This window comes from Adiantum capillus-veneris, chromosome 7, assembly GCF_014529385.1.
Source record: "Adiantum capillus-veneris isolate H3 chromosome 7, ASM1452938v2, whole genome shotgun sequence".
Classification (NCBI taxonomy): domain Eukaryota; kingdom Viridiplantae; phylum Streptophyta; class Polypodiopsida; order Polypodiales; family Pteridaceae; genus Adiantum; species Adiantum capillus-veneris.
The window spans coordinates 163,328,689-163,472,867 of NC_140937.1; the positions used below are offsets into that span (position 1 = coordinate 163,328,689).

The following is a 144,179-nucleotide window of genomic DNA, read 5'->3' on the forward strand; positions in this document are numbered from 1 at the left end:
ATGACATTTTTGTGCTTGTTTTGAATGAACATATGCTTAAGATCACCAATGATTGAGTTGTTTTTTAAGGGTTGTGGGCAAGCAAGAGCTTTCATTGATCCAAGGGGAGTCATCATTGCAATATATTGCAATATTTGGCTAATTAGAGCCATTTCATTTGTTTGATTCAAGTTGTATTATCCTAGCTCTTAGCTTGGCCTAAAGTGTAAATTCTGGCATTTGAGCTAGTGTTAGCCAACTTTCTTGAGAGCTTTAAATTGCAAAGTTTGGCTTTTAAGAGCCACTTCATATCATTGAAAGTTGAATGATTTCTTGCTTGACCTAAAGTTTCACATTTCATTTAAATTAGTATTGAGCAACTTTTAATAATGCATGAGCGATTATAAAAATTGCAAAATGAGTTTACACTGAAGCATTCTCTCTCTCATTTTTTATATGTATGCATGATCTTGCAGATGACAGAGGTGGCCTAAAGGCGCTCCACTTCTATTGCAAGGCTCTCTTGCTCTGATGATGACAAAGCAAGTCGGATGGTGGGCTCAGCGGGGTCGGGCAAGGGGGACTCATATGAGTCCCTCTGTGGCGAAGCAAGAGCATCTTTCTGTGTATGCTACTATCGTTGGCGGACGATGTGCTGACACTTAGTATTGCCATGCTGATGATTGATCAATGTAATGAGTATGGCAATGTTGCATTCATTTGTGTGTGTAATTGTGACCCAAAATTCACTCGTGTATACCCTTGCATGGGTAATAGAGATGTTTGCTATATTCTACACCAATTTTATCACATTTTACATGGTTCCTTGGGATGGCAAGGTTTCCATTGAAACAGGGTTAACCAATGATTAGATGGCAGCTTACAAGGTCCATTAAAAGGAGGACCAAAAAAAAAAGGCTAACTTGGTCAGCATCTTACGAAGTTTGGATTGTCACTTGAGCGATGCCTTTGCCCCCAATAGAGGTCGTCCATGTTATATTGTAGAGTATGATGCATCCCCTCTTATGTTGTGAACTGCAGTGGAGAAATATTAAGGAAGAAAAGAAAGTGTTCAGGGGCTTGAATCAAATGGCGAAAGAAAACACATACATCAACACTACATGCATTCAATCGCACCTCTCAATGGGTCCCTGCACATGGGTTGCAGTACCGAGATGTGACCAAGGCAACCAACAAAGAGACGATGAAGTGTACATGTTTGGTGTCTCAAACAAAGCTATCAAGAAGAGTAATCTAAAGCTCTCCCAATGCAATATGTCACAAAATATTGAGCATACAGAGTGCATTTACATGGATGTGATGGGCCAAAAAATTTCTCACAATGGAGTGCATATCCTTATAACTACTCCAATTGCCTTTGGAGCTAGAACAAAATCACAATGAGGAAGCATCTTCATAATCAATAATGCTATGTGGGTGCAAATCCTTTGTTTAATGTCCACCACTTCCATGTAAGCTAATCCTTTGAAGGTTCTTAAACAAGCAGAAATCCTGCCTCATTGATCTTGTATTTAGCCAATCCAGTCACTACCATAGCTTGCTCATCAAAGTCCTCATTGCTCCACCACCTCATAAGAATCATCTATCACCACCTCGTCCACCCGATTTACATCCATAGCTTAGTATTCGAGACCCAAGCAATATGCAACACTATGTTATGGACTATAAGTCCCAACCCACTCGGCACTTACATGCTTGACTAACGTGCTCCTCCTAGCTCTAGTCAAATAGGCCATCCAAACCTTTCTCATGTTCAACAATCGTGAATCCGGTTGTCACAAAGCGAGCATCATTGACATCAACTCATGGTAGCAATCGACCGCTTCTTCCCAAAATTGACAATATAATAGGAGAGATCGTATGTAAATCACCTTCCCTTTCACTTTCTTGGGTTGGGTAGCTTTCCACCCAAAGTATTGTTTACATACAAAAGTTGACAAAATCACATTAAAAAAAAAAAAAGATGGGACCATGTAGAAATTTGTACAGAATTAAGTATCACAAGGCAACCAATAGAGTTTCCATGCATTGACGAGACCTATCCAATACATGTTGCCATTTACAATTTCACTTGCATTGTTTATGATTACTTTGATCCATTCACAGTATCACCATTTTTATATCAATCTGTAACACTAAACTAGGACTATGAATGTTGCATCCAAAGGTATAAATGTTGGAATATCCATCCTCTAATGTTGGGTAAGCGCGATCGCAGTGTGCAAAGTCATGTTGGGTAAGCGTGAGCCGAGTGTGCAAAGTCCCTCTTAACCAAGCAATATCAGAGTCTTACCATACACCGAGCAATATTTTTCGAGCGAACCAAAATCCGAGCGAATATTTATATGGCATGGGCCCATGTTGTCCTATGTCGTGCAGTTTGAGTGCCATCCTCAACATCAAGGATGAAGCAGAGGAGGGCATGCCACCTAGGGACCATGTTTATAGTTTTCTTCTATATTCTCTCTCTCTCTCTCTCTCTCTCTCTCTCTCTCTCTCTCATATGCAGAACCACCTTCAAATCCTAATAGAGCAATGATCTATGTGTGTTGATTCTTGTCTTCACGTCATCATTCAAGAGACATGACTTCTGAGGTTTTGACTCCGAGAGCTGTAGGGCACAGACATTCCGCAGGCTCTTTGTCTCTCCTTTCGGATCTCCTCGCTCTTTCTCTCTTGTTGCAAATGCATTCTCTTCTCTCTTTGACCATAGCACACAAAGATAGGGCTCCTCTCACATGCTCTCTCTCTCTCTCTCTCTCTCTCTCTCTCTCCCCCCCCCCCCCCCCCCCCCCGAGAAAACCAAGAAGTTAGGATCAATTTTTTGTTAGGTTATTTCGAAGTAAACAAATGAAAATTTACTACACATATGCTCGTGAATGTAGGCTAAGGTCTAAGCCAAAGGTTTAACCACCTGGGCTACTCCCATTTGCTGAGAAAAATGCAAAGCTTTTGTTTTCAAGTCCAATGTGGCAGTATCCTTAACGACCATATGCAAAAGGAGGGTGGGGCAAGTGCTCTAGTGTGACAAGGGATGTGAAGCCATTCCAAAATACAAAAGTAAATGGACTTTTTTTTTGAAACTCTTACATGTGTATAGAAATTTTAAGGAAAGAAGTGAGAGACTCTCTCAAGGCTAGAAATAAACCGGGTCCAGTGTATTATAACTAGCTAAAATTGTAGAATCTCGGCTAGATTTTGAGCTAAAAGAAAGAAGTGAGAGACTCTCTCAAGGTTAGAAATAAACCGGGGTCGAGTGTATTATAACTAGCTAAAATTGTAGAATCTCGGCTAGATTTTGAGCTTGCCTTTAAAAAAGCTGGGAAATTTACACAAGTTTTAGTGTCATTATCGGCAAAATATTCAAATTTTGACCTAAAAATTGGGAGTAATCCAAGTTTGCCCTTATTTTCACTATTTAGGAAAAATGTAGTTTTCTACTCTCTCTCTCTCTCTCTCTCTCTCTCTCTCTCTCTCTCTCTCTCTCTCCCCCTTTTGTAGTTTTGAAAAAAAAAAATCTTTCTCAAAGGGTGTGCACCGACGTTTATCCTTTGTGGGACATGTTTAAAAAAACACACATTGAAGAGTGTCATTACCGCTAAAATCTTCAAATTTTGACCTATAATTCGGGAGTAATCCAAGTTTACCCTTATTTTCACCGATAAAAAAATTTATATTTTTATGTTCCGTGCTCTCTCTCTCTCTCTCTCTCTCTCTCTCTCTCTCTCTCTCTCTTTGTAGTTTAAAAAAAAAAATCGTCAAAGGGTGTGCACCGACGTTTACCCTTTGAGGGACATTTTTTTAAAAACACATTGAAAAGAGTTACTATTCATTTTTGCCTTTAGTATAAAGAGAGTATGTCTTAACGATTTTGGTTCAATTTATTTGGGCGGTATCTAGCAAGATTTAGTCGTAAGGCTAGGAAGTGAAATGAAAAGGGAAGGGGTGGGTTGAGGTGGCCCCGAGGGGCACATGTAGAAAACAAGAAAGGAGGCGGTTGTAGATTTCAAAGGCAGATGCCAAGTGCTAGCATCTGGGGCAGAAGCAAGGCACGATAGCATTGCGAGGTCAATGGCCAATAATTTCTTTTGTGCAAGCTTTAAAATTATGTCCAGCTTCTGACAAAGTGGCAATCTTTTCATGCCTGAAACGATTTCCCTTGCTCCTACCTTGGTGATGTTTGCAATAAACACGACCTCTCTCTCTCTCTCTCTCTCTCTCTCTCTCTCTCTCTCTCTCTCTCTCTCCATCCTGACTTTTGCAATTTGCATCGCTTGGGCGCTCATGACTTGTGAAATTTGCAGCTCCTATCATGCGCCATGAGAGCGAACCCTTTACATCAGTCGACTACTAGCAACAAGCTTTGCGAGATCAATGTGGTAGGTGGAAGAGAAGGGTCATCGCCAATAAATAGTGGAATAACATGAATCGAAACCTAAGAGTTTTTTTTAAAAAAAACTATTCACATTTGAACTCACTACAAAAATACAAAAAGACAAAGTCTAAACTTTTTAAAAAAGCCTCCTAAAGAATCTGCGCGGGCGCAGATCTTTAGGAGGCTTTTTGGCCTGCCCAAAGGGCAAAGGCTATAGAGATCACTTCTCTTTTTGCTGACTAAAATAGGAATAAAATTGAGTTATATTTTCAAACATTTTTTGATAGACTTAAAATGTTGATTGGTTGAAATAAGATAGTGGGCACTCATTGAAATGAAGAGCGTGTAAATCTAATGATGGGCATGTCTTGAGTTTTGAAAAATGAAATGAACGCTCATATATCAAAGAAAAGATTTTGTGTTGCCCAATGCCTTAGAAAGCATGAAACGTTGACAGCCTTATATGTTAAATGATAAAGCTAAGAGGCTCCACAAATCCCAAGAGTCACTTTTTCATTTTGAAATTTGAGAAGTTCTTTTACCCATCTTTTCATTTTGAGAATTTTCAGTCATGGTTGAAACTTGAGGTAATAACTAAAGTTGTCATTTTTGTTGGTTAAAACTTTATGGAAGGAATTTATCCTTTAGAGCTTTAATCTTTAAAGTTTTTTTTTTTGAGATTTTAAAGCTAATCCAATGAGGAACTATAGTTTTTTTTTATTAGAAGGTAAAAATTTGAATTAAAGAAAGTGAAAATGTTACCTGGATCCACAGGCAGGGGGAGGGTCACCCCGAGACGTTAGAGTTTTAGGGCTTACTAACTTAGAACTTTAAAGCTTTTAAAGTGGGATTTACAACTTAGGGATCTACAGTTTTAATTTGTAAAAGGCGCTCTAGAGCTTAAAAATGTAGAATTTTTAAAGTGGGGTGTAGAGCATAGGGATCTAAAGCTTAGGGTGTAGAGCTTAAGGGTGCTTTTTTAATTCAATTCACTATGCTTATGTTTTTTCTTTAATCTTAGAGTCGTAGAGATTTTAAAGTGGGATCTAGCCTCAGATCAAGGCCTAAAATTGATGCTTTTTTTTTATCAAGGGCTAGGTAATAACTAAAGTTGTCATTTTTGTTGGTTAAAACTTTATGGAAGGAATTTATCCTTTAGAGCTTTAATCTTTAAAGATATTTTTTTTTGAGATTTTAAAGCTAATCCAATGAGGAATTAGAGTTTTTTTTTATTAGAAGGTAAAAATTTGAATTAAAGAAAGTGAAAATGTTACCTGGATCCACAGGTAGGGGGAGGGTCACCCCGAGACGTTAGAGTTTTAGGGCTTACTAACTTAGAACTTTAAAGCTTTTAAAGTGGGATTTACAACTTAGGGATCTACAATTTTAATTTGAAAAAGGCGCTCTAGAGCTTAAAAATGTAGAATTTTAAAAGTGGATCTAAAGCTTAGGGTGTAGAGCTTAAGGGTGATTTTTTAATTCAATTCACTATGCTTATGTTTTTTTTTAAAATCTTAGAGTCGTAGAGATTTTAAAGTGGAATCTAGCCTCAGATCAAGGCCTAAAATTGACGCTTTTTTTGTCAAGGGCTATTTTGCCTATCAAAACAAGTGCTTTAAAAAAACCTCATGTCATTTAACATGCTAGAATCTCAAAATTGCCTATCATTTTTTGTGTTTATATCTTTAAGTTAACGTTATATATGGAAAATTATATAAATTGATTGCATTACACAAAAGCATATGAAAGGGTACTTGAAAAATTGCATCTCAAGAAGAAAATTTTATCAGGCCTGGCATGATTCCATACATTATGTTTGTGTTTATCCTATCAAAACACCACTTTGATACTCTTTAATCCTTCATCGCGGTCAACATTTATGATGTGATCTGTAAATCACTTTCTCTATGGATCAATATGATTACCATCCTAGTAGTTTTTTGTTTCACTTTCATGTTCTTTATTAGTTTTCTTAATTTGGCAGGCCTTGTGATTTTATCACTTGTTAATCAAGCACCGTTTTGTGGAATGATTAAAGTGGTGGGGAATGTGACGAGCGCACAAAGTGGGTATCCTAAGTGGTTGGTAGAGATAGGGATATGGGTTGCCCATGTGTAGCATTCTTATTGGCCTGCCCAAAATTTTTGGAAGGAGTGATAAGACACTCCGTTTAGGTTTTCAAGAAGCCCATCATTTGGATGAGTAGCGACGTTTCTTCCTCCTCTGCAACAGGATGGCGAGGTCGAGGCGGCTGCTTGGGTGTGTGCAAACGCCTTCAAGGCAGTGAGCCCCATAGGGCCTGCCCTAGGTAAAGTCATGCGCATTTTGCTCACGCAGAGTAACTCCCTCCCACTCTCTCTCTCTCTCTCTCTCTCTCTCTCTCTCTCTCTCTCTCTCTCTCTCTCTCTCTCTCTCTCTCTCTCTCTCTCTCTCTCTCTCTCTCGCTGTGCTTTGGCTTATGTGCTTCTTGTATCAGGTATCAGGTGGGGACTTCTACAATACGACGGGCTTGCAGATTCAGAGCCCCGCGGACACCTGACAGCTTTGGCGCGTGTAAATCCGCTGCAGAAGTTGCCTGTCGATGCTAAGACAGCACGCCCATTGTGCGCCCATTGTGCAGAATCAGTCCGCTGAGTATGACAGCTTTGGCGCGTGTGTAATCGGTTGCAGAAGCTGGCTGTCGATGCTAAGACAGCACGGCCAATGTGCAGAATGAGCCCATTGTGCCCATTTAATATGCTCGCCTATAGTTGCTCCCGCTGCTTCCACATCCCTTAGTTCGATGTAATCATAGCCTGTGAAGAAGTTGAAGAGCTTTTTTGAATTTTGTATACCATTTCTTTGCTTGAATGCATACTGCTGCAGAGTTATTTTTCTTTGCTTATGCTTCCTTATGTTGTGTTTGTAATTGTTTTAAATTTGCAGGGCAGTGGCGCGTTTACACTTGGCTGCTGGGACACAGCTACTCAGAAGGGCTGGGACGATGTGAGCAGATGTTAACTTCACCAATAATTGCCTTTAGATAATAGGTTAGGTAATGTCGAGGTTTTCTGAGAAGGACTGTATGTTATTTGATGTTATTTTTGCTAATATGCTTTTAGATAATAGGTTACATATTCTTGAGGTTTTGGGTATGGACTGGGGCCGTATATTTCCGGCTCTGCTTCATGTTGCTTTCTTCATTTATTTACCCGTCTGCTTTTGACTCTGCAGATACGTTGATGAAAGTTTCTGGGGTACCTACTCGCATGTTGTCGATCTCAGGCCATTGCCTTGGCTAATTGTACAGCTCTAACACCATGCTCAATTCTGGTGTGCGGCTGCTAAAGAATCTCAGACTTTTCTTGTATGCACGAGTTGCTAAATCCTGGATGATTTTCTGATTAAGCTGAGTGGCGAGAAGTATTTAAGTTATTAACAATATCTACTTTCCTCTCTCAGTTTTGCAAGGCAGATCCTGGATCAGTAAAAAATTATGCCTTAAGACTTTTGTGAGCATCTGCGATGCTTTAAATTGGTTATGTTTTTTATATAATTACTTTCATGGTAATGTGAGATAAGTAGCCATGTTTCGATCCACTGCTGTTCTTTTTAATAGTTAGCTTTGTACAGGCATAAGTCAAGTTGTGTTGAAAAGTAAAGTATTTTTGTTATGCCTCTTCAGGCAAAGGAATAGAGCCTTTTGGCTTACTATCAGTTGAACGGGGATTTTGGATAAGCTGTGAGGAATAGAGCCTTTTGGCTTACTGTCAGTTTAACGGGGATTTTGGATAAGCTGTGAAGATTACTATATACCCAACTATGGATATACATCCTTCATTTTGGGCATATTGTTCTGAGCTTATGGGATAGGGAAAGACAAATGTCAAGGTCAAATTTAATTGCTCTTGTGGATTATTTTGTTTAGTAATTTCTTATGAAGCCTATTTTGTTGCTGATTTGTTATAAAAATTAGTTTAGAATCTTGGAGTCAAAAGTCGTTTTGGTATTATAGCTTTCCATGAAATATTGATCAAAACTAAGACAATATTACTGTACACAATCTTAATTTTAATATAAGAAAATAGATAGGTTTATATTATTTTTGAAAAACATGTTGTATTTATTAAAAGATTAGGGTTTTGAATTGAAGTCGGTTCTTTTAATGTAGTCTAGCTTTTAATATTATAAATAATATTTTTACATTATTTTATTGATATTATTGGTAATTTAAAATCTTTTAAACTAAACACGTATGCCATGATAAATACACCGTACTAGTATATATTTGATGCCAATAATGTCTTATATTTCAGATTTATTGTTAGATATTAAATTACTCTTTTAAAAAGAATAAAATAATTACAACTTACTCTCAATGCCACCAAGTCGGGTAATAAAGTTGCTTTGAAAAATGTGCACTTACTTTGAAAATGTGAAATGATAGCTTCTCTTGTTTTGGCTTTTGTGCTGAACGTGAGGCAGTGGCTCTCATTATAGAAACAAATCCACTACTCCTCTCCTCTGCCTTTCATGCAGCTCCTGTATATATAACTATCCCTTGCACAATATACATATGCTCTCTTGAGGCTTTAGCTCTTCTTACTCATAGTTGCTTGCAGTTCTAGTTTATATACCTCATACAATGGATACTCCCATGAAGGGTGAGTATGTAACAACATTTTATTTGAGCTGTGATTACCTTGAGCATATGATCTTGAGCATTGACATGAGCATATGTTTGTAGATCTTAGTTTTGATGAGGCATTGTCTGAGCCTAAGCGTGTAGAAGCACCTTCATTGGAAGTAGAGCTTCTTGAGAGTACCAAGTGTAGCACTGCTGCTGAATATTCACCCGTGTCTCCAAACCCCAATCAAATCTCTGAAACTTCCCCGCACAACAAAAAACTTAGCCCAAGAGGAAAGTTGAATAAAGCCTCTTCTTCAGCTATAAAAAAGGCCTTGCTTGCAGTTAGAGGTAATGTTTACTGTTTTGTGTTTTGATCTTTAGAGTATTTTGCTCACACCAATGCTTTTTCTTAGGTAAGGCGACTAGGTGCTTGGCAAATACCTCATTCTCATCCCCTTTGATAAAAAATATATGGGAAGAGAAAGATGAGCTTAATGTTGAATCTTTCTCTTCACAACTAGCCATAACCCCTGCCCTAAGAAACCTAGCTATCTCCGAGCTGTCAGAAACTACAAATTTCAGATTTGCATTTGAAGGCAAAGTGCTCTGTAAGTATGGTACTTATAAAATACCCAAATCTAACTTTGGTAGATACCTACGTGCAGACCTTCTTGACAGAGAATCTCGTCATACTGTGACTTTTGTTGTGACCGAGATATACCTCTCAGACTTTATTGAGGCCTTTGCTGTCCATGATTATGTGCGCATCGAGGGGGCATGTGTAAAAAGAGCTGTTGCAAAAGACGGCGGTACCTGTCTGTGGGCTTTGTACGCTGATGCAACTACTTTGGTTGTGAAAGCTGAGCCTTTCGAGTGTTACCTCTACCTTTATCCAGAACAGAAGATCAAAGAGTTGTTGGCCCAAAGTTCTAGTGCTAACGAGTCAGTGGCAACTGTTGCGTTCATTGTCGTCAAAATAGAGAATGCAACTAGAAGTGATGGTACCCCTAGTTTTCGATTGACTGTTGCTGATGGGCCGTCAACAAGAGATCGAGCTAGTGTAAGTGTCTCCCATCCTTAAAATCTATAGTGTATCCTTTTTCTAAGACTTTTTTTATGGCAGCTTTTGTTTGTCCCAACCTGGCGCCTCGATTATCAACTTATGGTAAGTGAGGTCAAAAGAAAGGGATTCTACGCTTGTGTTGCTCGAAACATCAACGTTTTCAAGCACCAACATCAGACGACCAACATAGCAACGCAAATCGCTCTAGCCAGTCCACCACCCGGTTCAGTATGTCCCTTCACTGGGAGCGAAACCAATTTAATAAAGGCCGGTTTTCTATCGGCCCCTTGACCCTACTCCATTGACGATGGGTACTTGGATAGAGTGTGTGTACCCTGTGTGAATGCCATCGCTGGACTCCACTCCAGACCCCAGTGGAGTGTAAGTATGGCGGGCGGGGGCCCAATCAGCGAGTGCAGTGGCAGTGGCAGGAGGAGAGCAGAGCGTTACGAGGGGCGCGTGACTCCCTATGTAGTGCTTGCCTGCTTGGTGGCTGCTACGGGTGGCTCTATTTTCGGCTATGATCTGGGCATCTCTGGTAAGTTCGTTTTTGGTAATTTCAGGCTGTTTCTTTCTGCTTGGGAACTGTGAAGTCCTTCTTTAATTTGGGGTTCAGGAATTGCGTGCGTATGTGGGCTGCCACCGCCACTGCCACTGCCACTGCCACTGTGCGGCACCTCTGTAAAACACAATTACGGGTTTATCTTACCTGTAAGAAGTGACATTTTCTTCAATCATCCCCAACATCCAGCTTTTACCCAAGAGCTTGAGACCATAAATTACGCCACAGAGAACCCATCAGCCTGCTTCAACATCGTCAAAATCACAGGACAGGTCAAAGAGGTAAGAGAGAGAACAACACCAACTTGCTAAAGCATCCTCAACACAGTAGGACAAAGTGGTGGAGACAGCATCTTGCTTAAAGCATCTTCAACCTTGCAAGACAAGATGCATCATCCTCGACTCAACCAAACACCTCCCATTTTTTGAGGGTCTGCAAAACTGCAAAAATCAGCACATACACTCAGCATGCAAGCATACACACAAACACTACCCGCACACAAGCAAGCCTCTTAGGTAAACCAAGCAGTCAAGCAAGGCATGCACACGAACAATAGCAAGATGCATACAGCAAAACAAGCAAATGAAAGAACTAGGAAGTGATGACAAACCACCAAAGGCAAAAGAGGGGGGGGGGGGGGTATTCATAGGCAACAACCAACAACAGATTGGCAAAAGAATTGGACGGTGGCAGTCAGCATCCAGAGGAACCTGTAGCGACAGAAATGCAGCAATCGATGGCCAAGCCCACAACAAGGGAGATGAGGCACAAAGTAGAAGGCTTCGATGGTGACAGGTTTCCAACAAGGCCTCTCTCTCTCCCCCTGTGCAGAATCTTCTCTTTCTCGAATCTGCTGTTTTTCTTCCTTGTGATAAATCGGGCAAAATTTTTCTCTTTAAAATAAAGTAGTTTTCTAGAATTCAATCTCTTTATCTGTTGCTAAATGGACTATTTTCTTATTTTTTTGAGTAATCAGGGGAAAAATAAAAATCTTTTTAAAACATTATAAGTGCATAAGTGAAGGGAGAGTTTAGGAAATGAAAAGACACATGAAGGTGGAAATTCAAGAGGCTTTTTGTGTCCATATAAAAAGAGATGGTTGAGTGCATTTTGGTATATTTGTGTTTCTCTTCTCCTTTATTTTCTCTTCAACATTTTCTTCTCTTGAGAGTCTTTGACTATGTAGGTAGTGAATATATATTTTTTGAAGGCATTAGGAATTAGGAATACCATACATTTTCGAGTAATTTCTATTCGTTGAAATTAGGATATTAAAATTTGTACACTTGAACTGTAAAAGTTAGGAATTGTAGATCTACTAGAATTGATAAAAGCCATCAGGGACGGACAACTCTAACGTGTGATGTGATGGGTGACATTAAGCATCGCGAAGGAGTTGTATTGTTAGTTCGGTGAAAGAGACCGGGAAGTGGGTATTTCTGATGCGTCACATGATGGGTGATGGAGTTTAGGATAGGGAATATTCCGCTGGCTTGAACTGGAAAAAGGAAAATGCGTAAAGACGCAAGCACAAGAATAAAGATGGGTTCAGAGAGCTTTTCTTAAAAAGAGGAATATTTTTAAGTGCTTTCTAGGAAAGCAGATTAGCCTGTTCATTCTCAGCCCTTTCCACATCAAGTACATCATATACGTCTGTATCAGTAATAGGTCGATCTGTAATATTTTCAGAAACCCCATCGGTTGTACATTTGTGTCATTCGAATTTATATTCAAATTTCCACCACTAAAAAGAGGCAACAAATTGTCATAAATGTGGTGTGAGCTTACATTACTGTCTCTAGTACATGACAACAAGGGCTGAACAGAATCTTCTTCAAACACAACATCCCATGAAACCAAGATACGTTTTGTTTGCGGATGGTACAACGTGTAACCTTTGCTTTCAGTACTATAATCAACAAAAATGCATTTGACAGCCTTATCATCCAGTTTTCTACGCTGTGTTTGTGGCACCAAAGCAAGCCAAACAACCAAAGACGTGCATGTGATCAATAGATGGCTTTCTATCATGCCATGCTTCATATGAAGTCATAGACTGCAAAGCTTTCGTAGGACACTTGTTAAGTACATTAGTAGTACACATGATGGCCTCAAGCCAAAACGAATGTGGCAAAGCTTAACTTTTGACCATACATCGTGCCATCTTCGTAAGGGACTTGTTTTTTCTTTCAGCAACACCATTTTGCTGAGGTGTATACTGCACTGTACATTGGTGTTTTATCCCACGACTAGCTAGAAATGCATTATACTCATGAGACATATACTCCCCCCCTCGATCTGAATGAAGAGTACCCATAGTACATTTAGAGACATTTTCCAGACATAGCTAGAAATTGCTTGAAGCACATAAACACTCCGGACTTAGCTTTAACTGGATACATCCATGCATGCCTGGAGTAATCATCAATGAAAGTCACGAAGTAGAGGTAATTGCCCAAGGGCGGAGTTTGCCTGGGTCCACAAACATCACTATGCACAAGCTGCAACTTGCATGTAGCCTAACTGAATCATCCTTTGAAAACTTCGAACGCTACATTTTGCCAAAATATAGTCTTCACAGATATGCTTCACAGGTGCTTCAAGAGGCGACAAAGAAGCTAGCATATCAAAATTTTCCAAACGTAGCTAATTGAAAAAATTCAGATGTCCAAAATGTACATACCAAAGTTTTGCATCTGAAATAGCCTTTGCAAAATTCTGCCCACACTTGTCATACAAAGTGAGCTTATACAGCCCACGGCATAAAATGCCAGATGCAACAATTTCATTGTTGCCAAAACTGAGATCGATTATGTATTGTACATCTGTCATCCACAAATTTCACAACAAGACCAAGTCTAGCAAGTGCAGATACAGATAAAAGGTTCTTTTTGATCCCAGGTACATAAAGTGCATCAACAAGTGTGAAAGAACTTTCATTCGATCATTCAACACAATCTTTCCAACTCCCTTGATTGTATAAGAGGCATTGTTGGCACAAGTGACTGAATTCTCATGAGAGACATCCTTGAGAGAGGTAAACAAGTCACGATGAGAGATAATGTGCTTTGAGCACCACTGTCAAAGTACCACACATGAGCATCTGCAGCAACTGAATACATGCATCATGGACATAAGGATCATAAGTGCTCTCTGCATTAAATGCCCATTCTGCATCTACATCAGTATCACAATCTCCTTTCATAAAAGACTCTATAATAGCTGCACTTGTAGTGAAACCAGCCTCTTTCTTCATAGCCTCTTTGGCCTTCAACTTAGGACATTGCTTGATCAAGTGATCATTAGCTTTACAATAATGGCAACACATCTCCTTTTTGCCCTTTTCACCAGAATTCCCATACAAAGCAGAAGCATTAAGAACATGTGATTTACCACTCGTAGAAGAACCATGAGAAGTGGCTACATTACTGTTACCACGTTTCCTCTAAGCATCAAAAAGGCCTGTTCAACTGCATGCTGTTTAGCCTTGTTTTTTCTTGAAAGTGACTCTTGCAACAGCAATGTGCATAATGCATAAAACTTGACAACTTTTGGATTTCCTTGGGTCATAAGTCTCCAAGTACTAGCAAAAGTCTGGTAAGAATCTGGCAAAGCATTAAGAAGAGTCCATACAAGGGAACTGTCAGAAATGACTTCGCCTGTAGAAATAAGTTGCTCAATATCCTTGATACCAGCAAAGAAAGTGTCCATTTCATCTTCCTCATGCATAATCTTCAACTCAGCTCTTTATGCAATAATGCAATTTTAGTCTCATTGCGACTCAAGCCTGTTTTGCAGATTTAGCTGAACGAATGTGAGGAGTAATAGTGCGCTTCATAGACAACGCAATCAATGCATGAGCCTACACATCTCTAGCATCCCAACAAGCTTGCTAAGCCGTAGGCAAAACAGCTCTGGCAGCAACAACCCTGCCACCAAAACCTGCAACATCCTCAACATCGCCTGTATCCTCAGAACGAGGGCGTACATTAATGCCCTAATTTATCCTCAACAGCAAACATTTTGAACACATCCGTGTTGTTGTCAGACGCCTGGTTTGAAAACTCCCCGAAAAGAGGAGAAATGAAGCGGGACTAACGTGTGCTATATAGCACAACCCGAAGAAGACTGTAAGGGACTTGTTATGCAAAAATGACACTGACAAAAATTCTGCACAAAATGACGAAATTGCTTGCGTAGTATTGCCTGTAGTGGAAACGGAGACTGAAATGAGTCCGAATGGGTAATCTGAGTGACTGATCTCTACAAGCTTGCCTGAAGTATTTGTCGATCTAATGACGCTCACCAAAGCTCACTCAAATTTGAGAAAGTGACGATGCATGTGCTGGCGACTAAGCCCGAGAGGACGCAACTTGCTCTGATACCAATTGTTGGAAATAGGGTTGCAAGGAAACACACATAGCTTGGAGAAGAAGAAGGAAGCTTAAGGCACACAACAGAGAGTAGTATTACTTAGTGTGCAATAGAAAGATAAGTTAGCCCTAGAATGATGGGCGTAAATACAATGCACGGGGGAAAAAACCTCCTAGTGAGGGGCAAAATGCCTTGACGGTCCTAAGTGTGTACACACACATCACTACCACATGTATATGGTAACAACAAGGGGCCTTTAAATACGAGCCTTGGGGGTTAGTTCAGGTAGATCAGTGCATGGTGACACATCTGCAACGGCTCCCCGACAGTTGTACTGTGTGGATTACTTAATATAAATGTAGTACCGAAAGGGGCGCCACACTATGGGCTAGTGCGTCTGGAAGTGAATCTTTGTCACTTGTCACGAACAGAAATTGCAACAACTGAACTGGAATAGAGCTAGAGGAGGAGAGTTGACACAAAGCGGCGGTGCTCTGCTACTAGATGCATGCGACAAAGTCACAGGGGACCCGGGGAACGGGGAGCTTTATGGCGGGGACGAAACGGGGGACCGGGATGGGATAGGGAACGAGATGGCAGAGGCATCCCTTGTATGGTGTGCAGACGGGACGTGGGTCTGTGGTGATGCAAGCGGGTGGGACGGGGACAGGGGGCGGCAAATTTGAAATTGGACAGTGGACAGGGTCCCTTATATGCCAATCTTGCCCACTAGACTCTACTTTTCCTCTCTTCACTTATACATCATTACTTATTGCCTTTGAGTATGATGATTGATCACCTCGTCAACGTGCGTGGTGCATTCTTACCGCATGTCATATTTTGGTATTATGATTGCAAAACCCACTTTTTCTTTGCAGCCTTGTTCTCTTAGTGTTGTCTAGTATACACTTTTTTGACACGCGTCCCCTGGCCCATCCCCATTCCCTTGTTTTGCCACGTTCCCATCCTCGGGATCCCTCACGTCCCTGAGACCCGTCCTCGTCCCCATGTGACTATGGCATTGGCCCAAAGATTGGCGCCCCTTTCGGTATTTCTTTCTTGATTATGCTCCACAAAGTATAGTAGCTGAGCTCACAGTGCTCCCAAGCGGACGAGGAGCCCTTTCTATGTTTATTAAGGGTTACAATGGGGCCCAAAAAAAGTGCGCCCCCAAAAGCTGCCGAAAATGGCCTCAATGTTCCGTACAGACCTCTGCATTTTTCGGGTGTGCGTACGCTTGCCATGTCAGCTCTTTTTACTTTTTTGCTTGGTAGGGCTTTGGCCTTGCCTTCTTAATGGCCTTAGGGAGGCCAGTAGGCCCAATAGGCCCCACACGTCATCACACTGGTGACATACCCCCCTCTTGAAAGAAGAGTAATCGAGGGCCTCCCTCAATTATGCCTGGAAAACAGACAGGACGAAAACTAGCTCAATAGACATTGACCCTTATGTACCATGCACCAGACTAGACACATCCAACACTTGCACAAAGACGACAGTCACTGAGATAGTCACATCACATTCACATCATTATCCTCGTTGAGATCTCAGATGACAATCATGATCATTGTAACTTATTTAACAATCACATCCAGATTGCACTAATCTTTTCACGGATGTCTTGGTCTACTAAATCTCGTTACTATCACATTCACATCACCGTCAAGGTGAAACAGATAAATGCAGTAGTATTTTATCTTTTTGACACGCACTCAAATTATACACACATGAGAGAGCACATGTAACAAGTTCATTTTAGGAATTCTCATTTCAATGTATATCTTTTCACAATGTCATTTGGCAGAATATCGTCAGCCCATCAGTATCCCTAAAATCTCATGGAGAAATTAGTGACTTCATTCCATTCTAGGCAATCTATGACAAAAGAGTGGAGTGGCTTCCCTCTCATGTAGCACGCATTGCAACGGACTAAACCCGCTGATTCATCATGTACTTTTGGAACAGTCGGTGCTAAACCAAAAGCCTCAAGGTATAGTTCTACTATCTAGTATCCGAGGAGAATTTGCTAAGTCGTCCTCCTCCATCCACTTTGCATCAAGAACCAGATAGTTCTTGAACTTGACCAAATTCTGGCGAACTAACTTACCCTTTACTTTCCTTTCCTTATGTGCCCTATATGACGTGTTCTAGAACAAGAATCTCTTCTGTCTCTTCCAGTTCTGGTTGCTCCTCTGGCTCCTTGTCCTCCGACACCTCGCCTTCGAAAGGTCTTAGGAGACTCACATAAAAAGCAGTGTGAATCTTCCAAGTATTTGGCACCTTCAGTTGAAAGGATACATCGTTGATCTATTCTTGTATCTAGAAGGGTCCATAGTATGGCATACTAAGCTTGGAAAAACCCTCTCCTTACCCCTCCTCTTTCGTAGGCGTGCTTTTTTAAATTGAAGTAGCATTCGATCATTCTCTTGAAACTGTAAGTCCCGACGATGCTTGTTTGCTGCCTTTTTATGCCATGCTTGAGACTTCTACAAAGCCTCCTTTACCTTGACAAAAGCAGTCTCTAGATCGTGTGTGTACTGATTTGCTTTAAAAATCTTGTCCTTGGTGCACAGAATCACTGGAACCTTTCTGACACCCTTGACTATTTCAAATTGTGCCATCGTGAGCAGTGTTGTTGTACGCAAACTTCAACAGAGGAAAATATTTTTCCCATTGATTCTTGTTGCTAGAGATATAAGACTTCAACAAGTTCAAAACCATTGAATCAACTATCTTTGATTGCCGATCTATTTGTGGATGAAACGACGATGAGAATTTAAGCTGAGTGCCTATATTCTCCTACACTGCTCTCCAAAACAAACACGTGAATATGGGGTCTCTATCTTACACTATAGAAGTAGGCATGCCATGTAGTTTTAAAATCTGCGAGATAAACAACTTGGTGAGATGATCGGTTTTCACTGTCTTCTTTATGTGTGAAGTGAGCTTGCTTGCTGAATTTGTCATCTGTCCAAATACCATCATACCCACAATGAGTCTTTAGAAGATCAAATATGAAATCCTCCGCCATACTCTCCCAAGGTCGGTCAGGAATAGATAAAGGCTGTAGGAGTCGTGCCTATTTGTGTCCGTAAAACTTTACCTTTTTGCACACCAAGCAAGTGCGCACAAACTCGTCCACTTTCTTGAGTTGAGGCTCATAGAAATACTTTTCTACTTCTTCCAAGGTACTCTCGATGTCTCTGTAACGGGATGGGCACCACGTGCCAATGGGAAAGAACAGACTGGACAGGATTGCCTTAAAACAACTGAGCTGAAAGAGATGCACAAAACACGAGACGGGGAGTGGCGGTGTTCCACCCCAAAAGAGCAACGATGCTTGTTTGCTGCCTTTTTATCCCTTTCTGTATTTCTTTAGATTGCTTCAACATGGCACAGTTACCATGGCTCTGCTCTACATCTCCCGCGGGTAGACAGCCAGAGTGAGAGCCCATGGTCATATTTAAAGGCCATTGGCCTCTAACAGAGTTTAAAAGCATCTGGTTCCAAAAACTGACGCCCGATGCGCAAGCGCGTTTAACGAAACATCATCAACGTAAAATGCAGGCGTTCGTACAGCTACCAGGTCAGCATGTCAGCGCGAATTGTGGCAGTCCGTATAGTGCCTGCCACATCATCAGTTGTTTACACTAGGTCTTTTTGGGTCCTGCTTAGCTTTATTATAGGCCCAATCAAACGGGGTTCCATAAGTTGGTAAAGACTTCTTCTGCTGTTGCTTCTTAGGGTTTAGGCCTCTCGACCTGGGTCTGTAAGCTTCAATGGCTTGACACTTCAATAGTTAATGACATCTTCCCTTCTTCAAAGAGAAAGGTAATCGAGTGCGATTACCGTATATTTGCAAAACAACTCAAGTTAGCTAAAAAAATTTATTCGAGGGTCATTCTGAGGGACAATCAATTTTCTCATTCCAAATCGGAGCTCTTGATATCCTGGATCGTTGGCTTCGTAGGAAAATCTCATCCAATAAGGAGTATATTCTTATTCTAGATCGAAGCTCTTGATATTCCGGGGTAGCAAAATTAGCCATCATACCTAGACCGTGCTGATCTCTAACAGGTGTCTTGATGCACTAATATTACATGCCCATGCAATCTCACCCAATTAGGAATATTCAATGATTGGCACATCACAATGCGACACAAATGCTCACATATGCAGGTTACAAGATACAACGAACGCCGCTAAGCACTTCCCGAGACAGACGGTCTGCGGTATGAAGCTACTCAATGATTATGTAACAGACTTGGACACTCAAGTCAAGAATCTATCGCGGCAACACCAAAATAACCACTTCAAAACAATTCACAGTTCACAATTTTATTCGACATTGGCTCGACGGAGTTACATGCCTAGAGATATTGGCCCCAAAGACTGGCGCCCCTTTCGGTATTTCTTTTTGTATTAATCTGAGTTCAAAGTACAAGAGTGCGGGCAGGCGCTCACACTCAAACTCTGCGTCCAAATGCCCCGAGTTGAGAGGCAAGCCCGCTTATTTAAAGATTACAAGGAATGCCAAAAGCAGAGCCCCAAAAGCTTCTTAAAAAAGCTGCCCATAAAAACTGCCTCTAAAGGCTTTCAAAAATAAAGCAATCCCAACTTTTATAAAATAAAGCAATTCTAAAAACTACTAGCGTAGCCAAAGTCTGAATTTACGTAGCGTAAAAAGAAAACTGCCGCACGCTGTCAGCTTTCCGCAAGATGCGCCGCAAAACGCAGGCTGCCACGTCAGCACTGTTTCCGTGGATCTGTACAGCCTGGACAGTGCCATGTCAGTATTGCGTACTCAGGGTGTGTGTGTCTAGTGGGCAGCCAGGTGTGTGTACCAGCAGCAGCCACGTCATTACTTTGTGACATACCCCCTTCTTGAAAGCATTGTAATCGCCCTCGATTACGCCTGCAAAACAGACAGAAGCCATAAACTGCCTTAGCAGACACTGATTGTTAGTACCTACGCACTAGGAACACACATCTAGCGCATGTACCAATCGACAGTCACATCACACGACATCAGAGGACCACTCAACATCACAGGACATCACATGAAATTTAACATTCATTCAGATCTTAGACCATGATTTATCGGCAATGTAGCTAGCAATCGCATCTAGATCCAATCGGGACCTCATAGATGTCCGATTGACTAACCCCTATTGCAACCATGTCTATTCGAGATCAATTAGACCAAAATGCTGCAGTCATTTCGTCTATCAGTTCCTGCACTTAAAAACAGGTCAAGAACAAATCAGTTTCATATTCAAGAATTCCATTTCATAAAGTCATACAGCAGAATACTGTCAGCTCTCAGTATCCCTGAAGCTCAAAGAGACATCAGTGACTCTAGTATTCTAAAAATCGAGGCATCTGTTGACAAAGGAGCGGAGTAACTCCCCTCTTGTGCATCCCACTGCACCAGATCTGCGGCCAAGCTGAATTCTGGGTTCCGTTGGGAATAGACTATGCTAAACCGAAAGCTTCAAGGTAAAGGTTCACAATCTGAGGAGTATCTGCTAGGTCCTCCTCCTCCATCCACTTCGCATCCAATGTAGGATAGTTCTTGAATTTAACCAAGAACCGCCTTCTTACTTTACCCTTATTCTTTGTGTCCTTCTGTGCCAAAATCTGTTCAGGAAGAAGGATCTCCTCGTTTTCCTCCACTTCGGGTTGCTCATCAGGCTCCCCATCGTCAGACACATCACCTTTAAAAGGTTTCAAGAGACTCACATGAAATGCATTGTGAATCCTCCAAGTGTCAGGCAGCTTCCGTCGGAAGGAGACATCATTAATCTTTTCAAAGATCTGGAAAGGTCCGTAGTATCGCATACTAAGCTTTGGAAAAAGCCTCTCCTTTCCCTTTTTCTTTCTCTGGCGTGCCTTCTCAAAACATAAGAGCACCCAATCATCCTCCTTCAATTTTAAATCGCGACGATTGCGATCCGCTGCCTTTTTCTGTCGTTCTTGAGATTTTTGCAAAGCCTCGCGGACCTTAGCAAAAGCCATATCTAAGTCGCACGTGTATTCATCGATGACGCTTCAAAAATCTTATCTTTCGTGCTTAGGAAGGGTGGAACCTTCGCAGCACCTTTAACAATCTCAAATGGCGCCTTCTGAGTCGAAGAGTGTATCGTGTTATTGTAGGCAAATTCCACCAAAGGTAGATACTTTTCCCATTGAGTCTTCTAATCTGAGATATAAGACTTCAATAAATCGAAAACCACTGAATTGGCAATCTCAGATTGCCCGTCAGTCTGCGGGTGGAAAGATGATGAGAACTGCAACCGCGTGCCAATGTTCTCCCAAATTGCCTTTCAAAACAAACTCGTAATTCTGGGGTCCCTGTCGGAGGCAATCGTCTTAGGCATGCCATGTAATCTGAAAATCTGGGCCACAAACAGTCTCGCTAAGTGATCCGGCTTGACTGTTTTCTTCATTGGAATGAAAGGAGCCTGTTTGCTAAATCTGTCAAAAACAGTCCAGATACCATCGTGACCACACTGTGTTCTCGGGAGATCAAAAATGAAATCCATTGCAATACTTTCCCGGGGGGGTGGGTATGGGCAAAGGATTTAACAATCCCTGTGCTTTATGCCTGTCAAACTTGACCTTCTCGCATACCAAGCACCTGTGCACAAACTCTTCCACATCCTTCTTGAGTCTCGGCCAAAAGAAGTCTCTCTCTACCCCTTTCATGGTGGTAGCAATGCCGCGGTGACCCGCAAAAGGCGGATAGTGGCATTCAATCATAACCTTTTCCCTCAACGGCTGTGTAACGCACAACATGGTTTTCCTCATCAAATAGCCATCCCGAATGGAATAACCCGCTATTGTCTCCCCATCCCGTATCCGTGTGAAAACTTCTGCAAAATCCGGATCTGTGGCATACTGATCGACCATATTCTTGAAGCTCCTATGATGTATCGCAGAAATAGCCAGAACCAATGGCTTCCGAGACAAAGCATCTGCCACCAAATTCTTCTGTCCCTGAACATGGACAATCTGGAAGTAAAACTGTGACAAGATGTTCGCCCACCGCATCTGCTTTTCCGATAGCTGCTTCTGTGACAAGAAGTAGCGTGAACTCTGATGGTTTGTAAAGACAGTAAAATCTGCTTCGAGTAGGTAATGCCACCACTGAGTAAGAGCATGGATAACCGCCTAAAAGCTCTTTCTCATAAATCTGTGCTGTCAATTCCAACCTTGAGAACAATCGGCTCTCTTTAGCAATGAGATGGCCTTCTTGCATTAAGACCACACCCAGACTACGACCACAAGCATCACAATATACTTTAAATGACTTCTGCAAGTCCGGCAAAGTCAAAACTGGTCCCGTAGTCAATTTCTCTTTCAAACTTTGAAAGGCAGTCACCTCTGTGGGTCGCCACAAGAAAGGAACTCCTTTCTGTGTCAAGATATGCAAAGGGGAAGCAACCTCTGCAAACTTTCAAATGAACTGCCTGTAGTACAAACATAATCCCAAGATGCTTCTAACTTCATGGACATTCTTCAAATCGGGCCAATCACGGATAGTCTCTATCTTGGCCGGATCCATTTGCACTCCTGTTGCTGACGCTATGTGTCCCAAAAAGTGTATTTCTGGTAGGAAAAATTCACTTCTCTTTGCATTAATCACTAACTTGTGATCTCGTAATGCCTGAAGTAGATGATCTCTATGTTTTGCCTCATTCTTGGAGAAAACAATGATATCGTCAAAGAACGTGCCAACAAATAGCCTGTACTGTCGAAAAATCCTGTCCATCATCCGGTTAAATGTCGCAGGAGCATTGGTTAAGCCAAAAGGCATCACCAAAAACTCAAATAACCCAAAAGTTGTCCGAAAGGCTGGCTTGTCGACATTTCCCGGCACGATTTTGATATGATGATATCCACTCTTCAAATCAATTCTGCTAAAACACAAGGATCACTGTAATCTGTCGAGTATATCATTGATCCTAGGAATTGGAAATTTGTTCTTTATGGTGATTTTGTTGAGAGCTCTATAATCGATGCACATTCTCCAAGATCCGTCCTTCTTCAAAACCAACAACATGGAGAGCAATACGATGAAGTACTAGGCTGGACAAGACCCTTTTCCAAGAGGTCTTTCACTTGGTTCATAATCTCTTCATTCTGTGCTCGGCTCACACGGTAAGGTGGCCGGTTCGGTGGTGTGCTTCCAGGTATCAGATCAATGGTACGATCTTCAGTACGAGCAGGCGGTAACTGGCCTGAGAGGCCCTCTGAGAAGCAATCGGCATGAGAGTGGAGAAAATTTTGGCGTTCTTTATTAAGTTTAGACATATATGTCCTATCCTCATCACTCAACTCTTTCATTAAAGATCGAGTAAACAATCAGACTGGATTTCATTAATTTAGAAATGGCCGAAGCCGATACAATAGGGACAGACTCGCCCTTAAGTTTAATATCAAGTACAATTGTTCTGCCCTTCTCTGTAGTCAATGTCGCTTTCTTCGCCCGATAGTCGACCATGGCGTTGTCCTTGTGGTACCAAGGAATTCCCAAGAGAACATCACACCCTTCCAAAGGCATTATGTAAAAGTGCTCATGCCCCAAATACCCCTGACTGTCACCAGCGTGTGACTACTATCTATCCTTTTTGTTGATTTCTTTCTTATTATCTATTTACTTTCACTTTTTGGAAACACCCCTCGGGAAATCTAACTGCCCTGCATTGCATAGCTAGTGTGGAACTATCCAGAGGGAGTCCAGGCCTGAGGGCAAGAGAGCACTAAGGTTGGACAAGGACTATGGTTAGCCAAAGTGGGGTCATTGACTAGCCAAAGTGGAATCCTTTGCTACAGAGGCTACATTTCAGTTCTGGATGTGGCGGCAGTGTACAAAGAGGGTCGAATGACCTAGAAAGATACAATGGCAGCATCTCCTAAAATTTAGGGAACTGCTATTTTGGGACTTGAAAATGTGTTGGCGTCATTACCTCCGGAATGACAAGGGGAACATTTTCTTACTCTGCCGTGAAGTCAACTGGGCAGCCGGTTGGGAGATTTTTAGGCGGCAACCCCGAAACGGGAAAATGCTTGTAAATGTGCCAAGTGGCACATTCTGGTGCACTTGCCTCATGCAACAAGAAGTGGCGCTGAATTTAGGAGGGGGAGAGCCTCATTTTCAGATTTTGTCACTGGTTAAGAGCTATGGAGTGCTTGCTTTCCCTCTTATGCACAGTGCGGTGCCAGGAGTGATGCCCTGCACGCTACGCACTGCCCTCTCTCTCCCCTTTGGCAGTATGTTATGCCCCTCTAGTGGGCTCTTCATTTGACCAATGTACAGTTGTGTGGGTTCATGCGCGATTGCCGAGGCAAGAGCCTCTTGCACAAGTACTGGATTAGCTAGCGGCTAATCCCCCCGCAGGTACAGGTGAATTCGGAGAGGTTTCACGCCAGAAATCTCGTCCGATTCAAAGGGCAAGTAGCCCTACAGGTGCGGGAGCTCGAGGACTTGCTACGGATGCGACCGGCACGCGAAACGGAGCCCGAAACAGTGAATTACAGCCTGCTGTGTATTTTTGCAGGTTTAGGGTTTTGGCCCTAAACGGACCCTAATACCCCCAGGAGGTTTGGGGACGCAAGGGGACCACTGTACAAGTGATCTGGCGCATTTTCAGGGCTGAAAACAGAGAATTCAGCGTTCTGCAGATTCTCGCCAGGTTTTGCAAAGTGCCCGTATGCATCGGGAAAGTCATTCAATGCGTGGGAATACTGACTGTGAAGGGTTCTAGTACATTTATGCTGCCGAAATCGGGTTGGAACAGTGGAAATTCAGCCGAGATTGTGCGGGGCAGCTTGTAGGGAACCACAACGTTTATTCCCTCTTTTGAACAATAAAGAAATACCGAAAGGGGCGCCTAAGTTAGGGGCCAATCTGGTGTCCGTCTACTCATACAGGTGCAATCTAGCAGCCTGTATCCCTCTCCCCTTTGTTGTGTCTTGAAAGTACAGGTAAAATAGACGACTAATAATGGGTGAAAGCTAAATCAAGGTTTGAAGTAAAGTCTACTGCCCTTTTTGGATTGAACAGGCCAGTTTCACTGACAATGCAACCGAAGTTTGCCAATGACAGGTGTAATGGCTACGTCCCTGTCGGGTGCCGCTAGAACAGCCTCCGCAAGTGGTCCCGTCCGATCAAAAGTGATTTCGAGCCGCGCCTCCAATTTCGGTGAAATGAAGTTGGCCTGGCTCCTCCATCAAAGAAGATAAGGGCTTCTTGGTCTTTCACTTTGCCCCAAGCTCGGCAAAGTTCTGTACTCGCGTCCATCGTGCTGGGATCGGTACCCACCGAATCTGGAACCAAAGTTCTTAGCTGCTCTCGAACTCTCGGGCCTTTCGTCGCCCTTGTCATTCTGTTCTTTCTGTGCCTTTTTAGGGCACTTTGCGGAGATATGTCAAGTTTCCCCGCATCCAAAGCACTTCCTCTCCCCGATGAAGCGAGCTCTCTCCTGAGGAGTAAGCTTGGGTCGTGCATCTTTCTTCTCTGAGTTTCTCTTTCTCTTTCTACTTTCATTTGTCGAAGTCTGTTCAGCTCTTTGTGTCATGATCTCATTGGTGGGGTAAGTCAGATTGCCAGAGTGGAAGGCAAAACCCCGTTTCGCATGACTCATCAACTCCTGAATAGAAGCTGACTTCTGTTCCAAGCAGTGATCTCGGATCTCTGTAGGTAGACCCAAGGTAAACCGCTCAATCTGTTCTTTGAACGAGATTTTCTTAAATGAAGAGGCGGGTAGAAAAGAGCTCCAGAATCTCTCGCAATAAGCGTCCACTGTATCTTTCTTGGTCATCCGAAGATGGTTTCAAGCAGTTCGTATATCACGTTCATACTCTCGAGTCAACCAAGAAGAAATAAAAAGCCTGTTGAATTTCAGCCATTTAACTGGCGCAGTTTTGCTTAAAAGAAGCGTAGTTCACCAAGTTCGAGCATTCCCCTTCAAGTAAGAGGCAGCCCTCCGAATCTTAGAGTGCTCTGAGTAACGTCCTCTTGCGAAAGCAATGTCAAACTGCTGTACAAAAGACAAAGCCTTCGAAGCATCCGTATAACCAAAAAACGTGTCAAATTTTAATTGACTGTCGACCTTCCTTAAACTCTTGGACTTTCTTGCTTTTGTCTTCTAGAAAGTCATACTGGTTGGCTTTGTAAAAATTCTTCTTCTTTGCATAAAAGTTGTTGTCGTCAAAGTCTGAACTGTTTGTAGACGAGTCCTCTGTAGAACTGTCACTCACTGGGCGAGATTTAGACTTCTTTGTCTTTTTCTTGCCCTTTCCGAAGCGTTGCTTTTTGCTTCGCTTTTTGCCTTTTCGGTCTTCTTTGCTCGAATCAGATGAGCTAGAAGAACTGTCAGAAGAGGAAGAAGAAGAAGAACTGGGTACTCCTTCAAATCGAACCCGCTTCTTTTGCTTTCTTGCCTTTTTAAATGTCGACTGACGACCCAAATAGCCGAGGAAGTCAATGCCTTTCTTCTGCTTTTTGCCGTGCTTTTTAGCTTTGTTTTGCGCGTCAAAAAGCTGAGCAATTCATGCATCAACCACCTCTTCTAATTCCTTCTCTGAATACTTCTTGGGAGCAGGAGGTTTCTTGAGAACGAGTTTCGGGGGTGGTGTTGTGGTTTTCTGCCACTGCGTGTGCACTTCCTCCAGAGAAGTCTTGCTCATATATTTTACCATTTTCGGGTCCTTGGCAAAATTAAGCATCATCTTTGTTGCGTCGCCGATCAATCGTTGACACTCCATCTCTCGACGCTCTGCCTGAGTAGGCCGAGGCGGGCCATACTCCTTACCGGAATCTTTGTTGTGATCCTTTCCCGCATCTCCGGATGTAGAGGGAGTCGACTGATCTTTGCTTGAAGCCATAGGTGCCGCGGAAAAAATTTGGGATCGGATTTCCCGTAAAAGAGAAATCGGCCGTGCTCTGATACCACTGTAACAGACTTGGACACTCCAAGTCAAGAATCTATCGCGCCAGTACCAAAATAACCGCTTCAAAACAGTTTACAATTCACAATTTTATTCGACACTGGCCTGGCGGAGTTCCATGCCTAGAGATATTGGCCCCAAAGACTGGCAGCCCTATTGGTATTTCTTTTTGTATTAATCTGAGTTCAAAGTACAAGAGTGCGGGCAGGCGTTCACACTTAGACTTTGCGTCGAGATGCCCCGAGTTGTGAGAGGCAAGCCTGGGCCCCGCTTATTTAAAGATTACAAGGGATGCCAAAAACAGAGCCCCAAAAGCTTCTTCAAAAAGTTGCCCATAAAAATTGCCTCTAAAGGCTTTCAAAAATAAAGCAATCCCAACTTTAATAAAATAAAGCCAGCGTAGCCAAAGTCTGAAATTTACGTAGCGTAAAAAGCAAACTGCCGTACGCTGTCAGCTTTCCGCAAGATGCACCGCAAAACGTGGGCTGCCGCGTCAGCACTGTTTCTGTGGGATTCGTACAGCCTGGACATTTCCATGTCAGCATTGCGTACTCAGGGTGTGTGTGTGTGTCTAGTGGGCAGCCAGGTGTGTGTGCCGGCAATAGCCACGTCATCACTTTGTGATAGATTACCTCGTCACTCACCCCGCAAATAACCTAAAGAGGTCCGGGCCATGAGCTCAGAGGACTGATACAACCAACCACTCTCTAGACCTCCGCTTGCGTCGTTTGGAGGTTTCAAGCATAAACCAAACGCTCCCTAGATATCCCTTCCGCGTCGTTTGGAGGTGTAAGGTGCAGCGGAAGTGAATTGCTCAAGATGAGTGCTCCGAACTGTGCTCAAGGTTCCTTTTTACTTACAGAAGGGAGAGCCTTCCATTCCTTTAGTGAGAGAGTGCAATGGACACAAACAAAGTGAATAGACACTGTGAATGAAGGTGCTGCGATTGAGAGAGAGAGAGAAAAGAGAATACGACACCAGGGATGTTGTAAAACCCTCCTCCAAGGGCCCCTCTCTCGATGGCGAGAGAGGTCTACGCTATTGATTGCACAAATCTGGTACAAGTGTAGATGCAAGTCTAAGTGATGCTATGGCTGAAAACTGTATGCCGCGAGGACGACGGTGAAGATGACGACGGCGCTATCTGTTGCTATGACCTCGTATGCTGGAAACGCTGTCCCCAAAAACGCTGAATTGGCTGTAGCAAAAACACTGACTTGGCTGTGGCTGTGGCAAATCGCTGATATGCTGCTGCTGAAAAACGCTAACTGCTGCTGTAAAAAACGCTAGTCATGCTGATGTAAATCGTTGGTCATGCTGGTCATAAAGACGCTGATCTGTTGGTCACAAAATCGCTGATCTGCTCGGTTGAAAACGCCACCATGCAGGCTGAAAGTGCTGGCTTGATAGGCCTCCAAAACGCCAGGGTTCCTAGGGATCTTGCTTGAGAGAGAGAGAGAGAGGGAGAAACCTGCTGCAAGTGGTACCTGTGTCCTCCTTGCTCTTCTGCCAGATAGTGCTAGCCCAACAAAAGTCACTCAAAAATAATAAGTGAAAAATGTCAAAAATAGGGAAATAGGTCTATGTATTGTAAAAATGCTACTAATGGGTTCTGATTGTAATTTGATGATCATGCTGTGTGCAACCAGAGGATATGTACCTAATCTAAGTGTCTGGACATGCACGGTCTGCAAACAGACTCACAAAAGTGCCAGAACACTTCCTATTCTAGAGTGACTTGAGTGAACTGAACCCTGGTCATGCTGTAGCTTGTCCACAGACACATAGGGTTGGATGTGTCACGTGACAAGAGGTTTTCAAGCGTACAACAAAACGCTCCCAAGACATCCCGTCTGTGTCGTTCCGAGGTTTAGACAATATCAAAACAACATTTCTCACTACTCCACCCGATAGTAAATCACCAAGCATTGAGACCGGTTTTAAAACTTGAGTCACACAGTTCAAATTGGCACCAAGACATGTTTAAAACAGATACCATCCATTTCAAACAGATTCCAAACAGGATCACCGAACAAGTTCTCAAACAAAAGTTAAAAAACTGCTAAATTAAACAGAAAAAACATTCTCGACGTCAGTCGAACTCGAAGACAAGCGGTCTTCCATTCTAAAACCTGCATTAAAAAATTAGGGTTAGGTTTCTTCCATAAATTTGTAGCCAACTGCAGCATGGTCCATAAGCTCTTGGACAGAAATTGTTCCTGTATCGGTGATGGTAGCCCCAAGACATAGCAATCACACTGGACCTCCAAGGTTATCAACTCGAGAAGAGACACCTGCTGGGAGATGTCGAGAATTTTCAACTTGTCATCTGCTATAGGTTCCGTGGCAAGCATTTCAGGATACCCCACTGTGCCAGAAGGTGCACTCTAAAGGAAGATGTCAGAATTCATGTAACTTCGGGCAAAAATTTTCTTGAAAGCTTGCCAAGTCCTTGGAGTGTGCGGCTTGGTAGCTATAGACATCCACCACTTCATGGCACCGCATCTGAGAAAATCGATGGCTCGAAAAATAAATTTGGTCCTTCTCTTGCAAGTGATCTTGAATTCCTTATGGCTTATGCCTCGTAAGATTGAGTGATGAAGACTGGAGCACATCAGATGCGCAATGGACTAAGGGTGGGAGTGGCTAGTAACTCTGGGGTCGGGACACAAAGATTTTTTGATAGAAAGTTCGGTAAACTCTGGAAGCGATTCTTTGCTATGTCTGCTCTTTGGTAGGATTGGTATGCTTTCAGAAAAGCACACGCCTGAAGCTCTGATACCACTGTAACGGGATGGGCATCACACTTCAAATCAACTAAACTGAAAGAGATGTACGACACACGAGATGGGGAGTGGTGGAGCTCCACCCCAAGAGAGCACTGGCCCCAAATCTTGGCGTCCCTTTCGGCATTTCTTTATATTGCTTCAACATGGCACAACTCCCATGGCTTTGCTTTGCATCTCTCGCGGGTAGACTGCGAGAGTGAGAGTCCATGGGTCATATTTAAAGGCCCTTGGCCTCTAAAAGCAGTTTACATGAAAAGCTTCAAGTTCTAAAAGCATATGGTCCCAAAAACTGATGCCTAAAGTTGCCAACTCGTTTCATGGAAATGCGTACAGTTGCCATGTCATCAGTGTAAAACGCGAGTGTTCGTACAGCTGCCACATTAGCATGTCAGCGCGAACTACGGCAATTCGTACAGTGCTTGCAACGTCATCAGTTGTTTACGTGAGGTCTTTTTGGGTCTTGCTTAGCTTTACCATAGGTCCCATTGGACGGGGTCCCATTAGTTGGTAAAGACTTCTTCTGCTTCTTCCTCTCAGGGTTTAGGCCTCTGATTTGTAGGTTGGCTGCTGTCTTCAGTTGCTTGACATGTCAACAGTTTGTGACAGTTTCTATGCCCAACGAAAGGAGGATTATGACACTCTAACACACCCTTTTCCTTAGACCACGTGTCGCACACATCATAGTTTTCCGCATCAAGTAACCTTCCTCGATAGTTTATCTTGCAACTGTCTCTTCACTCTGTACATGGTCAAAGATGTTTGCAAAGTTGGGATTTGCAGCATACTGATTGAGCATTTCTTCAAAGTTTTGATGATGTATCACCGATACTTGTAGCTTTGGAGACAACGTGTGCCACCAAATTCGTCTTTCCCGTGATGTGGACAATTTGGAAATGGAACTGCGACAAAATGTCGTCCATCTCATCTGCTTATTTGAAAGCTGTTTCTGGGACAAGAAGTATCTCAAACTTTCATGATGTGTAAACATTGTGAAATCTGCTCCAAGTAAGTAAGTAATCCCTCCACTGAGTAAGAGTGTGTACCACGGCTAAGAGCTCTCTTGTATATTTGTGCAACCAACTTAGGTCTTGAGAACATTCTACTCTCATAAGCTATCACATGGCCTCCCTGCATTAAAGACTGCTCCTAGAATGCAACCACAAGTATTACAGTAGACCTTAAACGGCTTCTGTGGGTATGACATATGAAAACATGACAAAGGGACATCAGTGACTCTATATCAAAAATTGGGGTAATCTGTTGACAAAGGAGCGTAGTGACTCCCCTCTTGTGCAAGCCCGCGACTTCAATAAATCCAATACGACTTAATTTGCAATCTAACGGCTTCCGGGACAAAGCATCGGTCACCAAGTTCTTCTATCCCTGCACATGGACAATCTGGAAGTGAAATTGTGACAAGATGTTAGCCCACCGTATCTGCTTTTCCGGAAACTACTTTTGTGACAAGAAGTAGCCTAAACTCTGATGATCAGTGAAGACCGTAAAATCGGCTCCGAGTAGGTAATGTCGCCACTGAGTAAGAGGATGGATAACCACCAAAAGCTCTTTCTCATAAATCTGTGCTGTCAATTCCGGCCTTGTTTTAACAATCGACTCTCATAGGCAATGACATGGCCTTCTTGCATTAAGACCGTAAGCAGACTATGACCACAAGCATCACAATATACTTCGAATGACTTTTGCAAATCCGACAAAGTCAAAACTGGTCCGGTAGTCAATTTCTCTTTCAAAGTCTAAAAGCAGTCACCTCTGTGGGTCCCCACGAGAAAGGGACTCCTTTTTGTGTCCTCTGCAAACTTTCTAATGAGCAACCTCTGCAAACTTTCTAATGAGCTGCCGGTAGTAAAAACATAAGCCCAAGAAGCCTCTAACTTCATAAACATTCTTCAAATCGGGCCAATCACGTATAGTCTCAATCTTGGCCGGGCCCATCTGTACTCCTGCTGCTGAGACGATGTGTCTCAAAAAGTGTATCTCTGGTAAGAAAAATTCACTCTTCTTGGCATTGATCATCAACTCGTGATCTCGCAATGCCTGAAAGACCTGTATAGCAGATGTCGTCTATGTTTTGCCTCATCCTTGGAGAAGACTATAATGTCATCAAAGAAAGTCCCAACAAAAGATCTGTACTCTCTGAAAATCCTGTCCATCATTCGGTTAAAAGTTGCTGGAGCATTGGTAAGGCCAAAAGACTTCACCAAAAGTTCATATAAACCGAAGCTTGTTCGAAAAGCTGTCTTGTAGACATCTCCCGGCGCAATTCGGATATGGTGATATTCGCTTTTCAAATCGATCCTGCTGAAACAAGAGGATCCCTGTAATTTGTCAAGAATATCATCGATCCTCGGAATGGGAAATCTGTTCTTGATGGTGATTTTATTGAGAGCTCTATAATCAATGCACATTCTCCAAGATCTGTCTTTTCTTTAAAACCAATAACACCGGAGAGCAGTAAGGTGAAGTACCCAGCTAGATAAGACCCTTTTCCAAGAGGTCTTTCACTTGGTTCATAATCTCTTCATTCTGGGCTCGGCTCACTCGATAAGGTGGCCGGTTTAGTGGTGTGCTTCCAGGTATCAGATCAATAGTATGATCTGTCACCAGCGTGTGACTACTATCTATCCTTTTTGTTGATTTCTTTCTTATCATCTATTTACTTTCAATTTTTGGAAACACCCCTCGAGAAATCTAACTGCCCTGCATTGCATAGCTAGTGTGGAACTGTCCAGAGGGAGTCCAGGCCTGAGGGCAAGAGAGCACTAAGGTTGGACAAAGACTATGGTTAGCCAAAGTGGGGTCATTGACTAGCCAAAGCGAATCCTTTGCTACAGAGGCTACATTTCAGTTCTGGATGTGGCCACAGTGTACAAAGAGGGTCGGATGATCTAGAAAGATACAATGGCAGCATCTCCTAAAATTTAGGGAACTGCTATTTTGGGACCTGAAAATGACAAGGGGAACATTTTCTTACTCTGCCGTGAAGTCAACTGGGCAACCGGTGGGGAGATTTTTAGGCGGCAACCCCGAAACGGGAAAATGCTTATAAATGTGCCAAGTGGCACATTCTGGTGCACTTTCCTCATGCAACAAGAAGTGGCACTGAATTTTAAGCTGGGAGAGGCTCATTTTCAGATTTGTCACAGGTTAAGAGCTATGGAGTGCTTGCTTTCCCTCCTATGTACAGTGCGGTGCCAGGAGTGATGCCCTGCACGCTATGCATTGCCCTCTCTCTCCCCTATGGCAATATGTTATGCCCCTCTAGTGGGCTTTTCATAAATGTACAGTTGTGTGGGTTCATGCGCGATTGCCGAGGCAAGAGCCTCTTGCACAGGTACTGGATTAGCTAGCCGCTAATCCCCCCGAAGGTACATGTGAATTCGGAGAGGTTTCATGCCAGAAATCTCGTCCGATTCAAAGGGCAAGTAGCCCTACAGGTGCGGGAGCTCGAGGACTTGCTACGGATGCGACCGGCACGCGAAACGGAGCCGGAAACAGGAAATTACAGCCTGCTGTGTATTTTTGCAGGTTTAGGGTATTGACCCTAAACGGACCCTAATACCCTCAGGAGGTTCGGGGACGCGAGGGGACTGCTGTACAGGTGATCTGGCGCATTTTCGGGGCTGAAAACAGAGAATTCAGCGTGCTGCAGATTCTCGCCAGGTTTTGCAAAGTGCTCGTATGCGTCGGGAAAGTCAGTCAATGCGTGGGAATACTGACTGTGAAGGGTCCTAGTACAATTATGTTGCCGAAATCGGGCCGGAACAGTTGAAATTCAGCCAAGTTTGTGCGGGGCAGCTTGTAGGGATCCACAACGTTTATTCCCTCTTTTGAACAATAAAGAAATACCGAAAGGGGCGCCTAAGTTAGGGGCCAATCTGGTGTCGGTCTACTCATACAGGTGCAATCTAGCAGCCTGTATCCCTCTCCCCTTTGTTGTGTCTTGAAAGTACAGGTAAAGTGGACGACAAATTAAATGGGTGAAAGCAAATAAGGTTTAAGTTTAAAGTCTACAGCCCTTTTTGGATTGAACAGGCCGGTTTCATGGTTCCATCGACGGGATTAAATCACTTTTTCCCATAGAAGTGAGCCTTGGTCAGTTTGGGCTTGAAGACACAGGGGATCATAGACCAGACACAAGGAATTGCAATTATGGCTGACAGACCAGATGATGTGACTGAAGAGGTTTCCTCTTCACAGGGTCAACAGACACATGAAGTGGGTGAGTCCTCAAGACCACCACAGACGGATGATGATATATTTAGGACCCAGTTGGCTACTGCTGTGGCTACGTTCACACAAGTAATGCAGAATCCGAGGTTTTTAGCCTTTCTGCAACCTCCTGTTCCGTCTCAGCAAGTTGGGTCACTGGATCATATTCAAGAGCCTGTTAAGGTTGGAGCACAGGTGATTCATACCGCACAGTCAATGGAAACACCTGTACACTTAACGGAGAATATGCAGTTTCCACAACCTGTGCCTAAGGTGCAAGAACAGGTGGCTGAGATGCCAGTCTTTCAAACTGTACCAGTTTAGCCCGCCACTTTTCAGCAGCCTATAGCTGGTTCTAATGGGCAGGGAAGCAACCTACAGGCTATGCAACAAGTCTTCCCACCACCTTCAGTACACCCTGGCTATTTTGGAGGTGGATCGGTATTCCAGAGCATGGCTGGTCATGCACCTGGAAATCAGTTTTACACGCCAGGAACAGTGTTTGGGGGTGCTCAAACGATGATGCCTAACCCCATGTATGGTGTCACGGGCATGCTACCAGGGTTTTAGAGCACTCAGAGCCAATTTGGGATGCCACAGGCAAATTTTGGTATGGCCGGAATTACAAATCAGCAGCCAAATATGGCATTTCCAGGTCAAGTTAATAGCAGCCAAGGAACACAGATGAACCCTAATAGTGTTGCCATGTTTCAGTCACTTCCATATGACAATTTGACGCCGCTGGAGAGGCCAACTCCGTACAAAGAAGGTGGCAAAGGTGTGTCTTTCACGACCTTTACAGGGTTTGATGACAGGAAGAAGGCTCTCTCATTCCTCCAGCAGTTTGACAAGGCCTATGCAGGGGGAAACTTTACAGAGGCTTCCAAGGTCCGCAAGGCAGCCACTTTCTTGACAGGGAATGCGGAACAATGGTGGACAACTTTATTGCTACAAGGGCAAGCTCCGTCCACATGGATTTACTTCAAGCAGATTTTTGCAGCAGCATGGTTATCTGATGATTTTGAAGCAGATGTCATGATAGAATGGCACCAGCTTAATGCTGCCATTTGCAGAAATCTTGATGACTACAATCGGAAGTTTTGGAAAGCTCTACTTCCAGTAACTTCCTATAGGTTTGTGCCATTGACAGAATAGATTGAAAAATACTGTTGTGGCCTACCCAAAGGATTGAGAAAATACTGCACGAAGACCAAAGTCACTACTTTGACGCAGCTCATCGAGGTAGGAAACACTGGCAATGGTTTGCTCAAGGGAGAAGATTGTGAATTCAATACTGGCGTCAAGGAAGGATCAGCCAAGAAAAATTCAGCGAAGAAGTATGTTTCCAAGGAGGTTCCTAAAGTGACTCAAGAGCCAGCCAACGCAGGGAAAGGCAAAGCTTCGGCTGAATCAGAAAAGGGACCAGCGAAGAAATGGAAAAGACGTTTTCCTCGCAAGTCTGAAGAGCAAAAGAAGGTCCTGAGGATAGAGAACAAATGCTTTATTTGTGAGCAGCCTGGCCACATTGCTTACAATTGTCCTACAAAGAAAAGGCCAGCTGATTCTGATGACAAGGAAGACAAGAAAGGAAAGAAGCCCATGGTTGGTCTAGTGCCAGATATGGTGGGCGACAAGCCAAATTCAGATGCAAGTGAGCTTTGCAGAGCATGGGGAAAGGTCAGGGATCAAACAGTGCTTATCTTCTTTGATCCAGGTGCCAAAGCCAACTTCATTTCCCCAGAATTGGCTTCAAAGTTGGGAATCAGACCTGAAGAGATGGGGTATACAGCAAAGGCAGGTTTGGCATGTCCTGGCCATACAGAGGTTGTGACACCCATCATTGGAAAGTTGCGTCTACATATCCAGTCCTATGTAGATGCTGAAGAATTTTACATCATGCCACTGGACGGATGTGATGTATTGTTAGGTATTCCTTGGTTGTTTTGTGTACAGGGAATCATGGATGCCTACAACAAAAAGATCAATGTACAGAGCAGGGGAAAGACTCACATTCTGGATGTAAAGCTTAAAGGGGAGTCTATTCCTACTGTATCAGCTTCTGCTATTACTTCTGTAATGAAAAAGCATCTTTCTTCGTACTTGGTTTTTGCACGTGAAGTGTCAGATTGTGATGAATCAAATTTATCTGTGCTAGATAAAGAAAGGTCAATGTTTTTACAACAGTATAGTGACTGTTTTTTCGATTCATTACCGTCTCAATTACCGCCAGAGAGACCCGAAGACCATGCAATAGATTTGGTGCGAGGCAGTAGCCCACCAAATAAGCCTCCGTACAGGGTTAGTGCGGCTCAACAGAAAGAGATAATGGGCCAAGTACAGGAGCTGTTAAAAAAGGGGCTGATTCAGCCGAGTTCATCTCCATTCTGTTCTCCAGTGTTGGTGGTGTAGAAAAAGGATGGCTCAGGGCGTATGTGCATCGACTACCGTGCACTGAACAAGAATACCATCAAGAATAGGTTCCCTATACCTAGAATTGATGATATTATAGACAAATTAGAAGGAGCAGCTATGTTTAGCAGGATAGATCTAAAGAGTGGGTACCATCAGATCCGCATTAGATCAGAGGATGTGCACAAGACTGCTTTTAGAACAACGTTTTGCCTTTACGAATTTTTAGTGATGCCCTTTGGTCTCAGAAATGCTCCTGCTACGTTCAATAGGATGATGGATAGAATTTTCCGTCCACACCAGTAGTTTGTTGGTACATTCTTTGATGACATGATAGTCTACTCAAAGAATGAAGAGGAGCATAGGCATCACTTGGCCATTGTGTTCAAAGAGCTACGCAGTCATAGGTTGCTCATCAATGCAAAGAAAAGTGAGTTTTTTCTGGAAGAGATTCACTTTCTGGGACATTGTCTCAAAGGATGGTGTCAGAATGGATCCTGCAAAAGTTGAAGCGATCAAGTCATGGCCAAATTTGAAGACGGTGCACGATGTCCGAAGCTTCTTGGGACTATGCTCCTATTACAGAAGGTTTATCCGAAATTTCGCTGAGATTGCTTCACCTTTACATGCCCTTCAAAAGAAGGCAGTCACCTGTAGATGGACACAGAAAGAGATTTCAGCTTTTAATCTCTTAAAGGAAAAGATGACTTCAGATCCAGTCATTGTGTTGCCAGATCTTAGGAAGTCATTTGTGGTCCAGTGTGATGCCTGTGGTAGTAGCATTGGTGCAGTGCTAATGCAAGGTTGCAGGGTAGTAGCCTATGAGAGCAGAATTTTTCAAGGGCCAGAGATGACCATGCAGGTCTATGAGAAAGAGTTACTGGCTGTGATTCATGCGCTCTTAAGTTGGAAACACTACCTGCTAGGTGCAGATTTCGTTGTCCAAACGGACCATCAGACCTTGCGATACTTCTTGACACAGACAAAGTTATCTGAGAAGCATATGCGATGGGCAAATATCTTGTCCATGTTTCATTTTCAGATTGTGCATGTGGAAGGCAAGAAGAATGTTGTGGCTGATGCCTTGTCTAGGAAGCCACAAATTTCAGCTGTGTCAATTCCTTATCATCATGAACTTGATGATATGAGAGAATAGTATGCAAATGATGAAGATTTTGCAAGGGTCTTCGAGCAGCTAATGGATGGACAACGTCATGAACACTATCTTCTCAGAGATGGGTTCATGACGATGCATGGCAGATTGTGTGTCACAAAGCCATTGCGACGCAAAGTTATGGAAGAGAGTCATGTCCCACCGTATGCAGGGCATCGTGGTATCGATGCTACAGTTAAAGCGGTTGAGACATTCTTCTATTGGCCTACATTGAGAAGAGATGTGGATGCCTTTGTGCGAGAATGCCTAATTTGCCAGAAGGTCAAGTTTGACAGGCAAAAGGCACCGGGGTTATTGCAACCACTACCTATTCCAGATAAACCATGGGAAAGTATTGCTATGGATTTTATCTTTGATCTTCCGAGAACGCAGACAGGAAACGATGGTATTTGGACCACAGTTACCCGGAACGCGGAACGGGAACGGCGACGGGATCCCCGCGGAACGGGGGAACGGCTAGGGGTCCGGAACGGGAACGACGCGGAACGGGAGGTATAAAAAACACCCAAATAGTGCATTTTTTAGCTCCTTGTGTTTAAATACAAGGAGTATTAGAGTGCTTTGACTCTAATACTCACAAAAAACTTGTTTTGAAGACCATTCAACCTTGCTATGACTAGATGATGAGAGAGAGAGAGAGAGAGAGAGAGAGAGAGAGAGAGAGAGAGAGAGATTTGAGAGAGTGGGAGGGAGAGGAAGAGAGCTTAAAGGCTTGGAGCCTTGAGCCTTGAGAGAGTGAGCCTTGAGAGGGAGACATCTTGAGAGTGTGAGAGGGAGAGAGCTTGAGCCTTGAGGATTAGCTTGTGGAGAGAAAGGGGGAGGAGGCTGCATTTTATGAGTCCTTGAGGCCTTGCACACTCCAAAAAGAAGCCCAAACATTTACTTTAATTTTTTCAGTTTTTGCCAGATTTGTTTGTAACTGTTGGCCGGTCCAGGGGCGTTCCGGAACGTTCCGGAACGGCCGTTCCGGTTTGCACTGGCCACCCGGAACGTCTGACGTTCCGGGACGTTTCGGAACGTTTGGGAAAGGAATTGCCCCTCCGAACGCCGGAACGGGGGCTAGGGGGCGTTCCCCGGTAACTCTGATTTGGACCATTATTTGCAGATTCAGCAAACAGGCTCATTTCATTCCTGTCAGGAAGAAGATAAAGCCAGATCGGATGGCACGCTTGTTTATGAGCAATATTTTCAAGTATCATGGCATGCCACAGTCGATTGTTAGCGACCGTGATCCACGCATGACAAGTTTGTTCTGGAGAGGCTTGTTTGAGAATATGGGCACAACGCTCAAATTCTCTTCGTCATTTCATCCTCAAACAGATGGGCAAATTCTACTGTCCTAGATCTGCTGAAGTGCTATGTGTCAGAGCATAAAGGAAAGTGGGAGCAGTATTTGCCATTGGTGGAGTATGCATACAAGAATACAGTGCATTCATCAACTGGCAAGGCACCCTTTGAGATAGTTGAAGGTGGCAAGAAAGTTCCTCCCATACTGCATACAAAGGACAAGATATTTGAAGCAGATAAGTAGGTTCAGGACATGGATGAAATGTACAAGAAGGTCAAAGTGGCCTTAGAAAAGACTCAGGCAAAGCAAAAGAAAGCAGCTGATCGTCACCGTCGTGAAGTGGTATATTCACTTGGTGATTGGGTGCTTTTGCGCTTTGAAAAGGCAAGGTTAAAGAAGATGAAGGGCAAGGAAAGACTGTTTCCAAAGCTCAGCATGCGTTACTATGGGCCTTTTCAAGTGTGCGACATAATCAGTGATGTTGCATATAGGCTGAAATTGCCTGACAGTTGGAAGATTCACAATGCGTTTCATGTGAGTCTTCTCAGACCCTATGTGGGTGATGTGCCAGAAGATATGCCAGCTGAAGATCAGCCGGAAGACGAGGAACTTGACGAGATCTTGGTCCCTGAACAGATTTTGGCACACAAAGAAAGAAAAGTGAAAGGCAAGGTTGCTAGGCGTTACTTGCTAAAGTTCAGAAACTATCCACCAATGGATGCTAAGTGGATGGAAGAAGGTGAACTTGCAGAGTCACCAACTGTGTTATCACTTCACCTTGAAGCCTTCGATTTGCAACCTACCTTGACCCCTTGAGTTTCAGAGCTACATGGATTGTCAGTGTGACAATGGCTTCTGAAAGAAATGATGTACATGGTATTTAAAGTGAGCTCAAATGAAATACCTGTTACATGAATGTTAGAGCTGTACAGATTGTTAGTTTGGCAATTGCTCTTATGGAATGCCCAAAAGTTTGGTTAGTGCTATAGAAGTGAGTATTTCTTGTCAGTTTGTCAAGGATACAGTAGTTGCTTCTATTAAAGGGTACATGTGTAACTGCATTCTTAAACTGTCGGTTTGGGTATGCTCGAAAGTGTGACGGGATCCAACGTGTACTATAAGACAGTGGCAAAATGTGCAGCTACCATTTTGTCATTGGAAAGTTAGTGACTCAAAGCAATGGCAGAGTGCGAAGCTACCACTATGTCATTGGGACAGGGTTCACACGCAGGCAATACATGAGTCGACGAGGTGTTGAATACACCAGGGTTGACAATGAGCATGTATGTGTCGTACATGTGTCGACAGGTGTTGAATACATCAGTGTTGACTAGGAGCATGAACGACATAGATGCAAATGAGGACGTTTGAGATTTCAAGAGGGGGGTATGTCACCAGCGTGTGACTACTATCTATCCTTTTTGTTGATTTCTTTCTTATTATCTATTTACTTTCACTTTTTGGAAACACCCCTCGGGAAATCTAACTGCCCTGCATTGCATAGCTAGTGTGGAACTGTCCAGAGGGAGTCCAGGCCTGAGGGCAAGAGAGCACTAAGGTTGGACAAAGACTATGGTTAGCCAAAGTGGGGTCATTGACTAGCCAAAGCGAATCCTTTGCTACAGAGGCTACATTTCAGTTCTGGATGTGGCCACAGTGTACAAAGAGGGTCGGATGACATAGAAAGATACAATGGCAGCATCTTCTAAAATTTAGGGAACTGCTTTTTTGGGACCTGAAAATGTGTTTGTGTCATTACCTCCGGAATGACAAGGGGAACATTTTCTCACTCTGTCGTGAAGTCAACTGGGCAACCGGTTGGGAGATTTTTAGGCGGCAACCTCGAAATGGGAAAATGCTTATAAATGTGCCAAGTGGCACATTATGGTGCTCTTTCCTCATGCAACAAGAAGTGGCGCTGTCACCAGGAGGTGTATTTTTCCTGTTGCCTTCCGTAAATAAGTATTAGATATATTTATTTTATTTTTACTTGTTTGTCTCGGAACCCTTGAAAATGTGCAAGTGGACATTGCATGGCCAGTGTGAAACGGCTGCAGCCAAATGGGTTTCTCACATCGGGGATCTAGGTTGGTGAGAGAGGGACTGCCCTAGCGAGTTAGCACTGCATTCTGATGAGTATGGAAGCTCGTGTGCGCCAAACTGGAATTTGGGCCACTCGTCAAGTCACTGCAACTTCATAAGTTGAAAGGGGCCAGTAAATTAACCCACATTGTAGATGTTGGTCAAATGATAGTCTTCAATGATGGTCAGGAGACCGATAGGGACGCCATGGAAGCATCTCCTAAAATTTAGGGAACTGCTATTTTTGACCGGAAAATGTGTTCGCGTCATTAGCTCTGGAATGACAAGGGGAACATTTTATTGCTCTGCTGCCAAGTCAACTGACGCACCAGTTGAGATATTTTTAGCAGGGAAAGCCCAAACTCGGAAACTGGGCGACGTGTCAGCCTGTGAGCGATTCTGCCACTCTGGGAGGCAAAAACGAGCTGCATATCAACAAAGGGGACGCCATTTTCAGCCTCAGGTGGATTGTAGCAGGAACAGAAGCTATGGAATGCTTACCTTGCCCTCTATGCCCAGTATGGTGACGGGAGTGATGCCCCGCACGCTACATACTGCTCTCTTTCTCCCCTACGTACAATATGTTATGCCCCACTAGTGGGCTTCTCATTTGACCTATGTACAGTTGTGGGGAAATATGCTTTCGTGCCGAGGCAAGAGCCTCTTTGCACAGGAACCGGTGTAGCTAGCTACTACACCAAAGCAGGTACACGAGAGGGTGATAACCTCTCGATTGCGCAGTAAATTCAGCATTGTACGCTTGCTGTTTTTACTCTATTTTGGGGCTGTTTTGAGCCCAAAATGTTTCCAGAATCAAGGGGCACTTAGCCCAAGGTGCAGGGAACAGTGCAGGGACAGTCGTGTGCCCAAATCAGGTAAAAAACAGGGCTGAACCAGAAATTACAGCGACCTGCAATTTATTGTTTTGTGCTCCCGACTGAGGGAATATGTCCGTGGAACAGAGGGCCTACCTTAGAAACTGATTCGGATTGACTTCGGTACCGTTATGTTGCCGAAATTTTACCGAATCTGGAGCTTACTAGCTGGATGCAGGTGTTGTCTTCTAGGGGCTCTTTTTGTAATTCTCTCTCTCTAAATTAAAGAAATACCGAAAGGGGCGCCAGTCTTTGGGGCCTACAAGGTGTCGTTCTCGTGTGCGCAGTCACATTCTAGTCGCTGGACGCAACTGTGTTCTCTTCCCTTCTTAGTGCTCTGTGTAAAGTTTACAGGTAATTGAAATAGTACCGCCCTCTACGTTGTACGGGCCGGTTATAGCTTCTTTGCTGAATTTTTCTTTGACTGGCCCCCTTGCTTGTTACCCTGGAGTCCACTGTCTTCTCCCTTCAACAAGGTATGACCAGTGTTGGCAACTTCCATAAGCTGACTAAGGATGGCCACTCTGTGCTTTGCATAGTAGTTGCTGAGCTCTTTAGGCAGCTCACCACAGTACTTCTCTATCTGCTCTGTCAATGGCACATATTTGTAGGATGTTACTGAAAGCAACGCTTTACAAAACTTTCGATTGCACTCAAGTTTTTGCAAGTAGCCTCATTGAGTTGGTGCCAATCTGTCATGACAACAGCTTCAAACTCATTTGACAGCCATGCACATGCAAACATCTGTCTGAAGTAGGTCCATGTGGCGGGTGCCTGTGTCATCCACCATGAACGCGCATTTCCTTTTAATAAAGTGGCAACTTTGCGGATCTTCGAAGCCTCTGTAAAATTCCCCTCTGCATAAGGAGTATCAAATTGCTAAAGGAAGGTAAGAGCCTTCTTCTTGTCTTCAAAACCACTGAAAGTATCAAACTTCACAGCTGCACCACCCTCTTTGTATAGTTTCGGCTTGTCAAGCACTATCAAATTGTCATAGGGAAGTGTCTGCAACATGGGTACAGTGCTTGGGACCATCTGTGCTCCTTGGCCATTAGCATTGTGTCTTCTTGATGCCATATTTTCCTGCTGATTGGAAAAACCAGCATATCACAATTGCCTTGTGGCATCCCGAATTGCCCCTGTGTGCATTGAAATCTTGGCTGTAAGCCAATATTACCATACATGGGGTTTGGCATCATGCCTTGCATACCCCCAAAGACTGTTCCTGGCATTTACAGTTGATTTCGAGGTGTTACTAAATTGGCTTTATTTGACAGAAAAATAATTCTAAATGAACTGTTGGATTTATAAGTGAGAGGGTTTTCTCGCTTGGAACACTTAAGTGAGAGGGCTTTTCTCACTGGAGACATCCGAGTACAGAGTATTCCTAGTGCGTCATTCAGAGTAATGACGGGAGCACTATGAAAGGGAATATCTGTAAGGCCACGAGGAACGGGTACTTCTGATGCGTCACATTGGATGGGTGACAGGGAGCATCGGGAAGAAGTATCCGACCATCCAGGAACGGACATCTCTGATGCGTCATAGGATGGGTCACAACAAAAAAAAAAGAAAAAAAAGAAGAAAAAAAAACGACCGCGATCTCTACGCGGGTAGCCAATGCTTTGCTATCTTTGTCGTGGCCAGGGAGCTCTAAAAGCACCACACATCCTCTCATAGAGGGAAGACTAACTTTTGCAAGGAGAAGATGCTGTTGCAGATTTCAACCGCAAAAAAGACGCTGCCGGTGATGCCCATGGCTGCCCCAAGTGTACATGATGTCTCTAGGACCCAGTGCGCGGGTCTCTCGCGAAGAAGTGCCTACGGAGCGTGTTTCCATCGCGACAAGCTGCTGTTTTTCTCTTTTTTTCAGCCCATAAACGTCGTAGACGAGGCTGATTTATGAGAAGGAACTCGAGAACACCTCTTCTGTGTATAGGATTGGAAGATACGTTTCTCTGTGGAGAGATCTTTTCCGGGGAGTCGCTCTTCGAGACCGAGTTGCGTTCCTAGCGCTGAGACTTTGGAGGTAACGTTTTTCATGTTATGATCCCTGAATGTTTGTTTGCAGGTGTACTACCTCTTCGCGAGGGAGTAGGAGCAGAGGAAGGCATGAGCCTCTACAGGAGAAAAGCGCTATGAGGAACTAGAGCCAGATCAGCCCAAGGGTTTTGTACCCGAGTTTGGGAAGTAGATCCACAGATCCGAGAGTGGTAGACTCTCGAGATGTGATCCCGAAGTTGAAATCTGGCGGCTTTGGGCTTGGGAGAGCTGCCCTCTGGCACGAGTGCAGTGGGACCTTGGAGAGTGGTTTTGGAGACACCCCTTCTCTTCCGTTGATCACCCTGGGATCCCCTTCTTTCAGCACATTGTTTGGCTGGGGCGACACATACTAGCAACACGGAGAGAGTCTCGTCTACACTTTAGCCTGCCACCACAGAGCTTACACCCCAAGAGTGGTGCAGTGAGAGAGAGGTTCATTTGGCGGGCGTGTTGCTTCCGCATCTTCGAGGCTTGCCCTGTCCCACCGACGGAGACTGTTCATGATTTTTGGCTGGAGCTGATACAGACTGTCAGGGGTCAGTTTGAGAGACTTCAGGGCAGCTCCGACTGCATGCGGGAGCGCAGGGAGACTCTCCTACGACTCTGGCGCCCAGGGCCTTTCTTCACCATGGTCCAGCGTGCGCCCAGATGGCACTACCGGCCACCTGTATGGCTCTTTCCTCCTCCCATTTTGTGATTTAGCCGCATTGTACATTTTTTGTTTACTCATTAGGAGAATCTCCCCATGCTTTTGATGTAGCGTTGTCTAGAGGTAGTTTGTAGCCCTATGGGAAGTTTCATTAACTAATGGAAGGATCTTTTTCTTGGAAAAAATTAAAAATAAAAAAATATGGTTGAGTCCATCATTGTTAAACGACATGCTTTCAACACTTCACCAAGTTTCACGATACTAAACAATATCTGTGACTACTACAACCAAACCAAAACTTTCGGCACCACTAAAAGTCAAATATGTAGAATCCCAAACCTTAGCATTTTTGCATGCGAACGCACTCCAACTTCAAAACGGGGTCGAAATGTCCCCAAAATGGAAATCTGGCTCCACAGTCCTAGTTCAAAGAACTGTACACAAACCCGAGATGCTCAATCTCCAAAAAGAGGCACTTCAATCGGAGATTGTTTAGCGATGGCTCCAAGGCACACCAATGAAGATGAATGTTGGTGACAGTCATCCAGAAGTAGTACAATGAAGTGAAGTTTGATGGCCTTATCTCTGTATTGCTGCAAGAGGTCTGGTCTAAAAAAATTAGAGCTAACGCTGCTGAACAAGATTTGTGGCTGCATAGCAAAAAAAGAGTGCAATTGTTGCCACTTCTAATTCTTCTGTAGGTAGTAGACTTGGCTTCACAGATGTTGCTTCTTCAAACAACAATAGGTCTGAGAAGTTTGGTGATAAAGGCAAGAAGAAGTTGAAATGTCATTACTGGAGGGTAGGCTAAAGAGGCTCGAAAGAAAGAGGCAAATGTAGCCATTGTCAATGCTTCTTTCAATGCAAATTTGGAAAATGTTGTGCATGATGGAAAATGGACTTTAGTGTACATTTCCAATATGACTCATCTGTTCATGATGCACGTATTGTAAAATCTATGGATCATGTGTGGTACTTTTGAGGGTGGTGTATCTACTAAGCACATCACATCTATTCGTGATTTGTTCACTTCTCTTGAGATTGTCTTTAACGGGAATACTTTTGAGGGTGGTGTATCTACTAAGCATATCACATCTATTCGTGATTTGTTCACTTCTCTTGAGATTATCTTGGATTCATCTAGGTATATTGTCTTTAACGGGAATACTGTCACGTGTGTCAACAATGTCTCTTATCTAGCTCAGGGAATTGGAAAGATTGTGCTTAGTGCTGTGAGTGGTAGCTCTTTCACACTTTTGGAGCTCTTTTACACTTTTGGATGCTTTGTATGTGGAAAACCTGGTCTTGTAGTCAAGTCTATGGATGATAGATGTACAATGTATGATCTCAATTTTGGTGCTACTACTTGTGGCCTCCGGTACTTGCTTTTAAGAAATTTGTGTAAGATTCAACATGCAAAAGTTTCTATTCGAAGGCTATTTCAAATGCAAGACGTTTGCATGCTTGTTTCTAGGTATATGCGCTCAAGGCAAAGTGCGGAATTTATGTGCTTCAAGCAATTTCTACTTATGGTAGGAAATGTATCTGATTGTAGTGTGGGCACCCTTCCGTTGTGATTGAGGGAGGGAGTATATGTCGAGAGAGTTCAATGCATTTTTGGCTAGTCGTGGGAGAAACACCAATGTCCAGAGAAAGGAAGAACATGTCACTTATAGAAATGGCATGATGGGTCAAAAATCAATCTTTGCCACATGCGTTTTGGTTTGAGGTTGTCATGTGTGCTGCATATGTATTAAACATGTGTCCCCAGTAAAGCATTGCAGTCTATCACTCCTTATGAGGCTTTGCATTGCAAGAAGCCATCCATTGGTCATTTGTGTGTGTTTGGTTGCTTGGTGTCTGAGCAACAACGCAGAAAATTGGATGATAAGGCTGGGAAATGTATTTTTGTTATTACAGTCTGAATGACAAAGGTTACAAATTGTATCATCAGCAAATAAAGCATATCTTGATGAGTCGAGATGTTTTTGTGGAAGATGTAATTCAATCCTTGTTAGCATGTACGAAGGAAATAGATTCGAGCTCACAAAATGTATATGATACATTGTTGCCTCTATTCTGTAATGGGAATACGAATGTAAGTTCTAATGAGGCACATGCACAGCTTATGGAGGTTTCAAATGAGGTTCTAAATCAGCCATTTTTTGAATGTAGTCCTACAAGATGAAGTTTATGAGGATAGGGCTGAAAATGAGCAAGCTTAAGTTGATTTGAAAAATTTAATGTCTCATTTGAAATGTTAGGTTTGGGGTTTTGCATTATTATGTAGGGTGTGTGGGGGGCGCATCTTCAACCCTCAATTGTCTCTCTCTCTCTCTCTCTCTCTCTCTCTCTCTCTCTCTCTCTCTCTCTCTCTCTTTTAATAGTTATCCTAAGTGTTGAATCGTGATTCAATAAGCACTCTTGTGTTGTACGGGGCGTTTACAAAACCGCTAGATGATGAGCGCGCGGCGGTGTGTGAAGTGATAGAGCACGCGAGGAAGTGCAGAGTGTGTGGCTTGCAGAGGAGGCAAAGGCCTGCAGAGAGGTAGCGCTAGCAGAACGAAAGAGAGAGAGAGAGAGAGAGAGAGAGAGAGAGAGAGAGAGAGAGAGAGAGAGAGAGAGAGAGAGAGAGAGAGAGAGAGCACACTACACGTTTTTGAGGGGAATGATAAAATGAGTAAAATTGGCTCACTTGTTCCCTTTATTAAAAGTATAGGACTATTTTAATGTTAGTGGTCAAGTTCAATGTGAACTTGGCCAAAGGTTAATAACCTTTATAACTATACACAAAAGGGGCCATTTGGGTCTCTAACCCAACAACCTCCCACTTAAAGGCATAAATGGCGCCTTTCAGCTAGTGACTCCCACCATCTCTATACATAGATGATGTTGTGCTTTGGATAAGCACTTAGTGAGAGCATCTGCTGGATTTTGTGATGTATGGACCTTAACCAATGTAATAAGGCCATCCTCAAGCACTTCACGTATGAAGTGATACCGCACATCAATATGCTTTGTGCGTGCATGAAACATGGCGTTCTTTGCCAGACATATGGCACTCTGGCTATCACAACCAAGCATAGGTGCCTTGGCAGGCAAACCAAACTCACTGCATAGGCGTGCTAACCAAATAGCTTCCTTGGAAGCCTCAGTGGCTGAAATATATTCAGCCTGTGTCGTAGACCAGCCTCTGTCGTAGACAATGCAACAATCTTTTGCAATCTAGAACACCATGAAACAACACCTCCCGCAAGAGTAAACACATAGCCACTTGTGGATTTCCGTGTATCCACATCACCAGCCATGTCAGAGTCACAAAATCCCTTCAACTCCATTGGTCCTTTACCATAGCAGAGGTATTTGTTTTTAGTCCCTTTCAAGTACCTCATAATAGACTTCACTGCATCCCAATGCAACCTGCCTGGATTAGCCATAAAGCGGCTCACAACGCCCACTGCATGGGCTATGTCAGGCCTAGTACCAACCATAGCATACATAAGTGAACCACAAGCTGAAGCATAAGGCACACTTTGCATGTCATTGGCTTCTTCCTTTGACTTGGGACAATCATCCTTGGAGATTTTGCCATATGGCTGTAATGGCACACCAAGAGGCTTTGCTTCAGCCATGTTAAATCTGTCCAGCACCTTTTCAATGTACTTTTCTTGCGACAAATACAATAGGCGCTTGTCTCTTTGCCTTGTAACACGCACTCCAAGTATATGTTCAGCTGTCCCAAGGTCTTTCATTGAAAATGCAGATTTCAGATGCCCTTTAAAAGCATCAACAGTGCTTCTTTTCTTTGCAGCTATCAACATATCATCAACATAGAGCACAAGAATGATAGGGCTGCCATCCTCATGACGTTTGGTATACAAACAATGGTCTGCATGGCTTCTTTTGTAACCATGTTTAAGCATGAAGCGATCGAACTTCTTGTACCACTGTCTACATGATTGTTTCAGCCCATACAAGCTTCTATTGAGCATACATACCATATATTCCTTGCCAGGAATAACAAACCCCTCGGGTTGCTTCATGTAAAGCTCTTCTTCCACATCACCATGCAAGAAAGCGGTATGTACATCCATTTGGTTCCAAATCAAGAGCTGCCACTATGGAAACCGGCCTGTTTAATCCAAAAAGGGCGGTAGACCTTAGACTTAAACCTTATTTTCTTTCACCCATTTAATTTGTCGCCCACTTTACCTGTACTTTCAAGACACAACAAAGGGGAAAGGGATATAGGTTGCTAGACTGCACCTGTATGAGAAGACCGACACCAAATTGGCCCCTAAATAGGCACCCCTTTCGGTATTTCTTTATTCTTTAAAAGAGGGAATAAAAGCTGTGGTCCCCTACAAGCTACCCCGCACCGTCTTGGCTGAATTTCAACTGTTCTGGCCCGATTTCGGCAGCATAACTGTGCTAGGACCCTTCACAGTCAGTATCCCCACGCATTGGATGACTTTCCCGACGCATTCGGACACTTTACAAAACCTGGCGAGAATCTGCAGCACGCTGAATTCTCTGTTTTCTGCCCCGAAAATGCGCCAGATCACCTGTACAGCAGTCCCCTCGCGTCCCCGAACCTCCTGGGTGTATTAGGGTCCGTTTAGGGCCAAAACCCTAAGCCTGCAAAAATACACAGCAAGCTGTAATTCACTGTTTCGGGCTCCGTTTTGCGTGCCGGTCGCATCCGTAGCAAGTCCTCGAGCTCCCGCACCTGTAGGGCTACTTGCCCTTTGAATCGGACGAGATTTCGCACGTGAAACCTCTCCGGATCACCTGTACCTGCGGGGGATTAGCCGCTAGCTAATCCAGTACCTGTGCAAGAGGCTCTTGCCTCGGCAATCGCGCTTGAACCCACACAACTTACATTGGTCAATTGAAAAGCCCACTAGAGGGGCATAACATACTGCCATAGGGGAGAGAGAGAGCAGTGCGTAGCGTGCAGGGCATCACTCCTGGCACCGCACTGTACATAAGAGGGAAAGGAAGCACTCCATAGCTCTCAACCTGTGACAGAAGCTTGAAAATGAGCCTCTTCCCTCTAAATTCAGCACCACCTTCTCTTGCATGAGGAAAGTGCACAGAAATGTGTCACTTGGCACATTTACAGGGTATTTCCCGTTTCGGGGTTGCCGCCTAAAAATCTCCCGACCATTTGCCCAGTTGACTTCACAGTAGAGCAATAAAATGTTCCCCTTGTCATTCCGGAGGTAATGACGCGAACACATTTTCAGGTCCCAAAATAGCAGTTCCCTAAATTTTAGGAGATTGTGCCATTGTATCTTTCTAGGTCATCCGACCCTCTTTGTACAATGCAGCCACACCAAGAACTGAAATGTAGCCTCTGTAGCAAAGGATTCCACTTTGGCTAGTCAATGACCCCACTTTGGCTAACCATAGTCCTTGTCCAACCTTAGTGCTCTCTTGCCCTCAGGCCTAGACTCCCTCTGAACAGTTCCACACTAGCTATGCAATGCAGGGCAGTTAAATTTCCCGAGGGGTGTTTCCTAAAAGTGAGAGTAAATAAATAATAAGAAAGAAATCAACAAAAAGGATAGATAGTAGTCACACGCTGGTGACATACCCCCCTCTTGAAATCTCAAACGTCCTTGTTTGCATCTATGTGGTACATGCTCACAGTCAACACTGGTGTATTCAACACCTGTCGACACATATACGACGCATACATGCTCATTGTCAACCCTGGTGTATTCAACACCTCGTCGACACATGTATTGCTTGCGTGTGAACCCTGTCCCAATGACATAGTGGTAGCTTCGCACTCTGCCATTGCTTTTAGTCATTAACTTTTCAATGACAAAATGGTAGCTACGCATTTTGCCACTGTCTTTTAGTACACGTTGGATCCAGTAACACTTTCGAGCATACCCAAACCGACAGTTTAAGAATGCAGTTACACATGTACCCTTTAATAGAAGCAATTACTGTATCCTTGACAAATTGACAAGAAATACTCACTTCTATAGCACTAACCAAACTTTTGGATTTTCGATAAGAGCAATTGCCAAACTGACAATCTGTACAGCTCTAACATTTCATCCATGTCCTGAACATACTTGTCTGCTTCAAATATCTTGTTCTTTGTATGCAGTATGGGAGGAACTTTCTTACCACCTTCAACTATCTCAAAAGGTGCCTTGCCAGTTGATGAATGCAGTGTATTATTGTATGCATACTCCACCAATGGCAAATACTGCTCCCACTTTCCTTTATGCTCTGACACGTAGCACTTCAGCATATCTAGGACAATAGAATTTCTTCTGACTGCCCATCTGTTTGAGGATGAAATGACGAAGAGAATTTGAGCGTTGTGCCCATATTCTCAAACAAGCCTCTCCAGAACAAACTTGTCATGCGTGGATCACGGTCGCTAACAATCGACTGTGGCATGCCATGATACTTGAAAATATTGCTCATAAACAAGCGTGCCATCTGATCTGGCTTTATCTTCTTCCTGACAGGAATAAAATGAGCCTGCTTGCTGAATCTGCAAATGATGGTCCAAATACCATCGTTTCCTGTCTGCGTTCTCGGAAGATCAAAGATAAAATCCATAGCTATACTTTCCCATGGTTTATTTGGAATAGGTAGTGGTTGCAATAACCCTGGTGCCTTTTGCCTGTCAAACTTGACCTTCTGGCATATTAGGCATTCTCGCGCAAAGGCATCCACATCTCTTCTCAATGTAGGCCAGTAGAAAAATGTCTCAACCACTTAAACTGTAGCATCGATACCACGATGCCCTGTATACGGTGGGACATGACTCTCTTCCATAACTTTGCGTCGCAATGGCTTTGTGACACAATCTGCCATGCATCATCATGAAGCCATCTATGAGGAGATAGTGTTCATGACGTTGTCCATCCATTAGTTGCTCGAAGACCCTTGCAAAATCTTCATCATTTGCATACTGTTCCCTCATATCATCAAGTTCATGATGATAAGGAATTGACACAGCTGAAATTTGTGGCTTCCTTGACAAGGCATCAGCCACAACGTTCTTCTTGCCTTCCACATGCACAATCTGAAAATGGAACATGGACAAGATATTTGCCCATCGCATATGCTTCTCAGATAACTTTGCCTGTGTCAAGAAGTATCGCAAGGTCTGATGATCCGTTTGGACAACGAAATGTGCACCTAGCAGGTAGTGTTTCCAACTTAAGAGCGCATGAATCACGGCCTGTAGTTCTTTTTCATAGACTTGCCCTTGCAATATTCTACTCTCATAGGCTACTACCTTGCCATCTTGCATTAGCACTGCACCAATGCTACTACCACAGGTGTCACACTGGACCACAAATGACTTCCCAAGATCTGGCAACACAATGACTGGATCTGAAGTCATCTTTTCCTTTAAGAGATTAAAAGCTGAAATCTCTTTTTGTGTCCATCTAAAGGTGACTGCCTTCTTTTGAAGAGTATGTAAAGGTGAATCAATCTCAACGAAATTTCGGATAAACCTTCTGTAATAGGAGCATAGTCCCAAGAAGCTTCGGACATCGTGCACCGTTGTCAAATTTGGCCATGACTTGATCGCTTCAACTTTAGCAGGATCCATTCTGACACCATCCTTTGAGACAACGTGTCCCAGAAAATGAATCTCTTCCATAAAAAATTCACTTTTCTTTGCATTGATGAGCAACCTATGGCTGCGTAGCTCTTTGAACACAATGGCCAAGTGATGCCTATGCTCCTCTTCATTCTTTGAGTAGACTATCATGTCATCAAAGAATGTACCAACAAACTGCTGATGTGGACGGAAAATTCTGTCCATCATCCTATTGAACGTAGCAGGAGCATTTGTGAGACCAAAGGGCATCACTAAAAATTCGTAAAGGCCAAACGTTGTTCTAAAAGCAGTCTTGTGCACATCCTCTTATCTAATGCGGATCTGATGGTACCCACTCTTTAGATCTATCCTGCTAAACATAGCTGCTCCTTCTAATTTGTCCAGAATATCATCAATTCTAGGTATAGGGAACCTATTCTTGATGGTATTCTTGTTCAATGCACGGTAGTCGATGCACATACGCCATGAGCCATCCTTTTTCTGCACCAACAACACTGGAGAACAGAAAGGAGATGAACTGGTACAGCTTGAAAAACTGGCATTTCAGCCACCTGTTCTTGCACCTTAGGCACAGGTTGTGGAGACTGCATGTTCTCCGTTAAGTGTACAGGTGTTTTCATTGACTCTGCAATATGAATCACCTGTGCTTGAGCCTTAACAGGCTTTTGAATATGATCTAGTGACCCAACTTGCTGAGACGGAAGAGGAGGTTGCAGAAAGGCTAAAAACCTCGGGTTATGCATTACTTGTGTGAACATAGCCACAGCAATAGCCAACTGGGTCTTGAATATATCATCATCTGTGTGTGGTGGTCTTGAAGACTCACCCACTTCATGTATCTGTGAAACCGGCCTGTTCAATCCAAAAAGGGCGGTAGACTTTACTTTAAACCTTGATTTAGCGTTCACCCATTTAATTTGTCGTCCACTTTACCTATACTTTCAAGACACAACAAATGGGAGAGGGATACAGGCTGCTAGATTGCACTTGTATGAGTAGACCGACACCAGATTGGCCTCTAACTTAGGCGCCCCTTTCAGTATTTCTTTATTGTTCAACAGAGGGAATAAACGCTGTGGATCCCTACAAGCTGCCCCGCACACACTTGGCTGAATTTCAACTGTTCCGGCCCGATTTCGGCAACATAACTGTACTAGGACCCTTCACAGTCAGTATTCCCACGCATTGACCGACTTTCCCGACGCATACGAGCACTTTGCAAAACCTGGCAAGAATCTGCAGCACGCTGAATTCTCTGTTTTCAGCCCCGAAAATGCGCCAGATCACCTGTACAGCAGTCCCCTTGCGTCCCCGAACCTCCTGGGGGTATTAGGGTCCGTTTAGGGTCAATACCCTAAACCTGCAAAAATACACAGCAGGCTGTAATTTACTGTTTCGGGCTCCGTTTCGCGTGCCGGTCGCATCCGTAGCAAGTCCTCGAGCTCCCGCACTTGCCCTTTGAATCGGACGAGATTTCTGGCGTGAAACCTCTCCGAATTCACCTGTACCTGTGGGGGATTAGCCGCTAGCTAATCCAGTACCTGTGCAAGAGGCTCTTGCCTCGGCAATCGCGCATGAACCCACACAACTGTACATTGGTCAAATGAAAAGCCCACTAGAGGGGCATAACATACTGCCATAGGGGAGAGAGAGGGCAGTGCGTAGCGTGCAGGGCATCACTCCTGGCACCGCACTGTACATAGGAGGGAAAGCAAGCACTCCATAGCTCTTAACCTGTGACAAATCTGAAAATGAGCCTCTCCCAGGTTAAAATTCAGTGCCACTTCTTGTTGCATGAGGAAAGTGCACCAGAAGGTGCCACTCGGCACATTTATAAGCATTTTCCCGTTTCGGGGTTGCCGCCTAAAAATCTCCCAACCGGTCGCCCAGTTGACTTCACGGCAGAGTAAGAAAATGTTCTCCTTGTCATTCCGGAGGTAATGACGCAAACACATTTTCAGGTCCCAAAATAGCAGTTCCCTAAATTTTAGGAGATGCTGCCATTGTATCTTTCTAGGTCATCCGACCCTCTTTGTACACTGCAGCCACACCCAGAACTGAAATGTAGCCTCTGTAACAAAGGATTCCACTTTGGCTAGTCAACGACCCCACTTTGGCTAACCATAGTCTTTGTCCAACCTTAGTGCTCTCTTGCCCTCAGGCCTGGACTCCCTCTGGACAGTTCCACACTAGCTATGCAATGCATGGCAGTTAGATTTCCCGAGGGGTGTTTCCAAAAAGTGAAAGTAAATAAATAATAAGAAAGAAATCAACAAAAAGGATAGATAGTAGTCACACGCTGGTGACAGTCTGTTGACCCTGCGAAGAGGAAACCTCTTCAGTCACATCATCTTGTCTGTCAGCCATAATTGCAATTTCTTGTGTTTGGTCTATGATCCTTTGTGTCTTCAAGCCCAAACTGACCAAGGCTCACTTCTATGGGAAAAAGTGATTTAATCCCGGCGATGGAACCATGAAACCGGCTTGTTTAATCCAAAAAGGGCGGTAGACCTTAGACTTAAACCTTATTTGCTTTCACCATTTAATTTGTCGCCCACTTTACCTGAACTTTCAAAACACAACAAAGGGGAAAGGGATACAAGTTGCTAGGCTGCATCTGTATGAGAAGACCGACACCAGATTGGCCCCTAAATAGGCGTCTTTATTCTTTAAAAGAGGGAATAAAAGTTGTGGTTCGCTACAAGCTGCCCCGCACAGTCTTGGCTGAATTTCAACTGTTCTGGCCCGATTTCGGTAGCATAACTGTACTAGGACCCTTCACAGTCAGTATCCCCACGCATTGGATGACTTTCCCGATGCATTCGGACACTTTACAAAACCTGGCGAGAATCTGCAGCACGCTGAATTCTCTGTTTTCTGCCCCGAAAATGCGCCAGATCACCTGTACAGCAGTCCCCTCGTGTCCCCGAACCTCCTAGGGGTATTAGGGTCCGTTTAGGGCCAAAACCCTAAACCTGCAAAAATACACATCAGGCTGTAATTCACTGTTTCGGGCTTCGTTTTGCGTGCCGGTCGCATCCGTAGCAAGTCCTCGAGCTCCCACACCTGTAGGGCTACTTGCCCTTTGAATCGGACGAGATTTCGCACGTGAAACCTCTCCGAATCACCTGTACCTGCGGGGGATTAGCCGCTAGCTAATCCAGTACCTGTGTAAGAGGCTCTTGCCTCGGCAATCTCGCATGAACCGCGCATCAATTGAAAAGCCCACTAGAGGGGCATAACATACTGCCATAGGGGAGAGAGAGAGCAGTGCGTAGCGTGCAGGGCATCACTCCTGGCACCGCACTGTACATAAGAGGGAAAGGAAGCACTCCATAGCTCTCAACCTATGAGACAGAAGCTTGAAAATGAGCCTCTTCCCTCTAAATTCAGCGCCACCTTCTCTTGCATGAGGAAAGTGCACAGAAATGTGCCACTTGGCACATTTACAGGGTATTTCTCGTTTCGGGGTTGCCGCCTAAAAATCTCCCGACCGGTTGCCCAGTTGACTCGACGATAGAGTAATAAAATGTTCCCCTTGTCATTCCGGAGGTAATGATGCGAACACATTTTCAGGTCCCAAAATAGCAGTTCCCTAAATTTTAGGAGATGCTGCCATTGTATCTTTCTAGGTCATCCGACCCTCTTTGTACACTGCAGCCACACCAAGAACTGAAATGTAGCCTATGTAGGAAAGGATTCCACTTTGACTAGTCAATGACCCCACTTTGGCTAACCATAGTCCTTGTCCAACCTTAGTGCTCTCTTGCCCTCAGGCCTGGACCGGAGTAATAAGAACGCTTTACTTGCTTGCCATATTGACATTCATTACAAAAGTCAAGCTTTGTGCCTTTAGCATCAAGCTTGTTCAAAGTACAAAGTTTAGAAAGACCCTTTTGGCTCATATGGTCAAGCCTCTTGTGCCACAACTCCATGTGAGAGTTAATTTCAGCCAATGCAATAAACTTGCCCAACACGGCCTTTCCATGCATGCAGTAAAGTGTCCCTTTCTTTGTGCCCTTTACAATCAACCTTGAGCCTTTAGTCATTTTCCATGATCCTCTCTCAAACAAGATGCTGTAACCATGCATATCCATCTGACCAACAGAAAGTAGACTCTTCTTGATTCCTAGCACGTATCTAACATCATGCAAGACAAGCCTATTTGTGCCATCTATGGAGAGATGCACAGTGCCAATACCCTCAATGGAACATGCATGATTGTTTCCAAGGTATACATGGCCACGCTTGCCAGCATCAAAAGTAGAGAAACACTCCTTGATAGGAGTCACCTGAAATGAAGACCGGAATCAACAATCCAAGTCTGGGATAATGCATCATTGACAGTCAACAAAACATCAATAAGATCACTCTTGGTGATTTGCATGTCCTGTAAATGAACATTAAGAGAGGCATCAAAGTCATAAGCATCATTATCTGACAAAGTGGCACACAAGATGTCCTCTACATCTGACAGCTTCTCAATCACAACACTAGAGGCCACATTGGCCTTCTCTTTGTCCTGACTTCCTTCTCTTTCTTTTTGTCTCCGCCATTCTTTTTCCGTTCTAACTCGGCTTTATAGTACCTGCAATCGGGTTTTTTGTGACCTTTCCCGCTACACTAATAGCAAGTCACATCACCCTTGCCTTTGTTGGCATTTCCCCTTTCCTTACTCTTACTCTTACTCTTACTCCTTTGTGCATAAGCATTCTTCTTTTCTATCCCGCCTCTAACCATGTTGGCAGAGCTGCCTCCCTCTCCAATTGCTTTCCTCCTGATTCCTTCATTCAAGATAGAACCCCTAACACCATCAAAGGTCAAATTTGGGTTATTGGACAATGAAACCACCAAAGTTTCCGATGACTCAGGTAAGGTCATAAGCAAGAAGATAGCTTTCAGCTTATCATCAAAAGAAGGCAAGCGTGAATCCTGTAACTGCGACAAAGTACCTGCGAACAACGACAAGTGCTCTGCAGCGCTTTTGGACTCATCTAGTTGCATGCCAACAAGTTTTCGCATCAAATGTACTTGGTTGACAGGCGTTGTATTTTCATACATTCCCTTTAACTTCTCCCACACATCAAAAGCAATTGTGAGACCTTTCACATCAATGACTGTCTCATCGGTCATGGCCATTTTAATGTATGTAATAGCCTTCCTATTCAGGCTAACCCATGCTTCATCCGTCATAGTCTGTGGCTTTACCTGTTCAAGTGCCCCTTCACAATCCTTAAGAAATAGGATTCCCTGGATCCTGTCTTTCCAAAGGTCGAAACCTGTTCCATTGAACCTCCTCATCTCGAAGAGATTCTTCACATCTGAAGAAGATGAGGCCATAGTTGCACTAATAAGAGCTAATACGCTGAATTTTTGGACAAAATGCACAAAAACCGGAGTATAGCCTCACAGAGATGTGCACTACAGCTCCAAATGATCACATGAGCAATTTGGGACAAAATAGGTCGATTTGGGCACAAAAAACAATTTCTGAAATCTATGCGTAAGAAATTTCAGCGAGCGAATTTGTGCTTGAAAACAACAAATTTAGTTGTTTTTAGACTCACAGAACATACATAAGGCTAATGCACAGCCTTTAGAAGCATGTGAGAGCAAAAGCCCCAATTTGTAGCATCAAATTGCATGAAATTGAGCCACAAATGGTCATACATAGCCAAAATTTGTCAAACGTGCGTAGATTGCATCAATTTGCACTTTCTCCAATGTAGTCGCATCATTAAAACACTTGCAAAAACCTGCGTAAATATGAAATTTTCTGAAAACGTTGTTTTAGGACCTGTTTTTTTAGCAATTTCAGTGTTTTCGGGTAGCGGAGACTTAGCAAAAGTGTTCCCACACCTTAATACATCATTTGCAAAACCTGTATTTTGCTGTCATAACATGTAATTTGTTGGTTTTGACCTAATTTCAGCCTGTTTTAGGTCAATTTCACTTGCCGGGAGCTCTCTAGTGTCCGGGGACGAGTCCTTTGGCGATGAAATTACAAAATCTCGCGTGAAAGTTGACCTCCTTGGTTGAAAATCAGCGTTTGCAAGTTTGGGAGCAAATCCTAATTGGGCTCTGATACCAGTTGATGAGCACGCGGCGATGTGTGCAAGTGATAGAGAACGCGAGGAAGTGCAGAGTGTGTGGCTTGCAAAGGAGGCAAAGGCCTGCAGAGAGGTAGCGCTAGCAGAACGAAAGAGAGAGAGAGAGAGCATGCTACACGTTTTTGAGGGGAATGATAAAGTGAGTAAAATTGGCTCACTTGTTCCCTTTATTAAAAGTATAGGACCATTTTAATGTTAGTGGCCAAGTTCAATGTGAACTTGGCCAAAGGTTAATAACCTTTATAACTATACACAAAGGGGGCCATTTGGGCCTTTAACCCAGCACCAGAGAGGTGACAAACTCTTAACGATTAATCCCCTTTAAGCTTTAAGGATTAATTAGAGTAGCAGACATGATTATTTAGTATTTAATTGACACAATGACTAGAGAAACCAAATGACACTAACTTTGCATTATGATGATAAGAGATAGAAGTGTGTACAATTGTGCTCCTTATGCAAGAGTGAGATGCCATCTAGGGCTAGTACAACTATGTAGTACAAGAGCATAAAGCATCTCTACAAGAGTGGGCCAACTCTAGAAATGTGGGGCTAGATTTGGCCTCATGTACTAGTCATCATGTTAGATGGATCCACATGCACATCCGATGTAACTAGGCTCCATGTACATTGCAGACAAGGGTAGATACACACCATGATACATCAAAGGGATAACCAAGAGAGGGATCATAGGTCAAACCCACATACCCAATAATTGTGATACCTGTGGTAATAGGTTGGGAGCAGTATTATAGTTGGAGGGGCATTCGATTGCCTATGAGTGCAGGTTGCTCACAAAGGCAGTGAGTTGCACAGATCTATGGAAAAGAGCTTCTGATAGTCATTCATGCTTTAAGTTCTTGGAATCTACTTGGGGTTGACTGCAATGTTCACGCAGATCATTGGAGCTTGAAGTGTTTCCTTACTCTAAGCTCGTTAGACAAGTAGATGAGATGTTCCAACTCGGTCTCACTGTTTTCCGATTGTCATGCACATGGGAAGAAGAATCTGTTGCTGATGCTCTATCATTCAAGCCACAAGTAGCAACTGTCTCACTGCTATCTTTCACCATGAGTTTGAGGATATGAGGGAGTAATATGCTGCAGATCCTGATTTGAACCTTGCAATACTTCGACAGCGTTTTTGACAGGTTAGAGAATGGAGAGTTCTCTCAAGCCTGGCTTCTTGATGAAGCATATCAAATTGCGTTTTACACAAAATCTGAGACAAAGTCGATAGGAGGTATTGAATCTGTTATAGACCATTTGTGTGACATTAAGGCATTGAAGCAAGATTCAAAATTGTTGAGTGACTTGAGTGTTACTTCTTTTGGCCTCAGACAACTCAAAACAGAAGTGGATACATTTGTGCGTACGTGCGTGGTTTGCCAGGAAGTTAAGTATGACTGGCATTAAACACCAGGATTCCTCAGACATTGATAGAGAAATCACGAGGGTTACAGAGAATAGACTCGATGAGCAAATTGGCATTTACACTTAATCTTGCTAACAGAGACAAACTTTGTCGAGCTGACCTCAGGTCCTCTGCAGACTGCACCTCCTAGGGGAGTGTATGCGCCTTTCTGTTTTGTCTTTCTTAATAGAGAATTTATGATCTTTCATTGAAGCCGTTAATATTTTTCTCAACAGGTGGGGTGACATCCATGGATGATTTTCTTCTCAAGTTTTTCCCTACAGTATATGAACATAAAGTGTATCATTCTCGTGATGAAGATTATTGCAAGTACAACAATCAAGGGCTTACTGCGTTTACATCATCCCTTTATATAGCTGGTTTGAGCTTGACATACGTAGCATCATTCACCACCCAAAAGTATGGTCGCAAAATCAGCATTATAATTGGTGGGATAAGCTTTCTACTCGGAGCTACGTTAAATGCATCAGCAGAAAGTCTTACCATGCTAATTTTAGGCAGAGTTATGCTAGGGGCAGGTATAGGGTTTGGTAACCAGGCTGTGCCCCTGTATCTTTCCGAGATGGCACCAGCAAAGTTTCGGGGAGCACTGAATATGATGTTTCAGCTTTCAACAACCTTGGGTATATTGATAGCAAATCTGGTCAATTATGGTACCCAACACTTCCACCCATGGGGTTGGCGTCTTTCACTGGGTTTGGCAGCTGTTCCTGCTGCATTGATGACTCTGGGCGGCATTTGGCTTCCAGAGACCCCCAACAGTTTGATACAGAGGGGCCATTATGAGCAAGGCAAGCGTGTGTTGAAGCAAATACGAGGCACTCAATCAGTAGATGCTGAGTTTGATGATCTTCTGGAAGCCAGTGCAGCTGCAAATGCTGTGAAGCACCCATTCAAAAACATTTTCCAGAGAAGAAATCGTCCTCAGTTGGTGATGGCCATTCTCATTCCTGCTTTTCAGCAACTTACAGGCATCAACACTTTTTTGTTTTATGCTCCTGTTTTCTTCCAGAGTCTAGGTTTTGGTGGGAATTATGCTCTCATCTCTGCAGTTGTAACAGGAGCAGTGATCTGTGGGGCGACGCTAGTATCCATAGCGTTTGTTGATAAGTTGGGTCGCAAATTTTTCTTCCTTGAGGGTGGCTTACAGATGCTGGTCTGCCATGTTGCCATAAGTGTACTTCTGAAGCTGTATTTTGGAGGGGACAAAGCGTTCTCAGGTAGGGTGTCAATTGGTGTAGTGTGTTTAATATGCCTCTTCATAGCAGCGTTTGGCTGGTCGTGGGGCCCGCTTGGTTGGCTTGTACCCAGTGAGATATTTTCGCTTGAGACACGTTCAGCAGGCCAGAGCATAACCGTTTCTGTCAACCTCTTGTTCACGTTCATCATTGCACAGTCCTTTCTGGCAATGCTGTGTGCCTTCAAATATGGCACCTTTCTCTTCTTTGCTGCCATTGTCATCATTATGTCCATCTTTGTCTTGTCTTTCTTGCCAGAGACCAAGCATGTGCCCATTGAGGAGATGAGCCTCCTGTGGACAAGTCATTGGTTCTGGAAAAGGCTGGTGGTTTCATGAAGACTTCCTACACAAGCTGTGCACAACAGGCAGGACTCGGCACTGAAAGGAAACTGCCTGCACAACCCATTCAATTCAATATCTATCAAGTTCAAAGTAAACCAAACACCCTCGCTCTCAACTGCAAGGTTGTATTAATGACATTAGATTAGATGGTTGCCCATCTATGTCCACATGTTGAAATGTAGCTGGTACTAAAACAAAATGTGCCGCAAACATTGTACACTGCCTAGGTTAGGCTATATGTAATGTATGCGTATTAAATTATTGAAGAAATGTTAATAAAATAGGAATTGACATGATCCATTAAATTTGGCTCAATGGAATAGATAAGACCATACAAACAAACAGAGGCTCGGCACTAGGGGTGCAGTTTTGCCTAATTTGTAAGAAATCGTAAGATTGGAAGGCAAGTAGTATAGTATAGTATTCTCTCTCTTTTCTACCAATTTGGATGGAGAGGGGTTAGTGAAGAATTGGTGTGTAAGAAGTAAGTGATGGCTAGCAGATAAAACTTAAGTCTTTAGCCTCAATCACATCACAATCACAGGTATGATGCTCAACTTCATCCAAGTTACCATGACACACGTTGGTTTTGGGATTTCTTAACAGCCAACTTTTATGTTTGTGTGTCAGTCGAAAGTGAGAGTGGTGACGTTCAGCGCAATGGGCCATCATATTGTATCACTTACTTGACGGGCTTTTGCATGCTAGCACGTCACTTGTACTACAATGTCCATATATACTCTTGCTATTAACATAGAAATGGAGCGTTATTCCATTTTACAGTTAAATTAGTAATTGCAAACAAACACCACCACCCATAGAAACGAAACCTTTACGACCCCATCCCTGTGAATGAAAGACAGTCACTCCCACTTAGACACCCACATAGCGAGATCGCTACAAGATTGGAACATTGGCCCCTATACCACCTGCGCTACCACAAGCGCTTTTCTTTCGATATCTTGATTCTCTACTTGGGCTTTCTTTCATTTAATGCTTCTTTGGTTTCCCTCTTTAGGTTGCGTTCACACAATGGCTACGGAAATGATGGGCTGCAAAGGGTGTTTCTGGGTGGAAGGAGGTGATTTTCATTGCCCTTTTGTTCACACGAGTCCGGCGGAAGCAAACTCAAAGAGATTTTCGTCCCCCGCCCCCCCCCCCCCCCCCCCCCCCCCCCCCACGCCCCCCCCCCCAATTTCACACGAAGGCGGCGAAAGAGATCTAGCTTGGGGAATGTCCACATGATAGCTCCGAATGTGAGTTATCTATTCAATTAATCATCCCCCCCCCCCCCCCCCCCCCCCCCCCCCCCCCCCCCCCTCTTTTCTCAAAAGGGAGTATTAATCATTCAATTATAACCAATAATTAAATTTAATTATACTTGAATACATGCTAGAACACCAAAAAGGTTTATTTAAAAATTGATTTGAGATTACAAACATCACAACATAAGACCTATAAATTCCAACCCTTATTACAAGAGCTCAAGTAGAAGTTGATGATAGTGACTCATCAGACACAACATCACCAAAGACTTGTACTTTGTTCTTGGCATATTCTTGATACAAAGATCTTGTGAGATTGTCGCGGTGATTAGCACTTGAACCAAGGTCATTTGCCACTCCACCTTGAACACCTCCTTCATTGCCTCTTTGAGCACGCTCAATTGCATCCTCTGCCCTTGTGGAACGGAGAGCTTGAATTTCCACCATAGAGCTTGTTGCGGTTCTTTGGCTTTTTTCGAGTGAATTGCCAATCAGTAGGGTAGCTTCAGCTTCATGCACCCATTCCATATCAAAAGCATTGTCGTGTCGCATACAAATATTGTGTAACACAAGGCACGTTGCCACCAGATCAGGCACGTGATGCAGATCCATGTCACATCTCTTTAACAAGATGCGAAACCTTGCCTTTAGCATGCCAAATGCGCACTCCATTGGTATTCTTGTGCTAGATTGTATGAAATTCCACTGAAACTTCTTGCGCAATGAGCCTTCCTTGCACCCTTTGAAGGGCACCAACTTAAATGGTCAAGTTTGATAAGCACAATCACCCACCAACAATAATTCCCAAGCTCACCTCTAGCACATTTTTGACCCAACTCACTGTGAGTAAAGTTCAGGGAGTCATGGATCATAGTTCCATACGGAACAATCTGTTGCCACTGTTAGCTGCAACAAAATTGAATGAAAGCCTTTTCGGTTGAAGTAATCCACATGGTTCTCCTTTGGTGCAATGATTGGAATATGTGAACCATCAATAGCACCAACAACATAGGGTATTCCTCGGAGGGCTTCAAATTCACTGGCCAGCTTCTCAAAGCGAGATGAAGAAGGCCAAATGAATGTAGGTATCTCTGAGACTTGATTTCATGATGGCCTTGCAAAAATCAAGGACTATGCCACATGTTGTGCTCTTAGCACATCCATTGTAAGTCACCTAAGATCTCCAACTGTGTGCCAGAAGCTAATATGAGCAAAGCAATCGCCACACGCGTAGGAAGGTCGATGGTTTTGTGCATGTTGGTGATGCTCTTTGACATGAAAGGAGCCACCTTTCCACTAATGTAACGAAAGGTATCCTTACTGACTCGAAGGCGTCTCTTGAACATGCTATCTAAGTAGGACTTTAGAAGAAAGTCATCAAGAAAATTTTGGGGCCGGGCATAAGCCCAAGCTTTCCTATGCTCATGACCTCGTTTTCTACCAATGTTGAGGTTGATCGATGGGCCCATACATTAGATCAAATGCAACCATGTTTGCAAGAAGGCCACATCATTTTGGTTGGGTCCATCATTTAGTAAATCTGCAATTGCTAAAGAGCATAGCAAAAGCACAATGAAGCGCCATTTCTCTAGACATCGGACTCCTATTTTGTAGGTTTACACAAGCAATGTAACATAGTCAACGAAAAGAAAGCATTGCATTTACACAATATGCTTACTTTCAAAGAAAATAAATTTATTCGAAGAAATGTTAAAAACGGGAAGATAAAGACAAGGAAGGATTGAATCTCTGAAGACCATAGGCTTCACTAGTTAGTAGTTTGTCAGTTGTTGTCATTACTGGCATGCTTTAAGACAAGTCCAAGCGCTTGTTTTCAAGTGCCTCTTGCCAGTTGGAGTTATCTTTCAAGTGGTCAAGTAAAGCTCGACCAATGTCCGCCATTTGTGCCAAAGACTCCTCGACCTTTGGAGTAGACCGCTTGCCATCAGTGGTGGTTGTGGCTTGAATTTCGATTTGGGAGGCTTTGGAGTCTTCTTCGCCTGGTACCTCACTTATCTTAGTATTTTCGTGTGTGGCAGAGGAGGCATGGCTAACATAGTCAACAGAGGCCCTATCATGATAGTACTCATCTACCACGTCATACCATTTACATGTGTATTTTCTATCATTGCCAGATGTAGCATTATGTGCTTTATCCAGTCTATATTGGCCAAGTACAAAGCCCCACTATCTTTATCAAAGTCATGGTATGTGGAGGCCAATTGTGTAGCCACTTTCACCCATAGATTGATCCCTTGCTTTTGAGGATTGTTGAACTTCTCGTGCATACCCCCTCTCACATGGATAAGTTGGTCAACCCAGGTGTCCTTCCATTGACCCTTGGATTTTTGGATGATGTCTTTGTCATCTTCGAGCTCCACAATGCCCTTCTTCTTGGACACCCTCGCCTTCTTTGATGGAGCCATCGGTGCAATCTCTTGCACATCCTCTCTACCCAAGTGTAAGGCTTTCTTCCTGGATGGTTTTGTGCACCCTTTAGTAGATTGATGGGAGGAGGGATTTGGGCTTGGGCTACTCTTTACATGCATAGGCTTATGGTGTAGAGATGGAGCACAGGAGGATGGGGGGGGGGGGGGGGGGGGGAGGGGGCTTGAATAAGAAAGGAGAGGAGGGTGATGGAGAAGTTAGCATGGCCGTGAAGCCATGTGGAGGCATTGTGAAAGGGGGCGGTGTGAAGGAGTAGTAAGAGGGTTGGGAGAATACATACTGGGATGCACAAGCCTCCAAATGTTGAGATGGGTCCATGACTCCTGCATATACACAAACAATTCAATAGCTTGGTTAGTTTGGGTTGAGAGAGAGAGAGAGAGAGGGTTGGGAGAATGGGGGGTGGAGGCATAATTTGGTTGGGAGGGAGGTATGGGCATAATTGGAGAGGCACTCGATGTTACCTTGCCGCTTCGAATACGATTTCGCTTTCAATGGCCTACAAAAAAAGAAAGAGAAGGTAAGGAATCCATGTTCAATGAGAAAGAAGGCTAATCAAAATGGCAACAAAAAAAGTTGCACCTCATCACCTTCCCTGCTCCTATCTCTGTCGATCAAAAAAGGAAGCTCAATGAGCTACCCAATGCACAAAGTGTATGAAGCAAGGGGAGGGGGGGGAGGGGGTTATATAGGAAGCTCAATGAGCTACCCAATGCACAAAGTGTATGAAGCAAGGGGAGGGGGTTATATAGGCCTAAAATAATGAGAATGTTTGATAAAACGTTTACATTTGTGAACGTTTGGAAATGGAATGTTAAGGCTAAAGATTGGAAGGTGGGGATGGGGATCCCACGTGGAGCATGCTCAACCAAGTTGGCGAGATGGGGGGGGGGGGGGGGGGGGGGGGGGGGGGGGGAGTCGGAAGAAAATGCAGCCCATTTTGTCGTGCGTTGGCACGCCAAGCTGGCTGAGCTGCCGCGTCGTCTGAACGCCACCTTCCAACTGCGAGCGTGCCATTGGTCTGCGTGTTTGCTTGCGCACTGCCGTCGGGTCGTCTGAACCCGGCCTTATCGATCCTGGAGTGAGCCACTTGGCCCAAACTCCACCTTTGGATGATTGAAATCTAGGTCGTAGAAAAGCATTATATGGGGTGGTTTATATGGCGAAGGCAAAAAGTTCCCGGCCATCACCCTGGTGCCCGTTTGTGTCTATGGTCTCTCCTTGCATTAAAACATATCCTATTATTATACTAACCTCATCGTCTGTATTGGCTAATGGCACGAAGGCATTTTTTAGAATCATGAAGTTAGTATAATAATAGGATACGTTTTTAAAAATGCCACGTGGCATTTTTTTCGCATGACCTCAGGGCATTGGCGTTGCTGCAGGACGTCGACACTCGACACGCCACAGGTGCCGCTCAACTGGCCCAGTTCGCCTGTACGCGCACACAGAGAGAGAGAGAGAGAGAGAGAGAGAGAGAGAGAGAGAGAGAGAGAGAGAGAGAGAGAGAGAGAGAGACCTACGAAGCTGCTTACGACAGCGACCCTGCAAACCAGAGGAGAGAGATAGGCCTCTGAACTTGCTTGCGGCTACGAGGTTGAGAGAGAGAGAGAGAGAGAGAGAGAGAGAGAGAGAGCGCATGAGACACCTTGGGGGGCCGGGGGGGTTAATTTTTTCTCGGGCATCAAATAAGTAGCATCTATTTTTACTAGCTTCTATTTTTGTTAAAATAGAAACTAATCTCAACTACTCCCTTTCAATTTCGAATTCACAGAATCTCAATTGGTATCTCATAAAAAAAACGCACACTCAACATGTGGGTGCCCTATTATTTAAGTGGCAACCGTCATGTGAGTAGGGCACACAAACAATTAGTGTTAGTTATAAAGCATCAAAATGCCACGGTGGCATTTTGAAGATGTCAAAGACCTTGCGACGGCAACGAATGACGGTGTGACGCGACACCTTCAAGGCTCATAGGCGACGACATCTGCCGACGTCAACCTGCAGCGGCAATCGAAGAGGGCAACAACCCAACCTCGAGCTCAAGGACATGGAGATGGGGGGGGGGGGAGAGAGAGAGAGAGAGAGAGAGAGAGAGAGAGAGAGAGAGAGAGAGAGCCTCCAGCACATTACGATAGACTAGGAGGGAGGGAGTCTGTTTAAGAAACTTTCTATTTTGAAAAAAAAGGAAAGTTTTCTCCCATTTAATTTATAAAATTAAAGGGAAGGTCCCTTCCTTGGCATTTTTTTTAATTCTTTCAAAAGACGTTAGCTCATGATGTGGCTGCCCTATTTACCTCTCTCTTCTGCATCCTAGTCACTTATATACCAATAAGGGCCCCAGTGTCGACTTCCTTACCCCTTAACAACTTCTATCTATCAAGCTGCTGTAGGTGATCGCGTTTGGGGTGCATTGTCTGATCCTAATCTTAGCCAGTACAACAAGGACCTTGTCAGCTTTATTAGCCTTTGATCACATTGTTGAGCTTATATGTGAAGCTACTCAATATATGGCTTCTTTATATATGGCACCCAGGTCCCCTCTATATATACATCATCTCATGTGTGTATTCTACACACTTTGGGGTTCAAAAGAAAAAAAGAAAAAAAAAAGAGACGCCATATATTGAGTAGCTTCACATATAAGCTCAACACACATGCCATGTATCAGGTTGTTGTAGGTGATCGTGTCCAGGCTGTTGTATCTCTTATGCATCACACTCAGTAGGCCTTGTCGGCTACCTTAGCCTTTGACAGACAACCATAAATCAAGCTGCAACAAAACCTATATCAGGTTATTGTATGTCTTCATCTGCATCAACACTCTCTTCTCCATCCCATTCAGTACAATGAGGGCCTTGTCGAAGTCATAGCGTTCAACGTCAAGCCATGTATCAGGTGTGGATGATTTTGTGTTTGGAATCTAGAGTGTATCATGTCTTCCTCTTCTCACTAAGTAAAAATGGCCTTGTTGGTCTGACGTGTTTCAATGAGGTGGAGTAGCTGAAATGGGAGGTGCAAGTGGTGAGAAGAGTAAGAGGAGATGGCGGGGATCAGCAGCACCAACAGCTAGTTGTAACTCTATATCCCACATAGGTGGTGTTAGTCACAGGGATGGCAGGATCACCACTGCATGTGCCGGAGTTCATTTCAGACGTGCAAGAGCTGATTGAGGTATTCCAAGGCTTTCAATCCCATTCCAATCAGTTCAAAGGAGGAGACACGTGGGATGGCAAGCGGTGCATGGTGATCGGCCAATTGAGTTCTATTAGTGTGGGAGGACCAATACACCTCTCGAGTTCTGAGTGCTCGCACGTTTTGCCTCTGGTCGGCAGACTACCGTGCATGCACTTCTTGTCTGTGTCTCTCGGTTCTGATGGAGGTCATGGTGAAGACGACGAGGGCATTGACTAGGAATTAGCACAACAAAACTGCTATTAAGGATTGGATGCCTAGAACTCAGCGCAAGAACCAGGATGTCCAGGGCTCTGGTTAAATATCGGCCTGCTAGGCCGCGTGTAGGTGGGCGTGATTGGCCCAGCCGGTCACGACGCTTTTTGGGGGGGCAGGAGACATCTTCAACATATGTAGCGCATGCGCCCCATCATGTGCATATACACGCACGTAGTGCAGTGGTTAGAGTAGTGCTCCTGGGATGTGAGGTCGGGGGTTCAAGACTCCGTGTGAGCTGCTCGTGTTGACTTTTTGGTCAACAGTCACCTAACGGCTACATTCGACCGGCAACCGGCGACCCTTGCTTTGCCACGCGGCCTAGCAGGCCGAAATATAACCAAATCTGATGTCCAGTGCCATATGGATACACATGTCTCCAATTGCCATGCTCTTCATGACATCATGTCTACACCGGATGTTGAGAGGAGGTAGCAAGCAAAGCTGAACTGGGCATCGAGCGTGGCCAGAGCCCCTTCACATTCGACTTCCCCGTTGAGGCTTTCACAATCCTTTCAGCTTAACTTTCAAGCAAGTCAATCTCAAGTCAGTCGTTGCAGAATCTGTAGAGCCTGCAAGGGAGTGTTGGATTCAGAGACTTGATTACCTAAGGAGAAGCGTCGAATTGGACGAGGCATTGGGTCTTTTGAGCAATTCAGCACCTGTAGCAGTCATGTTGTTTTTAACTTCTTCCCCCTAAAAGTAAGATTGTAGTGTTGACTACGATAATACCTCAAGCTGTATGGGTTTTGTGCCCAATATGTACGCGAGTCCTACCTGCATGGGTGGTGAGGACTAGGAGGGGGGCCACAATGCAACAGTTCAGGATTGAACCATTGGAATGACGACAATCAGATGGTCACAATCAGAAGTAGAATACATTTTTGACAATTAGATTTCATACACGAATTTGATTGAAGGCAAATGCATGTTGTTGTCTTCTGGCAGTCATGTATTGAGAGAGCTTGCATTTTCAGTTGAGGTGCTATTGGATTCAAAAATAGGCGCAATTGAAAATTAATAGAGGGGATTGATTTTATTAGCCATATTATTGCGCCAGAAGTTTTGATGCATTTCGAAGATCTGCATAGAGCTAGAAGATAGCATAAGCTATTCCCACAAAGTGTACTTAGCAGTGTTCATCATGTTTGTCGCCCAAAAGAGTGAGAAGTAGGAAACATTTGCTGAAAGCCTTAAAGAGAGTAGGACTAGCTTCTTGAGCACTTCATAGTATTCATCTATTCTTCTCCCTTAAAGCAAGATGACAAACATGGAAAAACCCAAAAGGAAGCATTCAAATTCAGCTTGCCCTAGGCTTTCTGTTGTTGATAACGGAGGAAAACTCAAAGACCTGCAAAAGGAGCTTGACCATGAGGCTAACTTGAAAGATGAGAGAACAAAAAAGCAGTGGTTGTGGTAGACATGATAGCAAACGAGAATGCCATAGTCAAAAAGTAATAGAAGAGATACTGATGTAGATTGTAGTAAGCATGATCTACACGATGATGGATATTGCAAGACATCATTGACAAAAGAGAAGGTATGAAAGACGAAGAGAGTATAAGAGAATATAGAAGGAATTGTAGCCAAAAGGATGCTGATTGAAACACTCACAAAGAGCAGGATGATTGTACGGATGACGATGATGAATGCAGGGACGAAAGCAAGAGGGATTCAGAGGAATGTAGCTCATGCATGCTTTTTGGCACGTAGAAGGGTGACTATGGATTAAAACCTTAACAGTATTTGTCCCTCGTTCTGAAGGTCTTCACAGAGCCAACATCGGTTTCCTTAACGTAGGAGTAATGATGGTAAGTTTTGATGTGGTTATCCCTATATAGGCAAAGCTACCCAAAAGTAAGTGGGGAGAGAGAGAGAGAGAGAGAGAGAGAGAGAGAGAGAGAGAGAGAGAGAGAGAGAGAGAGAGAGAGAGAGAGAGAGAGAGAGAGAGAGATTGAGATTTGGAGACAATTCTCATGGTTACGGAGGGCAAGAAATGGGAACTCACAAATAGTGAGAAGCACGAAATATCTGTTGGAAGCAGGGCAATGATGAGCACAGAGATCGAAGCGAGAGTGATCGAGATGCAACCACGACTCGAGATCGACAACATTGCAAGGTCTGTTAGCTGCATCCAATTTCCCATGCTTATGCGTTTGCTTGGTCACATAAAGCCTACGGGGCAGGGCACGGCTTTTGTTTCTTATAATTTTTGGAGAGAACACAGTGCCAACTTTCCACCATACTTTTGTATGGTACTTCTGCATGACGTATAGTGTATAAGTAGCATTTTCATTTTGTGACACTTCATTGCAAGACGAAATGTTTAACTATTTACATTGGTTTTATGTAGCTTGGCACAAGCATTGTCCTCCGGCTTGGACAATTGGACGACACCCAGATTATTAGGTTGGTAGTGCAGTTTAATTTGTTTAGTCTATGTATTTTTTGAGTTTGTCAATGCTTCCTTAAGTTTAGTTAAGCTACATGTTTTCCTCACTTGTACATGCTTATATTTTCGATCACCATATCTATATATCAAATAGATACACTGCTTTTCTCATAGTTGGACAACTTATGTATTGCAATACTCCATGCACTATGTACATGTTTACTTTATTCCTAGGTGGTTAATGTCAATCTACATATGTCCTTGCTTCGCAATGTATTTTATATATTGCAACCATTATTTAGTACGATGATAACCTTTTATCCTAGCGTTTTCCTCCTCAGATATGTTTTGCATGATTGACAACCAAGAAAACACCTCTCTCTCTCTCTCTCTCTCTCTCTCTCTCTCTCTCTCTCTCTGAAAAAAAAATAAAAATGACTACGCTTGAATTAGAGTAAGATGGGTCCCTGGTCTAGAGACTAAATTGTCGATATTAATAGGTTGAATGACAATCTACAAACAACTACCAAAGTAGGTTAAGGAATAGGGTTTAATCAGAATGATTAATTTGCAACCCTTGCTCGATTCAATTACCCCCTTTAATAGCCCTTTGTTGTATAGTCGCCTCTATGGGACACAACTTGCTTCTTCTCAATGCTCATCAACACAAGTTGAGCTATTATTGTTGCCTATCAATTGGTTCTACTCATCCACTCATGTTCTACAACAAAAGCCGATGTGATAGCAATCACAACCAACTAAGCAAGTAACCAATGCGATAACCATATGCGTATGTCTTGTTATATTCTATAGCAACACCCACCAAGCAAGACTAGTGTAGGGTCCACCTCCTCGTGATCCTTGGATGCATCCTAACGCGAGGCCTCAACTCAAGAGATAGCCCGCTAGTAGCTACCTATTGCATCGCATCCCTCGAGCACTGGTCACTAGGTCCCAACAATCCGGGGAAAGGCCCTTTAATCGTCCAATCTTGGAAATTAATTGGATGACCAAGTGACCTCTCTCTCTCTCTCTCTCTCTCTCTCTCTCTCTCTCTCTCTCTCTCTCTCTCTCTCTTTTTGTGTCTATCCAGAGGCAGTACTTTGTAGTAGGCCAATTGTGGTTGCCATGTGCAATGGAGGCAAAAGAGTAGAGTAGGCACGAGATGTTCATGGCACGCCTCATGGTTTCACAAGGCTGTCCTTGGTAGTCGCCGGCTACATGACTCAATCTCACGAACGCGGTGGAGTGTGTCCACACATTTGTATATTCCATGCTTGTGCAAGACTTGCGCATGCTGCACTGTATCTCAACCCAACAAGTTTTAAATGACATCATTCCGTGTCTCACTTCAACATGGAATTAGGACGTCATCCGCGCAACAATTATCACTAATATGTTACCAATGCAAAATCCGCATAGTTACATATAAGACAAATAACTAGTGCACGTGTGACCATGCATGATGCATAGGTTTTTCAAAAAATAAATGATAACTATGCATTGCACATCCATTACCTTAGCCCTCAAAGGAGCCGTTGCCACCCAAGATGGTAATTTTCAAAGAAATGGTGTTGCTTTGATGGTTGACGGTGCCAAGCACACCATATTATTACCTAGAATTAGACCATTGAATCCATCATCTCCTTCACCATAACCGTTATCTTCGTGAAGTAGCTTAAGCTTGTGCAATCTTTCCAACCCAAACGCTATCATTGGCACTCACCAAGCTCTATTAGCACACAAGTACCACTGTTGGTACTCTTGAGGTGCCACATGCATTGCTTTCATCTCCATTGTAAATGTCCAAGGATAGGGGAAAGCAAGTATGGAGAGGCTTTGTCCTTTCACATTTATAGGGCTTTGCATTGGCAAAGAAAGTGTATCCTCCATGTAGCACTCTCTTTTGCTCTCTTGCAAAAATGCAAATAACTTTCCAATGCCCATAATCAACTCTCAAGCGATAGTGAGATGCTCTCCACTCCTTATTTCTCTCTCTCTCTCTCTCTCTCTCTCTCTCCCCCCCCCCTTATGTACATTGTGCATTAGAAACACAACACCTATTGGCAGTTTCGCCTACATATAGGTATGTATGGACTTTCTTTGTGTGTATGATGTCAATGTTCAGCTCATTGGTTTATGCTTATGGTGTGTGCGCACGCATGAGTATATGAAAAGCATGCCCATTGTTTATGTCAAGTATGTAGGAGAGACATTGTCTCTCAAATGGCATTAAGAATTTGGTTGACACCTTTGAATCGGATATCAACCTCATCGGTTAAAGCGTTTTCCACTATATAACCCATGTCCACATTCCCTTCGCATGATGAGTTATGGTTGATATATTGCTTGCTATTTTTCTTACCAATTTTTGGGCCTTCAACTCATGGGAAGGCTACCATGTAGCTCGCACGATGAAAGGGCCCACTTAATCACTTCATACCCTTGTTTAGATATGATGAAACCTAACTTTAGATCACTAATATCGTGCTTCAAGTGCCCGCTATTGAGAACTCAAGGTGCAAAATTCCCAATCACGTCGGGCCGCTAATGAGAGGAGGTACCATATAGACTCTATACAATTTATACATGTTTTACAACTTTTTTGGTGAGTTGATTGGGAGTTGATTGATTTCCAAAGGGATAGGTGTTGATTTTTGCATATATGCTTGGTTCTTAGTTTCTATGTCAGAAGTAGGCTCATGTGAAAGAGGGGTGGAGTGTGATCATACCATATCACTTACATGAGATTGAGAATTCTTAAATTGTATTTTAGAAAAGTTTTTTACTTGATGCTCTAAAAACCATTATGTTTCAAAAGTTGTATATGATCTACGAGTCTGCTAACCATGTACACAGTCTAACTCCAAGCTCCATAACATAAACCAAATTCATGGGAGATTTGGTTTATGTTACTTTACGGGGCTGAAAATCGATGATATGTTTGTGGCTATGACTATGGTTTTGTTAGTGAGATGTGGCTCTTGGTTTATTTTTAAGGGATGGTTTATGCCCTTAAAATGCTACCAAAATTTTCAAAGTCATTTGTTGTATTAAATGGATTTTGCAGAGATAGTTGTGCATCGCCCAAAGACGCGCCTCTTGGCAGTCTGCTGAACGAGGCCTTATTCATCCTATACTTATGTTTCTGACTTTACTTTCACTCATATACATTCATGGTACGTCTGTATGCATTTGGCACACGACTTAAACTCTATGCCAGGTTGAGCACGTGAATTTCTCCACCAATCTTTTCTTTCGCATTATGATTTATTATAATATAATTTTTCATCAAATAAATACATTAAAATTGTATTTTTCTTGCATAGACCCATTGGGAAGGGGACCTCTCAACTGATATTAACACGCATTTATGAATGAAGTTTGGAAAAGTATATTTCTTGCAAGAGGTAATGGTACAAGTTAAGAACTTATGTTTGCCAACAACATACATCGATAAAAGTGGTTGCAATGTTTGATGAAGTAGATTACAATTCTTTATTGTATGTAGTGACCAATGGCTCTTAGAATGTTGTCTAATTGCTTTAGGCAAGGATATTAGGTTTTGATGATAGTATACATCAACATGTCAATCCGGTTTCCAAGTGGTTGCAATGTTTGATGAAGTAGATTAAAATTCTTTATTGTATGTATTGACCAATGGCTCTTAGAACGTTGTCTGATTGCTTTAGGCATGGATATCAGGTTTTGATGATAGTATACATCAACATGTCAATCCGGTTTCCAAGAAACAAAAAAAAAATCTATTACCTCAAGATTACGACCAAGATCTTATGAGATCAAGCATGTGACACTACTAGAAATCTTATGACTGTAGTTTTTTTACATGGCATCAAGAAACTTTCTGCCATTTCTTTGTTCAAATTAGGGATGATCCAAAAGATTGGCTCTCAAACTTATGGTTACGCTCTTCTAGAATGTTAACATGCTTGAGAGATATGTATTACTATATAGACATAATCGCAAGGATTTCTAGGATTGTAGACGTTGCTAAGAAATTCTAGAAGTGGGATATAGAAGAGGTTCATGTTACAAAAGGGACAAAAGACTACTTAGTCCCTAATTTCCACATATCATGCAAACTCTATGTAGATAGTCAACCTAAACATAGAACACAAGTTTCAACCAAGTACATGTTTGGTTCACTAAACCATTGGTCCTCAAACCTTTTTGTACACTAACTACATACTGTCTTTCACCCTGCCTCAAGTCCTCACACTTTGTAAACGTGATAGATCCATAGTTTGCTAATCCTACAAATCCTGTAGAAAACATCTGCACACACATCATGGCAGAACGTTTTCTTTTTGTACCACTCCAATCCCGCTCTACAATGGTACATGGCCAAAACCCCTTATATCCCTATAGTCCTTGAATTCTTTGTTTGTCTTTGGCAAGGGTTGCTCTCTTTGACTTCCATATGAGTAGTAGTTTGGAAGAGCTCTGGATAAAGTGATATGCCCTTTATGTAATTTCTTCTTCACTAATGAAGTTCTTGCATGAGAGGTTATTCTTGCCAAGAAGGTGCTCATGCTCAACCAGAGATATGGATTTTGTGAGAAAGCTATATTTAAAATTTAAAGAGGATAGACAATGATTGGAAATTCTCCTATGCACCTCAAGAGTGATTTAATAGCACTTGTGGTCGTATCGTCAAGTTTAACCCACGCAATGTCATTGTTATCTTTGATTAGTAGTGTGTTTAAGGTTCCACCCAATCATCTCCACTATAGGTAGCACCGAATGATTATTGCTATAGGAAGGATTTGGATGAGATGCATGCCAATGTAAACTGTATTCATGGAGTCCTACCAAGAGACCTCTCTCAAGGGAAGAAGGGGTATGAGGAGGATGATGTAGCCTTAGTGTTGTAAGTAGATATAAAGAGCTTTCAAACATATATTTGGATCTAAGAATTGATTTATAGATACCTTACATATTTACGAACCTTAGTGGGGTGATCTCATTTTCTTGAGATTAATAAAGAAATTATATGTTTTTAGCATTTGTATGTGTCTTGATACTGTGTGTGTATGCATGTGGTTGACTAGTATAATTGAACATCGTGATGGGTATGTGTGTAGATGATTGCCTATCTTTCACAAGAGCTATGTGCTATTATTCTTTTTTGACTACTAACTAGAGATCACCTTCAACTTGGCGTAGAAGTCAAATATTTCATTAAAGCCAAATGGAACGGAGTTGGGGATGGAAAATTGTTGCACATCGACTACGTAGTGCCAAGCATCTTCCTCAGTTGGTGTATGTATGCAAGGGGAAACCCCAAATTTTCTCGACCAAATGAGCCTACACCGCTTGTGGAAATTGTAGAGTGGATAAAAGCCAAACTAAGTTATGGGATTGAAATTGGTAACGACATGCTATATGTTGGTGCTTATGAACTCCTCAAATGGTTGAGTTATGAAACCTTAAGGACAAGGAACATTATTCCTTTAGTACTAGTAGCGAGGTGTTTCAATATTATCATGTTTAATGCATGAAATAACAATTGTGTAAGTGGGGATGAGAAGCACACATTTCAGGTTGTACCCAAGGCTGTACCCAAGGCAATATTATACCATTACTTTGGTAGGAAGTTTGCTTGTAACTCATACTAAGTCAAAATATTATATAATGGTTATGAAAATCCCTAGTGCGTGCTAGACCATGTGCGAATTCAGTGATCAAAGGGTTGGGGATGGTAGGATGTTTTTTTGCTTCAATCACCTTTTCTTGTGAACTACCTAACATATGACATAGCCATGATGCATGACTATTAAACATACCTTTGGCAAACATAGCCTAACATAGGAACGGTATGATAAGTGTAAGAAATCCTACATGTTCTTTTCTCGAGCCAAAAACAATGTAGGATGGGATGCACTCATAAGCTTGATGAGTGGGATGACATGGAACCGGTAACTATGAGATGCCACATTGGCTCTCACATTGTCTATGACTTTTGAACATAACTTGTGTGGGGATGCTACTTCTTTTGGGAATTGGGATACATCTATGGTACCCACATTAACGTACCAACCACCCCATTGCCAAATATTACTAAGCATGATATTGACAAAAAATTGATGATGCATATGGTGGTATAACTTGACAAATTTTCATGCAAAATGAGCACGTATTTTCCATATGAGAGTGTGATTCTACATAGATGATAGCAGTTTATGCAAGTATTCTCCATATGAGAGTAGGATTCTGCATAGATGATAGTAGTTTATGATTTGATTATTGTGGTTCTAGCTAAAAAAGTAATAATCACTTTGAAAACATATATCATAAACCAATGTCTTGTCTATGCTTCATTTCCAAATTTTTGTGTTTTGATGGCAAGAAAAATGTAGTAATCAATAGGAAGGTATATCATGCGTCTGTGTTTATCTCATGTGCTAGATGAGATATGGGATCAATATGCAATTGATAAGGATCTACATGTCCCCTACAATAGGGAGAAGAATCCAATCATTATTCTCTAAGAAAGGGATTTTTGTTGACACAAAGAAAGGTTTGTATGACACGTCCTTTGAGCAAGAGCGCGCTTACAAAGAGTAATGCCCCATTGCTTGCAAGCCATAGGTGCATTGATGTCACTATAAAGTCTATGGATATGGAGGCTTGCTTAGCTCGGTCTTGTTTTTGCCAAAGGATGTGAATGAATTTGTTTAGAGCTACATTTTGTTTGAGAAGGTGAAATACAATCATCAAAAACCTAAAGAGACTTCAATTACTTTCAACTCATCTTATACCTTGTGTCAAGACAAGGGTCCTATAGGTAATGACCCTAAGAGGAGATGCGAGAAAAGGGGCTATATATAGGATATGCCTATATATAGGATAATTGGGTGAAGATCAACCAGAATCTAGGCTTCTGGGTTTAGCAGGGAGGGCTTGAGAGAGCCACATAAAGATGGCCAACTTTGAAGATGTCATGCCGATGATTGTGATGGTGTACGATGTTTATATCATACATCCAAAGGAACTTGCATCATTTCTCTTGCTTTCACACTTGGGGGATGGATATGCAGAGCTTGGTGAAACGAGCATTTTTCCCCTCACCAATGTTACTACCTACCACAAGCTGCCACCCATTGCTGCCTCCCCCATCGACAACAAGTGGCCTTTGCTTTGATCCATCGCAAGCCCTCTTGCTCCTCCACGTTGTGCCACCAACCGCAAATCCTCTCCTCTCCTCACCTCCAAGTGCTCTCTCTCTCTCTCTCTCTCTCTCTCTCTCTCTCTCTCTCTCTCTCTCTCTCTCTCTCCCCCCCCCCCCCCCCCCCCCCCCCCCCCCCCCCTCATGCATTGCCCTCGCTATCCCTCTCTTTTTAATCCTCTCTCTTGCCCCTCCCTCCCTCTCTTTCTACATGTCTTAGGTAGCACCTCTCTCTCTCTCTCTCTCTCTCTCTCTCTCTCTCTCTCTATCCCTCTCTTCTCTATCTTCTTTTTTATTTCTCTATCCTCCTCTCCCTCTCACCTTGCTAATATGCACATACCAACTTTGTACTTCACTTCGTTCCAAAAGAATCACAATCACACTTATAGCATGGAATTCCTCTTGGCTTGCAACATTTGAGAACTATTCATGGTGGTCGCATTGACAACTCTCTCTCTCTCTCTCTCTCTCTCTCTCTCTCTCTCTCTCTCTCTAGCCCATCCATCTCATACCCCTATCCATTGGGTGGGCCCTCTTTATCTCTATCTTTCTTTACATTTATGTTTTTCCTTTCAAATTCTTGACTCTCTCTCTCTCTCTCTCTCTCTCTCTCTCTCTCTCTCTCTCTCTCTCTCATGCATCATTGCGTCACACAATAGCAAGATAAAATTACTTGTGTTCAATGTGAAATGTGTGATTTTAAAACATTAACATACAAAACATGGGATAGAGAGAAAGGAGAGAAGTGAAACAAGGGGGGGGGGGGGAGAGAGAGAGAGAGAGAGAGAGAGAGAGAGAGAGAGAGAGAGAGAGAGAGAGAGAGAAGAAGAAGAAGAAGAAGTAAGAATAAAAACAGATGTAGAGGCAAGGCGATGGAGAGAGCAAGAGAGATATGTAGTCAGAGGAGGACATGATGGTGAGATTGAGGGGGATTTGATAAGGGAGTGAGTGAGTTTGAGGGGGGATGCAGTGATGGAGAGAGATGGGGGGGGGCGAGCATAGGATAGGGAGGAGGAGAGGGGTAGGTGGAGGTCATGGAGGAGGAGAAGGTGGAGAAAAAGAGTGGTTGGCGTTGGTGTCCAAGGAGGGCAGCACTAGTGGTGCACAACTCCCTCCCCCTCAAAAAAAAAAAAAACTAGATCCATATCTCAACTTCCTTTGTATGTAGAAGGATTAATCTAATCTACACTTAAGGGTGCAAGATATTGGATACGGTTTGTTTTGTTGCATGGTCTATTTGCAGTTAATAGTGCATGTTTTTTATGTCTACTTCTCAACCCGTATTTTCCCTTTGGGGTGATTGAAACCACAATTCCATTATATTTTTAAGGTTTTTTAACAAAAAACACCAAACTACATCCATTCATGTCAAAGTTTTGCAGGTTCAAATTCGAGACTCGCTTGGAGAGAGCAAGGCATCATGGTGTGGATTTGGACATAGCGAGCATGCAGAATTACCCAAAGGGAAAGTAAAGAAGAAATTGAGCAAGGGAGAGAGGAGCAATCTTGTGTGTGTGTGTGTGTGTGTGTGTGTGTGTGTGTGTGTGTGTGTGTGTGTGTGTGTGTGTGTGTGTGTGTGTGTGTGTGTGTGTGTGTGTGTGTGCGCGCGCGCATGCGCACACAAGCTGATGGAGGAAACAAGACAAGAGAGTATCGCTCTATCTCAAACCAAAAGAAAGGAGAATTGACAAGGGAGCAGTACATACAAAGGCTTGACCCCCACACTCCTTTAATTTTACTATTTACTTCCTCTTGCCAAAAAAAGGTGAGGTTGAGACTAGCCTAACATTCTTTGATGTTGGCCAAAACAAGCTTACATGCACCATCTCTTTCAGCCTAGGCAACATGGTTCATGCTCCATTCTCCACCTAGACCATAACCCCTATCACCCTCTGGGCTATCAATCATAAATCAGCTTGATTTGTCAAACAACAACCTATCCGGCTACATTCCCAACTCTGGCAAGCACCTACCTTTCCAGCTTCTAGCTTTGCCGACAACCCCTATCTGTGTAGCACACCTTTCCTACCATGTCAGGTGGCATCTCTTCCATCAAACAATTCCCATACCTTTGTGGATAGCTTGTCCTTGACTATCAACAATTCAGATTTGAGATTATGATAGTTGTTGCTCCTATGGTTGCAGCATTACCCCTCAGTGCAGGTTTTGTTCATTCTGTATGATTGAAACATAGAAGCACATAAAGGAACTAATGCACAATAATTCCATGGACAAGCTATCAATCACTTATACGTCCTCAAGTAGCATATCCCACGGATCCTATTTAGCAAGAAGAAAAGTCACTTAGCATCAATATCGCCTTATGCGAAGATATAGGGCTCTTCATGATATTCTACAGGGAGCTCATGGAGGCCACCAAGGGCTTCTATGAACAAGCCATGATAGGCAGTAAAGGCTTTGGCATAGTCCACAAGGCCACCTTAGAAGATTACATTGTAGTAGCGTTTAAGAAGATTATCTATAAGATTGATGAGAAGGATAAGCTAAGGGATTTTCAGGCAGAGATTAAAAAAAAAGGGAAAATCAAACACATTAACCTCGTCTCTTTGTGGGGTTATTATTAAACAGACAATGAAAGGGTTCTCATCTACGAGTACATGGAAAGTGGAAGCTTGTATGAGGAGATTTATGGCAATAAGAAAAACAAGACGATCCCAATGGCCAGCGTATAGCTACAATGGGGCTTAGTTGGGAGAGCCGGAAATTGGTCTACAATAGCTTTAGGAAAGTTTCTTGCTAGCCCACTGTTACTCAAATTCAATACTTCAAGAGAGAAGCACTTTGCAAGAAAGGAAGGGATTCTCCCCACAAAAGAATTTGATGATACCAGGATTCACACAAGTTGTAAGTAACAGATGCAATTAGATGGAATCAACCAACATTGCGTTGATCGAAACTCACTACACTTTTTACACTAACATAAGGAACATGAACATGTTAGGTACTAGAAACCAAATTAACTAACCTTTTTATATATATTTATATCGTATACCCTAATATGTTGACTACTAAAAAGATCTATTTACTATGATTGACCATTTTTTATGTGCTACCTGTCTCTAGATTCTTGTTTTGGTGCATTTAATAAACCAATTATACCTTGTGTTGCGTGTAACCCACTCTCGCTAGATCCATCATCCCCTTTTTGCCTTTTTTCTAGTGACTGTACATGCCTTGCTATAAAAAGAGACAAGATTAAAAGCAATTCATCTCAGAGATACTAAGAATATGTTGCTACGTCCTTGCTATTTTAATCAAATTTGATATTGGTTTTCTCTGCTCAAATCTATAGTCTTTGGTGGTAGTTCCACTTTAATAGATTTTGAATGAATAAGTTCTTTAGCTAAATGTAATTTATACACAACCAGACTTTGAATCCACAAGAGCTTGTACTTTAAGCATTGTTGGCTTTCAATTATTATTTGAAATAATAAATAGTAGAGCATATGTGAAGAATAATAGAAAACCACAAAGACTAGAATCAAGATTGATGCTGGATGCTATACTTATATGTTCATCTATGTTTAACGTTGGTGGTTTATTTTCAAGAAAAGAAAAATTCCATGTAAAAAGAATAACGTCAAACTGTGCCCTAAAAAGGTATCAAAAAGTCCCACTCCTTAAAGAAATCTAGTGTATAAGAGTCTACTTTGATCAAACAACTAATAAGAGCAATGATAGAAAATGATGCAATATAGGTTTGATTTACATGAAAAGCATGAAGAAAGGAAAATATTACATTAATTTTTGGGGTTTGTAGGTGCTAATCAATACTAATATAGGAAAAGTCAAATACACAGCGAGGCCCTAATATCTCATCTTTTAAGACCAAGGTCCCATGTGTTTTTTGAATAATGCCGCTTGATTACTTCGACATTGGTCGCTTGGTTTTTTCCTTTTTTTGTTAATATTTTCTACTTTTCTTGTTTTGGATTTGGGAGCTACAAAATTTAATTAACTTTTATGTTTATAGCCAGCTCTTTCTCTAACCTTTTCAATAGATTTTTCTCGCTATACTATGGGGGTTTTATCTTCCTTTAAGCCAGCCATATTGGCAAACGGTTCCCTAGACCTTATGAGTACTCACATGACATTGCCACCATTTGAATTCTGAAAAGGCTTTGCGTATAGCACATTGTATTGTGTTTTTACCAGCACTTTCATTCCACACACCCACATATTTATGATGCCCACCTTTTTCGCGAGTCTCTGTATATATGATAATAGATTTACAGGTAAATAGCTCAATGAGCCGAGAAATTATATTATCTACTGTTACCAAAGAATGATTTCCCCTTTTAATGTGATTCAAGGTAGTCAATAGGAAATGGTGTACATATTTATATTAATAACTCTAGTCTCTTTAGTACCAATCAGACAACTCTAAATTTTGATTTTCGTTTTGTTTAACGACGATTTAAGAATTCTTTCCTTTTGTTTGAAGTGAAAAATGAACTTTCCCATGAAGTTGAGGTGTCGAGCATGTTGGTCATAGATGCACAAAGGAAAAGGTGCTTTCCCACAATGTGGTGTGGTTGTTTGAGCATGAAAAGTAGGCAAAGCCTTGCTACATGGTCTCTTATACTCACAATGGTATCAAACACCGCCTTTGTAATCTGCTTTGTAAATCCAAAGGAAGAAAAATTCCACCTTTCTTTGGGGATGCACAACCATCCTTGCAAAACCGCTTTAGTGCAACATACCAGCTAATATAACCATAATCATAGCCACAAATGGATGGTTAATTTCTAGTTTCATAACATGAACCAAATCTCCATTGAAACACAACTCCCTTGCTTGGAGTTAGGTTGTACACCCAACTAGCTGACTCATAGATCATATGCGACGTTTGAAACACAACTTTATGAATAAAAAGTTTTTGATCAATGAGTAAACATTTTTCCTAAACACCGGTTCAAGAATTCTCAATCTCATGCAAGTCATATGGTATGACCACACTACATCCCTCTTTCAAATTAGAGTAGTTTTAACATGGAACTGGGAACTAGGATATATGCACATATCGGTAGCTATCCTTTTGGAGATGAAAAAAGTGCAATCAACTCACCAAAAAAACTAGAAACTAGGACGCATGCACATATCACTAGCTATCCTTTTGGAGATTAAAAAAAGTGCACTCACCTCCACTGTTTGCCTGGCATAAACAATGGGCATGCTTTTCACATATGCATGCAAGTGCATGCACAACATAGGCATACATTAGCAACCTAAACGTGATTAGATGAACTTGAATCAACATCACACACAGGACAAGCCCATACATGTATGTGTAGTTGAAATCACCAAGCGTTGTTGTATTCCTAATGCACGGAAGTATGTACATGAAGAGAGAGAGAGAGAGAGAGAGAGAGAGAGAGAGAGAGAGAGAGAGAGAGAGAGAGAGAGAGAGAGAGAGAGAGAGAGAGAGAGAGAGAGAGATGGAGTGGAGAGTTGAGAATGGATGTTAAAAGGCTATTTATGTTGCTGTAAGAGTGCAAAAGAGAGTGCTACATGGAGGTTACAAAATAGGTGTTGATAGATATCACCGTGAAAGGAGAAAATGCCTGCTTCTTGCTTGATCAGAGGTGTAAGATCTTTGAGAAAAATGTCATCACATTTAGTATGCCACTTTGGTTCAAGTTTTCCTTATTTCTTATTCACAGGGTTAAGCTTTACAATGTAAATCATTCCATGCTTCCTATTTCATTTTAATAACTTAGTGAAGTTTACAACCTGGAGTTTAGGTTGACCTTGATTATAAAAAATAGCAACTCCAAAGTTATGCTTATCTATAAAATTTAGTGAGACTTCTTTGCAATAATTCAAGTGTGGGTCATTCACCTTGAGCCAAAAATTCCATCATAGACTCTTATGGGTGAAACCCTAAAATGTGGTGAGGGTTTTTGTCCACCTAAGGTAAAATTCACCTCCGTAATTGAATTCAAAGACTTAATATTTCTACCCATAGCTACTCTATAGTAAGCCATTATCAGGGCGTTCACGCAAATTGAGGAGTCGAGTACAACTAGGAGACATGAAGGAATGAGCGCTTTCAAGATCAATCAATACGGTAAGTGTTTATCTTCATATTCTACTGGAGTCCTGAAGCATAAAAAAATTGTTATTCTCTCCTTGATGTTCAATTACAACATGAACATAAGCATTGGATTTGTTGCCTCCTCCTCCAGGGACTTGAGCTCTGCCTTGTGGTCATTGACTTGCGAGTGAGCAAGGTGGTTGATTGTTGTTTCTTGATGGTCCACTTCTTGTAAAAAGTGGATTCCCTTGTTTAAAATTTCCTTGGTTTTGAGGAGGTCTTTGACTCTAAATAGCTTTGTTGTGTTGTAGTAGATCTATGTTGAAAATTCTTGAAGTTCGTAGAAGGATAAGTGTTTGCACTTCTAGCCTCATTTGGTCTTCCTAATCCACAGAGTTCCCTGAATCATCAAAAGGGCAATCTTGAGACACATGGTCAGGGTCCATACAATTGAAGCAAAGGTCGTCTATCACATTGCTATCTTCTTGAGCTTGAATTTAGCAATTATAGCTAGATAAATTAGTTAAATCATAATAGTCATGCATATGCTCAATCCAATCCTTCAGGAATTTGCTCACATTTTCACCTTCTTTGCTAAAATCTCGAGGTTGAAATTTACGGAGTATGAACATGTAGTTGTTACCATTTCATGTTTTGATTGTTCTTGATCCGGTTTTATTTAAAGGCCTAAGTAGTTCAAATTGTTACACAAGAAGTACAATTGTGTTTGGGCACTCCTCATGTGAATATAAATTTACCTTCTAAAACAAAACTACAATTTCAAGTTTCATAATTAAAAAAAAAAGGATCAAGGAGAATGCACACAAGTTAGCAAGGAAGAAGTTTGAGTCGTTGTCATTAAACAATTTTTTTAGGAAGTGACTTTGAATCCATTAGTATTACTAGTATGTGAGCCGTGCGTTGCCGCGGTAGCTAAGAGAAAACCTACCTTTTTGGTATCCACATAGAGTATCTACTTTTTTAGTATCCACATTGAGTATCACCGTTTTGAGTTCACGTCTTATCTCATCAAGCTTTGAAGTCTCTTTGGATTGCTCTTTGACATTAAAAAATTCCCCTCTTCTTCTTTTTTCTCTTATTGTTGTATGGAATCTCTCTCTCTCTCTCTCTCTCTCTCTCTCTCTCCACCCATTTACCCATACACAATTGAACATATCCCCTTATTTGTAATCCACATCATGCCAACAATGTGGCTCATCTCCCACACTCTTTCTTGCGAGATAGGGCATTAGTGTGTTGAGCCCCCTTGCAAGTTTGAGAGTCTCTGATCACCTCAAAACTATATGTGACATGTTTCATTTGGCTCCATAGGTCATATTTGATCTTTGAAGAGACAATATGATCTCTCTCTCTCTCTCTCTCTCTCTCTCTCTCTCTCTCTCTCTCTCTCTCTCAACCAACTAAGTGTAACAGATTGGTTCTCTCAATTTTCTTTTGAGTTACAAGTCTTGACTTGATGACTTGTTGTTGATAGTAGACCTATAGGGTCTCTTGGATTGTTTTTACAAAAAAGAAGAACTCTCCTCTCTTTGTCTCTCCCTCTTTTTGTGGCTTGGCCATGCAATAGAACTGTGTGTCTACTTGTGCCAAAATTAGGATATTGAATTGTGATTAAAAAAAGAAAGAGGAGGCAAAAGGCCTAAGATTCTTGAACAATGGAGTGTCATTATCCTTGGCCTTTTTTTTTGGGTGGCTTTAATTTTTAGATCCTAAGAGATGATCATCTCTACAATGATCTACTCTAGATAGGAAATTCTGTAGTAGAACATCAAGTTGAAGTTGAAGTATGAATAGGGAATTTTATTTTTAATAGTATTGGAAAATGCATGGTATTGTTGTTGTAGGTATAGTAAGAGAGCCTTTAGCAAGTCCCATAGGAGGCATGAAGAGTTCAATATAGAAGGAGGTGTAGCAAGAAGGTTTGAGGATGGTGTTTCCAACCCTTCACAACCCTTAATACGTTGGTTCCACATACGCCTCCCAAAGCTTTTGGTGAAACAAAGCTTCAACCTTCTAGTCTCTCTAATCTCTCTCTAGTGGTATCCGTGGACTTAAATTTAGCCTCTCCAAGGCTCTTCCTTCTTTGCTTCAATTTTGGTATTTGGTGAAATATCTAACTTTCATGAATAAAGTTTTTCCATGGTGTTATTATGCCGCTCCTACCCCTCTCACTCTAGCCTTAAATATTTGCTTTTTTGGTGTGTGTGGGCATCTTACATGTCTTGAATGACATTCTAGGCATGTAAATAAGGGTCTCTCAGTAGCATATCCCTAGCTCTTCAGTGTGCCAGAGAAGACGTTGCCCAAGTGTGATGGGAGAGAGGAGAGGTGCGAAAAATGTAAGCACCTTCAAAAATCAAGAAAACCCATTACAAAATAGTTGCAATCGGTATGAATGTGTAGAAATAATAAATCAAATTGATTCATAGATGAAAGATACAATCTCTTGAAGGGCTCTCGGGGCATTAAAGATCAGTGTTGTGCACACTTGTGGTGATGCTAGCAAGTGACTTCCTTGAAGACTTAATCAAACAGGTTAAGGAGTACCTCTTATGTACATATCACTGTTGACTACCTGCTTTTTCTTGATGTTGTTGCTACATCGAGTACTCACAATGGTTGCCAAAAGCAACTTTAAAATAAGGGACACGCTTGAAACTTTTTCAAAATTTTGGTCCAAATTTGAAGCATTTGTCGATGTTCACACAAACTTGTAAAATTTTGTCAGTTTTCTTGATTGCAAGCTCATAATCTAGCCAAGATTTTCTTGAGAAACAAAAACGTAGACAATGCACACGCAGAATAGGTCACGCATCTCCATCTCTGGAAATGGCAGAGGAGCGAAGCATGGACGCACCTAGCTTCCTCTCTCTCTCTCTCTCTCTCTCTCTCATGACACATACACACACGACCCCTCACACCCACACACACGTTAATGAAATTCTCACTCTATCTCCCCCCCTCTCTCTCTCTTAAAATTAAGCAAGGAATTTGTCTGTAGAGAGAGAGAGAGAGAGAGAGAGAGAGAGAGAGAGAGAGAGAGAGATAGAGGAGTACATTCTAAGATGTGTGTCAAGCTACATACATTCCAATACTCAATGTATGCCAAGCTACATAAATTACAACACTCAATGTATGCCAAGCTACATAAATGACAATCAACATCAATAAAATAAGGTCCTAGAAGCATCAGTTTGTGTTTGCACTATCCAAGGCCCAATCCGATGCACACTTTGTCCAAGGCATCGAGGAGGGCGACCCAACACGTACATCTCTATCCTCCAACCGGGACAACTATCACCATATGAATAACGTATATTAAGTGGGAGTTGATCCCCTACCTCCTGAATACTCACATAGGCATGGTCATTATGATGGTCGATATTAACTTTGATGTGATAATATCCTTGCAAACCATCAATATGATGGTAAACACCCAAAAAAGTATACCGGCGATAATAATGGTTCCTGAATACTCACATAGGCATGGTCATTATCATGGTCGATATTAACTTTGATGTGATAATATCCCTGCAAACCATCAATATGATGGTAAACACCCAAAAAATATACCGGTGATAATAATGGTTCCTGTTTACAAAAAGACACTTAATGTTAATCATAAACTACGTAACAAAAAAATATTTTAAAAATTCAATAATCTCAATTCACCATACCGAACAACTTCAAAGTCTTCAATGATGCGAACAACATCATCAACATGTAAAGGCCCTCTCCAAAATTGTGGATCTATAACAAAATTGTCTGTCTCATGTGGACTTGTTTGTAAAATAGTTGATTATTATAGACAAAATAGTTAATTACCATAGACAAATGCTGGTGGCTGCATGTGCATCCATGTCATTGTAGAGTGGTAGGCCATCTCTAACCAAACAAAGACAAATAGGTTAATCGCATGTCACTTTATCAAGCTCTCTTAAAAGTAAACTTACCATAAACTTCTTGACACACCACAATCCCCAAAATTCCCTTTGTTTCATTTTGATATGTAAGGGGTAAACTCGTGAATATGTCAAAATCAAAATCTTGAAATAGAGAGTTAAAAGGGTTAGGGTCACACTTATTTACCAAAAACCAATCCCATTTAACAAAAAACCCTTCCAAATTTACATTGTTTCATTTTGATGTGCAAGTGGTAAACTCATGAATATTTTAAAAGTAAAATAAACAATTAAAAGGGCCAGGGTCACATTTATTTACCAGGAACAAATCTTATTTAATGAAAATAATTTTTTGATTAAAAAAAGTAAGAGAGCAGGTCATGTCACCCTACCTATTTACAATTACCTTGTCTTTGATGGATGTCGGTCCAAAAAACATAGTGTTGAAGTGGATTGTAGAGAAAAGAGACCATGTATCTTTTTGAGAGCAAATATAGCTCAGGGTCAATCCCCTTAAGCAATTAATTAAGACATCACATATCACCATGTATTCTTACCTCTACTCATTTGCAATCTGTTATAGATAAGAATCCAATAGAAGCATTTTTTCACCTCTAAGGCATGGATGATAACCCAATGACTTACATTGCAATTTCTTAGAGTCGATGCAACAAAATATTGCACTCCCACTTTGAGAAAGGTTGTAGCTTGGAACCTTACATCATTTTGAGCACAAATGATGTAAAAGAGGATATCTTGCATATACAATTTCAACATTCCATTTGTACATGCTTTACCCCACTGCATTTGTAGCTTGCAATACTTCTTTGAATACAACGTTTGGAGTCTGAGTCAACTTTGCTTCATTATCATCCTTGACCACAACCTTTTTAGAAACTGAGGTTCACACACATGACATTGCCACATATAACTGACCATGTGAAAAAACGGGTGCTGCCAAATATAATCCCAAGAGGCCCAATGTTTGTCATTGTGCTTTATTTATGATCATCCCAAATGCTAGCCTTATAGAAAGCTGTCTGCGCCTCATTTGGCCGGGTAGTCCCTGAGAATTTCCAGCAATGAAATCTATCTTTGGAAGAAATACTCGGTCTTCAAAGTTGGAACCAGTGAGTATCTCTACCTCTATGACTCTACGATGAAACTATCTACATATTAACCTTGTGCCATTATAAAGCCCCCTTCTTGGATCCAAATTACACAATAGCATGATAGAAGCATTTTCTTTCAAACACAACACATGTGGTGGATATCCTCCATCTAAATCCAAGCTATTCAACAATTCAATTGTATACAAAGCACTGCTCTCTTTTGATTCGCATAGTGAATCTACACTCAAATACTCTCTATAATGTCCACACATCTTGCATAGAGCATAATCATTGACCACATCTACATCCTTGTTGCAAGGTGCAAGAACTCCCCTATCTTTAAAGAATCCTGCATAATCCTCGACTCTCTGAATATCTCCATAGATGCTCTCAATAAGATCTGACAATTGGTTTCTTTGAAGTAGCATGCTCGTAGGCAAAGTGATATTGTCAACGATTCCCCATCATGTATATTCCCATTACCGATATCCAGAACGCAATCTGAAAATTGTTTTTCAGCTGCATCTGTCATACAACTTTGCACACACATATTTGGAGTGAGCTAAGCTTAATATTCTTGTATGTCTCCAAATATAGGAATAACACAATGTCGCACTCACAATATCTGCTTGGCTACCTTCACATACAGCTGGTAGAATTTGCATAAAGTCACCTCCAAGCAAAACTACCTTTTCACCAAACAGACTGTCTGTTTGTAAAACATCTCTGAGTGTCCTATCTACTGCCTCAAAAGCATGGCGATGAGTCATGGGTGCTTCATCCCATATAATCAAAGATGCTCTCCTCAACAATTCAGCAAGTTGGCTATTCACTTTTATAGTGCATGTTGACTCATAATTTAATTCTAGAGGAATCTTAAACCTCAAATGTGCAGTCCTTCCATTGTTAAGGAGCAAAGCTGCAATGCCAGATGATGCACATGCCAACACTCCCTTACATTCACCTCGAAGAAATGCATTATAAACATAGGTTTTTCGAGACCCCTCTGGACCATCTAGAAAGAAGACACCCCCTCCATTTTTCTCAACTGCTTGTAGCACACAATTGTAAGCATCACGTTGGCCATTGTTTAGAGACCTTTCCATTTGTTTTGCCATACTACATTGTTCGGTAGTATCATACATGGTCTCTTCTGCTAATACACTACTCCTACTCAAAGACATAAAACTTTGATCAATTGGAGGCATCCCGAGATAGTCAGAGAGCCTCTTACCATATTGTTGTAGCAAAGAATGCAGATTACAAAGTGCTCGACTTTTAGCAAATTCTTGTCAAACTCTTGCATCAAGTACATGCATGTTTAAAGTATATTCATATATGGTCTTCAGAAATATCAACAGAAAACCTATCCCACAATGTCCCTAGACATAATGGTTCACAATATCCCAATATAATAGCAAACAATTGGCGCAATTGCAATTTAGTTTGAAAAGAAGAGGCTTCTTCCAAGCATGTGATCCACTCCTCATCACTTTGCAATAACCCTCTAGCATTGCAAGCCCTCTTTGAACATAGCATAAATTTGTCCTTCATATGTTCGCAAGTCATCATAACACTTATATCTCCTTACATATGGTTAGCAAAATCCGTAAATAGTAAACATCTCTGGCAGTGGGGACAATGTTGTACATTCTTCCAATGGTATCTCCCAACTGCCTCTGTGTCCATTCTTTTTTAGTCTTGTTTCAAACCCACATAGCAGGAAAGTCAGCATATGGGCCTCATGATGATTTTGGTTTACAACAAACCACTCAATGAGTGTTGTCTTCTTAACTTCGTTGTTATTTACTAAATTTGCCAAATCATCTGAATCTAAAAAATTCACAGTATTTTGATTGGGAAGATGAACTTGCAATCTTTGGATATCAGGCTTCTCTTCATGCATGTCAAAAACATAAATTCACCAAATAGCTTCAGATGCAGAAACATATCGTGCATCAAGGTAGCTCTTAATTTCGTCAAAAACACCTTCATGATCACGGAGCACCACAGTGGCTCGATCATGGCCCTTATATACATACTTGTACTAATACTTTACAGCAAAAATGGTTGAGCAAATCTCAACATTGATGTGTGCTTTATATCTCAACGATAAAAGTGGGTTGTATGGAACAACCTATCTATTGTCTAGCTTGCAATCTCTTAATTGAACAAAACTTCCATTATCTCGTCTCATATACGTAGGATATCCACTTTCATCCACATTTGTAGATAGTGCAAATTTGCATAATATTTAAACCTACATTTTTCATCAACCATGCATGGAGCATTTGAATTCAAGGGACCACATGGTCCATGAATATTGCATCGACTAATCACACTATGCAACTCTGGAAATAGCTCTTTGTGTGGGAGCTTAGCGCACACCAACTTATCATAGTGGGATGCTTCCATTGGTTTGTACTCAGATGCTAAAATCAACAATATATGTGCATGTGGAAGACCTCGCTTTTGAAACTCGATCACGCATACATGACCTAAAACATCTCCTAAGACAACCTTTTTTATAAGCAAATGCATCAAGTCTTTAAACTTTTGATAGAATACACGTGCAATTAGATCCGGATAATCTACAACACTTTCTCGTGGCAACAATGCTTCTTCTATTTCTCTCCATTGTGGATTACATGTAAAGGTTATGAAGAGATCATGATTTCGTCTCTTACGAACAATTGCCATGGCATCTTGGTACAATTGGCACATCTATCTTGGCCCTCCAGTGAAAGAAGAGGGCAAGACAATTCTACGCCCAACAGTTTGTCCTAAAATAGCATCGATACCATCCCTAGCCTGAACCATATCATCCAAGCCCTGATAGACCTCATCACGGACTGTCCTCTGATTTTTTCTTAGCCACAACAAACGTGAGTCCTCCATGGAACCATATGCATCCACAATATATTGTTGGAGCAATCTACCACCCCGTAAGAGACACTCAATGGTGTCATTTCTTATTTGTATTTGAAAACTATAGTATTGTTTTTGTGTAATTGTCTGGATCCACTTTGTAGTGAAGGATACCATCCATCTTCTCCCATTGGAAACAAAAGAACATACATAAGAGGCATGTATGATCGATGCAAATTAGAAATTCTTTTTAACCCCCCTTCTCAAAGATTTAATACTATGTCACGATGCCCTATAGTTCTCTCATCGCCTTGCCTAAGCAATATAGCAGCAATTTCACCACCACGAGGAGCAAGATACTGCCACCCATTAGAGCGAGATTCAGTTATCACCATCTTGATTTCTGAAACAACAGATCCATTAACCATAGCACCTGCAATGCGATTCACATGAGCATAAGGATTCATGAACCCAATGCATCATTTCTTGTATGGTTTGTAATACTTCAATGTCCAAGTGTGGAACATGATGCAGTCTATTTTGTAGCTCATGCTCCGTGTAAAAAAAATACAACTGTGCAAATCGAGGAACTTCACTACGTCCTTCAATTAGCATTAAAGGACCAATATTGTTATGTATACAACCATGTGCCTTGAACGTGTAAACTCCTCTTCCTCTGGACATGTTTTCATCAATGTGAGAACCCAAAGAGGAAAATGCAAGTGCATTATTGTAACCACAAATATTCTTTAAAAAATTATTGCCTCTTCGTGTAGAGGATTGCATCAAATCTTTCAGTTCTGTGGGTGGCTCACTCAAAGGCAGCAAATGAATCTTGCCATCCAAACAACAATACTTTACAAAATTATGAATACTTCTTCCTTCAACCTTCCATGCTACAGCTCCACAATTGGAGCATTCACAGTCTAAGCAACCTAAGTTGTGTATCAAACACTTTTCAAATAGAATTGGTGCCATGGAAGGATTTTTCAAGATTGGAGTAGATGCATAGTGAGAGAAAATTGACAAACAATGTCTTGCCACCTTCATATAGTCTCCCTCTTCAAACACGACTGGGGGCTCTATGCACATTTGCTCTAAATTACTTTGATGGTCTTAAACATGAATATTCATGCACTCATGATCTAGACCTTGGCCAACAATGGGTGGCTCCGATCTCTCATAACACTCTCTTTCATATCTTTCATAAGAAATGTGTGGATGTAACCCTAAGCCCCTCAATGCCTTGTTGTACATAGAGTTCCTAGCTCTATTCCTTGCTATTTCACACCTAGCTCTTCGAGATTGATCAAGATGTCTAATACGCCTTGCATGCCCTGGGGACAACATTCGCATTCATGACACCATCTGCTATGAAACTTCAATTATTAATGTGTGTGTGTGTGTGTGTGTGTGTGTGTGTGTGTGAGAGAGAGAGAGAGAGAGAGAGAGAGAGAGAGAGAGAGAGAGACCATAATCCTAGTTTACATACATGCATGTGGTATCACGTGTGTAGAGGTCAATACACCATAACGTGTCTTTGGTGTTTGACATGTGTATAAGGAAGTGTGTATCGGTTATCTTTTTTGAATTGAAAACTCTAAAAACTTACATAAAGCAAAGTTCCCATTTTCTCATTACATAGCAATGTTTTACATCTATCATAAGCGACTTGCACTTTATTCACGTGCATATTGTAACCAACACAATAATAATTGAAGTTTTATAGCAGATGAAGAGAGAGAGAGAGAGAGAGAGAGAGAGAGAGAGAGAGAGAGAGAGAGAGAGAGAGAGAGAGAGAGAGAGAGAGAGATACACCATAATCCTAGTTTACATACATGCATGTGCTATCACGTGTGTAGAGGAAAATACACCATAATGTGTCTTTGATGTTTGACATTTCAAATATCTTTTTTAAATTGAAAAACTCTAAAAACTTACATAAAGCAAAGTTTCCATTTTCTCATTGGATAGGAATGTTTTACATATATCATAAGCGATTTTCACTTTGCTCACATGCACTGTAACCAACATGATTGTTTGGTTTTGGAAAATTGTGTTGAACCAATGCATTCAGTTTATTTGAAGTGGCTTGAATCTCTGAAACTCCAGAACCTGACAAGGCACCCAATTTACTTGAAGCAGCTCGAATCTCTGAAACTCCAGAACCCTGTAACTATGTCAAGGCTCGAATCTTTGAAACTCCAGAACCTTGTAGCTTTGTTAAGGCACCCAATTTGTTCACAGAACTCCTTAAAGTGGGCACAATTTCACGCAGGGCATGATCTTGGTCATTGATTCCCCCCAAGAACTCCGAAGAGCTTTGTGCGAAAATTCCCAAGAAACTCCAAGGCTTGTTGTTGGCTTGCCTCAATCCGAGCTATGGCTGTCTGTAAGTGCAATTGATTTTCCAAGATCTTTAACTGGGTCTCTTTCATTTCATCATGCAGCTTCCATGCAAGTCCACCCTTAACATGAGTACTGGAGCTAAGTGTTTGGAGCATCTCCACAATGCTTAGCTGAGTTGTCTCCACCCAATCTCACGTAGACTTGATTTCTCCAAGAGATTCAAGAACTTGTCTCCTGGTTAGCCCACCCAACGTTCGGGCTAGCCTCTTTGCACCGCGCACGCTATGAATAGGAAGAGGACACAATCTCTTCATCATCATTGGTTGAAGTATATACTTCTATGCGGGAGGAGCTTGCACCATTGGTTGCACTTGCAAGAGGTACAGGTGTAGTGCAAGTTAGGTCCATTTTACTGCACATAGATACACATGGAAGAAAAAAGAAAATAAAAATACATATTTATTGAGAAACCATTGTCTCGATCGTCTCTATAGACAAAGATAGAGAGAGAGAGAGAGAGAGAGAGAGAGAGAGAGAGAGAGAGAGAGAGAGAGAGAGAGAGAGAGAGAGAGAGAGTAGGAAGATGTGTTGGTTTATTGGCTGAAGTTTCTCAACTTTCATGCATAGGAGACAATGATAATTTGTATTAAGGTCCTCTCTAGCAATCACTCTCAAGTTCTCACCAATCTCTTCAATTGGAGACCCTATGATTTGCAACAAAGCGCTTTCTTCTATTCAAAAGGGGGCTCATCTATATTATTACTATTCACTCTCTATATATGGCTCCTTGGTCTTTGTCGAGAGAGAGAGAGAGAGAGAGAGAGAGAGAGAGAGAGAGAGAGAGAGAGAGAGAGAGAGAGAGAGAGAGAGAGAGAATGTACAAATGACCTATCAACCACTAATTACTTCACCTACAATAATTTTTCCCAAACACTAATTGGGCCTAAGGTCTCCCACATGCGCTTATCCTCCCAGAGAGAGAGAGAGAGAGAGAGAGAGAGAGAGAGAGAGAGAGAGAGAGAGAGAGAGAGAGAGAGAGAGAGAGAGATTGAGGAACTGCATTTCAAAAATCTTGTTGACCGCAAAGTTGGACCTTCTGCTTCGATTGGACTTAATGTTTGGGAAAAATGCGTCTCAGACTAATATCGTGCCGTTTTCAATTACAAAAATTCTACCCCAAAACCCGAAGAATAAACCTAATCCTCCCAGATTTCCTCTTGGAAAACTCAAGAAAGGGACTTTTGGATGTCTAGAAAAATGATTTTTCCCGAACACTAATTGGACATAAGGTCTCTCTCTCTCTCTCTCTCTCTCTCTCTCTCTCTCTCTCTCTCTCTCTCTCTCTCTCTCTCTCTCTCTCTCCATTCATTCATTCCCTCGTCTATGCACTCACTGAAAGATTGCACGTCATTTAGTCCTTTTACATTTCAGGTTTAGAGACGTTATATTTATTCGAGTCTCTAGCGTCCACATCTTCTCTCTCCTCTATCTTCCCATGCACTCTAAATGGTGTGCCTAGCTCCTTATACGAACTACAATACCGAAGCTTAATAATAACTTTTTATCTCCAAAAGAACCCTCAACTCCTCTATGCTCATCCTTTGCCCACAACAACTGGTCTGGACCTCTTGTAACGCAATCTCCATCGCCAACCTGTAGCTCGACTACCTCTTTGCCACGCCCAGATGCAACTCTCCCTCTTTTGCAGTTCTTCTGCCTCCTCTCACATGCTCCCCTGGTTCTGTGGAGCTCTCAGAGCGCACTCCTCGTAACTCGCGGCCTTGGATCTCTGGTGGACTCTCTAGGTCTTAGGAGGAGTCTTAGGTAGTGTTAGATAAGAGTTAGGTTGTGGTGTGGAGAGTAGGATTTGGAGTGGTAGATGCGGTGAAAAGATAGCTTGAGAGTCCGTGAGAGGCTAGGAAGCAACCGAGGCACCAAAATCACCATCTCACATGATGAGTAGGAGTAGGGTAAGTAGGACATCATGATTTATGATCTGGAGCACTTCATGCATGTTATATTTGCTGTTAGGCTCATCGAAGAAATATAAAAGACGGTAAATTGTGTTTAGAAGCTGAATTGAAGTCCAAAAGTTTTTGTGATTATTGTTGGGAGGTCCACAAAGCATAGGGAAGTCCACTGGCAGAAAAAAATTAAATTCTAAGACAGTAGACATCCTATGTGTAGAATGTCTACAGGGTGATCTGGCAGTAATTTTGAGAATCTGAGTTGACCAGAGTGTTTAGAAGGTAGGTTTTATTCACCTTGAAAGTGGAAGATTGACTACATCTTGACAAATTGTGGCCAAAAGATAGGAATTGCCAGACATCCTAACCAAATTGTGCCAAGGCATAATTTTGAGACCAAAACCATAGGATGTCTTCATGTGCATGATCTACATGATTTATTGAGTGCATGTGAAATGTTTCATCTCAATTGGGTGAGAAAATTGGGGTTTAAGCATGCTTTTTGATGGAAAAAAAGGGCCAAAATAGCTAAGTTTGGGGTCTTTTGACATTCAAACACAAATCTAAACACACCAGGGTGATCAGCACATCAAGGAAAAGCTGTGGGCCAAGTTGTGCTAAATTATGATGCAAAAGACATCCAACACGTAGGATGTCTAATGCGTGATTAAAAGGCCAAAATTATATTTAAGACATACCAGGTTCTCATATAGCCTGAAACAAACCTCCTAGTCAAGTTTGGTCCAATTTGGAGTTGATTTGACTGGTGAATTCATCAGAATGCACATTAGACTGCTGGAACAGATTCTGATCAATTGACCAGCTTATAGGTGTCCAAACCAAAAATTGAGAACAGCTGTGAGCTCAGCACATCAAGGGAAATCCACAGTGCAAATTTTATATGAAACAGAGCATCTAGACATCCTACGCGTAGGATGTCTACAGGATCATTTTTAGGACAATATTATATTGTGGACATATATAAGGAGATTCTAGTTGACTTTAAGGGTTCTAGAACTTCTTTCCGAAGTGAAATTGAACTTTGTTTGACCTATTTACGGAGTAAAGACGAAAATTAAGACGTTACCTCTAGACTGACAAACACGTAGGTTGTGTACTATTCAAGATTAGTGGACATAATCAAGAACATCAGAAGTGTATAGATTACAGTAGTGGTTGGGATTAACCCTTCAGTTATACCAATCATTACTAAGACCACCTCTAACGGTTAAATTCTTTGATTCGATTGCCAAAATTAAACACTTGTGTACAGGTATATTCAACAGCAAAGCAAGAAGTTGTGCAGAAACTGATCCCGTGCCAGGTGAGTGGTTGGATTTGTGATAAATTGCATTGCTAAGTTTGATGAATTTAAGATAAGAAAGACACATTCCAAGAGACCAAAAAGTGGCATGTGATCAGGAGTGTGTTTTGTCTTTTATCATGGGCATCGGGTTTTCTCTAATCTTGTTTTCTACTCTTTTTTTTCTATAGCGTTCCTGGCGCTTAGGGTGTTGATTACCAAAATCATAAAACTTGATATCTGTGGTTGTTTTCCTACTCTCGCTTGATCTGTCTGAACACTCGTTATCTACATCGTTACATAATTTCAGATGCTCAGAGGAGCCATAAAACTCTTCTTGTTCTGGTGAGTCTACATTCTCATCTCCTACTGGTACAAGGTTTACCATGTAAAAGGGTAGCACATCATAGCCATCCTTATCACAAAATTTTGTCGTTGGACTATCTGTAATGGCACAGACGTCCAACTTTGCTAGTATGTGTTCCCATTCCATAGGTTCTAATGCATCTTTGGGAAAAGGTTCCGGAATATAATCCTTGTCTTCAATAGCTCTTTCTAAGATGCATTCCTCTCTTTTCAAGCTCCCACAATGTGAAGCTCCACACATCCATAGCTCTTTTTTCTGCCCTAACCATGCTGGGAGTTCGGACCCTGCCAATGCAGCCGAATCAAACTCTTCCACTGGTGTCTGATTCACATCCTTGTAACTATGGTCTTTTAGGTATATTTTGGTTGTAGTCTCCCCACACCTGAGGTATATGTGGTCATAACCCCAATCCTGTACCATCATTAATTGTCTCATGAAGACTCTTCCCAAGATGATCTCCTAATTGTTCTTTTTGCCAAAATCAACTATTGCAAATGTATGCTCATACTCGATTTCGCAAGAGGTGACAATTACTTTTTCTAAAGTCCTAGAGGCTTTTCCATGAACCCATCCGCCAGTTGTAATTTCATTATGGTTGCTCTTAAAGCCGATTTTCCCCATTTTTTCCAGAATTCTTTGGTGGCGATAGCAACTCCCGCTCCACTGTCGAGAATAGCCTTGGATACTACTCCGTGGAATTCTATTGGTAGTGTGGTATTTCTATCTTCTCCCTCACAATATTCTCCAACCTTGTTTAAAGGTACAAGCCTAGTGTTCAGTTGAGGCTTGTCCAATTCTCTGATCCCTTCTTGAATCCTTGAGGTAGGGTCTTTTACTCCAAATTTTTCTAAGCATTTGCCTACGGTGGTCCAAATGTTGGTCGTAACCTCAAGAGTTCGGCGAACGTGATTGTGCATGCCACAGGGGTGGACAATAACTCAATCAACCCTTGTTAATCCATTACTCTGTTGGGAAAAAGTCTTTGAGATGGTATTGCTCTCACTTCAGACTTAGCTTCATACTCCCTTAGGTAAGAGGGTAGAGCTTTTAGCGAGTCAAGTTGGCTGTGCCCCAAGCTAATTGACCCTTGGTCCCCCCCTTGTGAATGCATATCAAAGTTCATTTGTGATCTTGCCTCAAATTCTTCAATGGGAGGTAAGATCTCATTTTTCTCCTTCTCAGCGCGATTCAGTTGGTAGTTTACCCCATTAGCTTCATTTGCTTCCCGGATTTGCTTCCACAGGTCATCTAAACTGTCACACTCTTTACCCATCCCCGTCGATGTTTTGGGTTGGAAACCATCAAATGTCTCATCTGTTGTATTTGACACTATGATAGGTTCTCACTTAGACTCTGAGACAGTCGTGAGTCCCGCCTTTGTGTCTGCTTGTTTCTCTAGAGTTGGTGTGATAGGGGTTGGAGCTGGCACCTCGTGCCAACTTACAGGTTTACGAGGTGGGTTTTCTATCAAGGATTGGGCTATTTCAATCATGTTCCGACACATTTCCAACCTCTGTTTTTCTAGTTCCGCATATGGATAAGTCATCCATCTTTTCTCTTGGATTTGGTTGTTTTTGAGTCTGGCTTCGTATGTTTTTAAAAGTGCGTCAAGCTACTCATTTACTTTTTCTACCAGTACTGATCCTACCGATCTTGCACTTTTGGGTTCCACTATTTTCTTGGGCCCTATGGTTGCAGCAGTGTGTGAACTAAAACTAGTTAGATCCTCTAATCGCTCCAATTTATCCTTTGTGTGTTTTAGCTCCTCGGATAGAGTCGTTTGCTCTCCTTCCTTCCTGGCTTTCATACAAGTCTTTCTAGCTTTCCAAGTGCTTCGTTGATTTTTCATTTCTGCGGTTCGTTTGTCCTTCTTTGAACTTGTGTCCGTGTGACTACCTGAATAGGTATTACTGTTTCATTTTATGACCCCCCACTGGATGGCACTGCTTCCAGCATGTTTAAAGTAGTTTTTGCTCCTTTGCTTGGGTTCTTAGGACATTCAGGAATCAAGTGATTAATTCCACATTCGGTGCAATACGCATTGACTCTAATGATCTCATCATGAGGACAATGCATTAGCCAGTGATCTCCGCCACACTTGTAGAAGGGTCCCTTAGGCTGTTGAGGTGCTCCTTGAGCTCCTCTCTATTGGTAAGCATGACTCTACCCGCACATGCCTCCGTTGGCTATGAATAACAGTGTTCGTTCATCCAAGTTGTATCTTCCCTCTCCTGCAGCCTGGGCAGCTATTGGTGGTCCCGTACTTTCAATCATGCTCCAAGGTTCTTGCGTCTTAGGTTCTTCAGGTGGATAATAGACATGATTTGTTGCATATCCATTGGGATCTTTGTAATATGCATGCATGGGTACCAAAGCCTTCTCTTCTGGTTCCTTTACCATCGGTGCATACCGTATGCCGACCTGTCTTACTCCTGGTAGGGGTGGTTGTTGCTCCAATACTGGTTGTGGTCTTTCAACTCCTACAGGTCCTGATAGGTTACCTGCTTGATATCTAGGCATCGGTGGGATTTGAGGAGATGCTACTTGAGCTTGGGGAGCATAAGGTCGCTCTCTCACATATCCCTTGTTATAATAACATTCCTTTGTCACATGGTTTGTCCATGTCCTCCTTCATAAACTCAAAATCTCTACGCTCCACAGAATCAAACCAAGTGGTTGCATCCTCTTCTAAGGTAAGTCCAAACCCTGCAAATTGAGTAGGAAAATCCAAAACTTCTTCAGCTCTACTTACACGCACGAAGGCTGCTACATGATCCCTAGGATCTCTGTTTTCCGAGTATTTCTTGTTCACCCATTTTTGCACGTGAGAAGGTATAATTGTATGATGGTCTACAAATCTCATCATTGGTTCTCCTCGTCCTCCTCGATATGCCTCTTCTAGCCTTCGGTAGTGGGAGGGTTCCTCTCCTAGAGGTGCTCCTAACCCATAATTTTTGACGGTTCTTGTAAGAGGTGGTTCATCTCTCCAAACTTGTTCTCTTTGTTCTCGTTCTATGGGTTGTCTTCCGGGCTCTGCCAACTCTTGAGTTTTTGGCTTACTCTCACGTTGGTAATGTGAATGGAGTGGTGGTTCTTGTAAATCTCTTAGCCCTCATGCGGCTGGATAACCACCTCTATTTAGGTCTTGTTCGGATGTTGTATTTTGTTGAATCCATGCCTGCAATGATGGTTGGGTTTCCTACTGGTTCTGATAGTTGAAAGTCTGCTGCTAGTTAGAATGTGATGTTGCATCGTACTCTTTTGAAAATGGATTTGTAGACTTGCTAGGGGTATAGGTAGACTTTGGTACTTCTTCAGAGGCATATGTTGATGTTTCTAGAACTGTTGCCTTATCTATCTCCTCTGGCAGAATTTGTTTGTAGTCTCGCCCGTACTTGTCAACAGAAATGATATCCTTCCCAATAGCAATTTCATAAGAGAACAAGTAAAGAACCTTATCATCGCTTAATTCATTTGGGTAGGGTTCTTTGCATCGAAAATAAGAGACTACTCCCTTGCTCTCATGCTTGTAAATTCCCACATTCTCATTATAGGTAGAGACTCTGGTTGTTTTTTTATCATACATAAAAAAAGCTCCGGGTCGATCAATTTTAGGAGGCGGCTCTTGAGTTTCGAAGACCATTTTTCCTTTTTCCACATTATCTCCATACCTGTTGTAATCCTCACGGTTCCTAACTATCAGATAGTGGTTCCCCCTTTCATCTCGGAATCTATCTCCATCATCATAGACTTGAATTATCTCCAGTCTCTGAGAAGGCCATTCCTCTATAGTCATAATAAACTAGGGCTCCCCGAGAGTTTGTTCCTTCTAAGAAGATTATAGTGAAGTTGGCCTTGTTCAAAGGGTTTTGGGAGGTACTTCCTCCTAGCATTGGTTCTTCATCGGAGAAGCCTCCTGGCTGTTGACTAGCCATCATGAAGAAGGACTTTTCTGATGAAGTGTCAGTATCACTACCTTCCTCAATGATTGGAGCTAATGGATCTAGCCTTGCCTGAGTTACACTCTCCTCAGTGGATACTAAGCTGCTAGTCAAGGTAGAGGATTGTGTAAAAGACAAAATATCAGGGAGATTCTCAAAAGTTCGAGGATAAGGACACATGAGGACATTAAAAAAAAGCAAAAAAAACTAAAACGGAAACAAATTCAAGAAAAGCTCAACAATCAGAACTTGGAAAGAAAAAAGATCAAGAGTGGATCAAAATGGAGCGTAAAAAGAAATACAAAGAACTTAAATGGACGTTACGAGAGGTATGGACTACTGAGTAGAAAGTGAAGGTAAGGAGGATTCAGAAAAAGAAAACATGGATGGACCGTCCCACTATCAAAAATTCACCATCCAAAACAGAAAATTCATAATGACACCACCAATAAGGGAAAGAATAAACCAAGAATCTTATGATGGGCCGGAAAATGCAAAACGAATTGACCTCGCTGCGCCAGGTGAAGAGCCTCAGCCTGTCTATATAGCAACTGATTTAGGGCTTGAAGAAGAAGAAATGCTAAGACAGCTTCTCAAGAAGTATAAAGATGTGTTTGCATGGTCTTACAAAGACCTCAAGGGAGTTGATCCATCGATATTCCAACATACAATGCCGTTAAAATCAAATGCCAAACCAAGCAAACATCTTCCTTACACATATAATGACACATTCGCTAAACGAATCAAAGAAGAGATTGACAAGCTAAAGGATGCCGAATTCATCTATGAAATCGAACATACAGATTGGGTGTCACCCATTGTGATTGTCCCCAAAAAGCACGGAAAGTTGTGTGTGTGTGTGTGAACCTCAAAAAGATAAAAGCAGCAATAATAAGGGATAATTATCCCTTGCCAATCACACAACATGTGCTTGAGAGGGTAGCGAGAAAACAGGCCTGTTCATTTTTGGATGGGTTTTTGGGGTACAACCAATTGGCAATTGCATTAGAGGATCAACACAAAATCGCATTTGCCACAGAATGGGGAATGTATGCGTATAGAATTATGCCTTTTGGCCTAACCAATGCCCCAGCCACCTTCCAAAGGTTAATGACTCATGCATTCAAAGAATACCTAAGAATATTCTTAGAAATATATATGGATGATCTCTGTGTCCACTCTCTTATTCGGAAAGAACACATTGACCATTTACAAAAGGTATCTGAGAAGTGTAGAACATATTGAATCTATCTCAACCCGAAAAAGTGAATTTTTATGGTAAGACAAGGCCGCATCTTAGAACATATTGTCTCAAGAAATAACATAACCACTGACCTAGACAAAATTAGAGTCATAGCAGACTTGCCCAGGCCTACTAATGCCAAATAACTACAATCTTTCATGGGACACTGCGGATATTATCGAAGATTCATATATATGTATGCGATCATTGCACGACCACTATATCGCTTAATAGTCAGTTTTGAATGCACCGAGGAGTGTGAAATTTCATTCAAAAAGCTTAAGAAAACCCTTGTATCAGCACCTGCACTTAAAGCACCAGATTGAAAAAAGATATTCCATGTTTACATCGATGCCTCTGCATATGCAATTCGGAGTATTTTGGCTCAACCTGGAGACGGCACAATGGATTTTCCAGTTTGTTATACAATCTGACAGCTAAATAGTGCAGAAAAGAACTATACCACCACTGAAAGTGAGGGATTGGGAATGATATATGCTATAAAGAAATTTCGGCATTATCTCCTTGCAAACAAATTTGTGTTCTTCACAGATCACCAAGTTCTTTTGTATCTAGTAAATAAACCATGCAATACTAGGAGAATTGTACGCTGGTTTATTATATTGCTAAAGTTTGACTTCATAGTGGTAGTAAAAAAAGGTAAAACGCATCTACGAGCATATCATTTTTCAAGGCTACAAAACGGGGAAGCTCCTGAAGGAGTCGATGATGACATACCTGATGCTTATCTTTTCAATATTGAAATGATACTCAAATGGTCTCAAAAAATTATTAGCATTCTTTCCTTTGGAGGTAGATTTGGTAAAAAGGAAGAGGGATCCAAACAACAACCATTTTGACAAACAAAAAACTTTCAATTGATTGCGGGACGACTATACCATCTAGGCTCGGACAAAATTCTACGATTATGCATAAATCCAGAGGAATTCGAGTGTTATCTTGAGGAAGCACATATGCAAGACTGTGCATTTCTTTGTTCAACAATGAAAACACACCAAAGATTGAATCACTTAGGAGTATATTGGCCAACTATGTATGCTGACACACATGCTTATGTTAAGAAATGTATTATATGTAGTGCCAAACGGTCGGTGGATCACGCGACATTGTTTTAGGTAACCATTGCACCTACATGGAGTCAATATATCATTGATTTCTTAACAACAAGGACATTTTCTAAAAACATAACAAAAGCACGAGAAAGGGCTATAGAGTTGGAGGCTCGAGACTTTAATTTAATTGAAAATCAACTCTACAAGCGAGGAAAGGACAATCAACTTAGAATCTGTGCAAGTGAAAGTGAATACCTACTGATTTTAGAACACGTACATGGAGGATTAAGTGGAGGCCATTTTTCAGGCGATAAGACGGTAAAAAATTATCTTAACCACGGGGATATGGTGGCCTACATTGCACATGGATGTTGTGGAATTTGTAAAGCGTTGTGATGTATGTCAGCGCACTAAAATGCCGATAAAAAGAGATGAGATGCCACTACGGCCAACGATGGGAGCACGGGTATTTGCAAAATGGGGAATTGATTTTGTGGGGCCTATTTCACCCCTTGCGTATTGTACCCATACCCAACATATCATCGTGGCTACTGACTATCTCACAAAATGGGCTGAAGCCAAAGAGACACAAAAAGCAGATGCAAGGACTATTGCACAATTTTTGTATGAGAATGTCTTTTGTAAGATACGGATTACCAATAGAAATTCTCAGTGATCGAGGAACACATTTTCTTAATGAAGTCATTGAATACCTGCTAGAGGAATTCATGGTCATACATAAAAAATCTGCTCCATATCATCCACAAGCAAATGGACAAGCTGATGCCACAAATAAAACTGTATGCACTGTTTTGACTAAAATTGTATCAGAATCAAGGGCAGACTGGGATCAACAATTACACTCAACACTATGGGCATACAAGGTAGCTTATAAAACATCGATTGGAACAACACCGTACAACATGGTGTTGGGTCTAAACGCTTATTACCCATAGAGTTTTTGATACGAGTGGCAAAACGCTTAGAATGGACAGGCTCTGAACTCTCTTCAAGAATATATGATCTTGAAAAGCTAGATGAACTTCGACTGAGAGCTGTAGCTTCGATTTATGCTCAGAAGAGAAACAAAAGGAGTCTTTTGACAAGCATATGTGCACGAAAGATTCTAAAACAGATGATTATGTACTTGTTTACACTTTGAAGCAACATGTCAAGAAACTTAAAAAGCAAGGGATGGAACCCTTTCCGATTAGTGACTTATCACAAAGCGGAGCTCTCAAACTTGAGACATTGGAAGGTGAAGAAATGCCAAATTGGATTAGTGGGTGTCGGTTAAAAAAGTATCATTTACCACTAACACAGGATATGCTTGAACAAATCCATCATGAAAAACAACGGACAAAGGAGAAACAGAGGGCAAGAGAAGAAGCACAAGCAGAAGCAAAAGAACACATTGCAAAAAGAAGGCTTCTACGACAACAACAACAAATTGGATCACCGTTGCGAATAAATGCTATTCGATTAACGAATTTTAATGAAGACACAGTGGATCCAATAATTGCAGTCAAAGTGGGTAGCAACCAAGTTGATTTAACGGCATTTCTTGATTCAGGAGCTTAAGCAAATCTGATTTCTTGCAAATTGTATAAGCAGCTCGAGCTTGAAGAACAACTCCATTCTACTCAACAAGCACTGGAAAGCAGTACATCACATTCATTAAGCATATTGGGCTAGGCTATATTGCATGTACAAATACATCAATATGTTGATCCCCACAAGTTTTATGTGGTTGAGGATGCGAGCACACTACATCCAATGTTGTTGGGACAACCATGGCAGAAAGAGTATAATGTGCATATATATTGGAGTTTGAATACGGTCAAAATTCAACAAGCATAAGAACACCAGGTGGTAGCCTTTGCTCAGACAACCCGAAAGAACCAGATAATGGTGCCACAATCACTTGATAAAGAGCAAAAAAGATGGGTGCCATTTAACCAACAAAAGATACCTACGAAGGATAACCAGGAAACCGCCCACCGTATTCAATCAAAAAATGAGACACCACAGGCGACAATGAATAGATCAAGGTCAGCAATACACAAACAACAGGTATGGGTACGGAAGGATGGAAGTGAACGAGCCTACAAACCACAATGCAATAGCAGACGACTTCCAAAAAACAATGTTAAACAAACATCGAACATGGTCATAAAACAGATATGGATACTGAAAAACATGCTCAATTGCCAACTACATAAGACACGCATTTAGATCCCCAAAGCGACACTAAAGGAACTCCCTTCAGTACAAGCAACACCAGCAGCCAAACAATCACTAAAATCCGACATCGGCAAACCGCTCTATGTGGGTGCCGATCAAAAGAACAACAATAACGACCAAAAAAGAGGCCATAAACCTACAAACACCTCCAAATCAAAGCTACAAATGGCAATCAAAAGAGAAAAAGATTATGGCCACATCGGACACGACACTCCTATCCACAAAGATCACAACGGTCATATCTACAGTAGCGGCAAACAAAGCCACGTTTGCAAGAGAATCTGCCAACCAAACCAGGAACAAACAGGAAACCTCGACGTCAAATGCCAATAAGCATCTTGCTTATTCCCTCCTCTCGCACCGCATTAATTTTACCATGCATTGACTGAGTATGCATCAGGTAGGGTCACGTTACAAGATCACGCATTAGCACATTTTTAACCCATGCATTGCACATACCCCGATGTGATATCTTATTGTCCGGGAGGACTCCGATTAGGAGGGGGGAGGCATTCTCAATGCGAACCTGATGACCGTAAAAAGCAACAAAAAGGACATGTTTTGACTATTTTTGAGGGGTTTACGTTTGATTGTGAAATTTTCTGGACTAACCTAAGTACATATGCCCTTATACAACATTAATCTAGAGATATATGAGGCCAAACGTCAAATTGAGGCCTATAGGTGTGTGTATATATATGTAAAAATAGCCATTTTTTGAGCAAAATATTGGTAAAACGGAGAAATCCCACCATAAAAATTACATGTGAGTGTACATAGTGTGTCAGGGTGAAGTTTTTGATCTATTTTGATTTTTGGGGTTTTTTCGGATTGACTTTGCTATTTTTCTTTTAATTTTTATAATTATTGGCAAAAAAACTTCCAAAATACAAAAAGCAGGTGATTTGCAAACGTAATGAAAAACAAAAAAGATGGGGATGATTAATGACTATAAGACAACCCAGGGTACAGTGTGGGAGCAATTATGAGAATGAAGCAGGAGGCATGTTGTGGCCAGATTTTGATCGAATTGTCAAAATTCTCAGAAACTGGGCAAATGGAGTCCAAATGGGAAACTTTTCGAGTCTAAACCGTGTTTCACAAAAAGTTAGGAACACATGTCAAATTTCATGAAAAATGGTTCGGGGACCTCCATTATAAGATTTTTTCACTCCACTTAGAGCTCATTTCTACTATTTCACTTGTGAGAGAGAGCTCTAGCCGCCTAGAGCGCACAGGACTTCCAGTAGCTGATACGCCACACATATGCACCCGACAACCACCAGATATGAGAGGTATGCTCAGCACCTTATGCTCTTCGTGTATATTTGATGTTTTGTCGCCAAGACTAGCATAGAACGCCAACGGGGTTTGCAGGGTAGAGGTCTGTGAGCATAGGTAGCCACCTAATGGCTAACCCAATACCAACAAGACTTCATAGGGGGTTTACCCTAGCCTATGAGACCAATCTTGGATGCCCAAGGGAGGCAAGAAAGCAACGGAGAAAACCCTGGCACCTCAAGCCCTACAAGAGGCCACAAAGAGGAAAATCCGACAAAAGTGGCCCAAATGATACCAAAACTCATGGGTAGGAGCTTCTCGACAAGCTCTATAAGGCTACATAGGCCACATGTCCATAAGGCAACCCAAAGCAGGCCTAAGCTTCAGAAACGCCATCGGAAACGCAAAGCGTCACTTGGCTCTCACAGCCAAGCGAGACGTCCGCTTGCCACCAAACTTCACGAGCGGCTTACCAAGGCCTTCAACAACCAAGTCCTATGGTGGTAGACCACTACAAATCATTGGGGTCATGCAAACGCAATCATGGGTGCTTCCAAAATGACAAATCACCAAACAAAGCTCAGGTGAAGCCAAAGCCAGCCAAAGCCAACAAGAACCACATGGCAAGGTTCCCCAAGGGTTCATGAAGCTATGCTGGTCATCATCAAGAAATTTCATCGCGAAAAAGCGCTCCAAGAGTCAGAAATCGCCTCTGAGGCTCTGAAAGCCAAGAAGGGAGTTTTTAACTAACCATTTGATTTTTTAATTGAAATAAGGCACAAAGGAGACTTAGGGAGGTCATATATACATAGCAATAGGACTTGCTCCTAAAAATTGTACAGGAGGCATCCTACACGTAGGATGTCTCAAGGCCACTTTTGGGCACCCAACTCATCATTTAGCCATACACAGAGCCTCTACATGTCATTTACATCTTATCCCTCAAGTTTCACTCCATTTGGACCAAGTTTGACCTCTTATGCATCAAAAAACGCAAAGTCACAGCATAGAGACAAGTCATAGACCTATTAGAAATGATCCAAATCAAGTGAAACTTGAACCACACACTCTTCATAACTTGTCAAAGCTAACTGTGAGGTCACATCTTCAAAATCATGAAAAAGACATACTACGTGTAGTATGTCTCCAAGCTTAAAATGACATCCAGGTCGATTTTTTGATCTTCATACATCTTTATCACATTCATACAAGCCCACCCACCAAGTTTCAAGCCAAACAGATCACTTTTTGGCCTCGTAGCTCCATAGATAGACTTTTCGGACTCTGAAACACCAGAAATGGTCTTCCTATCCTCAAAACTTATCCAAATTCAAATCTAAGACCATGGTGATGGTCCACATGCTATGCCCTATCATACTGACAAGTTTCATGCAATTCTGAGCAAAAACACATACTACGTGTAGTATGTCTCCAGGGTCATATTGACCTACTGAGCAAAGTTTGACATCATGAATGTGATCAACATGCTACAAGAAGCCTACATATTAAGTTTCAAGTCATTTGGATAACATTTGCTCATCATTACAAGATATCCTACTCATTTGTACACCAAAAGCCTAAAATAGTCCAAGATTGCACTTTTTGGTGTCTAAATCAAAATCTAAGCACATAGCTGTGATGTACAGGTCATAAGCTATCATCATGTCAAGTTTCAAGTCATTCTAATGAAAAAGGCATCCTACACGTAGGATGTCTTTAGGCTTACTTTGCAGCACAAATCCTACTCTTTTCACTCGCAGGGCATCCTTAGTCCCTCTTGAGCTCATGTTTCAATTTTCAAGTCAATTGGATAGTTAAAACTCAGTTTATTAGCTAATCTGTAAAAAAAATGGTAACTTTGGACTACTAAGTGCAACAGGATCGATGGCAGCCGCTAAGTTGCCAACAAAGAAGAAAAGAATGGCCAACAAGAATTACCTGGATGAGGTGGATCCATTTATAATACAAACATGAACCATAAAGCCCACTACCACTTGGGTACAAAGCATCTTACTTGAAGCAAACGACCTTAGAATATACCAAGGCATGTTCAAAGACCCAGAGGGCAATGCCATAGAGCTGCCAATGATACCACAGGAACTCAATGAGTTCACGAGAAGGCCAGAGAGAGTGTCTATCTTAGAAAAGTTAGAGTTACACAATTATTTTGAGGCTTTGCCAGCAAAAATTGACATTCAGAGAGTCGGGAACTCATCACAACAATAAAGGAGAATGGCATAGCCAAGGTGATAGATCTGCAAGGAAAGAACATAATGATTGTGTTCAAGCCAGAGGTGGTTGCAAGTGCCTTGCAACCACCTCTCTAATACAGGAGGCAGTGTCAACAAGAGGCGAGAAGAGGTGAAGGTATACAAGGAAACCAAGAAGAACTACACCTTCGAGGATATTGCAGATTCAATGGTTGCAACCATGTGCCAACTCTAGTGCCTTGAACCTCTCTAATGCAGGAGACAGTGTCAACAAGAGGTGAGAAGAGGTGAGAAGGTATACAAGGAAACCAAGAAGAACTACACCTTCGAGGATATTTCAGATTCAATGGTTGCAACCATGTGCCAACTCTACAACCAATATTTCCATATCTACACCAAGAGGCCTCAAAAGTACACTGTGCCACCTGCAGCAATTGGAACAACATTCACATGGGCAATGAAGACAAGCCGCCCAGGAGAGATAGATTATGCGGCATACCTGCATTACCACATTGTGAGGATGGGAACCAAGAATCCCACATATATTGCAACAGGGGAGATGCTCACCAAGGTAATATATGAAGCTCTAAATGCTAAAGGCCAGTGGCCTCTTCCTCCATCACAGAATGAGTGGTTGAAGCTGACAGAAGACAAGGAAGAGGAGCAACCTACAGCTCCTAAGGTGGCCACTAGACTGAAAAGAAGGTTAGAGACAGTAGAGGAAGAGCCACCTCAGCCAAAGAAAGGAAAGAAAGCTACTATTCAGATGCCAACAAAAGAGACTAAATCCCAGAAGGTCGCTCGGCTAGAGAGGTTGATGAAGAGTTTCAGAGCCGAAAGAATGCTTAAAGGAGATCTAAGAGAATTATGGAAGCCCTCACTTAAGGCCATGTCTGGATCTTCTAGAAGGACTAATAGGGATCGCTTCAAAGATTATATAAAGAATTTTGAGATCCTAGATGCAATGGCCAAGAATATTCCATTTATACCTTTCATCGAAGAATAAGTTGATGATGTGAGGCGGTAGCTGTTAGAAGAGCAGGAAAGTGTAGAGCGAGAGAGGAAAACAAAGGCTGATCGGGACTTCTAAAAGAAGCAATCAACCCCACCATCAAGTTGCGAGTCTAGTCCTCCACCATCATCACCTCCTCCTAGTCCTCCTCAACCTCTACAGACTGAGGAGTTGATTAAATATGAGAAAGCAGCAAGACTCCAAGAATGAAGAGGACAAAGAGAAAGAGCAGAAGGAAGAGTTTGAACCAAAGCCTGAGAAGCAAAATTTGGAAGCAAAAAACTATAGAATATTCTTGGATCTACTAGCTGCTGGATACACTCGAGAAGAGGCAGCTCATACAACTTTTCAAATGTCAACCCCTAAACACAAAGAATACACAGTGAGCCTTTGTTTGGTGGAGCTAAAGGAGATTTCAACAGCACAACGGATTTGCAACCACAAGCCAAAGATTGAGAAGAAGTGATGCAGAGACTGCAAGGATTAAGAGCCAGATCAGTGGCCAAAGAGATTGAGTATGAAGGGCTGAAGTTGAGTGAAGTAAAGGTGAAAGCTGAAGTGGGAACACTTCGGAAGCAAAGTCAAGAGAAAATGGACAGCCAAGCACAGCCTGAACTAGAAGAATCACTGAAGAAATGTTAAGAGTTAGAAAGTCAAAACCAAGAAACCACTCAGAAGCTAATGAACTCTGAAGAAGAGTACCAAAAAATTAGCAATGCTCTGACTGAAGTCGAAAAAGAAAGGGATGGGCTCACCCTACAGCTGGTGGAAGAGTCAAAAGAGGTTGAGAGCTTAAGGGAGGCCAAGACAAAGCTAAAATATCACATGAGGCTAGCCAAGATGAGGTGATCGAACTAAAGGATAAAATCAAAGTGAAAGATCAAATGATTCAGAGGTTGAGAGCATCTCCGAGCAGAGCAAGAGCTGCAGCTGCAACTAGTACTAGCCAAGATAAAGACGTGTTTGAAGAACAAATGATAGAACTTCAAAAAGAGATGATGCTTGAAAAGAGGTAGAGAGTAATGCTAGCAGAGGGATCAATGGTGGTACAAGGCGATGATAAAAAATCATTGAAAGCGGAATTGGATATGCTTCAGAAAAGACTAGAAGATGACACAAAGACGCTGCAGACAGAGAATGATGAGGTAAGGCATAAGCTAGAGAAAGCTGATAGAGTCAATGCAGAACTTAATGACCTATTAGTAGCTGTGACAGAACAAGATCAATTAGTAAAATACGACATACAGAAGCAGCTGGACGAACTTAAGAGCCAACAAAGTGAAGAACCTCAACAAAGTCATGGGCCGACTGCTATGGAAGGAATTGATATAGAGAATGTGTCAGATCTGGTGGACACAACAATACAAGAGGACATTCCTGTGGAACCCTTACAAGAGCCCCGGTATCTGACACAAGAAGAAGAAGACAATCTACAGAAATCAATAGAAGCAGCCATAAAAGACACCGCCAAAGAAGCAATGCCGTGGGAGCAGAGGGTATTGAAGTCCATGACTATTCAGAGATTAGATGCAAATGTCGTTCAACATGAATGGCTACAACCCTCTCTCCCCTATCCTCTTCTAAAATATGAGGCTGCTACACTCATCAAGAGAGACAGGCAACGTGGAATTCTTGAATTATCTCAAGAAAGTACATTCACAAAGTATTGCAACGTTTTAGTATGCAGGGGGGGAAGTCATTGAGTACCCCAATGCAAGCATACTTCAAACTTAGCAAGGAAGACTCTCCCAAGACAGTGGCTGAGAAAGAGGAAATGGCGAAAGTACCATATTCTTCAACAGTTGGCAGTTTGATGTACGCTATGGTAGCCACAAGACCAGACATTGCACATGCAATGGGAGTGGTTAGTAGGTACATGGCAAACCCTGGCAAGAAGCATTGGGAAGCAGTGAAGAAAATCCTCAGATATTTGAAAGGTACAGCTTGCAAGTGTTTATGTTTCGGAAACAGTGATGCATCTATTGTAGGTTACACGGATGTGGATTATGCGGGTTGCGTGGATCATAGAAGATCCACATCTGGCTATGTGTTCATGTTTGCTGGAGCAACTATCTCTTGGAGATCATGTCTCCAAGATTGCACATCTTCATCTACCACTGAGGCAGAATATGTGCTGCGTTTGATGCCAACAAGGAAGCCATATGGTTGGCTCGTCTAGTGGGAGATTTGGGCATTCACAAGGTTCCAGTACTACATTGTGATAGTCAGAGTGCCATTGCTTTAGCAAAGAATCCAGTGTTTCACTCAAAGTCGAAACACACAGAGATCAGATACCATGTCATACGAGATGCATTGGCTGGCAAGCGTATCGAGCTTGTCAAGGTTGAAACTGACGACAACCCCGCAAATGCTCTCACAAAGAGCCTAGCCTCGGAGTGATTTACACATTGTATAGAACTTATGGGTGTAGGATGAATCCTCGGCAATGCTTCATCAATTTTGTATAGACTAACTATACTAATGCCACTATTGGCCACCGTGACCTTCAAGTGGGAGGTTGTTGGGGTGTAGGCCAGGTGGCCGTGGGAAACTGCCCCTGTTCATACTTTCACCTAATCAATATAGGGAGAAAAAGAGATAGAGTTGACTCTTCTCTTTCTTCTCCACTAACCCAACACAGACTGTCTGTGTATCATCCCCTTCCCCATTCTCTTCTTCCCCCTCTCTTGCACACACTCCGTACACGCGCACAACATATTCGGCCCAACATTAGTGGTCGAGCATGCACGGTATGAGTCCGTTTTGTAGATGCGCGACATCCTCCACTGAAGCAGCGGCTCTACTGTCATGTTGGGGACGAAATGAGCTAGGAGGGGGGAAGTGTTAGCTGAAGACAAGCGGCCACACTCAACTGAAGACTGACAAAATGATAAAAGAAAAAAATCCTATGTAGTCATTCCCTGATTAAGAAAACCCATAATTTCACTTGTAAATACTTGGGGCTTGCAGAAGTTTCCAATTTTGTATATTATTTTTTCCATTAGACTAAGTAGGATTTCACTTTGGAACATGAGATCGACCCGCGAGCTATTTCTAGGGATTCGGTAAGCAAACGGTGTCTGTTTTTGTATTTCAGCATATCCACACATTCATATTGAGTAGAGCTACACATTAGGCACCTTAGTTTTCCCAAAAGTGTCGACCTGCAAAAACCTGTCAGACATTCTACGTGATTCTGCACTGGGTGTTTATGGATAGGATTCTGGGTCACGGACCTTAGGGAGAGTGGCCTATTGGTGTTAATAGGATATCCCTCAAGCTTCGTAGCATTTTGAGAACTTCTAATGGGTGTTTGGCTCATGGAAGTGTTGTAGGAAATCTCCTCCTATGCACAAAAGTAGGCTGTAACTTAGACATTGGGTAGAGACCTCTATAGGAAGTAGTCAATAGTCGGTCGAGTGTAGGTTGACACCCTATGCTTGCTTCCATGCTCCTGCGGGTCGAGCTTTGTCCTCAGATGACAATTCTTGTTAGGTGAGTTCTCACTGTGCTGACGTTCATCATGGCGTATCCGCCAATAGACTTCTACCTGCAGGTTCGGACAGCAACAGCTCGGCTTGGTTAGCAGCTCTCGGACGTATAGCAGCAGCTCTCGGACATGCAATCTCTGCTCAAACTCATCGAACCGTGATTTGTACCAGCTTAGACAACAACTCTCCTGCACTAGCTCGGACAGCAGCTCGTCTACACCAGCTGGGACGATAGCTCGCCTACACCAGCTCGGACAACAACTCTCTCTCTCTCTCTCTCTCTCTCTCTCTCTCTCTCTCTCTCTCTCTCTCTCTCTCTCTCTCTCTCTCTCTCTCTCTCTCTCTGAGTTCAGCAACGCGAGTACACTCTCTCTCTGAGTTCATCTATGTGGCAATACCTCTCTCCCTCTCTGAGTTCAGCAATGCGGTACCTCTCTCTCTCTCTCTCTCTCTCTCTCTCTCTCTCTCTCCGTAATGGAATTGGCCTATTTAACTTGAGAGTAGCGGAAATTAATGAGGGTAATTTTCTTTGTGAGCATAGCGGGTGAACATAATTAAAGATAGCAACATAATCATACCAATTAGTTAACTTGGCATGAACAATACTTTTGCAAGAGAGAGAATTTAGAGAACATGACAACAGTTGAGAACCGGATTTATGTGGAGCCGGTTTCCCCTCCAATAGTATTATGATTTCTCCCATTAAGAGAGACTTGTTACAATATAATTTTTTTGCTCCTTATGACCTAGATGATGCAATGAATATGGAAAGCTTTATGCATCACAAGCATAACATAAACTTGAAGAAAGCTTTAACTATCCCAAGCCTCAGTCCTAAGACCTCAAACACTTTCGAAGGTAGAGAGAGCTAGCAGGGAATGAGGGTAGGGAAGAGGAAGAACAAACATTTCATAAGAGAAAGAATTAGTTCCTCACTTATCATAACTCTTCTTGCTAGCATACATAATAGCATAGTAATGAAGAATAAGGAGATGGCAAGCTTAAGCATTGAAGCATGACTCTTGGTTGGATTTGCACTCCATAGCCAAGAGTGTTGGTGTAGGCTCTCAACCTCTACTTGCTTGGAGATTTTGCATAGCACACAATGAGAGTGTTTGTGGGTGATTATACCCCCTAAGCAACCCCCTAGCTTGCTTGGGTCGACCCCCCCTTGTAGCTCATGCTTGAAGCTTATTAGACCCTTCTAGGCCTAGCCAATCACAAGCAGGAGGCATTACAAGCAGCAAGGGTAGCCTTGGGACAAGTGTCCCTCTTTCCCCTTTGAGAGAGAGGTCTTGATAAGTGAAAAATAAATTAATTAAATCTCCTAAATTATCATTGGACCCCTGGGGTGGCCAACCAATAAGCTTTAGGCACACCATGAGGGCACCATGAGGAGGAACTTGACAAGTATCCATTTTGCTTTCTTTGTACCATGCATGCCTTGTGTGAGTATGTGGGTGTTATCTCTCATCCCCCCTCTTGTTGGGCTCACCCCTTCCTTGTAGGGATTGAATCTTGACCTTTTGACACCTCAAGCCCCTCATGCATAAGCCCAGTTCCCACCATAAGCTTGACCCGTAAGCACTTTAGGCTTGGGCTGAGTTCTCACCTCAAGTGAAACCCTAGCATCTCAAGCACCTCACGCATCTCACTCATCAAGCACCTCAAGCATCTCAAGCACCTCAAGCACTTCAGCACCTCAGTCATCAAGCATGACAAGCAGGACTAGCACCTCTAGCTGGGTCGAGTTCCCGCATCAAGCTTAACCCTAGCTTATACCTAAAGTCAAAGGACTTTTACCCACATTATTGGAAGTCTTCAATGAATCTAAGCCTAAGGTCTTATGCTCCATTGGTTAGCCTTGCCCTTTGATATACCAAATCTCATTTGGACCCCTTTACCATTAGCCTCGTGTTGAGATAGATCTATAAGCACATGTCTATATCTTAACCCTTGTTCTCATTTATTCTTCCACATTAAGTGATCAGTTTAATGTGAGAAAATCATTTGGGTTGGTCAGATATTAGATATTAGATTTTATGACATTACCTCTCTCTTGAAATCATAGTCTTCCTCGACTAAGAGATAAAGCCTTTAGACATTAGTCAATTTTACTTAGGAGGTAGAGGATCCCTTTTTACCCTACGACATCTTTCCAAGATGGATAACTAATCCATTTGGTGCTTGGAAGACATAGCTACCGCAAGCATGTCTGCTCTTTAGTCCATTTCATTCTCCCAAAGTAGAGTGACAAATTCTACTTGGTGTTTGAGAGACGTCATCATCACAAACATGATTCTAAGCATGCATACTAGTTAAATTTTTGCACAATTAAAAAGAGGACTAGTCTTATAAGACAAAAACATGAGTCGTTTAAAAGAAATTTGTACATTTGCTTACTCTAATGTTGCATTGTAAGCATTGACAAGGTTCATACTATCCTTAAGTTGTATTCCTTGCATCCATCTAACATCTTCAAAAGGATAATTTTTGAACTTAATAAGATACCATCGGATAATCTTACCATGTCTTAGTACCTTGTCTTTATGCCGAAGGATAGCTTCAGGTTGTAGCACCTCTTCTTGGTCTTCAATTTCGGGAGTTCAATAATTGGTTCACTTGGTGGCTATCCTTTGTAGGGCTTAAGTAGGCTTACATGAAAGGCATTGTGTATGAGCCAATGGTTGGGCAAATTTAGTTGATAATTTGTCTCATTGATGGGCTTCAAGATTTGGAAAGGACCATAGTATCTTTTTTCTAGTTTAACATAATACTTTTGATGGTCCATAGGATTTTTGCCCGTCGTTTGCCTTAATTGAACCTTAGGAAACTTGAGTAAGACCCAATCATTTTCTTTGAACATTAAGGCCCTTCTAAGCTTATCAGTAGCAGCTTTTTGCCTTTGTTAAGAGATATAGCCTCCTTAATCTTTTGAAAAGATTCTTTAGGTCACGGCTATACTCATCGGCGACGAAGATCTTCCCATGTACTTTGAGTAGCAAGGGACTTTTAGGTCTTCCCTCAATGATCTCAAAAGGTGCTTTTCTCGTAGAAGTATGTACAGTATTATTGTAGGCATACTTTACAAGAGGTAATTACTTTTCCCATTGTGAGCGTTGATTTACTTTGGTAACATAAGTCTTGATTAGATTGAGTATCGTAAGATTGACTATCTCACTTTGGCCATCCGTTTGTGGGTGATAAGCTGAAGAGAAATTCAATCTTGTTCCTAGATCTTCAAAGAGGCCTTTCCAAAAATTACTGGTCATTCTAGGATCTCTATCTGACACAATGAATGTAGGTAATCCATGGTGCTTGAAAATATGAGATATGAAGAGAGTTGCCATTTGATGTGCCTTAATAGTCTTTTTGACAGGAATAAAATGTGCTTGCTTGCTAAACCTGTTGACTATTGTCCATATTCCCGTATTCCCATGAATAGACTTGGGTAATCCAAAGATGAAATCCATGGATATACTCTCCCATGGTAAATTTGGGATAGGCAATGGCTGGAGTAATCCAGGTTGCTTCCCTCTATCATACTTGGTCTTTTGGCATACTACACATTTTGCAACATACTCTTGTATGTCGATTTTCATGGTAGGCCAATAGAAGTATGTCTCTACTCCTCAGAGAGTAGGTTGAATACCTCTATGTCCCGCATATGAAGGAGCATGGGATTCATACATAACTTTCTCACGAAGGGAATGTGTAACACATAGCCTATTGCCGTGGAGAAGATAACCATCCTGCAAGGTGAATGGTTCCTCTTTCTTCCCCAAAGCAAGGGCTGACATTATGTCTCTAAAGTCAGGGTCATTAGCATACTCATCTGTCATAGAAGATAGATCATTGTGAAAATCTATAGACACCACATTAGCTTTTGGTCGTTGTGAAAGTGCATCGGCCACTTGATTGTGCTTACCAACAATGTGAGCAATATGAAAATTAAATTGCGAAAGAAAATTTTTCCACCTCATTTGTTTGTTGGAAAGCTTGGCTTGCGTCATGAAATACTTAAGACTTTGGTGATCGGTTCGTAGAATGAATGGAGTCCCCAATAAGTAGTGCTTCCATGTGTCTAGGGCATGTAGAACAGCTAAAAGCTCTTTCTCATAAATGCCCAAGACTTGTTCATCAGTATTGAACCTTCGGCACTCATATGCTATGGCATGCTCTTCTTGAAGCAAAACTGCTCCAAGGCAATCACCACAAGCATCACATTGGACCTCAAATGACTTTGAGATATCCAGAAGTATAAAGATTGGTTGGGAAGTAAGCTTCTCTTTGAGCTTATCAAAAGCATTTTTCTCCTTAGCAGTCCATACATACTTAACGTTCTTCTTAGTTAAGTCGTGTAGTGGTCCTGCTACTTGAGAGAATTTTGTTATGAAGCGTCTATAGTATGCACACATACCAAAGCTTCTTAGCTAATGTAGATTCCTTGGGTTAGGCCATGCTTTTATTACCTCTAACTTTGATGGATCCATTTGGATACCATCTTTAGAGATAATATGACCTAGGTATTGAATCTCTTGAAGGAAGAATTCGCTTTTCTTTTGGTTGAGATAAAGCTTGTTCTCCCTCAATGCTTGAAAAATCACTTGGAGATGTTTGCTTATGTTCCTCCAAAGACTTGGAGTAGATGATGATATCATCAAAGAACACTCCAGTGAATTTACGATATGGTCTAAAAATTTTCTCCATCAAACGATTGAACGTAGCTGGTGCATTAGTCAAGCCAAAAGGCATGACTAGATATTCATAAAGACCAAACGTTGTGCGAAACGCAGTCTTTAAGATATCTTCATCCACTATCCTTATTTGATAATAGCCACTCTTAAGGTCAATCCTAGTAAAGTAGCTAGAGCCTTGTAGCTTATCAAACAGATCTTCTACCCGACGCACAGGAAATCTATTTTTGATAGATATGGTTTAGTGCTCGATAGTATACACACATATGGTATGTACCATCTTTCTTTTGCACTAAAAGGACTGGAGAACAAAAGGGAGAGGAACTAGGCCTCACCATCCCCTTGTCTACCAATTCTTGTACTTGCCTCATGATCTCCTCTTGTTGAGCTTGTGAAACTCGATAAGGAGGCTTGTTAGGCGGTGAGCTTCTTGGAAGGAGCTCAATGCGATGGTCATCATCCCCTCGTGTTGGAAGTAAGTCCATGGGGATATCATCGATGAACACATCTTGGAATCCTTTTAGAAAATTAGACAAGTCTAACTCTTCTTGATTCCTACCATTTACATTTGATGAAACATTAGGATCTTTTAGAGACTCTTTGACAAAAATCATGTACGCAAAAACTGAGCTCTTCATTGATTTATCAAAAGCAAGAGGATTTACAAGTGGAATAGTGCGACCACGCTCACTAGTATCTATATACATGTTCTTTCCCCTGTATAGGTGACGTAGATTCTCCTTTCAGGGAACTTCATGTTGGCAGCCATGCGATCAAACCATGGTGGCCCTAGGATAGCATCCTCATGTTTCTTCTTTGTTGACATAGCTTTGGACATGAAGCCTCAACTTCCCAATCAAGGGAGTAACGGAGGCTTGCTGTCCCTTGAAAGCTGCGTCAGCCATTATCATATCTCCCATCTCAAAATCTTGAATGTCCAACTTGGTGGCCAACTCCATTGATATGAAGTTGTGAGTAGATCCAGCCTCAAACAAGATGAAAGCATCATGCTCTCTTACCTTTCCCCAAGCATAGGAAAGTGATGATCCTTTGCAATGAGCATCCTCTTTTGGAGCTTTGATGGTGGAAGCCCTAGGAGTCTCATTGCGAGTATTCTTCTTGGGGCAAGACTGATAGCCATGTCCTTGCTCCCCACACTTGAAACACGTATGGTCCTTGCAAAAAGCTTCAATCTCTTCAAGAGAGAGTTTGTTTTTACCTTTGTAAACTCCCTTCTCCTTGGACCGATTGTTGTTGTTGTTGTTGTTGTTGTTGTTGTTGTTGTTGTTGAGAGTACCTTAGGAAGAATTTTGAACATTGGTTTTCCCCTTTGCATCATTTTTGTCTTTGTTTTCCATGGGCTTGGCATTACATCTATCCCCTTGATGAAAATTGATGCGTGAAGCAACCATGGTGTGATGGATTACTTTGCTAATAGTACCAAGCCGTTGAGAGTTGATGTATTCAGCCATCTCTTTAGGTAATCCCACACAGAATTGCTGCCTTTGCTCGGCAAAGTCTATCTTTTGAAAGACAGTAGCCTTGAGATGTAAATCCCAAAACTTGTCTACATACTTGTGGGTGAACTCATGAGAGAGAAGCTTCAAGCTGTGCCATTTTTTAAGCACTTTGTCCTTTGCATCGCTTGCAAGGAATTGCTTCATGATGAAAACTCGTAGAGTTTTCCATGTCTTTGGGGCTTCACCATTGCCACCATTGACGAGTTGATTTTTGGAAGTGCATAGCTACATGGCTTAGCTTGGAGGACTCTGTGAAGCTGTCGTCTCCAAAGGCCGTATCAAATTGTTGGATGAAGGCCAACACTTTGTCGGTAGCACCAAAGGTGCCATCATAGGTGAGAAAAGAGATACTCTTTCCTCCCTCTTTGAACCTCTTTAGCTTTTTGTGAACTTTTTCATGCAAGAAATGATTTGCGATGTCCTCCCCTCTTGTATTCTCTAGGAGAATAGCCATAGCTTTCGTCAGAAGAGGAGGAAGGTGAAGAAGAAGGAGAAGAGGGTGATCTCTTCCTAGCCCTTTTCTTGCTTTGTTTCCTCTCTTCCCTTTCAAACTGACGAGGAGAAGGACTATGTGTTGATCTTTTCCTCTTGGGAGGAGTGGGGCGATCGTCTAGACCGTCGTCTTTGTGGAGCCACATCTTAAGAGGAACTTAAACTTTCATTGCTTTCTTGCTCTTTGGATTCCTCCTCTTAAATGGGAGAGAGTATCATTTTGGGGGTCTCTTCAAGAGGCCTCCTAAGCTCTCTCTCCTCTTGGAGAGGAAGGGAAATTCCATAAGCACAAAGTTGTTGAGTAACTTCGGCTTGCAAATCAGGGTTGCCCATAGCTTGCTGCAATCTAGAGTCGCGATAATTCACAAACATGGGAGTATCATCATTAGCACCTTCATATGTAAAATCAAAGCTATCTATGTTCATTCTACTCTCTTGATTATTGTCAGCCATGTTAACAAAATTTATGTCTGTACTTAGTGTATGCTTTGGCAATTCAAAACCTTAGTTGCCACTCCTCTTAGCCTTTGAAAATTGGCTCTTAAGTATCTACACCCACGACTCGAAGTGGTTAATTATAGAGATAAGAGGAGTAGGTCTAAAATAGCAGAGTTGCCGAGGGCTAGCTCCTTTCCGACTTCTTATGGCTCAATAATGGTAAAGCCGTAGGCCGTAGGCAAGTCTAAAAAGACTCCATTATTAAGTCCAAAGTTCCCGAGGTGTGCACCATATCCCACATAGTGGGCTCAAAAAAATCGATAATAGATCCCAGGTCCACTTTCCCTAATATAATTAACAACATCAACCATTTATAAGCTACTTAAGGACCCCTCCTCTTAAGCAAGAAAAGAGAAACCAAATGCTCTGATGTCAATGTAATGGAATTGGCCTATTTAACTTGAGAGTAGCGGAAATTAATGAGAGTACTTTTGAAAAATGACTTTGTGAGGATAGCGGGTGAACATAATTGAAGAGCAACATAATCATAGCAACTAGTTAACTTGGCATGAACAATAATTTTGCAAGAGAGAGAATTTAGAGAACATGACAACAGTTGAGGACAGGATTTATGTGGATCCGGTCCCCCCTCCAATAGGCATTTGTATTATGATTTCTCCCATTAAGAGAGACTTGTTACAATACAATTTTTTTGTTCCTTGTGACCTAGGTTATGCAATGAATATGGAAAGCTTTATGCATCACAAGCATAACATAAACTTGAAGAAAGCTTTAATTATCCCAAGCCTCAGTCCCAAGACCTCAAACACCTTCGAAGGTGGAGAGAGCTAGCAGGGAATGAGGGTAAGGAAGAGGAAGAAGAAACATTTCATAGGAGAAAGAATTAGTTCCGCACTTATCATAACTCTTCTTGCTAGCATACATAATAGCATAGTAGATGGCAAGGTTAAGCATTGAAGCATGGCTCTTGGTTGGATTTGCACTCCATAGCCAAGAGTGTTGGTGTAGGCTCTCAACCTCTACTTGCTTGGAGAAGGAGAGGGAACTCTTGCACTTTGCATAGCACACAATGAGAGTGTTTGTGAGTGTGTGTGTGGGTGATTATACCCCCTAAGTAAGCCCCTAGCTTGCTTGGGTAGACCCCCCCTTGTAGCTCATGCTTGAAGCTCATTGGACCCCTCTAGGCCTAGCCAATCACAAGCAGCAAGGGTAGCCTTGGGACAAGTGTCCCCCTTTCCCCTTTGAGAGAGAGGTATTGATAAATGAAAAATCAATTAATTAAATATCCTAAAGTATTATTGGACCCCTTGGGTGGCCAACCAATAGGCTTCAGGTACACCATGAGGAGGAACTTGACAACTATCCCTTTTGCTTTCTTTGTACCATGCATGCCTTGTGTGAGTGTGTGGGTGTTCTCTCTCATCCCCCCTCTTGTTGGGCTCACCCCTTCCTTGTAGGGATTGAATCTTGACCTTTTGACACTTCAAGCCCCTCATGTATAGGCCAAATTTCCACCACAAGCTTGGCCCGTAAGCACTTTAAGCTTGGGCTGGGTTCTCACCTTAAGTGCAACCCTAGCATCTCAAGCATGTCAAGCACCTCAAGCATCTCAATCATCAAGCACCTCAGTCATCAAGCATGGCAAGCAGAACTAGCACCTCAAGTTGGGTCGGGTTCCCGCCTCAAGCTCAACCCTAGCTTACCTAAGGTCAAAGGACTTTTACACACATTATTGGAGGTCTTCAATGAAGCTAACCCTAAGGTCTTTTTCTCCATTGGTTAAGCTCTTTGATAGACCAAATCTCATTTGGCCCCTTTTACCATTGGCCCCGTGTTGAGATAGATCTATAAGCACGTGTCCATATCTTAACCCTTGTTCCCGTTTATTCTCCCACATTAAGTGATCATTTTAATATGAGAAAATCATTTGGGTTGGTTAGATATTAGATATTAGATTTTATGAATCTCTCTCTCTCTCTCTCTCTCTCTCTCTCTCTCTCTCTCTCTTTCTCTTGTAGTACTGCGGCAACGGTTGCCTCCACTCCTGCCTCTTCACCTCGCGACCCATCAGATCCCCGCGGGCGGCTTGGGCGACCCATCAGTTCCCCCCAGTGGCTCTCCGACAAGCCCATCAGCTGCATCCTTTCTGTGCCACGTGCGGCACCTCTACCTCTCTTTCTGGGTGGTGACTGATCGGGTGCGGCTGCGTGCGGTCCGTTTTTGGCCTTCACCAGCTCCAAGGCTGCGAGGTCTCTTCCTTATCTTACCTGGAATAACATCCATGCTCCGGGATTATACCGCTTGCAGCCATGTGGAGTGCCTGAATATGGCTTCCCATAATAGAGTAGTATAGATAGAAGTATAGATGGAAATCTTGAGAGATACTTTGGGTTTTTTGGAATAGAAAAGGCAAGTTAATTTTTGTTTGGATTTGCATTTAAAGGGAAAGTCAAAAGGGGGTTTCAACTTAGATGCTCACATAAGTTTTAGGAGGAAAGAGGCAGATGCCGTGTGGAGCAAAGAGAGGAAGGGGGGGAGAGCATGCCTTATCACTATATCACACGGGCATGGTCAAATGGGATCAATGGTGGAGGAGGAAATGGCGACACGCGTCAATTATGGATCGTCAGATCTGAGGTTGCCCCGAATTTACCAATTTGCCTTGAATTTACTAATCGGCCTACATTTACAATATGACATACTCGAATTGCCTATATTTCAACGTACGCATGAGGGTGTAGTGGTTAGTGCACATGGCTCGTGGTGGGGAGGTCGAGGGTTTGAGACATGGGGTTCGGATCGACCCGAATTTACAAGCCTGCCCGAATTTACTTTTCTTTCCGAATTTACCAAACGCCTCGAATTTACCAAATGCGCATCCGACGGCCCGAATCACCTCAACCGTCGATCCCATTTGAGGATGCCCGTGCGAGATAGTGTGGAGGGAGAGCATGCGTCAAGAGATTCCACGAGATAAAGAGCTGTGTCCTTTGTGTGACAGTCTCTCTCTCTCTCTCTCTCTCTCTCTCTCTCTCTCTCTCTCTCTCTCTCTCTCTCTCCATGCGTCGTCTGTGAGGATGATGGTGTCAAGGATGATGATGCTACATTTTGAGTCACACGATGTTCTCCAAAGATGAGAAGGTAGGCACACGTCTCTCTCTCTCTCTCTCTCTCTCTCTCTCTCTCTCTCTCTCTCTCTCTCTCTTTGTGTCTTTGTGTCTCTGGTGCATCGCAAGGCACTGTGTAAGAGGCTTGTGCCTATGGTGGTGCACAATGCAAGGCTCAGATGGAGAAACCAATGGAGCAGGGAGTCCCATGCTTTGGAGAGGAACAGAGGTGCCACGTCTGCGCAACGAGGGAGGGAAAAGTGGGAGATGAGTGCCGCAGACGGAGTGACAGCGAAGGGCGGACTTTGTACAACCGATGACAGCACAGAGATGATATTTTGCTCATTTGAAATTGATAAATTCCAATCAAATCGAAAGCGGGGTGCCCATTGCCCATGTCGTGCTCTCTCCCGTTTTCTCTCTCTCATATGTGGCTCTCTCTCCCATTTGTCTGATGCAGGGATGGTTAACTTATTGTCTTATATCTCACTCCATCTCTAGTTCTCATGATGCTTGCATCGTGTCGCCATGCATGTAGAATCTCCCTCTCTAGTCTCTCATTCTCTCTTGTTCTTGCGATGCAGGGGGGAGGTGTGCATCATTTCGGAGCAGGGGCAAATGGGCCTCGACGGGGGGGGGGGGGGGGGGGGGGGGGGGGGGGGGGGGGTTTGTTGCTAAGTAGCCGCGCAAGAATCCTCTAAAATGTGTTCCTTCAAGTTCAAAGATTTCAAAAGGAATCAAATCATAAAAACTAATGGGTTCTAATGAACATAGAGCTAGTAAGATCGAAAGATTAAGGTGGGCAAACTGTTTTTTTTTGGGATTCATTAAAGGGAATCTTCCGTGGATACTTCTAGAGGAAAAGGCCTTGACGAAGTTAGTAGGTGTGCAGCTTGATTAGAGAGAAAGTTCATTGAAGACAATCTACAAAGATGCTTAAGTAGTTTTGAGAAGGAAAAAAAAATAGAAGATGCCATGTGGAGAGAGAGAGAGAGAGAGAGAGAGAGAGATTGTACGTAGTAGCACAAAACCAGCTCAAGATGAAGATTTGTTTTTTTTTTGCTCTACATTGCAATGGGGTGACCCTGCACCTCTGTGTGTGTGTGTGTGTGTGTGTGTGTGTGTGTGTGTGTGTGTGTGTGTGTGTGTGTGTCTCTCTCTCTCTCTCTCTCTCTCTCTCTCTCTCTCTCTCTCTCATATTAGCTCATGGGGTGTCGTTGCTACTCGCCTGGGATGAGTTGCAGGGCTGACTATTGCAGGTTATTGAAAAAGGATGGAATCACATAAAATGTGAACTACTTCACTCAATTTTCAAAGGCTCTTTAATGTGTCTATGGTAAGGAGAATGACCCAACAGGGACTCAACAACTCAATTTCGGCGTTGAACCAACAGGCCATACAAATCAACCAAAAAACAACACGTGGAGACCCTCTCCTTCCTCTAAACTCTATTATAAAGAGTATAGATAATGGACTATTGAATAATAAAAAAATCTATTGTGTAGTCCCGTGCTCAAGAAAAACCTAGGTTGAATATAATTCCACCTACAAATTTTCTCAACTATATGTAATGCGGATTTTCAAATTTATCTCTCAATTATAGATTTGAAGGTGAGGAAACCTAAAAAGTATAGAGAAATTGAGTCTGAAAGCCTTCAAATATAATCAAATTGCCCCCAAAATTTCTCTCACTCAAGTTTTCTAATTTTTTAGGAGAAAGCACTATGCTTTAACTCGATTTAGTGTAACCTCCCTTACAAAATTTTGAGATTTGCCTCAAAAAAAATTAATTTGCCTTTAAATGCTTGAGAAAACCTAGATTTAGTGCAATCCCACTTACAAATTTTGAGATTCACCTTTGAATTCCAAGTCAACCCAAGGGCGAGAGCACTGATAAAGCTAAAAAAAAATTAGTGTAAAAACCTTCAAAAATAGCCGAGAATTGTTGGAGTTGTCTCTCGTCATCCACCTTTGCAGTTTTTTGAGGTCTGCTCCTATCTTGGACTTCCATATCTTTTGATTTAGATTTTTCGGATTGAACTTTTTGATTTGCATCAACTCTCAATTTTGTCAATCAATTTTATAGATGTCGATGTCGATTTTTTATTTTTGATTCTCAATTGTGGATTTTATTGATTGTTACTTTATCGATTGCTGATTGTAAAACCAATGCTTATTCTCTCTCTCTCTCTCTAGTGCCGATGTGAGATCCCCTCTCATCCTCTCTCTATTTCTCTCTAGCCAAGGAGAGCTTAGTGTTCTCTCTCTCTCTCTCTCTCTCTCTCTCTCTCTCTCTCTCTCTCTCTCTCTCATAGAGACACACACTCACACAGGCTGTAGCAATGAATGACGCTCTCTCTCTCACTCACTTACACATGCATTCTCTCTCTCTCTCTCTCTCTCTCTCTCTCTCTCTCTCTCTCTCTCTCTCTCACACACACACACACACACACACACACACAATGCGTGCAAGACATCCATAACAAATTTCTAGACTCCTACCACTAAATTGTCGAGCTCAATGTCCTTTAATGCAATGCAAGTGTGGAGAACCTTCATGCAATGTGCCAACACCTCGGGGAATGGCATGTCGACTTTGTCTCTTATATTCACACACATGGAGACAATGGGTCTTTTCTCTCTCTCTCTCTCTCTCTCTCTCTCTCTCTCTCACACACACACACACACACACTCACACACACGTGAGCGAATACATGCACTAGGACAAAGATCATTTACGACATAGAAGGTCCATGCAAACCTAATTGAAAAGCACATTGAGAAAAATTGTAAAGAAAAGCCACCCTTCAAATGATTTTCAAAAATAAAGTAGTTAATGATCAGCTTTGAAATTGAGAGGCTGAGTGAAATGGCCTCCCAAAAACTATAGACTTAAGTATTATAAATTTAAATAGAGTAGTAAGGTCTTTTTTACTTTCCCAAAAATTATAGGTTTAATTAAATATTATAGATTCAGATAAAGTACTAAGGTCTTTTTCACTTTCCCAATGGCAAGACTTCCTCATAAGTCTTTTCATTTTCTACCATCCTACTCATTACCCTTCACTTTTGTATTTTCGCTTAAATGTTTTTCAAAGGTTCCCTTTAAAATGAAGTAGGATGTGACACATAGAGGGTCTCTCCTTCCTTGAAAATTTTAAGTTGCTTCATATATAGTATAGAAGTCATCAAGGTGCTGAAAAGCTTCATCATAGGTTGGGTCATCCCCTTGCCTTTACAACTCTTGGTTCTCTTTTGCACCTTGTCATCGACTTGTGGGTGTTCACATAAGTTCCTCTTTCTGCACAAGCACAATGAACTTGTCAATGCTTGAAAGAGGTGAAGGAAGAATCCCTGAGAATTCACTAGTAATAATAAGAGGACATGATCTACATGCATGAAATGCCCCTTTTCTACCGCTATGTACGGGCCACTCATTGTAAAAAACACCTTTCCTCCTTGTCAATCCCCCCTCCCTTACACTCATGCGCTACCATATGGTAACCTTAAGTGAACCCTTTGTGAGAAGAATACTCAACCAATTAATTGAGAGGGATGGATATTATCCAATGTGGCATTGTGTGCAATCTTATTTTTGTTATTTTATTTTTTATTTTTATATTTATGTAGCTTATCGTTATTATTATTATTGCAATTTTATTATTAAAAATTTCACAATTTGAGATGCCTTTTTGAGATATGAAAAGATATCTTAAACTGTAATTTCATTTTTGAAGTTTCACAGTTCAAAAGGTTAGGGAAGATATCAAAAGCTACAGTGGTATGAGAGCCTTGGAAATGCTATGAACAATGTGTAGAAGCAAAAATTGGCACTCTCTCATTTGTGCATCAATTTCTCTCTTTCACTCATACTTTGCAAAGAAAGAAAAGTGGATCGCTTACATAGCTAGATTTGAACTTGATTGCATTCATGTGAATTTGGACCGTCTAGCCTATCCACCCCAACCACATCGTGTCACTATATGACTCCACTATTAAAAAAAATACATCATCCGGCCGCCTGGCATTCGACCCCACCACCTGTTGCTTGCCTCTAATCTCTCCCATGTGGCCTTCCACTAGTTGCTTGCCTACTTCCACTGCCTCCTAGGTGGCCTTGTTGGGTGTCTGTCCGCTCACCTGGTCGCCTGCTAGATGCATTTTGTCATGCCCTCCTCTGCCACATGTCATGCTCCACATCAACTGCCCATTAACTTTTGTTCCATTCCCCAGTATTCTTCACTTTTGTAGACAGCATCTACCAAGATACTTGGTAACCCTTTATTATACTATACTATACTGGCTAACCCTTTATGTTATTCATTCATTGAGAGATTTGTGCGAATTCAACATTGGAATTCATCCTTGGAGGGACAATCACCCTCTAAAAGGAAAGGGGAAATGAACACGGTCCTGCTGAAAGTTCATCGCTTAGAAGATATTCTCTTAGCCAACCCACCATCTAGATGGCTCTGCTTTATACATTAAACCATGTATTGAAAAAAGTTTCACGATAATGGTTACTGGCTCCATCGTCCGAGCCCTCGAGCGGCTTTTTTCCTCATATGTGTCCCATCAACCCAGCTATGCTCGTGCCGCCCTTAGGGCTTCACCTCCCAAGCCATCTAGTCACTCTTAGCCTCAAGATTCATGCCAGATTCCTTCTAATAGACCTCCAATACCCGGCATATTTCTTTTCACTCGTGGTATCTGCTACAAATTGACACAAATAAGGCGTTTTTTTGGAATGGGTCAGACATACTTGTTAATTAAGCTCCTATTTTTGGGCCTTGCTTTATTACTCTAGATTTTCAACAAGCATTTGAAGAGTGTCGAGAAGCTATGGTTTGCATTGGGAGCAAGGAATCTTTGTACGCTGTTTTGTGCTTGGCCTAAGAGGAGAGGTTGACGAGGCTGCCTGCGATAGGTGGTGCATCTAGTGTCCATAGCCTGGGGAGGCTCTTAGAGATGGCTATGGTCGGAGGGTCAGAGGTCTGCCCCAGAGGGGGACGCCTAGCTGAAACAGTGAAACCTTCCCACCTTCCCCCGGGCAGGAAATGGTGGCCATGTGTTCTTTTGATGCCACTCGGCAAGAGGATCGTGCGTGGCGGCTCCTTCGAATGGGGCTTGGCTCCTCCTCAGCCTGTATTAGCTCAATGCATGGTGGAAGGAATGTCCGTGATCTTGGGATGGTGCTCGGCTCTCCAAAAAAGCCAGTTGGTGATCTGATCTCTTGTCTCTTGAACGGCGTGTGCTGCCCCCACCCTCGTCACTAAATGACACCTCTCCAGGGAGGTGGGATCAATGGCCCACAGTAGGCGTTGCGAGGCGGGTGCAATCCAGGCCGTCCGATTGACATTTAAACTAGGTGTGAACTAAGCGTGAACTCGGAGATATGTGCACCACACCAAATTTGGTGTGAACTCGACGTGAACACGGTGTGAACTAGATGTGAACTGGGGAGGGCCTGCACACCACACCAAATTTGGTGTGAACTCAGTGCGAACTTGGTGTGAACTAGGTGTAAACCTGTCCGCGACGCCATGATCTATAAACCTATCCCGCACACACCTTTCAACAAGCGTGCATTTGCCTAGTGGTTAGAGTCAATCCTGTGGGGGAGAGGGTAGTGGGTTCGAGTCCCGGATCCGAGAAAGTGGGAATCTTTTGCATTCCATATGCAATCCAACGGTCACGATCAAATGGTGATCGTGAGCCATTGATCCCACCTCCAAATGGAGGTGTCAATTAGTGACGAGGGGGGGCACCTCAAGGTTCAGTGTGTTTTGCCTAGATAAAAGACATGGACAACTTTGCTCTGACTGCTTTTGCTACCCTGTAGTCTAAACGGCAATTATATTGTTAGCCTCAACAGCCGCCAGGTTTTTCTCCAGCTCTAAAATGAATGAGTTGTGCCTCTTTTGTGTGAGGCTACGGATAATATGGGGGCAGAGGCAACCACGGTATGCATGCACAACTAGTGCTGGTGCAACACGGTAGATTCCGCCTTCCGTAAAGCGTCTCTCATGTTGATATGTCTACCCTGATCTCCATCACCGTGTCGATCTGCTAAGGCTCCTTTTGCAAATCTTCAATTGTCCCTATGATGATCAGGAACAAAAAGCCTAGCTCAAAAGGGTGAGGATAGCATGATAGAGGAAGAAGAAGCATCAAAATGGAGAGAGAGAGAGAGACAGAGAGCCATCATCTGTCTACTTGAATCCCAATATTGCAGCTCCTCATCTTCCCATGGCAATCTACATCAATGATTGCACAGTATGAATATGAAGCTTGCCATCACACATATCAACAACAGTAGCATGTCTTACACATTTTGGAAAACAGCAGTAGCATCAACACCGTCCTCATGCTATTTGTCCTCCTTGACATCCTTACTTCAATGGTTCGTTTATACTAGCTGCTTGGAGCGCCTGTCGTGGACTTGCCATTTTGTCCGCTACTAGCATTTTAAAGCTTGATTTGATGCGGTCAAAAATCGAAGCAGGCCATGGCATGGTATGTACCTTTGTCGTCCCATCGTTTTTTGATTTACAAAAATCTTTAAATCTACAAAACACTCTCTATAGAAAAAATTGAACATAATAGATAAATAGAATCAAAATAAACCAAACAGTTGTATTGAGTCTCTATTGTGTGTTAAAGTTAAAAAAAAAAGACAATTAAACGGTTGCATTGATAGTACCTATTTAGATGAATAGACTTCAAATAAACAAGATTTAAATAGGTAGGTTTAGAAGTTAAGCAATGGGAAATAGTAACAAGTAATCTGGCCCATCACATTATAAGGAGAAGTGATGCATAACCATCATCTCAAAAAAGTGTGCCATTGCTCCTCCGCATATGAGGAGAAGCCAATTGAAATATCCCACTACCTACGACGAATGTGAATTAACTATGTCTAGATACCACTAAGTTTGTCCAAAGAAGGAGCCACTAACTCGAAAAGGGTGAACTCTACCAAGTGGCCATTGCTCCCTTGTGTGTGTGGAGGACACGGTTGAAGTATCCCACTAAATAGTATGAGTATAAACCAACTATGTCCAGAGATCACAAGTGTGTCCAATGGAAAGGCCAATTGAAAGTCTATCCCACTAACTACAAAGAGTGTGAACTAACTATGTATAGAAGTGGAAGGTTGGCCACCAATAACATGCAAGCATCTAGCCTTCTTAATCAACCATGAGATGACTGCAGCTAGAATAGAAAAATTCAGCTCGCAAAGGTGACTTAAAAGCATGTATACTATGTAAAAACATATCTAATGTGCCCCATGGGTAGTAAAGATCCTCTCCTTCCCCCTCAAAATTAAGGTGAGAGCCTACATGGACTCACCCTCCCCCAAATCGAGGAAAGATTGGCAACCCCTCTGCAGTGCATAGCAGCTTATGTGGAATGGATCCTGCACCCTCTCTCAAGTTGAGGCAAGGGTGACATCACTCTACAGTGCATACAACACATTAGAATATGAGGGCCAAAAACGATTCAAAAAGGGCTGTGTAAGAAATTGGTTAAATCACTAATTAGCAGAGCCGTTTATGGTCAAAACGGCTCCAAATTTGTCCGTTTTGATCATTTAAAGCATATCTACGCAATCTAAAGTGTATCTAGGTACATATCTCTAAATATTCAAAAAGATATTGTTTTCTTCACATTCCTTTGTGGCTCACCTCGGAATTTGTTTTCATTTACTTCACTTGGCGGCAAACTATTTCATTGTATGTTGCGTTTACTTGTTTGATCGGTGCACGTCGCAATGCTCTATTTTCAGTCTTCAAAAAGAGCTATGAAGCTCTTGATTTGGCCAAGATTAGAGGTCTTGATCAAGTATGTGTGAGTGCTCATTCGAAGTTTTGACCGTGTGTATGTGTGGTGCCTAAAAGACACAACTAATATACTGAAAAAGTATTCTTGGTGGGACGTGAATTTCACTAGGCTCCAAAAATGCTACCTCCTCATAAACCAGGCAACACAGACTCATCGAAGAGCCTTGAAGACCGATGGTTGTTGCAGCCACATTGCCATACCATTATCCCGTCCAAAGACATGACCGTATACCAAGATACTACTCATGTCACTACTCTATCTATGGTTGCCTGTAGCCCGTTGCAATTGACCTATGTCATCTATTGCCAGTTACCCACGGATGCTCACACAACAACTGACAACACTCATCGCACCATCATACACCACGTGGTGCTATGCCATTAGATCCCACCTGGTTGTACGTCGTGCCTGCTTACACTGGCTCCACTCTTGGCCCTCTCCCTAATTCTAGTTGGCCAAGCAAGTTATTTTCATTCTTCATTGTGTATTGAGCTCATTCTCTGGTGTACTCCTAATTTTCTATCGGCTATGTTGAAACCATGAATGCCAAAATGGTGTATCTACCGTAGCCCAGCAAGTGGTATCAGACCGCCCCAAGATCGAAGCACCAAAATTGACATACATTTATACAAAACGTCCTTCCATGGTATAGTGCATCTAGCATAAATAAAATCATGTGCACCGTCATGAGAATCCTCCAGATTCCCAAAGCAAAGATATCAATGCATTGAGATGAGACCCTTTCAAAGTTCCCAGAACAAAGATCATGACCTACATCGTAAGTGTTTAGGCACTGCCCCAAGCCAAAAGTTTGGAGGTAAGACCTACACTATTTCTTGCATCAAATTCCATCTTATGAGCCATATGGAGATATTTGTAATGTATGCACAACTCGATCCATCAAAGCTCCTACAAAGAAGTGTAACCATTCATGTCATACCTAATTTCGATATTGTAAGGTATTATAGACACTGTCAATGTACTTTGGTAAGACCACTCCATGCTCGAAGCACCAAAATTAACGTACATATATACAAAATGTCCTTCCATGATAAAATGCATCTAGCACTAATTAAATCATGTGCACCTTTCATGAGAATCCTCCAGATTCCATAAGCAATGATGGTACTGCATTGAAGATGAGACCATATTGAAAAAGTTTCCAAAACAAAAATGATGACCTACATGGTAAGTGTTTAGACAATGCCCCAAGCCAAAAGTTTGTAGGTAAGACCTGCGCTATTTCTTGCATCAAATTCGATCTTATGAGCCATATGGAGTTACCCTAAGTAAGTAGCCCATATTAGTCTCCCTGATCAAAATCTATGCTCTTTCGTGTAAGCTTCAGCTTACGAGGGTGTGTGTTCGGGTAAGCCTTAGCTTACACTTATGGTGAGAACACTCCCTAAAAACCAAGCATGCAACATTTAAGTGCACGGTCGACCACATTTTCCCTATGGAACATGGAAAACCTCACACATGCTACTCATTCCATACACACATGTTACACTCTGGATGGCCACATGCCACTTGTGGTGCATATACATTCAACCATTGATTGCACTTCTCCACATTGAGCCTAATAAAAGGCCAATAACCAAAGCCTGTATGTAACTCTCTCTCTCACTCTCTCTCTCACACCTTAGTCAAGCATTCTGCATTGTGTATTGAGTCGATTCTCTAGTCTGCTCCTAATTATCTATTGTCTTTGGTGAAACCACGAGTGCCACGATAGTGTATCCACCATAGCCCAACAAATTGGTATCAGAGCATAGCGCGTGGTTAGCACTTGTTAATCACCCTTATATGATCTTAGCAGGTTAGAATTTTCATCAGAATGCATGCATCCATAGAGCTTAATCAAGTCGAATACAATAGGAAATTTGCAAAGGCTAAAGACCCTAAGACATTCGAGGAGTTTGAGCATTAGGAGCATGAATCCCCATGCTAGATCACTCGATTTTCTCCTTGTGGTTATGATTGTAATCTATTTCATTGTATGTTGCGTTTACTTGTTTGATCGGTGCACGTCGCAATGCTCTATTTTCAGTCTTCAAAAAGAGCTATGAAGCTCTTGATTTGGCCAAGATTAGAGGTCTTGATCAAGTATGTGTGAGTGCTCATTCGAAGTTTTGACCGTGTGTATGTGTGGTGCCTAAAAGACACAACTAATATACTTAAAAAGTATTCTTGGTGGGACGCGAGTTTCACTAGGCTCCAAAAATGCTACCTCCTCATAAACCAGGCAACACAGACTCATCGGAGAGCCTTGAAGACCGATGGTTGTTGCAGCCACATTGCCATACCATTATCCCGTCCAAAGACATGACCGTATACCAAGATACTACTCATGTCACTACTCTATCTATGGTTGCCTGTAGCCCGTTGCAATTGACCTATGTCATCTATTGCCCAGTTACCCACGGATGCTCACACAACAACTGACAACACTCATCGCACCATCATACACCACGTGGTGCTTTGCCATTAGATCCCACCTGGTTGTACGTCGTGCCTGCTTACACTGGCTCCACTCTTGGCGCTCTCCCTAATTCTAGTTGGCCAAGCAAGTTATTTTCATTCTTCATTGTGTATTGAGCTCATTCTCTGGTGTACTCCTAATTTTCTATCGGCTATGTTGAAACCATGAATGCCAAAATGGTGTATCTACCGTAGCCCAGCAAGTGGTATCAGACCGCCCCAAGATCGAAGCACCAAAATTGACATACATTTATACAAAACGTCCTTCCATGATATAGTGCATCTAGCATAAATAAAATCATGTGCACCGTCATGAGAATCCTCCAGATTCCCAAAGCAAAGATATCAATGCATTGAGATGAGACCCTTTCAAAGTTCCCAGAACAAAGATCATGACCTACATCGTAAGTGTTTAGGCACTGCCCCAAGCCAAAAGTTTGGAGGTAAGACCTACACTATTTCTTGCATCAAATTCCATCTTATGAGCCATATGGAGATATTTGTAATGTATGCACAACTCGATCCATCAAAGCTCCTACAAAGAAGTGTAACCATTCATGTCATACCTAATTTCGATATTGTAAGGTATTATAGACACTGTCAATGTACTTTGGTAAGACCACTCCATGCTCGAAGCACCAAAATTAACGTACATATATACAAAATGTCCTTCCATGATAAAATGCATCTAGCACTAATTAAATCATGTGCACCTTTCATGAGAATCCTCCAGATTCCATAAGCAATGATGGTACTGCATTGAAGATGAGACCATATTGAAAAAGTTTCCAAAACAAAAATGATGACCTACATGGTAAGTGTTTAGACAATGCCCCAAGCCAAAAGTTTGTAGGTAAGACCTGCGCTATTTCTTGCATCAAATTCGATCTTATGAGCCATATGGAGTTACCCTAAGTAAGTAGCCCATATTAGTCTCCCTGATCAAAATCTATGCTCTTTCGTGTAAGCTTCAGCTTACGAGGGTGTGTGTCCGGGTAAGCCTTAGCTTACACTTATGGTGAGAACACTCCCTAAAAACCAAGCATGCAACATTTAAGTGCACGGTCGACCACATTTTCCCTATGGAACATGGAAAACCTCACACATGCTACTCATTCCATACACACATGTTACACTCTGGATGGCCACATGCCACTTGTGGTGCATATACATTCAACCATTGATTGCACTTCTCCACATTGAGCCTAATAAAAGGCCAATAACCAAAGCCTGTATGTAACTCTCTCTCTCACTCTCTCTCTCACACCTTAGTCAAGCATTCTGCATTGTGTATTGAGTCGATTCTCTAGTCTGCTCCTAATTATCTATTGTCTTTGGTGAAACCACGAGTGCCACGATAGTGTATCCACCATAGCCCAACAAATTGGTATCAGAGCATAGCGCGTGGTTAGCACTTGTTAATCACCCTTATATGATCTTAGCAGGTTAGAATTTTCATCAGAATGCATGCATCCATAGAGCTTAATCAAGTCGAATACAATAGGAAATTTGCAAAGGCTAAAGACCCTAAGACATTCGAGGAGTTTGAGCATTAGGAGCATGAATCCCCATGCTAGATCACTCGATTTTCTCCTTGTGGTTATGATTGTAATCTATTTCATTGTATGTTGCGTTTACTTGTTTGATCGGTGCACGTCGCAATGCTCTATTTTCAGTCTTCAAAAAGAGCTATGAAGCTCTTGATTTGGCCAAGATTAGAGGTCTTGATCAAGTATGTGTGAGTGCTCATTCGAAGTTTTGACCGTGTGTATGTGTGGTGCCTAAAAGACACAACTAATATACTTAAAAAGTATTCTTGGTGGGACGCGAGTTTCACTAGGCTCCAAAAATGCTACCTCCTCATAAACCAGGCAACACAGACTCATCGGAGAGCCTTGAAGACCGATGGTTGTTGCAGCCACATTGCCATACCATTATCCCGTCCAAAGACATGACCGTATACCAAGATACTACTCATGTCACTACTCTATCTATGGTTGCCTGTAGCCCGTTGCAATTGACCTATGTCATCTATTGCCCAGTTACCCACGGATGCTCACACAACAACTGACAACACTCATCGCACCATCATACACCACGTGGTGCTTTGCCATTAGATCCCACCTGGTTGTACGTCGTGCCTGCTTACACTGGCTCCACTCTTGGCGCTCTCCCTAATTCTAGTTGGCCAAGCAAGTTATTTTCATTCTTCATTGTGTATTGAGCTCATTCTCTGGTGTACTCCTAATTTTCTATCGGCTATGTTGAAACCATGAATGCCAAAATGGTGTATCTACCGTAGCCCAGCAAGTGGTATCAGACCGCCCCAAGATCGAAGCACCAAAATTGACATACATTTATACAAAACGTCCTTCCATGATATAGTGCATCTAGCATAAATAAAATCATGTGCACCGTCATGAGAATCCTCCAGATTCCCAAAGCAAAGATATCAATGCATTGAGATGAGACCCTTTCAAAGTTCCCAGAACAAAGATCATGACCTACATCGTAAGTGTTTAGGCACTGCCCCAAGCCAAAAGTTTGGAGGTAAGACCTACACTATTTCTTGCATCAAATTCCATCTTATGAGCCATATGGAGATATTTGTAATGTATGCACAACTCGATCCATCAAAGCTCCTACAAAGAAGTGTAACCATTCATGTCATACCTAATTTCGATATTGTAAGGTATTATAGACACTGTCAATGTACTTTGGTAAGACCACTCCATGCTCGAAGCACCAAAATTAACGTACATATATACAAAATGTCCTTCCATGATAAAATGCATCTAGCACTAATTAAATCATGTGCACCTTTCATGAGAATCCTCCAGATTCCATAAGCAATGATGGTACTGCATTGAAGATGAGACCATATTGAAAAAGTTTCCAAAACAAAAATGATGACCTACATGGTAAGTGTTTAGACAATGCCCCAAGCCAAAAGTTTGTAGGTAAGACCTGCGCTATTTCTTGCATCAAATTCGATCTTATGAGCCATATGGAGTTACCCTAAGTAAGTAGCCCATATTAGTCTCCCTGATCAAAATCTATGCTCTTTCGTGTAAGCTTCAGCTTACGAGGGTGTGTGTCCGGGTAAGCCTTAGCTTACACTTATGGTGAGAACACTCCCTAAAAACCAAGCATGCAACATTTAAGTGCACGGTCGACCACATTTTCCCTATGGAACATGGAAAACCTCACACATGCTACTCATTCCATACACACATGTTACACTCTGGATGGCCACATGCCACTTGTGGTGCATATACATTCAACCATTGATTGCACTTCTCCACATTGAGCCTAATAAAAGGCCAATAACCAAAGCCTGTATGTAACTCTCTCTCTCACTCTCTCTCTCACACCTTAGTCAAGCATTCTGCATTGTGTATTGAGTCGATTCTCTAGTCTGCTCCTAATTATCTATTGTCTTTGGTGAAACCACGAGTGCCACGATAGTGTATCCACCATAGCCCAACAAATTGGTATCAGAGCATAGCGCGTGGTTAGCACTTGTTAATCACCCTTATATGATCTTAGCAGGTTAGAATTTTCATCAGAATGCATGCATCCATAGAGCTTAATCAAGTCGAATACAATAGGAAATTTGCAAAGGCTAAAGACCCTAAGACATTCGAGGAGTTTGAGCATTAGGAGCATGAATCCCCATGCTAGATCACTCGATTTTCTCCTTGTGGTTATGATTGTAATCTATTTCATTGTATGTTGCGTTTACTTGTTTGATCGGTGCACGTCGCAATGCTCTATTTTCAGTCTTCAAAAAGAGCTATGAAGCTCTTGATTTGGCCAAGATTAGAGGTCTTGATCAAGTATGTGTGAGTGCTCATTCGAAGTTTTGACCGTGTGTATGTGTGGTGCCTAAAAGACACAACTAATATACTTAAAAAGTATTCTTGGTGGGACGCGAGTTTCACTAGGCTCCAAAAATGCTACCTCCTCATAAACCAGGCAACACAGACTCATCGGAGAGCCTTGAAGACCGATGGTTGTTGCAGCCACATTGCCATACCATTATCCCGTCCAAAGACATGACCGTATACCAAGATACTACTCATGTCACTACTCTATCTATGGTTGCCTGTAGCCCGTTGCAATTGACCTATGTCATCTATTGCCCAGTTACCCACGGATGCTCACACAACAACTGACAACACTCATCGCACCATCATACACCACGTGGTGCTTTGCCATTAGATCCCACCTGGTTGTACGTCGTGCCTGCTTACACTGGCTCCACTCTTGGCGCTCTCCCTAATTCTAGTTGGCCAAGCAAGTTATTTTCATTCTTCATTGTGTATTGAGCTCATTCTCTGGTGTACTCCTAATTTTCTATCGGCTATGTTGAAACCATGAATGCCAAAATGGTGTATCTACCGTAGCCCAGCAAGTGGTATCAGACCGCCCCAAGATCGAAGCACCAAAATTGACATACATTTATACAAAACGTCCTTCCATGATATAGTGCATCTAGCATAAATAAAATCATGTGCACCGTCATGAGAATCCTCCAGATTCCCAAAGCAAAGATATCAATGCATTGAGATGAGACCCTTTCAAAGTTCCCAGAACAAAGATCATGACCTACATCGTAAGTGTTTAGGCACTGCCCCAAGCCAAAAGTTTGGAGGTAAGACCTACACTATTTCTTGCATCAAATTCCATCTTATGAGCCATATGGAGATATTTGTAATGTATGCACAACTCGATCCATCAAAGCTCCTACAAAGAAGTGTAACCATTCATGTCATACCTAATTTCGATATTGTAAGGTATTATAGACACTGTCAATGTACTTTGGTAAGACCACTCCATGCTCGAAGCACCAAAATTAACGTACATATATACAAAATGTCCTTCCATGATAAAATGCATCTAGCACTAATTAAATCATGTGCACCTTTCATGAGAATCCTCCAGATTCCATAAGCAATGATGGTACTGCATTGAAGATGAGACCATATTGAAAAAGTTTCCAAAACAAAAATGATGACCTACATGGTAAGTGTTTAGACAATGCCCCAAGCCAAAAGTTTGTAGGTAAGACCTGCGCTATTTCTTGCATCAAATTCGATCTTATGAGCCATATGGAGTTACCCTAAGTAAGTAGCCCATATTAGTCTCCCTGATCAAAATCTATGCTCTTTCGTGTAAGCTTCAGCTTACGAGGGTGTGTGTCCGGGTAAGCCTTAGCTTACACTTATGGTGAGAACACTCCCTAAAAACCAAGCATGCAACATTTAAGTGCACGGTCGACCACATTTTCCCTATGGAACATGGAAAACCTCACACATGCTACTCATTCCATACACACATGTTACACTCTGGATGGCCACATGCCACTTGTGGTGCATATACATTCAACCATTGATTGCACTTCTCCACATTGAGCCTAATAAAAGGCCAATAACCAAAGCCTGTATGTAACTCTCTCTCTCTCACTCTCTCTCACACCTTAGTCAAGCATTCTGCATTGTGTATTGAGTCGATTCTCTAGTCTGCTCCTAATTATCTATTGTCTTTGGTGAAACCACGAGTGCCACGATAGTGTATCCACCATAGCCCAACAAATTGGTATCAGAGCATAGCGCGTGGTTAGCACTTGTTAATCACCCTTATATGATCTTAGCAGGTTAGAATTTTCATCAGAATGCATGCATCCATAGAGCTTAATCAAGTCGAATACAATAGGAAATTTGCAAAGGCTAAAGACCCTAAGACATTCGAGGAGTTTGAGCATTAGGAGCATGAATCCCCATGCTAGATCACTCGATTTTCTCCTTGTGGTTATGATTGTAATCTATTTCATTGTATGTTGCGTTTACTTGTTTGATCGGTGCACGTCGCAATGCTCTATTTTCAGTCTTCAAAAAGAGCTATGAAGCTCTTGATTTGGCCAAGATTAGAGGTCTTGATCAAGTATGTGTGAGTGCTCATTCGAAGTTTTGACCGTGTGTATGTGTGGTGCCTAAAAGACACAACTAATATACTTAAAAAGTATTCTTGGTGGGACGCGAGTTTCACTAGGCTCCAAAAATGCTACCTCCTCATAAACCAGGCAACACAGACTCATCGGAGAGCCTTGAAGACCGATGGTTGTTGCAGCCACATTGCCATACCATTATCCCGTCCAAAGACATGACCGTATACCAAGATACTACTCATGTCACTACTCTATCTATGGTTGCCTGTAGCCCGTTGCAATTGACCTATGTCATCTATTGCCCAGTTACCCACGGATGCTCACACAACAACTGACAACACTCATCGCACCATCATACACCACGTGGTGCTTTGCCATTAGATCCCACCTGGTTGTACGTCGTGCCTGCTTACACTGGCTCCACTCTTGGCGCTCTCCCTAATTCTAGTTGGCCAAGCAAGTTATTTTCATTCTTCATTGTGTATTGAGCTCATTCTCTGGTGTACTCCTAATTTTCTATCGGCTATGTTGAAACCATGAATGCCAAAATGGTGTATCTACCGTAGCCCAGCAAGTGGTATCAGACCGCCCCAAGATCGAAGCACCAAAATTGACATACATTTATACAAAACGTCCTTCCATGATATAGTGCATCTAGCATAAATAAAATCATGTGCACCGTCATGAGAATCCTCCAGATTCCCAAAGCAAAGATATCAATGCATTGAGATGAGACCCTTTCAAAGTTCCCAGAACAAAGATCATGACCTACATCGTAAGTGTTTAGGCACTGCCCCAAGCCAAAAGTTTGGAGGTAAGACCTACACTATTTCTTGCATCAAATTCCATCTTATGAGCCATATGGAGATATTTGTAATGTATGCACAACTCGATCCATCAAAGCTCCTACAAAGAAGTGTAACCATTCATGTCATACCTAATTTCGATATTGTAAGGTATTATAGACACTGTCAATGTACTTTGGTAAGACCACTCCATGCTCGAAGCACCAAAATTAACGTACATATATACAAAATGTCCTTCCATGATAAAATGCATCTAGCACTAATTAAATCATGTGCACCTTTCATGAGAATCCTCCAGATTCCATAAGCAATGATGGTACTGCATTGAAGATGAGACCATATTGAAAAAGTTTCCAAAACAAAAATGATGACCTACATGGTAAGTGTTTAGACAATGCCCCAAGCCAAAAGTTTGTAGGTAAGACCTGCGCTATTTCTTGCATCAAATTCGATCTTATGAGCCATATGGAGTTACCCTAAGTAAGTAGCCCATATTAGTCTCCCTGATCAAAATCTATGCTCTTTCGTGTAAGCTTCAGCTTACGAGGGTGTGTGTCCGGGTAAGCCTTAGCTTACACTTATGGTGAGAACACTCCCTAAAAACCAAGCATGCAACATTTAAGTGCACGGTCGACCACATTTTCCCTATGGAACATGGAAAACCTCACACATGCTACTCATTCCATACACACATGTTACACTCTGGATGGCCACATGCCACTTGTGGTGCATATACATTCAACCATTGATTGCACTTCTCCACATTGAGCCTAATAAAAGGCCAATAACCAAAGCCTGTATGTAACTCTCTCTCTCACTCTCTCTCTCACACCTTAGTCAAGCATTCTGCATTGTGTATTGAGTCGATTCTCTAGTCTGCTCCTAATTATCTATTGTCTTTGGTGAAACCACGAGTGCCACGATAGTGTATCCACCATAGCCCAACAAATTGGTATCAGAGCATAGCGCGTGGTTAGCACTTGTTAATCACCCTTATATGATCTTAGCAGGTTAGAATTTTCATCAGAATGCATGCATCCATAGAGCTTAATCAAGTCGAATACAATAGGAAATTTGCAAAGGCTAAAGACCCTAAGACATTCGAGGAGTTTGAGCATTAGGAGCATGAATCCCCATGCTAGATCACTCGATTTTCTCCTTGTGGTTATGATTGTAATCTATTTCATTGTATGTTGCGTTTACTTGTTTGATCGGTGCACGTCGCAATGCTCTATTTTCAGTCTTCAAAAAGAGCTATGAAGCTCTTGATTTGGCCAAGATTAGAGGTCTTGATCAAGTATGTGTGAGTGCTCATTCGAAGTTTTGACCGTGTGTATGTGTGGTGCCTAAAAGACACAACTAATATACTTAAAAAGTATTCTTGGTGGGACGCGAGTTTCACTAGGCTCCAAAAATGCTACCTCCTCATAAACCAGGCAACACAGACTCATCGGAGAGCCTTGAAGACCGATGGTTGTTGCAGCCACATTGCCATACCATTATCCCGTCCAAAGACATGACCGTATACCAAGATACTACTCATGTCACTACTCTATCTATGGTTGCCTGTAGCCCGTTGCAATTGACCTATGTCATCTATTGCCCAGTTACCCACGGATGCTCACACAACAACTGACAACACTCATCGCACCATCATACACCACGTGGTGCTTTGCCATTAGATCCCACCTGGTTGTACGTCGTGCCTGCTTACACTGGCTCCACTCTTGGCGCTCTCCCTAATTCTAGTTGGCCAAGCAAGTTATTTTCATTCTTCATTGTGTATTGAGCTCATTCTCTGGTGTACTCCTAATTTTCTATCGGCTATGTTGAAACCATGAATGCCAAAATGGTGTATCTACCGTAGCCCAGCAAGTGGTATCAGACCGCCCCAAGATCGAAGCACCAAAATTGACATACATTTATACAAAACGTCCTTCCATGATATAGTGCATCTAGCATAAATAAAATCATGTGCACCGTCATGAGAATCCTCCAGATTCCCAAAGCAAAGATATCAATGCATTGAGATGAGACCCTTTCAAAGTTCCCAGAACAAAGATCATGACCTACATCGTAAGTGTTTAGGCACTGCCCCAAGCCAAAAGTTTGGAGGTAAGACCTACACTATTTCTTGCATCAAATTCCATCTTATGAGCCATATGGAGATATTTGTAATGTATGCACAACTCGATCCATCAAAGCTCCTACAAAGAAGTGTAACCATTCATGTCATACCTAATTTCGATATTGTAAGGTATTATAGACACTGTCAATGTACTTTGGTAAGACCACTCCATGCTCGAAGCACCAAAATTAACGTACATATATACAAAATGTCCTTCCATGATAAAATGCATCTAGCACTAATTAAATCATGTGCACCTTTCATGAGAATCCTCCAGATTCCATAAGCAA

The 144,179-nt window shown here is 42.2% G+C and overlaps 2 protein-coding genes across 11 annotated transcripts; one reads left to right on the forward strand and one right to left on the reverse strand.

The window, feature by feature from the left end:
• The first annotated feature begins 10,305 nt into the window (after positions 1–10,305).
• LOC147454972 (sugar transport protein 7-like) lies at positions 10,306–61,508 on the forward strand. Of its 10 annotated transcripts, none has more exons than XM_086516820.1 (5): positions 10,447–10,585; positions 10,664–11,416; positions 59,335–59,438; positions 59,536–59,735; positions 59,846–61,508. In XM_086516820.1, exon 5 carries the CDS (start codon positions 59,860–59,862, stop codon positions 61,204–61,206), a length of 1,347 nt encoding a protein of 448 aa, XP_086372946.1. In that variant the 5' UTR covers positions 10,447–10,585; positions 10,664–11,416; positions 59,335–59,438; positions 59,536–59,735; positions 59,846–59,859; the 3' UTR covers positions 61,207–61,508. The 10 variants fall into 10 exon arrangements, with proteins under 10 accessions (XP_086372948.1, XP_086372940.1, XP_086372941.1 ...); XM_086516819.1 differs by having other exon boundaries at positions 10,664–11,404; XM_086516818.1 differs by lacking the exon at positions 10,664–11,416 and having other exon boundaries at positions 10,446–10,585.
• A 3,000-nt stretch (positions 61,509–64,508) lies between these two features.
• LOC147454973 (uncharacterized) lies at positions 64,509–65,586 on the reverse strand. The gene is made up of 4 exons (XM_086517462.1): positions 65,508–65,586; positions 65,390–65,424; positions 65,206–65,248; positions 64,509–64,952 (listed from the first exon to the last, which is right to left on the reverse strand). Exons 1-4 carry the CDS (start codon positions 65,510–65,512, stop codon positions 64,568–64,570), a joined length of 468 nt encoding a protein of 155 aa, XP_086373588.1. The 5' UTR covers positions 65,513–65,586; the 3' UTR covers positions 64,509–64,567.
• Positions 65,587–144,179: the final 78,593 nt, after the last annotated feature.

Excerpts from the sequence above, each read along its gene's own strand:
- LOC147454972 (XM_086516813.1), top strand. The coding sequence starts at position 10,435 with ATGGCGGGCGGGGGCCCAATCAGCGAGTGCAGTGGCAGTGGCAGGAGG. Across the intron at positions 10,586-59,845 it reads CTATGATCTGGGCATCTCTG|GTGGGGTGACATCCATGGAT; the intron begins GTAAGTTCGTTT and ends TTTTCTCAACAG.
- LOC147454973 (XM_086517462.1), bottom strand. Across the intron at positions 65,249-65,389 it reads ATCGTATTCGAAGCGGCAAG|GAGTCATGGACCCATCTCAA; the intron begins GTAACATCGAGT and ends GTGTATATGCAG. Across the intron at positions 64,953-65,205 it reads TTGGAGGCTTGTGCATCCCA|GAAGAAAGCCTTACACTTGG; the intron begins GTATGTATTCTC and ends AAAACCATCCAG.